Below are 144,179 nucleotides of genomic sequence, written 5' to 3'. Positions count from 1 at the left end.
CTATTGCCGACAATGACAATGCCCTATGCATTGCCAATCCTAATGGGAACAACATCCTGTACTCCGGATGCCGTCTTAATACAGGAGAATCCCTTAAGGAAAAAAACTACAGCCTTGTAATGCAAGGGGACTGCAACCTCGTCCGCTACCGCGGGTCACAACCTATATGGGCTTCACAGACTTACGGCAGAGGCAGGAATTGTTATTGCATACTGCAAACCAATGGTGATATGGAGGTTTTTAATGGGAATGGTGACCGTGTATGGCGCAGCGATTCATCTGGTAAACAAGCTGACTATGCATTTGTTCTTCGATCTGATGGGGAAGGGGCTATATATATTGCTACATGGTACATGGGTACTAATCACGTATTGACTCATTTGCCTTCAAATATAGTTCTTCCCCACGATGAGGAGTGATAACTTTGGTGCAGAAGGCAATGTATTGAGGGGTAGTCATGGAGCTCTCTCTCTCTCTCTCTCTCTATGTTTGTATGTGCACCTTTGGTAGTGCCAGTAAATAAAATTGCCAGCTCTTCTCCTCACTTTTAGCTCTCTGTGCACCTTTGGTAGTGTCCGTAAATAAAATTGAGACCTCTCCTCTTGAATTTTAAAGTGCAAGTGAAAGCATCGTGATGAAAATGAGCTACCACAATCCAAGCCTTTTTTTGAAAATTTTCTATCTCCTCGTCTTTCTACGGTAAGGTTCTTCTAAAACCATGTCATTTTTTCCTCGAGATGAATGGATATAAAAATTAAAATGAGCTCGAGTCAATGCATCGTATAACATGTTATCTAGAACATTTATTTTCAAGATTTTCAAGTTTTTGTAGATCTGTTGCTACATATCAATAGCATTATTGGAGCTTTAGATTTCATAGTTAGCAGTAGACATAGCTTACGGGTTATATATATTGAGACCATTTATCTGTGATATAAGGAGGTCACAATTACTTATAACCTTCGAATATGAAATTTGATAACTTGGGTGTATCACAAAAATCGAAAAATTTCTTTTGAAGCTTGAGCTTGGTCATTGAAAGAAATACAACCCAATGATCAAGATTTAATTGTGACCACCTTGTACCAAAGATAAATAATCTCATTTATACTTTTCCCTAATATATATATATATATATATATATATATATATATATATATATATATATATATATATAGGGCCAGCTTTCTATGTTTCCCCTACAACATAAAACTTATGTATTTCACCTTATTCAACTGTCCATTCTGAACGGAGGGCTAAGATTGTTCCAATCACAATGTCATGTCTCTACACTATTTTATTTTTAATTTTTTTTTTTTAAACTATTTTGACGCCAAATTTTGGACGCCAATCCTCTATTATACTCACACTAGCAAAAAATATATATATATAAAGTTATAATAAAATAAAAAAACAAAAATACCCCTAAAATTTTGAAGGGGTATTTTTGTCATTATATTTTATCGAAAAATTATTTTATCATTTTTTATAGGTGCGCCTCCATGAGAATATAACACGTACCAAATTTCATATTCATACATTTTTTATAAAAAATAAAAATAAAATACTTTGAGTGGCTATCTGATCAAAATTGGATGGCTGAATGGGGAGGAGAAACATAGATCTTCTATGCTATAAGGGAAGTATAGAAACATTTTATATATATATATATATATATATATATATATATATATATATATATATATATATATAACTCTTCCCAATACCTATAAGTGAAAATGAACAATGATTTCACCTACCCGATTACCATCAAAACTTAATCGCATGGTCACAGTTGTCCGGTAGTATTTTAATTTTCATTATTTTTCTACAAATCTAAATTACTTGAAATTTAGAGTGTGTAAACATCTTAGTGAGGTGCACCTGTAAAAATATGGAAAAAAATAATTCATAAATATAAATTGACCAAAATACACAAAAATATTTTATAGGGTATTTTGGTCAATTTATATTTAACGATCTTTTTCATATTTTTATTAGGTACCCCTCAATAAGAGATACACGTGCTCCAAATTTTAGATCATTTTGATTAGTAAAAAAAAATAGTACATTGAAATACTACCGGACAACTGTGACTGTGCGATGAAGTTTGGATAGTGATAAGGGTAGACGAAATAACTGTTCATTTTCAAATATAGATGTTGAGAAGAATATATATATATATATATATATATATATATATATATATATATATATTTATATATATATATATATATATATACATATATAGAGAGATATTCTAGCTCAAATTTATTCATTGCCCTCTATTTAACAAGACCATGTATATACTAAACACAACAACATTTCTTTTTTGTTGACTAAGATGGTACTATTACAACCTATAGAGCTGCAATTGACCATAAAACTCAAACAAAGACAGCTTTAGAGTTTACTAGAGAGAGAGATAGAGGCGCTTCATGGCTAGTCGCCTGCGCTCGCCGGTCCCATTGTACTCTCCACAGCCGCTCCCCGTCCAGGATATCTGCCAGTGTTAGAGGACCAAATCACATTCCCATCTATAGCAACATTTCCATCAGGTTGAACCAATAACACAAGGGACCCATAGGCATCATGTTAGCCACTTGACCAAACAATAGTGAACCCATCATTAACCATTAGCTCCCCATCTTGTGTCAAGTGCACATGCAGTTGGTGCCTGAGCCAGCAGTGCCTGTGGCCCCATTTATGTAAAGAACCAAGTTGCAATTTTCTTGCATTACTAGGTTATTAGTACCATAGTTTAAGGGATTGATCACTATAAATTGAGTCCCCACTATATAGTATGTTGATGGCCAGAGCTAGATGTAGTACACTTGGAATGAAAAGCAACGCAGAGAGAGAAATTAAGTCCATGTTATCTTTCTGTCCTCTGATGGGGCCTTAGGGAGTTGGTCTGGGGAAAAGACTAATATATGGTTTGGGAGTGGTGCGTATTAGTGGATGGCTTTGCATGTCGTTTTTGTGAGAGGAATAATAAATAGGTGAGCAACAAGTTCATGACTCTGGGTTTCTTTAGTAGTTGAGTTATTTACGTACCGACGCATAAACAAGAGGGAATATGCAAAAAGCCCCATAAAAATAAATGAAAACTACAACTAACTCCCAAGAATAGACTTCCTGCGCCAATCAAAATTTTTTTCTCATTTTTACCCCAAAATATATTTTCCTAGCAAAATAAAGGTAGGCAAAATCACTGTTCATTTTCATATTTAAGTGTTGGGAAGAGTTTATATATATATATATAGAGAGAGAGATATTCTAGCTCAAATTTATACATTGCCCTCTATTTAACAAGACCATGTATATACTAAACGCAACAACATTTCTTTTTTGTTGTCTAAGATGGTACTATTACAACCTATAGAGCTGCAATTGACCATAAAACTCAAACAAAGACAGCTTTAGAGTTTACTAGAGAGAGAGATAGAGGCGCTTCATGGCTAGTCGCCTGCGCTCGCCGGCCCCATTGTACTCTCCACAGCCGCTCCCCGTCCAGGATATCTGCCAGTGTTAGAGGACCAAATCACATTCCCATCTATAGCAACATTTCCATCAGGTTGAACCAATAACACATGGGACCCATAGGCATCATGTGAGCCACTTGACCAAACAATTGTGAACCCATCATTAACCATTAGCTCCCCATCTTGTTGTAAAGTGCGCATGCAGTTAGTGCCTGAGCCAGCAGTGCCTGTGGTCCCATTTATGTAAAGAACCAAGTTGCAATTTTCTTGCATTACTAGGTTATTAGTACCATAGTTTAAGGGATTGATCACTATAGATTGAGTCCCCACTATATAGTATGTTGATGGCCAGAGCTAGATGTAGTACACTTAGAATGAGAAGCAACGTAGAGAGAGAAATTAAGTCCATGTTATCTCTCTGTCCTCTGATGGGGCCTTAGGGAGTTGGTCTGGGGAAAAGACTAATATATGGTTTGGGAGTGGTGGGTATTAGTGGATGGCTTTGCATGTCGTTTTTGTGAGAGGAATAATAAATAGGTGAGCAACAAGTTCATGACTCTGGGTTTCTCTTGTAGTTGAGTTATTTACGTACCGACGCATAAACAAGAGGGATTATGCAAAAAGCCCCATAAAACTACAAATAACTCTCAAGAAAAGACTTCCTGCGCCAATTAAAATTTTTTTTTTATTTTTTACCCCAAAATATATTTTCCTAGCAAAAAAAGATAGGCGAAATCACTGTTCATTTTCATATATAGATGTTGGAAGAGTTTATATATATATATATATATATATATATATAGAGAGAGAGAGAGATATTCTAACTCAAATTTATTCATTGCCCTCTATTTAACAACACCATGTATACACTAAACACAACAACATTTCTTTTTTGTTGACTAAGATGGTACTATTACAACCTATAGGGCTGCAATTGACCATAAAACTCAAACAAAGACAGCTTTAGAGTTTACTAGAGAGAGAGATAGAGGCGCTTCATGGCTAGTCGCCTGCGCTCGCCGGCCCCATTGAACTCTCCACAGCCGCTCCCCGTCCAGGATATCTGCCAGTGTTAAGAGGACCAAATCACATTCCCATCTATAGCAACATTTCCATCAGGTTGAACCAATAACACATGGGACCCATAGGCATCATGTGAGCCACTTGACCAAACAATTGTGAAACCATCATTAACCATTAGCTCCCCATCTTGTTGTAAAGTGCGCATGTAGTTAGTGCCTGAGCCAGCAGTGCCTGTGGTCCCATTTATGTAAAGAACCAAGTTGCAATTTTCTTGCATTACTAGGTTATTAGTACCATAGTTTAAGGGATTGATCACTATAGATTGAGTCCCCACTATATAGTATGTTGATGGGCAGAGCTAGATGTAGTACACTTAGAATGAGAAGCAACGTAGAGAGAGAAATTAAGTCCATGTTATCTCTCTGTCCTCTGATGGGGCCTTAGGGAGTTGGTCTGGGGAAAAGACTAATATATGGTTTGGGAGTGGTGGGTATTAGTGGATGGCTTTGCATGTCGTTTTTGTGAGAGGAATAATAAATAGGTGAGCAACAAGTTCATGACTCTGGGTTTCTTTAGTAGTTGAGTTATTTACGTACCGACGCATAAACAAGAGGGAATATGCAAAAAGCCCCATAAAAATAAATGAAAACTACAACTAACTCTCAAGAATAGACTTCCTGCGCCAATCAAAATTTTTTTCTCATTTTTACCCCAAAATATATTTTCCTAACAAATAAGGGTAGGCAAAATCACTGTTCATTTTCATATATAGGTGTTGGGAAGAGTTTATATATATATACATATATAAAGAGAGATATTCTAGCTCAAATTTATTCATTGCCCTCTATTTAACAAGACCATGTATATAGTATGTTGATGGCCAGAGCTAGATGTAGTACACTTAGAAAAAAAAAAATCGTATTTAAAAAAAAATTTGAAGCTCCAATAGAATTGCTTTCTCGTTTGTAGATTTTTCTTTTTCTTTTTGGGTCCCATTCTTATCTCCAAGTTTTGCTTCCAGATACTCTGTTTCACGGATTTCTTCAAGTTTCTCTCCTTTAACGTCATATGGATTTTTTTTTTAGTTTTTTTTATTTGTTGTAGAGTGTATTCGTTTTTGCAAAAAAAAAAAAAAAAAAAATTGCTTTTTTCCAAAGCCATTCTTTCTCCCAAAAAAAAAAAAAGAAAAAAGGTATTTAAGGTCATCTTTCTTATTTTATAAAAATAAAATAAAATAAAATAAATGCATATTTAGCCATTTTCATTTTAAAAAAATCACTTTCCATTTCTTTGCTTGTAATTCAGCAACACTTCTCTTTTCATTCATTTAAAAAAAAAAAAACGTAAAAAGAAAAAAAAAAAGGTAAAAAGAAACAAAAAAAATTTCGAAGGTCACCTACACCCTCTCTATAAATGTGCCCTGATCGAGTCACACTCGACTTGGAGCACACTCTACTAGGCATGGATTGTGCTATGCTGCTACTCTTTTGACTACAAGCTTTCTTAGGAGTTACCTGTCCCTACGCCTCAACTGTGCTATCGATCATTCTTGACCGATTTTTAAAGTTTAATTTTTTGACTTTCTATGTTTTGAGGATGGTCTTCGGTTCATTTCTAACTACCGAATTTTACATTTAACAGCTAAAATTGATTGTGATCTTCTTATATAAAAAATAAACAACTATAAATTTATACATTTCCTATCATTATTAAGTATGAGGATAAAAATGCTGTTGAGCAAATCTCGCTCATCATTTTTACTGCAAGTGGTAAGATATGATACTTTTTTCTTGTTGTCTTTTAAATTTTTTTTTTTGTTTTTTTTTTTTGAGTGTTGGCAAGAGAGGATACTTCTGTCGATGGGCATTCAAGACCGAGAGACAATATAGAAAAAAAATAAAAAAAAAAACTGTAGGGACTAACCTTATGTGTAATTTTTATCTAAATTAAACTTATTTTATATTTATATAATTTTTTATGCATAGATAAATGAAGTCTAAAGCTGCAGATAATTTAAGCTGTCCTTATTTCTCCAAAAAAAAAAAATAGCTGCCCTTAGATCCACAAATTTTTTTGTATGGACCGTGTAAAATTATAAAATTTGTCCTTAAATACATAAGTTTGTTGCAATGATAAGATAATTGGGCAAATCCACTCAAACTCACCCCAGTAACTGAAACTCACTCCCCAAATTGGGTATTTAATTTGGGGATCTTCGAAAAGTTAAAAAAAATTATAAAAGTTTTTTGTCATATTTTTTTGTGTATTCTATCAATTTCACAAAGATTAGAAAGTATTTTGGATATGAATACTTATGGTCACAATTTTTCATCTTTTTTGGATTATTTAAAAAATACCCCCAGTTACATATTCATTTTTCAAAATCTATTTTTTTATTAATTTTTTTACTTCACTTAGATGTGTTTTGTTTAATCTTACCTTAATATTTTTTTTTTTTTTTAATATTTTTAACATATTTTTTCCAAGCCTGTTTGTGCTTGACTTGGTCTGGTTACCCGGACCAGTTCCGGGTTAGCTGGACCTAGCTGAAGGCCGGTTTTTGTGGCCGATTCATGCAATCGAACACTGTTTGGTAATTTTGCTGTGAGTTCATACTATCTTGATGTTTATTAATTTTATTTTATTTTTATTTTTTTTTGCCCCAACTTCATTGTTTCAACCATGAAACCACTTAACTTTTATTTTATTTTTTTGGCATATGTAGGGTGGTTTAATGTCTAAAATACTAAATAACCCCATTTGTAAAGAGGCCATTGGACTACCCTACATTTTTCGCCCATTCTTTATAATCTGGTCCAATGTCACAAACATCACATTATATTTTTCATAGTTATCTAAATTTTGGTGGTCCAAACTATAAGGACCCTCTTCTTAAATAGGACGAGAACGTGAGAAACATGTCAAATATGAAAAAGATAACAATAAATTGTACTATTTAAGGTATGTCCACAAGCACTCATAGCATCGTAGGCCACATTGAGGCCAAATATTGGGGTGGGAAATAGGTAACGGACCACCCCATGGCTAAGGGTTGCGACATGAAGTACCTTGTGGATATGTTTCACCAGCAGATTCTTTTTGTCAGCTTTTTATTAGTTTTATATTTCAAAATAAGTTGAGCAAGTAAACTATGCTCTTTGGGAGTATAGATTTAGTTTTGTATTTCAAAATAAGTTGAGCAAGTTTACTATGCGCTTTGGGAGTATAACTTATTTTTATTAAGTGAAAAAGATCTATTTGGAGGAGTTTTTCAATTTGAAATTTTAGGAATTACTGAAAAATCTCTAGATGATTATTCTCAAATGAAATAATTTGAAATTTGAGTTTTTTAACATTTACATCTCACCCTTGAAGAATTGAAGGGTTTGTATTCAATTTTGAGACATTACTTTTTGTCCAACTGATGCAATTAGAAACTTTTTTCTATTGAGGTTAATCTATGGGCTGAAGAAATTACGTCCCCAAAATTTGGGGTACTAAGGTTAATGCTAGGTGGGATTTTACCTAAGGGAGTAAATATACATTTCACTCTCATGGAAGTAGAATATCCATGGTAGGAAAATTTTAGAGTTGTTTCATACTAGATGTAATTATTGTTTTTTTGGAAAATTTCAAAAAACGAAATAATGTTTTTTACATTGCTCCTCATACATGATCCTATTGTTTATGAAGGTCAGTCATTGCATAGGTAATATTCGGTTTCTTAAAATTTACAGAGTTTTAGTCAAAAGTGAAAAGAGAAAAAGCGGATTTGGGGTTTTCAACGCGCTAAGAAATTTTAGAGAGAGAGTTGAAAATCTTTCCCTTTTTTGTGATATCTATTCACTTGCGCGTGTTGGCACTCTTTGTTGAGATTTTGAACCCTTGGTTAAGCTGTTCTTCTCAACAAATTGTTTATATTTATTTATTTATTTGTTTTCTTCAAAAGTTCACCTACTAGCTTATTTTTACCTACTAATCTTTAGGTCATAGAAATCCAACCTCAAAAGGTTATTTAGTGGTCCATGGAGAATCATTGATCTCTAAAAATAATTTTTGTGGTCTATAGACCCACACTTGCTGGCTTCAAGATTGATGCCATTGTTTCTCATGTGGTATTCAAGTAAGTCCAGTATTTCTACTGACATTAACTATTCCCCTCTGACTTACCCAAAAAAATGTATTTCTCTTGAGTTCCATTGATTCTGGTACACCCTTAATATTATATCTTATGAGTCATATATATATCTAATCATTGTGTTGTAGAACATTACGGAGACCGAAAATAATGGAAGGCAGTGTAATATCTGTTTTGATCTGTCACAAGTTAAGGGATGCTCTGTATTAGCTATCTTGAACTGCTTCTTCCTTTCATGTTTTTTAATAGGATTAAGTATTAGCAATGTTAAACCGCTCCAAACCATGAAAAATCTTTCAAGTATGGGGCGGTTGTATATTAGTATTGTTGAACTACTTCATACTATGGAATTTCTTTCAATTATGGAGTGGTTATATACCAGGAATATCAAACCGCTCGATACTTTTAAAATTTGTTTTAAGTATGTAGCTTTTCTATTTTCACAACGTCGAACTAGTCGGTCCTTCAGAAAAATGTCTAACAATGGAGTGGTTTGATGTAGCCAATATAGAACACCATAGACATGTAGAGATAACCAAAAGAGGGAAAAATGAAAAATTATGACTTGTTCGATGTTGCTAGCATCAAATCTGGGCCAAACCATAATTAAAAGACCACGAACAAAAAAGCCCTAACGTAAGATTAGAAAAAAAAGATGGACCAAGCGATAATACAGCAGGTATTTTTCGATCTGTATGCAAATTTTACTTTTCTTTAATGGACTGTCGATTTCTTCTTAACTTATCTATCCATTTCGTTTATTGAAAATAGGTTATGGACTTTGTGCTCAGTGAAAAAAAAAAAGGTTATTGGACCTTTTTACAAATGGCACAGTTCAGTATTTTAGACATTAGATCACCCCACATATGCCCAAAAAAAAAAAAAACGAAAAAGTTTATATAAGGTTACAACCTTAAAAAGAATTACATATGCACCTCAAAATTCAATTGGAAAATATTGTTTTAAAGTTGAAAAACCCTCTAATTGGTCATCTCGACAACGGGATTTTGTCTATAAGTTTCAAAAGACTTAATAATACATTTCCAATGACTGACATGTATGGTAATGTGAGGAAAAATGGAGGGAGAGATGCTCCGATCTAGTTATAAAACAATCATTGAGTCACCTCAAAATCGTTGTCTCAGAACTTGATGCAAATAAAAATTAGAGTTCATTAATTTATTTTTATTTTTAATTAAGAATAGGAAAAGAGCTACGATAAGGAAAAACTTAAGTGGCTGGGGGGAGGATTTTTTTATACGTATTGTTAAGTGGGAGTGTTTGATGGAATAGATTAAGAATAATTTTTTAGGAAGGACTTGGGGAAATTAGCAAGTGATAAAGATCACGTGAGAATGAGGGAGTTATTTTGGGTAATTGGTAAGATGAAGAGATAAAATAGGGAAATAGCCTGTGTGAGGGAGATAGGAAAGAGACGTATTGGCACATGAGTTACAGAGAGACAACGTGAGTCAGAGAGATAAGAGGGTTTATTTTTGTGGGTTGTTTTATTTATTTTTCTTTCCAATGTATTTAAATGGAAGAGTACCTCATGGTAAAACAAAAAAAGATAATTGAGTAAATTGATCTTGTGAAAATATCGTTTTTTGGGTAGATTCCCTTGCAAACCTTAAGAGGATGTATATTCTCTCGACTTTTTCTTTTTTATTTTCTCCCTACATCAGTTGGTATAAGAGCCTTAAGATCCGGATTTGGTACCAGAGCCCTAAGATCTTGATCTAGTTATCGAGAGTCTAAGCTTGTGCCCAGCTTAGTTCAGGTCCGAACCAGGTTCAAACCTAGGTCTAAACCTAGGCTCCCTTTTGGTCCGAGCCAAGGCTCGTATCTAACCCAACCTTGAACCAGTCCGGGTCAACGCCCGATCTGATATTCAAAACCCTCTAGGTCTAAGCTCAGGCTTGTACCCAACTTAGTCCAGGTCCGAGCCAAGATCACACCCTAGTCGGAACCTAGACCCCCTCTTGGTCCGAGCCATGACTCATGCACTGTAAGGGCTCTTAAGTAACCAAAGTAGGAGTCGGGTGAGGGAAGCACTATATCCAGTGTCAAATACTCATTCCCGTAACTCGAACCAAGATAACCCCGAGGCATTACGGTCCTAGGTCTAGGGGAATTGGCCCACGCTGAAGCCACCATAGCATTGCTCATGATAAAATGTATGTCATGCGAAACAGAGGCATCAATTTGAATAGACCATGCAATTTTCACAGCTTGTGGTAGCACCTATAGGGCAATATGCCCCTCAGGCCCACGTATACCAAAGCCCCCCGGTGACTGCGGCTTATCAACCTCAGGTCCATACGGGCCAATACATACCTCAAGCTTTGACTCATCAGTCTACATTTGGGAACCCATCAACCGGTGAGCCTATCGTCATGCCGAATGCTCAATATGAAGGCACCATGAAAGCAATGCAAGACATGTTTGTAAGAATGGGCATTCGCAAAGTTTTACCCGCGCATGCTTATGTTCATGAGAACCTCGGAGGCATGGAGGACCTTCCCTTCGGATTCGTTATCCTAGAATTCCAAAACAAATTCAACGAGATGAGCAATCTAGATGCCCACATTAACGCATACCTCCTCCCCGAAACATCAAAGAAATCTGTGAGCTTCAAGGTCGACTACAAGCCATAAGGTGTTTTATCTCACAACTAGCAAATAAGTGTGCACCCTTCAATAGGCTGCTTAAGAAAGATTCCCCATTCATATGGGACAATGAATGCTACGAGGTGTTTGACCAAATCAAGGACTACCTAACCAAACCCCCCGTCCTTAGTCTTTCTAATCCAAACAAACCCAGGTTCCTATACATAGCTGTGAAAGACAAAACCATGGGACAATGTTAGAGCAATATGATGACCATGGAAAATAACAAATGTAGTACATCAGAAAAAGCACGGTTGACTATGAGACGAGATACATGGATGTGGAGAAGCATTGCTTAACGCTTGTGTGAGCTATGCAGAAATTAAGACACTATGTCTTATCTCATACAGTCAAACTCATCTCAAAATTAGACCCACTCAAGTACCTATTGGAGAGACCAGTCCTTAACGAACGTTTGGAAAAATGGAGAATGCTATTGATCGAATTCGAAATCGATTATATCACTAAAAAATCGGTGAAGGACAAGTCATTGCTGACCACTTAGCTGAACATGTACTACGAGATAACTCCCGTTAACACGGATCTCCATGATGAGGACCTCTTCACAATTAAGGAATCAACGTGGGGGCTATACTTCGACAGTGCAAGGAACGAATACGGGTCAGGTGTAGGGGTTATACTATGCTCACCCAAAAATATTTTAATGCCAACGGCCATCAGACTGAATTTCTCATGTATCCATAACATTGTTGAATACGAAGCCTTAATAGCCAGGTTCGAGAATGCCATGGAACTGAAGATCAAGCAAATACGAGTCATTGGTGACTCCTTGCCTGTCCTAAACCAAGTTCAGGGGATTTGGAAGGTTAAAAAAGAAAAGCTCAAACCCTATCAAGAAAAGGTGGAAAAGATGATAAAATATATTAAGAAGATCACCTTCCGGTGTGTAACTGGGGAAAACAATCGGTTCATTGACACCCTTGCAACCCTTGATTTGATGGTCAACATCCCTTTAGAACTCACCACGCTGTCATTTTACATCATGCACAAACATGACCTTTCCCCACCAAGGATCAAAAAATAAATGGAATAAGAAAGTGAGAATGATGGGGAAGTGTCTTTCGTGGCCTCAGATGCACTAGTCAAGTAAAAACATGGTTCCATGATGTTTTGTCCCAGTTGAAAGATGTGTTATCCCCTTACGGAGGTACTATAAAGGATAAGGAAGCCCTCCAAATGTTTCTATGGGTTTCTTAGTAAGAGATGACCTTCTGTTCAAGAAATCCTTTGATGGCATCATCTTGTGGTGCTTCGATCTGCTAGAAATCGATCAGGTATTAACAGAATTACACAATGAATGAGGTCACTCTGGGGCAGCTATCTTAGCTCAGAAAATCAGACGCCAAGGCTATTATTGGGCTACAATGGCCGAGGATTGTTGGAAATTTGTTAAGAGGTGTCCCAAATATCAGCTTTAGGGAGACCTCATCTATGCACCGTCTGTACAACTTAACTCAAGACTGCATGTATGGCTCTTTGCCATGTGGGGTCTTGATATCATTGGAATGATTTCACCAAAAGCCTCGAACGTCCACCGTTATATACTAATGGCAACAGAATACTTCACAAAATGGGTAGAAGCAGCATCATTTTCCAAAATTGAAGGTCGACATGTTTCTCGTTTCATAAATAACAACATTGTATTCAGATTTGGCACTCTTGAGTCAATCATTACTGACAATGGAACCAACTTAAAAAATGAAAGGGTCACTAAGGTGTGCAAAAGATTTGGGACAACGCATAAATTCTCCACACCCTACTACCCTCAAGGAAATGGACAAGCAGAGGCCACAAACAAAGGACTTCTCAAAATTATATATAGAATGATAAAAGGTGGCAAAGATTGGCACGAAAAGTTAAATGACGCACTATGGGCCTATCGAACAAATGAGAAGACTCCTACTGGGATGACCCAAAACTCATTAGCGTATGACATAGAGGTTATGCTACCTATTGAAGTTGAGATACCGTCTCTCCGAGTGCTCATTCATGATGATTTAGATGAGGAGCAAAGAATCGAAGCACGAGTCGTTGCCCTCGATATTTTGGATGAAAGACGATTACAAAAAACACATAACATCGTAGCTTACCATCGTAGAATCGAAAGGGCCTACCAAAGGATATTTTTTCCCCAACAATTTAGAGGAGACATGGTACTCAAAAATATTTTTCAGGCTTCTACAAATCCACAACTATTAGGCAAATTCAAATCCAACTAGGAGGGGTCATTCGTGGTAACCCGAGTGCATGCAGACAATTCTTACAAAATAAAAATCAATAGGGATATAAACTCAATAACCCTATTAATGCGATGTATCTCAAGAAATATTACCCATAATGAACTCAAAAAAAAAAAAAAAAACTCCAAAAGGGAGCCTATGATCCAAAACCTAAAATACAAACACGTACTTGCAAGTTACAACAACACTGCATAAGCAAGTTCTGAGGATGGAGACTCCTCATAATCCCTAAAGGTTCCCAACATAACCAACTTGGGAAGATATGGGAAGGTGACATGAATTGGAGAAACTTCAAGACTCTTAGGCCCTCACAATCTCATAAGGAAATCCATTTCATCTTCTTTAAATAAGTGAATAAAAAAATAAAGAAAATGACCAACGAAAGGGTCACAGGTGGCCAAAATTGTAAGGCCCGTTCGTCCCTATTTGAAAACGTTTTTCAAATTGATTGCTAAAATTATCTATTTTCAGAAAAAAAAATCCCTTTCTAGAAAGGACTTCCTCTATCACTACAAGAGGTTAAACTGATAGTCGACCTAGCCTCATTCTCAAAGCCAACTTCCTATGCCTGTTATAAAGGCTTAAAACTAGACATGCACTCCATGGTTGTATAAGTACAATTGCCAACTACCACATATCAGAGATAGGTGAACCTTGCCAATAACTACATTGGCTAGTTCGGAAGTATTCTCTCTCTTAGCTAGATCCCCTGAGGCAAAAGGAGGCAAACTCATCCACGTGTGTGTGTATAATGGTCCATTAATTAGAATTTTGGGACAAAAGCCCTATAACTAAGAAAGCTGAGTTTGTCAAAATTCCAACTAAAAAGTGTGTGCAAATAAAATATCCCTCTCTACCACGGGGAATCAATTGCATACAAAATATTAACAAATAAAACACCCCATAACTGGGGCAGTGAGTCCAAAATAATTTCCCCAATACAGGGGCAAAGGCTACAATAGCCCCCCAAAAAAAAAGATCGTTTTCAGACATTTAATTAATTTTCAAGATTTTCAGATATTCCCCGGTGGCACGAGTTTAAACTGCCGACCAAAATAACAATTCAGAAAGCGTCAAACTCGTGCGACAAAAAAGAGCTGAGAGAGGAAAATGTCTTACCCCTGACGTTAAAAGTCGGCTGTATTCAAAAAATGTCTAGCCCTGTATAACAAAAAAGGTTGGGTGTATCCGTCTAGCCTCGTATGACAAAGGATTGGGTGTATCTGTCTATCGTTGTATGACGTTAAACTGCTTAGAGGGCTCAATGGTTGCAGGAGCTAAAACTGTTAACTAAAATTTTTTTTTCAAAATATCTTTCTTATTTCAAAATTTTCATTACATGCCTGGTGTTTTCAAAAAAAACTTTGATTTCTTTGTTAAAATCATGACTTGTCCAAAGCTCCTGGTTCTATTTCAAAATTCCCCCCTTGCTTTCAAAATTTCTAAAAATACTTTTAAAAATGAAAGAGCTCGGACACCCATATATGATGATTACCGTGATGCTGCCTCATCTCTCTATTCAGAATTGACCAAGCAAATATTTTCCTAAACAAGAAAAACCAACAGAAGACCTTAAGAAACTCTAAGAGAATCAAAGAAAATGTCAGGTTTAAGAATTCGAAATTGTGAAAACCCTTGAAATTTAGTGGCATGGCCAAAAACTCCAACTTGAGTTTCAAGCTTGTGTAACTCTTAGAATCTCACGCCGAAAGCCTTAGAATGAAAATGCCCTAGCTAGGTGAGTAGGGAGCATAATGTCTTGAAGGGATAGTTGGTGTGCCCTCTGACCACAAAGCGTCAGGATAAAATTTAAAATGTCTGCATTATCTTTGCCACTCACCTGCCCCTTGAAGGACAAAGAGTGTTAAAGAGTGTCTACTTCCTTTCCACTCACCTGTCCCTCAAAGGAAAGGGAGTGCCAAAGAGGGACAACTGTAGATACCCCATTTTTAAAACTGGCAAATTCTGTGATGGTCTTGAACCTTAGGACCGCACTATCCCAGTAAATCTTCGAACCATAGACCATCAAAGTCCGTGAACCCTATCATGTGATCCATAATCCTGCAAAACTATTGTTTTAGTAATAAATCAAGTAAAAATATCAAAACAACTTATTTTCATCTGATTTTTTGTAGACAATATCACAAAAACGCAACTGTTAATTTTAGTTAGATTTGGGCCCCCTTTGACACCCAAAATGGAAATTTGGCTGGAAAATCTTCTTGAAATTGATATATATCCATTCTAGTATGATTTGAGTCTTTATATAAACATATTTTGTGACCCATTTAGTGTTGGACTTGGTAAACCTGTAGGCTAAGAAACCAGAGAGAGAATAAGAAAGCAGCTTTAGATCTAGAGAAGCAACCTTAAGCCCTAGACCCCTCCCCCCCTTTAAATTAACATTTAGCCTAGATCAACAAAACTCTAGTTCAATCAAGTCAAGGTTTGGCCAAATTTGAAAAGAGAACAACAAAAGACATTCGTACACAGCCATGGTTCTTACTTTCACCTCATGTGTTGAGGCAGTAAGAATTTTCTGCGACAGCACGGTGACGATATGCATGTCGAAGGAGCCATGATTCCATAAGAACTCCAAGCATATAAAACCATGTTTTTTATCACATGAGGAATGAGGTGAGATTGAGAAAGATCGAGATCCAGATAAACTAAATATTCAAGTGGAAGCACTTGCTAGTATTTGACATGCTAAATGTGACAACAGACTATAATGTTGTTCTCTCATGAAACCCAAATGTTTGGTGCTGGTTGTATGGCTACAAAAGGGAGCAGTTTATTTGAACAACTCTTTTGAGCACATGAACATACGACCCCATACAAGGAGGGTATGTGATGGTCTTTTACGACAACAGGTCCATGATTCGCGATGAGATGTGAAAAATGAGCTACGACCATTTTTGGGATGAGATCCGAGCAGCAAAGATAAAAATGTGTTTTCTTTATAAATCCCTTTGTGAAAGGATTGATGGCGAAAGCCATGATTAATGTATTGAGAGAATAAATAAAAATGCTTGAGAGAGATTGTAATTGAAAGAGAGAGATGGAAATAAGAAAAAGTGAGAAAGAGCGAATGTATGACGTTCAAAGGCCAAGTGAGAGATGTTGGGTTTATGTGGCCTTTAAAGGCATTATGAGTGTTTGTAAAATGAAATGATATAGTAGAACATGAACTCAATAGGAGTGTGGTCTCTCGTGGACCATACTAAGAAAACGATTGTTTGCTGATATCAAACTATGCTTAACGATCTTGGCTAGTCGGTTAGGAAAAACCCATGTTATCTGGGCATAAAGAATAAACCGATGAGGGTTTATGGGTTAGCCCTTGATGAGGTCGGAGAACATCCTCGGATGAGTGAGCCGAGGGACTGTGTGAACCCTTGTATGTGATGGTGGCCTATAGAAACAGGGGCCAAAACCTCATCCATGTACCATCACATGACAAGCATTTTGATAGATCGTTTGGGAAAGCTAGAAATCCACCTTTTAGGATGAAGCATATACATGTGCGAGAGATACCCCTATGCGCCATAGAGCTATGGTTGCATAAGGTCTTGGTGACCTTGACTTGTCTATAGGGGAGGACCTGTATCCATAGAGTGGGATTGCGAACCCTTGGCTCATCCGCCAGACTTTGGTGACCCTCTAATGAGCCCCTGCTTGGACTGTGGGTCATGGAAAATACTGGGTCTGTTCAAAAAGACAAGTGTGGTCTGTAGTCCACATATGAAGGTGGAGTGCCCCATGATTGCAGATTAAATTCCTTAACCATATGGATCCATTTCCCATCAAGTTAATTTAATTATTTTTTTCTTATGATATAAATTATTTTAGAATTATTATTTGAATTCTTATGAGTCATTTGATATTTTATTTATAATTTTTTTGGACTTATAAAAAAGAAGATATTGACTTTACAAAATTATAAAATTCAAATAATGTTTTAGATTTTTTTTTGATAATTTTAAATTATATAAATATCATGGAGGGGCTCATAGTGCACATGGGCCCACCATGTGTCCAGTTGGTGGGGCCCACATGTGTGGCACGCCCCACCTATTGAATTATTTATTGGAGTTTAAGCTATTTCATGTTTTGGTAATATTATGTTATGACATGTGGTCAAATAAGATATGAAATATTTTGACCATATATTGACCAAATATTGAAGGTGTATATTGACATGATATATCTTTGGAATATTTTGTGAAAAATTACAGAATGCATAATATTTTAATTAGATTTAATTTATCTAATTTCTATTGATGGGGAAATGGTTAAAGAAAGGGGGATAATGGTCCATGCACCTTCCATAATGTTGATGGCCTATCTATGGAATGGATGACTCAAATTTCTCACCCCACAAGTCACCCTTGATCGACGGTCTATGTTCAATCTCATAAGAAGATGCAAGCCAAGAAAAACCCTAAGAAACCCTAATCTTGTTCAAGCCTATAAAAAAGAGATAGGCTCTACATAAAATCTCTATACCTTATATTTATATCTCTCTCTTTTAAGTAAGTTTCTCTATCATGTTTGATATCTCTCTCCCATATTGGGAAATAACCTAAGGGTTTACGTTATGGAGTTCTTCTCTCTCCTATCTCTCAAACATGGATTTATGGCTAAGGGTTAGGGTTTAACAAAACGAGAGTCGATCTCTCTCTAACTAGGTTGCTAAGATAATTCACTTAGGGTTTGAGTTTGTGATCAAAGGGGTTCATGTTCCATTGGGGTGACTTGGCCGAAATTTGTTTTCCCTGTTCTAGATTGAAGCTAGATCGTTGATCTCACGCCATCGGATGGTGGTGACCCGGTGTAGGGTGTAATAAGCCCGGTTGAGGTAATCTCTCCCACTCTTCCTTTTGTTTCTTGCAATCTTATCTTTTATTTTCAATCATAGTGCATAGTATTTTTAATGACATCAAGTTGTTAAGATCTTGGTTTTATTGTTATGTTGATTTTATTTTGAAATTTATCTTATTATAATAAAAACCACATGTAAGTGATCTTTTGCCAAAAGAAAGGGGTGAAGAAAAAAAAAAATAAAAAAAAAAAAATAAAAAAAATATATATATATATATATATATATATATATATATATATATATATATATATATATATATATATATATATATATATATATATATATATATATATATATATATATATATATATATATATATATATATATATATATATATATATATATATATATATATATATATATATATATATATTCCCTGGTAAAAGATCATATAGGTCTTTCTTTCAATTTCCAGCTAGATTTCCCCATATAGAGACATCCACATTATAAAATATAATGAATTCCCCGAAAACACCCCCACGAATTAGAGAGAAACTATCTCGAATTTTACATTTTAGAGAGAGAATAGTATCTTTAAATGTTAGTGATATAAAAACTATGTCAAATTTTAGAGAGAGAAAGTTCTTAAAATTGGATGGGGAACTCGGACTGCTCAGTATTGGTCCGAAGATTTGAAGCTTGGGTGGCTTGGGCACTGCCCCTAAAGCTTGGGACATTGCCCCTACAATTAAAAAAAATTAAAATTCTTAAAAAAATGTCGTGTTGATTGACCTTAGCTGTAATTTTAGGGTATATACGAAGCATACTGTATTTTCAAAACTTTTTTCCAGATCGTATATAAATAACTCAATAAGAAATCATCAATGATGTCTATCTTTTTGCTAAATGTAATGACTAGAAGAACTATTGATAATAAGGATCCATGTAAGAGAGCTGCGTAGTTCGACAACGTTACACTTACAAGCATTATTAACCAATGGGATTGTAGAACATGTACTAGTATTGTGGATTGATGCATTTCAGTTAAAAGACCTGATGTGACAAAACTTTGGGTTAAAATTACACTTGGCACGGTTTTTGAACTTGAAAAATTCTAATGTTTCTGTATTTTAAAAATCATATAAATAAGAGAGAACCCCATGAACGAAAAATTAATGATTCATATAAGTTACTTAACGGTAAATGTCCTAAATAAATCCAGAGTGACTAATAATACCGTTATACGTCCCTCAACCCACGCCTCTTCTAAACCCAATATCTCTCTCCTCCTTCCTTCGCTTGCTGAGCCTCATGGGACGCATATCCTGCCGTCTCAATAAAGGCCTATACCTAGAGGAAGGAGATTACACACTTGTAATGCAAGAGGACTGCGACCTCGTCTGGTACAACGGGACGGACCGCATATGGGATTCACATTCTCAGTACGCAGGCGAGAATTGCCATTGTGATTTAGCGGTTTACAACGAGTATGGTGCTCATACATTGCACACCAATACATCGGGTGTTGAAGGTGAATATGTACTTCTTCTTCGACCTGATGGGGATGGGGTTGTTTATAGGGCTACATGGTACATGGGCACTAATCATGTACTGAATAACTTGCCTTCTGCCATTGTGGGGAAGGAAACGTCTTGAGGGGTACCTGCACCTTTGGTAGTGCTAGTAAATAAAATAGAGACCTCATCTCTAATAAGAATGATCATTATCTAGAAGATTGAAGATACAATCTTCTAGATAATGATCATGATAAGGATTATCATGATATGTTGTAATCTTCACTTTCCATAACTGTATAGATTTGCTGTAATCAAATCTTTGATTGAGTCAATCAATGATGCGTACATAACTATTATAAATAGAGCACACATCCCTCTCTATGGGTGTGGAGAATTTGACACAAATATTATTCTCTATATTTCTTCATCGTATCAGAGTTAAGGTTTCCTCAACGCTTTCGCAAGTCTCTATCTTGTATTCAAGTACGTTATATTCTCTCTCTAAACTAATCCAAGCCCAATTTCTCTTTTCTCTCTCTCTCTAAAAAAAAAAAGAATTTTTTATCTCGTCCCACACAAGTAAAAACTTTTGCTTGTTGATCTCCCTCAAAAAAAAAAAAAAAAAAATCTCTCGTCCCACAACAACAATTTTCTCTCATCCCTCAAACAATTTTGCGTGCTTTTTGGCTGCATGTGTTATCTTCATATTGATAAATCCTTAAGACGAAAACTCTCTGCAAAGACAGAAAAATGTGTGTTTATCGGGAACAGTGACGAGAATAAAGGATAATTATGCTACTCACCTGCTAGCGGAAGGATATATGTTTCTCATCATGTGACATTTGATAAGGGACGATTCTACAAGGAAGAAAAGTAAATTTGCAAGAATGATGACTCACAACCTTTACCTTCTGTTATTATATCGCCTGCCGGGGACACGTTAAGTGCTAGATTCAGCCTGCCGGGGACACGTTAAGTGCTAGATTCAGTCATTGCTACAGAGTAGTTCTGAGTCCTTGATAGATGCAACTATTGGCCAAGTACCGAGTGGTGGTGACAATGTTAATCTTATCATAGAAAGTACTTCAAGTACACCAACCCATAATAATCAACCACATCGGTCCCCTTGGGCTGTTCGACCACGAAAGTATTTTCTGATAGAGGATTGGGCATCACATGATTAACACTCCCCTTAACATTATTCATTTCTCATTGAATTCACTAAACATACAAAACCAAGTACCTATAGAGAAGCCATAAAAAATCCCAAGTGGGTTGAGGCCATGAATGAAGAATTCCTTGCTCTTCATCAGAACCACACTTGGAATCTTGTACTTAGACGAAAAATAAGAATATTGTTGGATGCAAATAGGTTTATAAGATCAAATATAAAGTTGATGGCACTATTGAAAGATACAAAGTGTGATTGGTGGCTAAAGGTTATAATCAAAAGTATGGATTGGATTATGAAGAAACCTTTAGTACAGTTGTGAAAATGGGAACTGTCATACTAGCATTAGCAATGGCCAATCTCTATGGTTGGAAATTACACCCCTTAGACGTAAAAAATACATTTTTGCATGGTAATCTCCAAGAAGAAATCTATATGGAGCAACCACCTGGGTATGGAGAATCAAAAGGGTCTAATCTTATTTGTAGATTAAGGAATGTATTATACGATCTCAAACAAGCCCCACGAGCATGGTTTGAAAGTTTCTGCAAAGCTCTTCTTATAGGGAGATTATTCTCGTAGCGTTGCAGACAACTCATTATTTTTCGAAAGGAAATGACAAAAGTTGGTGATGGTATTTCTCTATATTGATAATATCATTGTAACAAGGAATGATGAGGATGAAATACAACAACTAAAGATAATGCTCAGGGCACAATTTGCTATGAAGGATCTTAGAAATCTAAGTATTTCCTAGGTGTAGAAGTTGAGCGCACGAGACAATGTATGAAATTGAACAGAACAAGTACAACACAAGTATGCATTGGATTTGTCAGAAAAATTTGGAATGAGTAACTGTAAACCATCACCAACACTAATGGTCACAACAAAAAAGTTATCTGCCAGAGATGTTGATCATGTTCATGATTAAGGAAAATATAGAAGTCTTGTGGGTGGTTTACAATACCTTACTTTCACTCGACCAGATATTATCTATGTTGTCAATTAAGTATGCCAATTTATGCTTGATCGTCATGAGATGCACCTCATAGTAGCTAAAAGGATTCTCTGATTTGTGAAGGGTACTCTGGGTGATGGTATTTTATTTCCCATTGGTGAAAGACATGTTAATCTTATCGCCTATTCTGATGCTAACTGGGCTGGAGATCCCGATACAAGAAGGTCAGTATCTGAGTTTTGTATTTTCTTTGCAGGATCTCTAGTGTCATGGAGTAGTAAAAAGAAAATGACGGTTTCATGCTCAAGTTCAAAAACAGAATATCGAGCAATGTTGTCAGCGGTTGCTGAAATCACTTTGTATCGCCACATTCTATCATAATTGGGTATTAGACTTCAACATGCAATTCTTCGTTGTGATAATCAGAGTGCCTTAAAGCTTGCCTTTAATCCAATTCTTCATGCACGGACCAAGCACATTGAATTGGCTTATCATTTTGTTCAAGAAAACGTTAAAGGTGGAGAGAGAACTCCTTATTATGTTTCAACTACTTAACAACTTGCTGACATTTTTACATTCCTACATCAAAACATCATTCTATAGCAAACAAGTTATCCATGTTTCACAATGGCTATAGTTTGAGGGGGGATAATAAGAATGATAATGATCTAGAAAGAAACAATCATTATCTAGAATGTTATGATCATGATAAGGATTATCATGATATAATGTAATCTTCTCTTTCCATACTTTTACAGATTTGTTGTAGTCAAATCCTTGATTGTGTGAATCAAGGATGTATACATAACTATTATAAAGAGAACATACATCCCTCTCTATGGGTGTGGAGAATTTGACATAAATATTGTTCTCTATATTTCTAATATTTCCACACTGTTCCTCTATGTGAACCTTTGGTAGTGTCGGTAAATAAAATTCAGACCTCTTCTTCTCATTGTAGCTCTATGTGCACTATTGGTAGTGCCACTAAACAAAATTGAGAGTCTCCTCTTAAATTTTGAAGTGCAACAAAATCAAGGTGATGAAAATGTGACCTCAAACTCCATGCTTTTCAAAACTTCTCTCTCCTTATCTTTCTAGTCAACCATGTCATGATTTAGATGAGGAATATGTTTACATTAAGCATCAACCTTGTAATCTAAAAATCACGACAGAAAAAGGTAAGGTTATCTTGACGATGAAGGACCCTCAATTTGATCATTTCAACCTCGAGAAGCTTGGATACAACAAGAAAGTATTTCATTTCCTAAACATTCTCTAACCAATTATCCCGATAGTCTATTTTACTCCAGCTGGGTTACGAAATATTGGCAAACTAGAAATGCTGATTTTAGAAACACTATAAAAGAACTAAGAATTTAGCTGAATGGCTACTTACCAATCCAAGTTTGCTCATCGGATTACCTATCCAAATCAGTCCATATCAGCAAGTAGGAAAATACTAAAAATTCAAAATTTTAAAATAATATAAAAATGTACAATAGTAAATAAAATAGAGTTTTTAGGGGGATATGTAGCCCTAGATGGTAGGGTGCAACAATATAAGTCTAAAGCTCCATTCTTACCTACTTCTCAAGTTAGCATCCCAAATAGAATAGATCTCGGTAGGAATGGGTAATAGGGTACTGCAACATGAAATCTATAACACTATGCCTAAATAGCGTAACAGAGCCCGGCGGTGCTTTGGAGGAAATGCAAGTGACGTCTGCACCATTTAAGGCAATAGAGATGAATCCCATTCTCCATGATTCTGCCGTAAAAAAATTTCAATCTAAACTTAGAAACTTTATTCTTAGATATGTATCATTCCATTTCAAATTGATTCATTGCTCTCTATTTAACAAGACCATGTATATAGTATTTACTGAACACCACAACATTTATTTTTGTGGAGTCAGAAGGTACTATACAACCCATAGTGCTGCAATTGACCATAAAACTCAAACAAAGACAGCTTTAGATTTAACCACTCACATGCACGTGTCAGAGCACTTGCACACACACATGCAGAGAGAGAGAGAGAGGATCTTCATGGCTTGTCGCCTGTGCTCGCCAGCCCCATCGTGCTCCCCACTAGAGCATCCTGCCCTGCACCAGGCCCGGGATATCTATCAGTATTAGAGGACCAAATCACATTCCCATATATGACAACATTTCCATCAGGTTGAACCAATAACACATAGGAACCCTAGGGACCATGTGAGCCACTTGACCAAACAATTGTAGACCCATCATGAACCATCAGCTCCCCATCTTGTGGCAAAGTGCACACGAAGTTGGTGCCTGAGCCAGCCGTGCCTGTGGCCCCATTTATGTAAAGAACCAAGTTGCAATTTTCTTGCATTACTAGGTTATTAGTACCATAGTTAAGGGATTGATCACTATAGATTGAGTCCCCACTATATAGTATGTTGACAGCAATCTAGAGAGAGAAATTAAGTCCATGTTTTCTCTCTCCTCTGATAAGGCCTTGGGGGGTTAGTTTGGGGAAAAGACTAATATTTGGTTTGGGGGAGAGTGGTGAGGGTTAGTGGATGGCTTTGACTCTAGTCTTCTTTCGTAGTTGAGATATTTACGTACCGACACAAAAACAAGAGCTAAAAAAATTAAAAAAGCTCCATAAAAATTACTCTCAACATCGGTCAATTTTTTTTTTTTTTTCAAAATGCCCTTCAGACTGATGTTGGCAATATAAGACTAATTTTTAATTCTTTTTATTTATTGTTTCTCACTTTGGGGATGGTCCGATGTCCCAAATCTCGGACTACTTAGTCCAATAAGCGGTCCGAGGTCAAGACCTCATACCTCTATCCTATGGCAATAGCGTGCAGAACTACCGATACAATGTCCTAAACCTCGTACCACATAAACCTTGCCGGTCCCATGTTTTGGACAATCGACTCACACAACCGAAAAATTAAACTAAAAATAATTTAAAACTAGTCAGATATTAGAAACATCATACAGGAGGCAATCTGGAAAAAAAAAAGAAAAAAGAAAGAAAGAAAAAAGGACGCAAGGTGACTGACCTTGTGCATAATTTTTATAAAAATAACTGTTAGTAGTTTTACGGAATCATAGTAGGACACGATGTCTATGAGCGCATGTAGAAATGAGTTACCTCTTTAAAAAAATTATTTTTGAGATAGATTATTCGACCTAATTTTTTGAGACATATAACCTCTAACATGGAAATCATGAATATGAAAAATCAATAAATTTTGTAAATTAAAAATAATAATTCTATTAAAACAAATTTTGAACCGTTAGTTTCAATTATTCTTAAAAAGACCGCTTATTTACATCCATTTCTAAAAAAGATGCTTTATACCTCGAAGGACGGCAAATGTAGAAATGCTGTCCCGCGATATGAAACAATTTTCCATCATAGTAAATGGCAAATTTTAAAGTTGAGCCATACTAAATGTCCCTATATCCGAATTTATCTCACTTGCTAATAAAAAGAAAAAATACAAGTATGGATTTGGACACTCAGCATCGGATTTAGAGCCCACGTCCCACTTACCAACAAATAGAAAAAGGCAAGCAAGTTTGGAAAACCAATATCCTGCTTCCCAATTCCAAATGAAGTCAAAAAGAAAAGTGTGTTCAAGTATCTTACAAACAGGATAAAAATGAAGTGGGTTCACACACCCAACATCTAAACATACGTCCCAGTTCCATAAAAAAAACCAAGAAAAAAACTTTGGTTTGAATCAGTGTTTAAAAAACAGATTGGTGAATCGAATCGGTTACGCCTATACCCATGTTGAAACAGATTGGTAAATCGAATTGGTTACGCCTATACCTATGTCAAAACAGATTGGCCAATCGAATCGGTTACGCCTATACCCATGTCGAAACGGGGAATCGGTGGATCGAATTGGAGAATCGGCCGAATCGGCAATTTTTGTTCCAAATTTTTTTCAAAAACATCATTGTAAATCTCTAAAATAGTATTATTTTAGTTTCTAAAAGAAATTGGGAGTAGTACACTAGGTACCTTTATTATTTTGAAAAAATAAGTGAATACTGAAATGTTGTTTTCTTGTCTCGATGTCTGTATAATTATTAATTATATTATAATGTGATCATATTGCATCAAAATATTTAAAAAATATTGAAAAATACTTCCATATTATTAGATCAAAAATAATAATTTTCTATATAAAGTGAAATTAGTATCACATCAAAGTATCAAACATTTATTAACTCGCTTTATTGATTGTAGACACCCAATTTTGAAATTGGTAAATTTCATGGTTTTTCTGGACCCTTATGACCATACTATTTCATAAGATCACTGAGCCATAGAACACCACAGTCCATGGTCTCCATCCTGTGATCCAGTATCCTGACAGTTCTGGCAGTTCTGGTAGTTTTTGGTAATTATCCATTTATATGTTCTTTTGAGTTTTTAAAACGATATTTGGGTGACCATTTTAAGGAGAGAAAAAAAAGCTAAGAAAATCAGAGACGTTGTTAGCCTATACGCCAGGAAATTTGAGAGAAAACCATGTGAGCAAACCCTATATCTAGGCAAATCTTAGCAAACCTAAGCCATAAAACCTGAAACTTTCAAACTTTAGATCCAAAATAATCATTCAACTAAGCCAATGTTTGATCAACATTGAATACAGATAAAGAGGATCCTTGATGTAAACATAGTTGCGGGCCTGATAGGGGTGAGGCTTCCATGCCTCGGGTTTGCCGGACCAACTGACCTAGCCAGATATTCTTCTTATCATCTTTTCCTTTATTTTCAGTTATTTTGTTAGATCAAAGATTTATTTATATTTCATTTAGTATTTCGTGCTTTTGGATCAAAGGTGGCTCTCCTACTAATCTAAGAGCAATCTGCTCATTTTCTGAACACATCTGACTTTAGATTATAATTCGATTGACCTGTACTCTCTATCAAATCTTAAAAAAACAAGTTTGTGGTGATCAACTTTGAGGAAGATCTCTTTGATTTGCGTTATAAACATTCATCTAAAATTATTTGAACATAACAAACTATAATATTATATACTGAAATTAAAATTGTTGGTTTATATTTAATAATTATTTTACTATACAAATAAGAAAAATTTTAAAATTTCCTATAATATCATCTAATTTAAAAAATGTTCCATATCTTATGATTAAAGGAAAAAAAATAGAGCACCCAATAAATTTAAATATTATGATACTAAAAATTTCAAAAAAATATTTTTACCTTAAAAAATAGAAAATAAAGATATCAAAAATAAGAAAATAAAAAAAAAATGCCACTCCGCAACACTCACATGCGTCATCTTTTTTACGGTATTTTTCTTTTCAAATGACCTCCTTGTTTTTTCCCAAATTACCTCTCTAATTACCCAAATTACCTCCTTATCCGATAATACCAATACCGGACAGATGGAGTTTATACCGTACAAAGTAAAATAACTCTATGGTGTTTAAAATACCGGATAACTATCTACTATTCTCAAAACCAACAAACTCTCTCTCTCCAAACAAGCTTTCTCTCTCTACAAAACCAACAACACATCTCTCCAAACAAAACCTCTCTCTACAAAACCAACAAACATTCTCTCTCCAAAGAGCGGACCAGCAAGCCTTCTCTCTCACACTCTCTCTCCCCCCAAACCACTTCTCTCTATTTCGGACAAGACCTCACACCATTAACCGTTGCTTTTCTCTCTCTTCAATTGCCCAAAAAGGAGGAGAGCTAGAGAGAGAAAGGTACTCTCAATTATCTTTTCTTTTTGAGGTTTCAATGTTTTCCTTAAAGCATAAAAGTTCTATCCTATCCTTACCATCCAACCGTCTAATTTTGATCAAGAGAGTCAGTCACTGTTTGATCTTAGATCCGATGTCTCAAAGTATTTTATTTTTAGTTTTTTTTATACAAATTGTATGAATATGAAATTTGGTACGTGTCATCTTCTCATTAGGATGTACCTATAAAAAATGTTAACAATAAAAGGTATTTTGATCATTTTATTTTATTGAAAATATTTTTTTATATATTTTTCACTAGTACGAGTTTATTAGAGAAATGGATATCCAAAATTTGGTGTCAAAATAATTTATAGAAAAAAAAATTAAAAATTAAATAGTATAGAGATGTGACATTGTGATTGAGGCAATCTTAACGCTCCATTCAAAATGGAGGGTTGGATAAAAGGAAAGACAGAACTTGTATGTTGTAAAGCGAGCATAGAAAAGCTTGCCCCTTTTTCATACCCCATAAATCCAAAACAACCTGCAAACGGATTTGGCAATCAAATCTCCATTATTTCATTCACTTCCACGACAAACCCTAGAAGGAAAAGAAATACCATTTCAAAATAACATAAAAAACCACTCTGAAAGTGAGCCTCCTCCTCCATTGCCTCTTCTTGCTCCTCTTTTTATACCCCAATCCCTCTCTCTTTAAACCTTGAAGGTCTCTCTCTCCTCACCCTCAAATCCGCCATTACCAACGACCCAAATGATGTTTTCTCTTTTTGGAACGAGACCCACGAAACCCCATGCCATTTGGGCTGGAGTCCAGTGCATTTCCGTCCAACTCGCAGGGAACTTACTCTCTGGTCACTCACTTTTTGGCTACCTCCCTTCTGAGATAGGCGCTCTCTTCCACCTCCGCCTCTTAATACTTCACCGATTTCCTTCGCTGGAAATTTTTTTCCAGCCATTGGGAACCTCACCAATCTGACCCACCTAGACCTTTCAGACAAACAATTTAATGGTTCAATCCAATGGTTTAAAAACCGGATCGGTGACCCGAATCCGGCTTTTCAAAAACCGATCCGGATGGGCGAATCGGTGATCCGGATCGGAATCGGGTGAATCGGTCAGAATAAAGCTTCAAAAAAATTCGAAAAAATTATTAAAATTCATTATAAATATTGGTTTTTAGGAATTCAATAAAAAATGAGGGTACTCCATTAAGAATTTTCATGTTTTTGAATGAATATGCGAATATTGATATGTTCTTTCCCTGCATGAACCGCCATTCAGCATTTAATTTACAGTATTTCGTGCTCATCCCTACACTGTTGCTGTTGGGACTCGATATGTGAATAATATGGCTGGGATAGGGTGGCCTCAGAATCATCATCTCTCTCGTTTTCTCTTTGAATAATATGGATTAAAAAAAAAAAAAAACAAATTTTCAAAAAAATCGATCATGGATTAAAAAAAAAATCAAAAATTTTCAAAAAATTCTATCATGGATTACAAAAAAAAATTCGATCATGGATTAAACAAAAAAAATCACAAATTTTCAAAAAATTCAATCATGGATTACATAAAATTCGATCATGGATTACATAAAATTCGATCATGGATTACATAAAATTCGATCATGGATTACAAAAAAAAACAAACAAAAAAAACAAAAAATTCAATCGTGGATTACAAAAAAAGAAAAAAATAGTTCGATCATGGATTACAAAAAATTCAATCATGGATTACAAAAAACTCTATCATGGGTTACAAAAAAAGCAAAAAACAAAAAATTCAATCATGGATTAAAAAAAAACAAACAAACATTTCGATCATGGATTACAAAAAAAAAACAAACATTTCGATCATATATTACAAAACATTCGATCATGGATTACAAAAAATTCTATCATGGGTTACAAAAAAAAAAAAAAACACAAAAAAATCAATCATGGATTACAAGAAAAGAAAACAAACATTTCGATCATGGATTACAAAAAATTCTATTATGGGTTAAGAAAAACCAAAAAATTCGATCATGGATTACAAAAAAATCTATCATGGATTACCAAAAAAAAAAAAAAAAAAAAAAAAAAAAAAAAAAAAAAAAAAAAAAAAAAAAAAAAAAAACCGTACGGAATCGCCGATTCACTGTTCGGACTCGCCGATTCCGTACAGTGAATCGGCGATTCACTGTACAGAATCGTCCGGTTCTCTTTAGAACCGGACGATTTCCGATTTTTGGGCGATCCGGTTCCTTTTTAACTATTTCCGAGTCGAACCGGGCGAGTCCGGTTCGACTCGGCGTTTTTTAAAACGCTGGTTCAATCCCAAAAGAAATCGGCAAACTAAGCCAAATTTCTGGGACTTTAAACCTCTCATACAATAGATTTTCAAGTAGAATTCTTGAAACTTTAGGAAATCTCCACATTTTTGCCTAGTTGGTTCCGGCCTGACTTGATCTAGTTACCCGGACCAATTCCGGGTTATCTGGACCTAGCCGGAGGCCGGTTCTTTCGGCCGATTTGTGCAACCAAACACTGTTTGTTAGTTTTACCACGAGTTGGTACTATCTTGATTTTTATTAATTTTCTCTTTTTTGCTTCAAGTTCAGTGTTTCAAACAAAACCATTTTACCTTTTTTTTTTTTTTTTTGGCGTATATGGGGTGATTTAATGTCTAAAATACTAAATAAAGCCATTTGTAAAGAGGTCTGACAACAGCATCATTGGACTACCCTACATTTTTCGCCTACTTCCTTTATAGTTTGGTCCAATGTTACAAACTTGGAACCACATTTTTCATGGTTTTCTATAGTTTAGTGGTCCAAACCTTCACATAGACCCTCTTGCTAAAGGGCAAGCTTTCTATACTCCCGTATGGAAGTTCTTTCCTACTCCTACCATAAGAGACCCTCTTGCTAAAGGACAAGCTTTCTATACTCCCTTTATATTATAGAATATTCTATTCTATTCTATTCTTACTATCCAGCCGTCTAATTTTGATCAAGAGAGCTATTTACCAAATAATCTTAGATCCGACTTCTCGAAGTATTTTATTTTTAATTTTTTTATGCAAATTGTATGAATATAAAATTTGGTACGTGTCATTTTCTCATTAGGACGTACCTATAAAAATTATTAAAAATAATTTTTGATAAAATATAATGATAAAAATACCTTTTGATTCTTTCAGAGGTATTTTGGTCATTATATTTTATTGAAAATATTTTTTTTATATTTTTCGTTAATGGGAGTTTAATAGAAGAATAGACATCTACAATTTAATATCAAAACAATTTATAAAAAAAATAAAAGGTAAAATAGTGTAGAGATGTGATATTATGATTGGGACAATCTTCATCGTTCATTCAAAATGGACGGTTAGATAAGGAGCAATATAAAACTTCTATGCTACTAGGAAGCATAGAAATAATAAGTGGAGAACGTGAGAAAAATGCGAAATATGAAAAAGGATAACAACAAATTGCATTAATTAGGATATGTCCTCAAGTACCACAGCGTTGGTACGGAAAGGATAACAACATATTGCATTAATTATGGTTTGTCGTCAAGCACTCGGAGCCTTGGTACGCAATTTTTTGAGGTGCGAAACAGGTCGATTGACCAACCTATGGGTAAGAGTTGTCACGTGCAGTACGGTGCGGATATCTTTCACCGTGCTTTTTTGTCTGCTTTATATTAGGGGTGCAGTTGGGATAGAGATGCATCCATAGGCGTAGAGATAAGGTGCACCTTCAAATTTTACCACGTATATAATTTGGGAAAAATTTTTATCATGTATATAATTTGGCAAAAGTTTATATACAATAGAGGCTTTAAACAATCAAATTTAAACTTACCACAAAAAATTTATTGAAAAAAATTGTTTTGATTTTCAAATATCTTCAAATTGATCATCTCGACATCAAGATTTATGTACATGAAAAAAAAATTGATTTCAAGTTTTGAAAATAGTTTATTTTGTTATACATTTTTGGACCGTCAATTTTCAAGTTTTCATATATCTGTCGATCTACACTATTTTTGAAGCTTTAAACTTTATAAATAAATACAAATATATATTTTAAGTCTTTCACAAAGATTTCCAATATTGAAACCACATTTCTCGACACTATTTGAAGGTAGGTTCTAATTTGATTGTTTAGAGGCTAGGCTCTATACAAACTGCACCCATATAATTTTGGTGTAAAATATTATTACAATTATCTCAAAATCTATTTTTATATCTAATTATAAAATTTTAAATTTAAACAATGGTTACACTCAATTAGATCTATCAAATTATATTTTATCACTAGATCAGATCATCTCTTCGCACATTATCATATACCTTGAATTCATATTGTTCAGTTTCTTAAGACATATAGACAAAAGAGTGGGTCAACACGTGCAAGCGTGTAGATATGTGAAAAAAAGGAAACACTTTCAACTCTCCATCTCCCATTTGATATAATATAATAAGTGTACACGTGACTCTATCTTATGGGGTTTTTTCTATAAATTGATTGGAGCCCTCATACAGTCACACAGCACACTGCAATTGAAGGCCCCTCTATCTCAGCTTTCTCTCTCTCTCTCTCTCACTCAAGCCTAACAGCAATGGCAACTACCCCATGCTTCCTCCTCCTCTTAACTTTCTCTTTCTCTCTTCTCCTTCCTGCTATTGCCGACAATGACAATGCCCTATGCATTGCCAATCCTAATGGGAACAACATCCTGTACTCCGGATGCCGTCTTAATACAGGAGAATCCCTTAAGGAAAAAAACTACAGCCTTGTAATGCAAGGGGACTGCAACCTCGTCCGCTACCGCGGGTCACAACCTATATGGGCTTCACAGACTTACGGCAGAGGCAGGAATTGTTATTGCATACTGCAAACCAATGGTGATATGGAGGTTTTTAATGGGAATGGTGACCGTGTATGGCGCAGCGATTCATCTGGTAAACAAGCTGACTATGCATTTGTTCTTCGATCTGATGGGGAAGGGGCTATATATATTGCTACATGGTACATGGGTACTAATCACGTATTGACTCATTTGCCTTCAAATATAGTTCTTCCCCACGATGAGGAGTGATAACTTTGGTGCAGAAGGCAATGTATTGAGGGATAGTCATGGAGCTCTCTCTCTCTCTCTCTCTCTCTCTATGTTTGTATGTGCACCTTTGGTAGTGCCAGTAAATAAAATTGCCAGCTCTTCTCCTCACTTTTAGCTCTCTGTGCACCTTTGGTAGTGTCCGTAAATAAAATTGAGACCTCTCCTCTTGAATTTTAAAGTGCAAGTGAAAGCATCGTGATGAAAATGAGCTACCACAATCCAAGCCTTTTTTTGAAAATTTTCTATCTCCTCGTCTTTCTACGGTAAGGTTCTTCTAAAACCATGTCATTTTTTCCTCGAGATGAATGGATATAAAAATTAAAATGAGCTCGAGTCAATGCATCTTATAACATGTTATCTAGAACATTTATTTTCAAGATTTTCAAGTTTTTGTAGATCTGTTGCTACATATCAATAGCATTATTGGAGCTTTAGATTTCATAGTTAGCAGTAAACATAGCTTACGGGTTATATATATTGAGACCATTTATCTGTGATATAAGGAGGTCACAATTACTTATAACCTTCGAATATGAAATTTGATAACTTGGGTGTATCACAAAAATCGAAAAAAAATTTTTGAAGCTTGAGCTTGGTCATTGAAAGAAATACAACCCAATGATCAAGATTTAATTGTGACCACCTTGTACCAAAGATAAATAATCTCATTTATACTTTTCCCTAATATTTATATATATATATATAGGGCCAGCTTTCTATGTTTCCCCTACAACATAAAACTTATGTATTTCACCTTATTCAACTGTCCATTCTGAACGGAGGGCTAAGATTGTTCCAATCACAATGTCATGTCTCTACACTATTTTATTTTTAATTTTTTTTTTATAAACTATTTTTGACGCCAAAATTTGGACGCCAATCCTCTATTATACTCACACTAGCAAAATATATATATATATATAAAGTTATAATAAAATAAAAAAACAAAAATATCCCTAAAATTTTGAAGGGGTATTTTTGTCATTATATTTTATCGAAAAATTATTTTTATCATTTTTTATAGGTGCGCCTCAATGAGAATATAACACGTACCAAATTTCATATTCATACAATTTTTATAAAAAAAAAAAATAAAATACTTTGAGTGGCTATCTGATCAAAATTGGATAGCTGAATGGGGAGGAGAAACATAGATCTTCTATGCTATAAGGGAAGTATAAAAACATTATATATATATATATATATATATAACTCTTCCCAACACCTATAAGTGAAAATGAACAATGATTTCACCTACCCTATTACCATCAAAACTTAATCGCATTGTCACAGTTGTCCGGTAGTATTTTAATTTTCATTATTTTTCTACAAATCCAAATTACTTGAAATTTAGAGTGTGTAAACATCTTAGTGAGCTGCACCTAAAAAAATATGGAAAAAAATAATTCATAAATATAAATTGACCAAAATACACAAAAATATTTTATAGGGTATTTTGGTCAATTTATATTTAACGATCTTTTTCATATTTTTATTAGGTACCCCTCAATAAGAGGTACACGTGCTCCAAATTTTAGATCATTTTGATTAGTAAAAAAAAATAGTAAATTGAAATACTACCGGACAACTGTGACTGTGCGATGAAGTTTGGACACTATAAGGGTAGGCGAAATAACTGTTCATTTTCAAATATAGATGTTGAGAAGAATATATATATATATATATATATATATATATATATATATATATATATATATATATATATATATATATATATATATATATATATATATATATAGAGAGAGAGATATTCTAGCTCAAATTTATTCAAGGCCCTCTATTTAACAAGACCATGTATATACTAAACACAACAACATTTCTTTTTTGTTGACTAAGATGGTACTATTACAACCTATAGAGCTGCAATTGACCATAAAACTCAAACATAAAACTCAAACAAAGACAGCTTTAGAGTTTACTAGAGAGAGAGATAGAGGCGCTTCATGGCTAGTCGCCTGCGCTCGCCGGCCCCATTGTACTCTCCACAGCCGCTCCCCGTCCAGGATATCTGCCAGTGTTAGAGGACCAAATCACATTCCCATCTATAGCAACATTCCATCAGGTTGAACCAATAACACATGGGACCCATAGGCATCATGTGAGCCACTTGACCAAACAATTGTGAACCCATCATTAACCATTAGCTCCCCATCTTGTGTCAAGTGCACATGCAGTTGGTGCCTGAGCCAGCAGTGCCTGTGGCCCCATTTATGTAAAGAACCAAGTTGCAATTTTCTTGCATTACTAGGTTATTAGTACCATAGTTTAAGGGATTGATCACTATAAATTGAGTCCCCACTATATAGTATGTGGATGGCCAGAGCTAGATGTAGTACACTTGGAATGAAAAGCAATGCAGAGAGAGAAATTAAGTCCATGTTAACTCTCTGTCCTCTGATGGGGCCTTAGGGAGTTGGTCTGGGGAAAAGACTAATATATGGTTTGGGAGTGGTGCGTATTAGTGGATGGCTTTGCATGTCGTTTTTGTGAGAGGAATAATAAATAGGTGAGCAACAAGTTCATGACTCTGGGTTTCTTTAGTAGTTGAGTTATTTACGTACCGACGCATAAACAAGAGGGAATATGCAAAAAGCCCCAAAAAAATAAATGAAAACTACAATTAACTCTCAAGAATAGACTTCCTGCGCCAATCAAAATTTTTTTCTCATTTTTTACCCCAAAATATATTTTCCTAGCAAATAAAGGTAAGCGAAATCACTGTTCATTTTCATATATAGATGTTGAGAAGAGTTTATATATATACATATATTTATATATAAAGAGAGAGAGAGATATTTTAGCTCAAATTTATACATTGCCCTCTATTTAACAAGACCATTGATATACTAAACACAACAACATTTCTTTTTTGTTGACTAAGATGGTACTATTACAACCTATAGAGCTGCAATTGACCATAAAACTCAAACAAAGACAGCTTTAGAGTTTACTAGAGAGAGAGATAGAGGCGCTTCATGGCTAGTCGCCTGCGCTCGCCGGCCCCATTGTACTCTCCACAGCCGCTCCCCGTCCAGGATATCTGCCAGTGTTAGAGGACCAAATCACATTCCCATCTATAGCAACATTTCCATCAGGTTGAACCAATAACACATGGGACCCATAGGCATCATGTGAGCCACTTGACCAAACAATTGTGAACCCATCATTAACCATTAGCTCCCCATCTTGTAGTAAAGTGCGCATGCAGTTAGTGCCTGAGCCAGCAGTGCCTGTGGTCCCATTTATGTAAAGAACCAAGTTGCAATTTTCTTGCATTACTAGGTTATTAGTACCATAGTTTAAGGGATTGATCACTATAAATTGAGTCCCCACTATATAGTATGTTGATGGCCAGAGCTAGATGTAGTACACTTGGAATGAAAAGCAACGCAGAGAGAGAAATTAAGTCCATGTTATCTCTCTGTCCTCTGATGGGGCCTTAGGGAGTTGGTCTGGGGAAAAGACTAATATATGGTTTGGGAGTGGTGGGTATTAGTGGATGGCTTTGCATGTCGTTTTTGGGAGAGGAATAATAAATAGGTGAGCAACAAGTTCATGACTCTGGGTTTCTTTAGTAGTTGAGTTATTTACGTACCGACGCATAAACAAGAGGGAATATGCAAAAAGCCCCATAAAAATAAATGAAAACTACAACTAACTCCCAAGAATAGACTTCCTGCGCCAATCAAAATTTTTTTCTCATTTTTACCCCAAAATATATTTTCCTAGCAAGTAAGGGTAGGCAAAATCACTGTTCATTTTCATATATAAGTGTTGGGAAGAGTTTATATATATATATATAGAGAGAGAGATATTCTAGCTCAAATTTATACATTGCCCTCTATTTAACAAGACCATGTATATACTAAACGCAACAACATTTCTTTTTTGTTGTCTAAGATGGTACTATTACAACCTATAGAGCTGCAATTGACCATAAAACTCAAACAAAGACAGCTTTAGAGTTTACTAGAGAGAGAGATAGAGGCGCTTCATGGCTAGTCGCCTGCGCTCGCCGGCCCCATTGTACTCTCCACAGCCGCTCCCCGTCCAGGATATCTGCCAGTGTTAGAGGACCAAATCACATTCCCATCTATAGCAACATTTCCATCAGGTTGAACCAATAACACATGGGACCCATAGGCATCATGTGAGCCACTTGACCAAACAATTGTGAACCCATCATTAACCATTAGCTCCCCATCCTGTTGTAAAGTGCGCATGCAGTTAGTGCCTGAGCCAGCAGTGCCTGTGGTCCCATTTATGTAAAGAACCAAGTTGCAATTTTCTTGCATTACTAGGTTATTAGTACCATAGTTTAAGGGATTGATCACTATAGATTGAGTCCCCACTATATAGTTTGTTGATGGCCAGAGCTAGATGTAGTACACTTAGAATGAGAAGCAACGTAGAGAGAGAAATTAAGTCCATGTTATCTCTATGTCCTCTGATGGGACCTTAGGGAGTTGGTCTGGGGAAAAGACTAATATATGGTTTGGGAGTGGTGGGTATTAGTGGATGGCTTTGCATGTCGTTTTTGTGAGAGGAATAATAAATAGGTGAGCAACAAGTTCATGACTCTGGGTTTCTTTAGTAGTTGAGTTATTTACGTACCGACGCATAAACAAGAGGGAATATGCAAAAAGCCCCATAAAAATAAATGAAAACTACAACTAACTCCCAAGAATAGACTTCCTGCGCCAATCAAAATTTTTTTCTCATTTTTACCCCAAAATATATTTTCCTAGCAAATAAGGGTAGGCAAAATCACTGTTCATTTTCATATATAGGTGTTGGGAAGAGTTTATATATATATACATATATAAAGAGAGATATTCTAGCTCAAATTTATTCATTGCCCTCTATTTAACAAGACCATGTGTATAGTATGTTGATGGCCAGAGCTAGATGTAGTACACTTAGAAAAAAAAAAATCGTATTTAAAAAAAAATTTGAAGCTCCAATAGAATTGCTTTCTCGTTTGTAGATTTTTCTTTTTCTTTTTGGGTCCCATTCTTATCTCCAAGTTTTGCTTCCAGATACTCTGTTTCACGGATTTCTTCAAGTTTCTCTCCTTTAACGTCATATGGATTTTTTTTTTAGTTTTTTTTATTTGTTGTAGAGTGTATTCGTTTTTGCAAAAAAAAAAAAAAAAAAATTGCTTTTTTCCAAAGCCATTCTTTCTCCCAAAAAAAAAAAAAGAAAAAAGGTATTTAAGGTCATCTTTCTTATTTTAAAAAAATAAAATAAAATAAAATAAATGCATCTTTAGCCATTTTCATTTTAAAAAAATCACTTTCCATTTCTTTGCTTGTAATTCAGCATTTGCCACTTCTCTTTTCATTCATTTAAAAAAAAAAAAAGGTAAAAAGAAAAAAAAAAAAGGTAAAAAGAAACAAAAAAAATTTCGAAGGTCACCTACACCCTCTCTATAAATGTGCCTTGATCGAGTCACACTCGACTTGGAGCACACTCTACTAGGCATGGATTGTGCTATGCTGCTACTCTTTTGACTACGAGCTTTCTTAGGAGTTACCTGTCCCTACGCCTCAATTGTGCTATCGATCATTCTTGACCGATTTTTAAAGTTTAATTTTTTGACTTTCTATGTTTTGAGGATGGTCTTCGGTTCATTTCTAACTACCGAATTTTACATTTAACAGCTAAAATTGATTGTGATCTTCTTATATAAAAAATAAACAACTATAAATTTATACATTTCCTATCATTATTAAGTATGAGGATAAAAATGCTGTTGAGCAAATCTCGCTCATCATATTTACTGCAAGTGGTAAGATATGATACTTTTTTCTTGTTGTCTTTTAAATTTTTTTTTTTGTTTTTTTTTTTTGAGTGTTGGCAAGAGAGGATACTTATGTCGATGGGCATTCAAGACCGAGAGACAATATAGAAAAAAAATAAAAAAAAAAACTGTAGGGACTAACCTTATGTGTAATTTTTATCTAAATTAAACTTATTTTATATTTATATAATTTTTTATGCAAAGATAAATGAAGTCTAAAGCTGCAGATAATTTAAGCTGTCCTTATTTCTCCAAAAAAAAAAAATAGCTGCCCTTAGATCCACAAATTTTTTTGTATGGACCGTGTAAAATTATAAAATTTGTCCTTAAATACATAAGTTTGTTGCAATGATAAGATAATTGGGCAAATCCACTCAAACTCACCCCAGTAACTGAAACTCACTCCCCAAATTGGGTATTTAATTTGGGAATCTTCGAAAAGTTAAAAAAAATTACAAAAGTTTTTTGTCATATTTTTTTGTGTATTCTATCAATTTCACAAAGATTAGAAAGTATTTTGGCTATGAATACTTATGGTCACAATTTTTCATCTTTTTTGGATTATTTAAAAAATACCCCCAGTTACATATTCATTTTTCAAAATCTATTTTTTTATTAATTTTTTTACTTCACTTAGATGTGTTTTGTTTAATCTTACCTTAATATTTTTTTTTTTTTTTTAATTTTTTTAACATATTTTTTCCAAGCCTGTTTGTGCTTGACTTGGTCTGGTTACCCGGACCAGTTCCGGGTTAGCTGGACCTAGCTGAAGGCCGGTTTTTGTGGCCGATTCGTGCAATCGAACACTGTTTGGTAATTTTGCTGTGAGTTCATACTATCTTGGTGTTTATTAATTTTATTTTATTTTTATTTTTTTTTGCCCCAACTTCATTGTTTCAACCATGAAACCACTTAACTTTTATTTTATTTTTTTGGCATATGTAGGGTGGTTTAATGTCTAAAATACTAAATAACCCCATTTGTAAAGAGGCCATTGGACTACCCTACATTTTTCGCCCATTCTTTATAGTCTGGTCCAATGTCACAAACATCACATTATATTTTTCATAGTTATCTAAATTTTGGTGGTCCAAACTATAAGGACCCTCTTCTTAAATAGGACGAGAACGTGAGAAACATGTCAAATATGAAAAAGATAACAATAAATTGCACTATTTAAGGTATGTCCACAAGCACTCATAGCATCGTAGGCCACATTGAGGCCAAATATTGGGGTGGGAAATAGGTAACGGACCACCCCATGGCTAAGGGTTGCGACATGAAGTACCTTGTGGATATGTATCACCAGCAGATTCTTTTTGTCAGCTTTTTATTAGTTTTATATTTCAAAATAAGTTGAGCAAGTAAACTATGCTCTTTGGGAGTATAGATTTAGTTTTGTATTTCAAAATAAGTTGAGCAAGTTTACTATGCGCTTTGGGAGTATAACTTATTTTTATTAAGTGAAAAAGATCTATTTGGAGGAGTTTTTCAATTTGAAATTTTAGGAATTACTGAAAAATCTCTAGATGATTATTCTCAAATGAAATAATTTGAAATTTGAGTTTTTTAACATTTACATCTCACCCTTGAAGAATTGAAGGGTTTGTATTCAATTTTGAGACATTACTTTTTGTCCAACTGATGCAATTAGAAACTTTTTTCTATTGAGGTTAATCTATGGGCTGAAGAAATTACGTCCGCAAAATTTGGGGTACTAAGGTTAATGCTAGGTGGGATTTTACTTGAGGGAGTAAATATACATTTCACTCTCATGGAAGTAGAATATCCATGGTAGGAAAATTTTAGAGTTGTTTCATACTAGATGTAATTATTGTTTTTTTGGAAAATTTCAAAAAACGAAATAATGTTTTTTACATTGCTCCTCATACATGATCCTATTGTTTATGAAGGTCAGTCATTGCATAGGTATTATTCGGTTTCTTAAAATTTACAGAGTTTTAGTCAAAAGTGAAAAGAGAAAAAGCGGATTTGGGGTTTTCAACGCGCTAAGAAATTTTAGAGAGAGAGTTGAAAATCTTTCCCTTTTTTGTGATATCTATTCACTTGCGCGTGTTGGCACTCTTTGTTGAGATTTTGAACCCTTGGTTAAGCTGTTCTTCTCAACAAATTGTTTATAGTTATTTATTTATTTGTTTTCTTCAAAAGTTCACCTACTAGCTTATTTTTACCTACTAATCTTTAGGTCATAGAAATCCAACCTCAAAAGGTTATTTAGTGGTCCATGGAGAATCATTGATCTCTAAAAATAATTTTTGTGGTCTATAGACCCACACTTGCTGGCTTCAAGATTGATGCCATTGTTTCTCATGTGGTATTCAAGTAAGTCCAGTATTTCTACTGACATTAACTATTCCCCTCTAACTTACCGAAAAAAATGTATTTCTCTTGAGTTCCATTGATTCTGGTACACCCTTAATATTATATCTTATGAGTCATATATATATATCTAATCATTGTGTTGTAGAACATTACGGAGACCGAAAATAATGGAAGGCAGTGTAATATCTGTTTTGATCTGTCACAAGTTAAGGGATGCTCTGTATTAGCTATCTTGAACTGCTTCATCCTTTCATGTTTTTTAATAGGATTAAGTATTAGCAATGTTAAACCGCTCCAAACCATGAAAAATCTTTCAAGTCTGGGGCGGTTGTATATTAGTATTGTTGAACTACTTCATACTATGGAATTTCTTTCAATTATGGAGTGGTTATATACCAGGAATATCAAACCGCTCGATACTTTTAAAATTTGTTTTAAGCATGTAGCTTTTCTATTTTAACAACGTCGAACTAGTCGGTCCTTCAGAAAAATGTCTAACAATGGAGTGGTTTGATGTAGCCAATATAGAACACCATAGACATGTAGAGATAACCAAAAGAGGGAAAAATGAAAAATTATGACTTGTTCGATGTTGCTAGCATCAAATCTGGGCCAAACCATAATTAAAAGACCACGAACAAAAAAACCCTAACGTAAGATTAGAAAAAAAAGATGGACCAAGCGATAATACAGCAGGTATTTTTCGATCTGTATGCAAATTTTACTTTTCTTTAATGGACTGTCGATTTCTTCTTAACTTATCTATCCATTTCGTTTATTGAAAATAGGTTATGGACTTTGTGCTCAGTGAAAAAAAAAAAGGTTATTGGACCTTTTTACAAATGGCACAGTTCAGTATTTTAGACATTAGATCACCCCACATATGCCCAAAAAAAAAAAAAACGAAAAAGTTTATATAAGGTTATAACCTTAAAAAGAATTACATATGCACCTCAAAATTCAATTGGAAAATATTGTTTTAAAGTTGAAAAACCCTCTAATTGATCATCTCAACAACGGGATTTTGTCTATAAGTTTCAAAAGACTTAATAATACATTTCCAATGACTGACATGTATGGTAATGTGAGGAAAAATGGAGGGAGAGATGCTCCGATCTAGTTATAAAACAATCATTGAGTCACCTCAAAATCGTTGTCTCAGAACTTGATGCAAATAAAAATTAGAGTTCATTAATTTATTTTTATTTTTAATTAAGAATAGGAAAAGAGCTACGATAAGGAAAAACTTAAGTGGCTGGGGGGAGGATTTTTTTATACGTATTGTTAAGTGGGAGTGTTTGATGGAATAGATTAAGAATAATTTTTTAGGAAGGACTTGGGGAAATTAGCAAGTGATAAAGATCACGTGAGAATCAGGGAGTTATTTTGGGTAATTGGTAAGATGAAGAGATAAAATAGGGAAATAGCCTGTGTGAGGGAGATAGGAAAGAGACGTATTGGCACATGAGTTACAGAGAGACAACGTGAGTCAGAGAGATAAGAGGGTTTATTTTTGTGGGTTGTTTTATTTATTTTTCTTTCCAATGTATTTAAACGGAAGAGTACCTCATGGTAAAACAAAAAAAGATAATTGAGTAAATTGATCTTGTGAAAATATCGTTTTTTGGGTAGATTCCCTTGCAAACCTTAAGAGGATGTATATTCTCTCGACTTTTTCTTTTTTATTTTCTCCCTACATCAGTTGTTTATAAGAGCCTTAAGATCCGGATTTGGTACCAGAGCCCTAAGATCTTGATCTAGTTATCGAGAGTCTAAGCTTGTGCCCAGCTTAGTTCAGGTCCGAACCAGGTTCAAACCTAGGTCTAAACCTAGGCTCCCTTTTGGTCCGAGCCAAGGCTCGTATCTAACCCAACCTTGAACCAGTCCGGGTCAACGCCCGATCTGATATTCAAAACCCTCTAGGTCTAAGCTCAGGCTTGTACCCAACTTAGTCCAGGTCCGAGCCAAGATCACACCCTAGTCGGAACCTAGACCCCCTCTTGGTCCGAGCCAAGACTCATGCACTGTAAGGGCTCTTAAGTAACCAAAGTAGGAGTCGGGTGAGGGAAGCACTATATCCAGTGTCAAATACTCATTCCCGTAACTCGAACCAAGATAACCCCGAGGCATTACGGTCCTAGGTCTAGGGGAATTGGCCCACGCTGAAGCCACCATAGCATTGCTCATGATAAAATGTATGTCATGCGAAACAGAGGCATCAATTTGAATAGACCATGCAATTTTCGCAGCTTGTGGTGGCACCTATAGGGCAATATGCCCCTCAGGCCCACGTATACCAAACCCCCCCGGTGACTGCGGCTTATCAACCTCAGGTCCATACGGGCCAATACATACCTCAAGCGTTGACTCATCAGTCTACATTTGGGAACCCATCAACCGGTGAGCCTATCGTCATGCCGAATGCTCAATATGAAGGCACCATGAAAGCAATGCAAGACATGTTTGTAAGAATGGGCATTCGCAAAGTTTTACCCTCGCATGCTTATGTTCATGAGAACCTCGGAGGCATGGAGGACCTTCCCTTCAGATTCGTTATCCTAGAATTCCAAAACAAATTCAACGAGATGAGCAATCTAGATGCCCACATTAACGCATACCTCCTCCCCGAAACATCAAAGAAATCTGTGAGCTTCAAGGTCGACTACAAGCCATAAGGCGTTTTATCTCACAACTAGCAAATAAGTGTGCACCCTTCAATAGGCTGCTTAAGAAAGATTCCCCATTCATATGGGACAATGAATGCTACGAGGTGTTTGACCAAATCAAGGACTACCTAACCAAACCCCCCGTCCTTAGTCTTTCTAATCCAAACAAACCCAGGTTCTGTGAAAGACAAAACCATGGGACAATGTTAGAGCAATATGATGACCATGGAAAATAACAAATGTAGTACATCAGAAAAAGCACGGTTGACTATGAGACGAGATACATGGATGTGGAGAAGCATTGCTTAACGCTTGTGTGAGCTATGCAGAAATTAAGACACTATGTCTTATCTCATACAGTCAAACTCATCTCAAAATTAGACCCACTCAAGTACCTATTGGAGAGACCAGTCCTTAACGAACGTTTGGAAAAATGGAGAATGCTATTGATCGAATTCGAAATCGATTATATCACTAAAAAATCGGTGAAGGACAAGTCATTGCTGACCACTTAGCTGAACATGTACTACGAGATAACTCCCGTTAACACGGATCTCCATGATGAGGACCTCTTCACAATTAAGGAATCAACGTGGGGGCTATACTTCGACAGTGCAAGGAACGAATACGGGTCAGGTGTAGGGGTTATACTATGCTCACTCGAAAATATTTTAATGCCAACGGCCATCAGACTGAATTTCTCATGTATCCATAACATTGTTGAATACGAAGCCTTAATAGCCAGGTTCGAGAATGCCATGGAACTGAAGATCAAGCAAATACGAGTCATTGGTGACTCCTTGCCTGTCCTAAACCAAGTTCAGGGGATTTGGAAGGTTAAAAAAGAAAAGCTCAAACCCTATCAAGAAAAGGTGGAAAAGATGATAAAATATATTAAGAAGATCACCTTCCGGTGTGTAACTGGGGAAAACAATCGGTTCATTAACACCCTTGCAACCCTTGATTTGATGGTCAACATCCCTTTAGAACTCACCACGCTGTCATTTTACATCATGCACAAACATGACCTTTCCCCACCAAGGATCAAAAAATAAATGGAATAAGAAAGTGAGAATGATGGGGAAGTGTCTTTCGTGGCCTCAGATGCACTAGTCAAGTAAAAACATGGTTCCATGATGTTTTGTCCCAGTTGAAAGATGTGTTATCCCCTTACGGAGGTACTATAAAGGATAAGGAAGCCCTCCAAATGTTTCTATGGGTTTCTTAGTAAGAGATGACCTTCTGTTCAAGAAATCCTTTGATGGCATCATCTTGTGGTGCTTCGATCCGCTAGAAATCGATCAGGTATTAACAGAATTACACAATGAATGAGGTCACTCTGGGGCAGCTATCTTAGCTCAGAAAATCAGACGCCAAGGCTATTATTGGGCTACAATGGCCGAGGATTGTTGGAAATTTGTTAAGAGGTGTCCCAAATATCAGCTTTAGGGAGACCTCATCTATGCACCGTCTGTACAACTTAACTCAACACTGCATGTATGGCTCTTTGCCATGGGGGGTCTTGATATCATTGGAATGATTTCACCAAAAGCCTCGAATGTCCACCGTTATATACTAATGGCAACAGAATACTTCACAAAATGGGTAGAAGCAGCATCATTTTCCAAAATTGAAGGTCGACATGTTTCTCGTTTCATAAATAACAACATTGTATTCAGATTTGGCACTCTTGAGTCAATCATTACTGACAATGGAACCAACTTAAAAAATGAAAGGGTCACTAAGGTGTGCAAAAGATTTGGGACAACGCATAAATTCTCCACACGCTACTACCCTCAAGGAAATGGACAAGCAGAGGCCACAAACAAAGGACTTCTCAAAATTATATATAGAATGATAAAAGGTGGCAAAGATTGGCACGAAAAGTTAAATGACGCACTATGGGCCTATCGAACAAGTGAGAAGACTCCTACTGGGATGACCCAATACTCATTAGTGTATGACATAGAGGTTATGCTACCTATTGAAGTTGAGATACCGTCTCTCCGAGTGCTCATTCATGATGATTTAGATGAGGAACAAAGAATCGAAGCACGAGTCGTTGCCCTCGATATTTTGGATGAAAGACGATTACAAAAAACACATAACATCGTAGCTTACCATCGTAGAATCGAAAGGGCCTACCAAAGGATATTTTTTCCCCAACAATTTAGAGGAGACATGGTACTCAAAAATATTTTTCAGGCTTCTACAAATCCACAACTATTAGGCAAATTCAAATCCAACTAGGAGGGGTCATTCGTGGTAACCCGAGTGCGTGCAGACAATTCTTACAAAATAAAAATCAATAGGGATATAAACTCAATAACCCTATTAATGCGATGTATCTCAAGAAATATTACCCATAATGAACTCAAAAAAAAACAAAAAAAACTCCAAAAGGGAGCCTTTGATACAAAACCAAAATACAAACACGTACTTGCAAGTTACAACAACACTGCATAAGCAAGTTCTGAGGATGGAGACTCCTCATAATCCCTAGAGGTTCCCAACATAACCAACTTGGGAAGATATGGGAAGGTGACATGAATTGGAGAAACTTCAAGACTCTTAGGCCCTCACAATCTCATAAGGAAATCCATTTCATCTTCTTTAAATAAGTGAATAAAAAAATAAAGAAAATGACCAACGAAAGGGTCACAGGTGGCCAAAATTGTAAGGCCCGTCCGTCCCTTTTTGAAAACGTTTTTCAAATTGATTCTTAAAATTATCTATTTTCAGAAAAAAAAATCCCTTTCTAGAAAGGACTTCCTCTATCACTACAAGAGGTTAAACTGATAGTCGACCTAGCCTCAATCTCAAAGCCAACTTCCTATGCCTGTTATAAAGGCTTAAAACTAGACATGCACTCCATGGTTGTATAAGTACAATTGCCAACTACCACATATCAGAGATAGGTGAACCTTGCCAATAACTACATTGGCTAGTTCGGAAGTATTCTCTCTCTTAGCTAGATCCCCTGAGGCAAAAGGAGGCAAACTCATCCACGTGTGTGTGTATAATGGTCCATTAATTAGAATTTTGGGACAAAAGCCCTATAACTAAGAAAGCTGAGTTTGTCAAAATTCCAACTAAAAAGTGTGTGCAAATAAAATATCCCTCTCTACCACGGGGAATCAATTGCATACAAAAGATTAACAAATAAAACACCCCATAACTGGGGCAGTGAGTCCAAAATAATTTCCCCAATACAGGGGCAAAGGCTACAATAGCCCCCAAAAAAAAAAGATTGTTTTCAGACATTTAATTAATTTTCAAGATTTTCAAATATTCCCCGGTGGCACGAGTTTAAACTGCCGACCAAAATAACAATTCAGAAAGCGTCAAACTCGTGCGACAAAAAAGAGCTGAGAGAGGAAAATGTCTTACCCCTGACGTTAAAAGTCGGCTGTATTCAAAAAATGTCTAGCCCTGTATAACAAAAAAGGTTGGGTGTATCCGTCTAGCCTCGTATGACAAAGGATTGGGTGTATCTGTCTATCGTTGTATGACGCTAAACTGCTTAGAGGGCTCTATGGTTGCAGGAGCTAAAACTGTTAACTAAAATTTTTTTTTTTCAAAATATCTTTCTCATTTCAAAATTTTCATTACATGCCTGGTGTTTTCAAAAAAAACTTTGATTTCTTTGTTAAAATCATGACTTGTCCAAAGCTCCTGGTTCTATTTCAAAATTCCCCCCTTGCTTTCAAAATTTCTAAAAATACTTTTAAAAATGAAAGAGCTTGGACACCCATATATGATGATTACCGTGATGCCGCCTCATCTCTCTATTCAGAATTGACCAAGCAAATATTTTCCTAAACAAGAAAAACCAACAGAAGACCTTAAGAAACTCTAAGAGAATCAAAGAAAATGTCAGGTTTAAGAATTCGAAATTGTGAAAACCCTTGAAATTTAGTGGCATGGCCAAAAACTCCAACTTGAGTTTCAAGCTTGTGTAACTCTTAGAATCTCACGCCGAAAGCCTTAGAATGAAAATGCCCTAGCTAGGTGAGTAGGGAGCATAATGTCTTGAAGGGATAGTTGGTGTGCCCTCTGACCACAAAGCGTCAGGATAAAATTTAAAATGTCTGCATTATCTTTGCCACGCACCTGCCCCTTGAAGGACAAAGAGTGTTAAAGAGTGTCTACTTCTTTTCCACTCACCTGTCCCTCAAAGGAAAGGGAGTGCTAAAGAGGGACAACTGTAGATACCCCATTTTTAAAACTGGCAAATTCTGTGATGGTCTTGAACCTTAGGACCGCACTATCCCAGTAAATCTTCGAACCATAGACCATCAAAGTCCGTGAACCCTATCATGTGATCCATAATCCTGCAAAACTATTGTTTTAGTAATAAATCAAGTAAAAATATCAAAACAACTTATTTTCATCTGATTTTTTGTAGACAATATCACAAAAACGCAACTGTTAATTTTAGTTAGATTTGGGCCCCCTTTGACACCCAAAATGGAAATTTGGCTGGAAAATCTTCTTGAAATTGATATATATCCATTCTAGTATGATTTGAGTCTTTATATAAACACATTTTGTGACCCATTTAGTGTTGGACTTGGTAAACCTGTAGGCTAAGAAATCAGAGAGAATAAGAAAGCAACTTTAGATCTAGAGAAGCAACCTTAAGCCCTAGACCCCTCCCCCCCCCCCCCCCCCTTTAAATTAACATTTAGCCTAGATCAACAAAACTCTAGTTCAATCAAGTCAAGGTTTGGCCAAATTTGAAAAGAGAACAACAAAAGACATTCGTACACAGCCATGGTTCTGACCTTCACCTCATGTGTTGAGGCAGTAAGAATTTTCTGCGATAGCACGGTGATGATATGCATGTCAAAGGAGCCATGATTCCATAAGAACTCCAAGCATATAAAACCATGTTTTTTATCACATGAAGAATGAGGTGAGATTGAGAAAGATCGAGATCCAGATAAACTAAATATTCTAGTGGAAGCACTTGCTAGTATTTGACATGCTAAATGTGACAACAGACTATAATGTTGTTCTCTCATGAAACCCAAATGTTTGGTGCTGGTTGTATGGCTACAAAAGGGAGCAGTTTATTTGAACAACTCTTTTGAGCACATGAACATACGACCCCATACAAGGAGGGTATGTGATGGTCTTTTACGACAACAGGTCCATGATTCGCGATGAGATGTGAAAAATGAGCTACGACCATTTTTGGGATGAGATCCGAGCAGCAAAGATAAAAATGTGTTTTCTTTATAAATCCCTTTGTGAAAGGATTGATGGCGAAAGCCATGATTAATGTATTGAGAGAATAAATAAAAATGCTTGAGAGAGATTGTAATTGAAAGAGAGAGATGGAAATAAAAAAAAGTGAGAAAGAGCGAATGTATGACGTTCAAAGGCCAAGTGAGAGATGTTGGGTTTATGTGGCCTTTAAAGGCATTATGAGTGTTTGTAAAATGAAATGATATAGTAGAACATGAACTCAATAGGAGTGTGGTCTCTCGTGGACCATACTAAGAAAACGATTGTTTGCTGATATCAAACTATGCTTAACGATCTCGGCTAGTCGGTTAGGAAAAACCCATGTTACCTGGGCATAAAGAATAAACCGATGAGGGTTTATGGGTTAGCCCTTGATGAGGTCGGAGAACATCCTCGGATGAGTGAGCCGAGGGACTGTGTGAACCCTTGTATGTGATGGTGGCCTATAGAAACAGGGGCCAAAACCTCATCCATGTACCATCACATGGCAAGCATTTTGATAGATCGTTTGGGAAAGCTAGAAATCCACCTTTTAGGATGAAGCATATACATGTGCGAGAGATACCCCTATGCGCCATAGAGCTATGGTCGCATAAGGTCTTGGTGACCTTGACTTGTCTATAGGGGAGGACCTGTATCCATAGAGTGGGATTGCGAACCCTTGGCTCATCCGCCAGACTTTGGTGACCCTCTAATGAGCCCCTGCTTGGACTGTGGGTTATGAAAAATACTGGGTCTGTTCGAAAAGACAAGTGTGGTCTGTAGTCCACAGTTGAAGGTGGAGTGCCCCATGATTGCAGATTAAATTCCTTAACCATATGGATCCATTTCCCATCAAGTTAATTTAATTATTTTTTTCTTATGATATAAATTATTTTAGAATTATTATTTGAATTCTTATGAGTCATTTGATATTTTATTTATAATTTTTTTGGACTTATAAAAAAGAAGATATTGACTTTACAAAATTATAAAATTCAAATAATGTTTTAGATTTTTTTTTGATAATTTTAAATTATATAAATATCATGGAGGGGCTCATAGTGCACATGAGCCCACCATGTGTCCAGTTGGTGGGGCCCACATGTGTGGCACGCCCCACCTATTGAATTATTTATTGGAGTTTAAGCTATTTCATGTTTTGGTAATATTATGTTATGACATGTGGTCAAATAAGATATGAAATATTTTGACCATATATTGACCAAATATTGAAAGTGTATATTGACATGATATATCTTTGGAATATTTTGTGAAAAATTACAGAATGCATAATATTTTAATTAGATTTAATTTATCTAATTCCTATTGATGGGGAAATGGTTAAAGAAAGGGGGATAATGGTCCATGCACCTTCCATAATGTTGATGGCCTATCTATGGAATGGATGACTCAAATTTCTCACCCCACAAGTCACCCTTGATCGACGGGCTATGTTCAATCTCATAAGAAGATGCAAGCCAAGAAAAAACCTGAGAAACCCTAATCTTGTTCAAGCCTATAAAAAAGAGATAGGCTCTACATAAAATCTCTATACCTTATATTTATATCTCTCTCTTTTAAGTAAGTTTCTCTATCATGTTTGATATCTCTCTCCCATATTGTGAAATAACCTAAGGGTTTACGTTATGGAGTTCTTCTCTCTCCTATCTCTCAAACATGGATTTATGGCTAAGGGTTAGGGTTTAACAAAACGAGAATCGATCTCTCTCTAACTAGGTTGCTAAGATAATTCACTTAGGGTTTGAGTTTGTGATCAAAGGGGTTCATGTTCCATTGGGGTGACTTGGCCGAAATTTGTTTTCCCTGTTCTAGATTGAAGCTAGATCGTTGATCTCACGCCATCGGATGGTGGTGACTCGGTGTAGGGTGTAATAAGCCCGGTTGAGGTAATCTCTCCCACTCTTCCTTTTGTTTCTTGCAATCTTATCGTTTATTTTCAATCATAGTGCATAGTATTTTTAATGACATCAAGATCTTGGTTTTATTGTTATGTTGATTTTATTTTGAAATTTATCTTATTATAATAAAGACAACATGTAAGTGATCTTTTGCCAAAAGAAAGGGGTGAAGAAAAAAAAAATAAAAATAATAATATATATATATATATATATATATATATTCCCTGGTAAAAGATCATATAGGTCTTTCTTTCAATTTCCAGCTAGATTTCCCCATATAGAGACATCCACATTATAAAATATAATGAATTCCCCGAAAACACCCCCACGAATTAGAGAGAAACTATCTCGAATTTTACATTTTAGAGAGAGAATAGTATCTTTAAATGTTAGTGATATAAAAACTATGTCAAATTTTAGAGAGAGAAAGTTCTTAAAATTGGATGGGGAACTCGGACTGCTCAGTATTGGTCCGAAGATTTGAAGCTTGCGTGGCTTGGGCACTGCCCCTAAAGCTTGGGACATTGCCCCTACAATTAAAAAAAATTAAAATTCTTAAAAAAATGTCGTGTTGATTGACCTTAGCTGTAATTTTAGGGTATATACGAAGCATACTGTATTTTCAAAACTTTTTTCCAGATCGTATATAAATAACTCAATAAGAAATCATCAATGATATCTATCTTTTTGCTAAATGTAATGACTAGAAGAACTATTGATAATAAGGATCCATGTAAGAGAGCTGCGTAGCTCGACAACGTTACACTTACAAGCATTATTAACCAATGGGATTGTAGAACATGTACTAGTATTGTGGATTGATGCATTTCAGTTAAAAGACCTGATGTGACAAAACTTTGGGTTAAAATTACACTTGGCACGGTTTTTGAACTTGAAAAATTCTAATGTTTCTGTATTTTAAAAATCATATAAATAAGAGAGAACCCCATGAACGAAAAATTAATGATTCATATAAGTTACTTAACGGTAAATGTCCTAAATAAATCCAGAGTGACTAATAATACCGTTATACGTCCCTCAACCCACGCCTCTTCTAAACCCAATATCTCTCTCCTCCTTCCTTCGCCTGCTGAGCCTCATGGGACGCATATCCTGCCGTCTCAATAAAGGCCTATACCTAGAGGAAGGAGATTACACACTTGTAATGCAAGAGGACTGCGACCTCGTCTGGTACAACGGGACGGACCGCATATGGGATTCACATTCTCAGTACGCAGGCGAGAATTGCCATTGTGATTTAGCGGTTTACAACGAGTATGGTGCTCATACATTGCACACCAATACATCGGGTGTTGAAGGTGAATATGTACTTCTTCTTCGACCTGATGGGGATGGGGTTGTTTATAGGGCTACATGGTACATGGGCACTAATCATGTACTGAATAACTTGCCTTCTGCCATTGTGGGGAAGGAAACGTCTTGAGGGGTACCTGCACCTTTGGTAGTGCTAGTAAATAAAATAGAGACCTCATCTCTAATAAGAATGATCATTATCTAGAAGATTGAAGATACAATCTTCTAGATAATGATCATGATAAGGATTATCATGATATGTTGTAATCTTCACTTTCCATAACTGTATAGATTTGCTGTAATCAAATCTTTGATTGAGTCAATCAATGATGCGTACATAACTATTATAAATAGAGCACACATCCCTCTCTATGGGTGTGGAGAATTTGACACAAATATTATTCTCTATATTTCTTCATCGTATCAGAGTTAAGGTTTCCTCAACGCTTTCGCAAGTCTCTATCTTGTATTCAAGTACGTTATATTCTCTCTCTAAACTAATCCAAGCCCAATTTCTCTTTTCTCTCTCTCTCTAAAAAAAAAAAGAATTTTTTATCTCGTCCCACACAAGTAAAAACTTTTGCTTGTTGATCTCCCTCAAAAAAAAAAAAAAAAAAATCTCTCGTCCCACAACAACAATTTTCTCTCATCCCTCAAACAATTTTGCGTGCTTTTTGGCTGCATGTGTTATCTTCATATTGATAAATCCTTAAGACGAAAACTCTCTGCAAAGACAGAAAAATGTGTGTTTATCGGGAACAGTGACGAGAATAAGGGATAATTATGCTACTCTCCTGCTAGCGGAAGGATATATGTTTCTCATCATGTGACATTTGATAAGGGACGATTCTACAAGGAAGAAAAGTAAATTTGCAAGAATGATGACTCACAACCTTTACCTTCTGTTATTATATCGCCTGCCGGGGACACGTTAAGTGCTAGATTCAGCCTGCCGGGGACACGTTAAGTGCTAGATTCAGTCATTGCTACAGAGTAGTTCTGAGTCCTTGATAGATGCAACTATTGGCCAATTACCGAGTGGTGGTGACAATGTTAATCTTATCATAGAAAGTACTTCAAGTACACCAACCCATAATAATCAACCACATCGGTCCCCTTGGGCTGTTCGACCACGAAAGTATTTTCTGATAGAGGATTGGGCATCACATGATTAACACTCCCCTTAACATTATTCATTTCTCATTGAATTCACTAAACATACAAAACCAAGTACCTATAGAGAAGCCATAAAAAATCCCAAGTGGGTTGAGGCCATGAATGAAGAATTCCTTGCTCTTCATCAGAACCACACTTGGAATCTTGTACTTAGACGAAAAATAAGAATATTGTTGGATGCAAATAGGTTTATAAGATCAAATATAAAGTTGATGGCACTATTGAAAGATACAAAGTGTGATTGGTGGCTAAAGGTTATAATCAAAAGTATGGATTGGATTATGAAGAAACCTTTAGTACAGTTGTGAAAATGGGAATTGTCATACTAGCATTAGCAATGGCCAATCTCTATGGTTGGAAATTACACCCCTTAGACGTAAAAAATACATTTTTGCATGGTAATCTCCAAGAAGAAATCTATATGGAGCAACCACCTGGGTATGGAGAATCAAAAGGGTCTAATCTTATTTGTAGATTAAGGAATGTATTATACGATCTCAAACAAGCCCCACGAGCATGGTTTGAAAGTTTCTGCAAAGCTCTTCTTATAGGGAGATTATTCTCGTAGCGTTGCAGACAACTCATTATTTTTCGAAAGGAAATGACAAAAGTTGGTGATGGTATTTCTCTATATTGATAATATCATTGTAACAAGGAATGATGAGGATGAAATACAACAACTAAAGATAATGCTCAGGGCACAATTTGCTATGAAGGATCTTAGAAATCTAAGTATTTCCTAGGTGTAGAAGTTGAGCGCACGAGACAATGTATGAAATTGAACAGAACAAGTACAACACAAGTATGCATTGGATTTGTCAGAAAAATTTGGAATGAGTAACTGTAAACCATCACCAACACTAATGGTCACAACAAAAAAGTTATCTGCCAGAGATGTTGATCATGTTCATGATTAAGGAAAATATAGAAGTCTTGTGGGTGGTTTACAATACCTTACTTTCACTCGACCAGATATTATCTATGTTGTCAATTAAGTATGCCAATTTATGCTTGATCGTCATGAGATGCACCTCATAGTAGCTAAAAGGATTCTCTGATTTGTGAAGGGTACTCTGGGTGATGGTATTTTATTTCCCATTGGTGAAAGACATGTTAATCTTATCGCCTATTCTGATGCTAACTGGGCTGGAGATCCCGATACAAGAAGGTCAGTATCTGAGTTTTGTATTTTCTTTGCAGGATCTCTAGTGTCATGGAGTAGTAAAAAGAAAATGACGGTTTCATGCTCAAGTTCAAAAACAGAATATCGAGCAATGTTGTCAGCGGTTGCTGAAATCACTTTGTATCGCCACATTCTATCATAATTGGGTATTAGACTTCAACATGCAATTCTTCGTTGTTATAATCAGAGTGCCTTAAAGCTTGCCTTTAATCCAATTCTTCATGCACGGACCAAGCACATTGAATTGGCTTATCATTTTGTTCAAGAAAACGTTAAAGGTGGAGAGAGAACTCCTTATTATGTTTCAACTACTTAACAACTTGCTGACATTTTTACATTCCTACATCAAAACATCATTCTATAGCAAACAAGTTGTCCATGTTTCACAATGGCTATAGTTTGAGGGGGGATAATAAGAATGATAATGATCTAGAAAGAAACAATCATTATCTAGAATGTTATGATCATGATAAGGATTATCATGATATAATGTAATCTTCTCTTTCCATACTTTTACAGATTTGTTGTAGTCAAATCCTTGTTTGTGTGAATCAAGGATGTATACATAACTATTATAAAGAGAACATACATCCCTCTCTATGGGTGTGGAGAATTTGACATAAATATTGTTCTCTATATTTCTAATATTTCCACACTGTTCCTCTATGTGAACCTTTGGTAGTGTCGGTAAATAAAATTCAGACCTCTTCTTCTCATTGTAGCTCTATGTGCACTATTGGTAGTGCCACTAAACAAAATTGAGAGTCTCCTCTTAAATTTTGAAGTGGAACAAAATCAAGGTGATGAAAATGTGACCTCAAACTCCATGCTTTTCAAAACTTCTCTCTCCTTATCTTTCTAGTCAACCATGTCATGATTTAGATGAGGAATATGTTTACATTAAGCATCAACCTTGTAATCTAAAAATCACGACAGAAAAAGGTAAGGTTATCTTGACGATGAAGGACCCTCAATTTGATCATTTCAACCTCGAGAAGCTTGGATACAACAAGAAAGTATTTCATTTCCTAAACATTCTCTAACCAATTATCCCGATAGTCTATTTTACTCCAGCTGGGTTACGAAATATTGGCAAACTAGAAATGCTGATTTTAGAAACACTATAAAAGAACTAAGAATTTAGCTGAATGGCTACTTACCAATCCAAGTTTGCTCATCGGATTACCTATCCAAATCAGTCCATATCAGCAAGTAGGAAAATACTAAAAATTCAAAATTTTAAAATAATATAAAAATGTACAATAGTAAATAAAATAGAGTTTTTAGGGGGATATGTAGCCCTAGATGGTAGGGTGCAACAATATAAGTCTAAAGCTCCATTCTTACCTACTTCTCAAGTTAGCATCCCAAATAGAATAGATCTCGGTAGGAATGGGTAATAGGGTACTGCAACATGAAATCTATAACACTATGCCTAAATAGCGTAACAGAGCCCGGCGGTGCTTTGGAGGAAATGCAAGTGACGTCTGCACCATTTAAGGCAATAGAGATGAATCCCATTCTCCATGATTCTGCCGTAAAAAAATTTCAATCTAAACTTAGAAACTTTATTCTTAGATATGTATCATTCCATTTCAAATTGATTCATTGCTCTCTATTTAACAAGACCATGTATATAGTATTTACTGAACACCACAACATTTATTTTTGTGGAGTCAGAAGGTACTATACAACCCATAGTGCTGCAATTGACCATAAAACTCAAACAAAGACAGCTTTAGATTTAACCACTCACATGCACGTGTCAGAGCACTTGCACACACACATGCAGAGAGAGAGAGAGAGGATCTTCATGGCTTGTCGCCTGTGCTCGCCAGCCCCATCGTGCTCCCCACTAGAGCATCCTGCCCTGCACCAGGCCCGGGATATCTATCAGTATTAGAGGACCAAATCACATTCCCATATATGACAACATTTCCATCAGGTTGAACCAATAACACATAGGAACCCTAGGGACCATGTGAGCCACTTGACCAAACAATTGTAGACCCATCATGAACCATCAGCTCCCCATCTTGTGGCAAAGTGCACACGAAGTTGGTGCCTGAGCCAGCCGTGCCTGTGGCCCCATTTATGTAAAGAACCAAGTTGCAATTTTCTTGCATTACTAGGTTATTAGTACCATAGTTAAGGGATTGATCACTATAGATTGAGTCCCCACTATATAGTATGTTGACAGCAATCTAGAGAGAGAAATTAAGTCCATGTTTTCTCTCTCCTCTGATAAGGCCTTGGGGGGTTAGTTTGGGGAAAAGACTAATATTTGGTTTGGGGGAGAGTGGTGAGGGTTAGTGGATGGCTTTGACTCTAGTCTTCTTTCGTAGTTGAGATATTTACGTACCGACACAAAAACAAGAGCTAAAAAAATTAAAAAAGCTCCATAAAAATTACTCTCAACATCGGTCAATTTTTTTTTTTTTTTCAAAATGCCCTTCAGACTGATGTTGGCAATATAAGACTAATTTTTAATTCTTTTTATTTATTGTTTCTCACTTTGGGGATGGTCCGATGTCCCAAATCTCGGACTACTTAGTCCAATAAGCGGTCCGAGGTCAAGACCTCATACCTCTATCCTATGGCAATAGCGTGCAGAACTACCGATACAATGTCCTAAACCTCGTACCACATAAACCTTGCCGGTCCCATGTTTTGGACAATCGACTCACACAACCGAAAAATTAAACTAAAAATAATTTAAAACTAGTCAGATATTAGAAACATCATACAGGAGGCAATCTGGAAAAAAAAAAGAAAAAAGAAAGAAAGAAAAAAGGACGCAAGGTGACTGACCTTGTGCATAATTTTTATAAAAATAACTGTTAGTAGTTTTACGGAATCATAGTAGGACACGATGTCTATGAGCGCATGTAGAAATGAGTTACCTCTTTAAAAAAATTATTTTTGAGATAGATTATTCGACCTAATTTTTTGAGACATATAACCTCTAACATGGAAATCATGAATATGAAAAATCAATAAATTTTGTAAATTAAAAATAATAATTCTATTAAAACAAATTTTGAACCGTTAGTTTCAATTATTCTTAAAAAGACCGCTTATTTACATCCATTTCTAAAAAAGATGCTTTATACCTCGAAGGACGGCAAATGTAGAAATGCTGTCCCGCGATATGAAACAATTTTCCATCATAGTAAATGGCAAATTTTAAAGTTGAGCCATACTAAATGTCCCTATATCCGAATTTATCTCACTTGCTAATAAAAAGAAAAAATACAAGTATGGATTTGGACACTCAGCATCGGATTTAGAGCCCACGTCCCACTTACCAACAAATAGAAAAAGGCAAGCAAGTTTGGAAAACCAATATCCTGCTTCCCAATTCCAAATGAAGTCAAAAAGAAAAGTGTGTTCAAGTATCTTACAAACAGGATAAAAATGAAGTGGGTTCACACACCCAACATCTAAACATACGTCCCAGTTCCATAAAAAAAACCAAGAAAAAAACTTTGGTTTGAATCAGTGTTTAAAAAACAGATTGGTGAATCGAATCGGTTACGCCTATACCCATGTTGAAACAGATTGGTAAATCGAATTGGTTACGCCTATACCTATGTCAAAACAGATTGGCCAATCGAATCGGTTACGCCTATACCCATGTCGAAACGGGGAATCGGTGGATCGAATTGGAGAATCGGCCGAATCGGCAATTTTTGTTCCAAATTTTTTTCAAAAACATCATTGTAAATCTCTAAAATAGTATTATTTTAGTTTCTAAAAGAAATTGGGAGTAGTACACTAGGTACCTTTATTATTTTGAAAAAATAAGTGAATACTGAAATGTTGTTTTCTTGTCTCGATGTCTGTATAATTATTAATTATATTATAATGTGATCATATTGCATCAAAATATTTAAAAAATATTGAAAAATACTTCCATATTATTAGATCAAAAATAATAATTTTCTATATAAAGTGAAATTAGTATCACATCAAAGTATCAAACATTTATTAACTCGCTTTATTGATTGTAGACACCCAATTTTGAAATTGGTAAATTTCATGGTTTTTCTGGACCCTTATGACCATACTATTTCATAAGATCACTGAGCCATAGAACACCACAGTCCATGGTCTCCATCCTGTGATCCAGTATCCTGACAGTTCTGGCAGTTCTGGTAGTTTTTGGTAATTATCCATTTATATGTTCTTTTGAGTTTTTAAAACGATATTTGGGTGACCATTTTAAGGAGAGAAAAAAAAGCTAAGAAAATCAGAGACGTTGTTAGCCTATACGCCAGGAAATTTGAGAGAAAACCATGTGAGTAAAGCCTATATCTAGGCAAATCTTAGCAAACCTAAGCCATAAAACCTGAAACTTTCAAACTTTAGATCCAAAATAATCATTCAACTAAGCCAATGTTTGTTCAACATTGAATACGGACAAGGAGGATCCTTGATGTAAACATAGTTGCGGGCCTGATAGGGGTGAGGCTTCCATGCCTCGGGTTTGCCGGACCAACTGACCTAGCCAGATATTCTTCTTATCATCTTTTCCTTTATTTTCAGTTATTTTGTTAGATCAAAGATTTATTTATATGTCATTTAGTATTTCGTGCTTTTGGATCAAAGGTGGCTCTCCTATTAATCTAAGAGCAATCTGCTCATTTTCTGAACATATCTGACTTTAGATTATAATTCGATTGACCCGTACTCTCTATCAAATCTTAAAAAAACAAGTTTGTGGTGATCAACTTTGAGGAAGATCTCTTTGATTTGCGTCATAAACATTCATCTAAAATTATTTGAACATAACAAACTATAATATTATATACTGAAATTAAAATTGTTGGTTTATATTTAATAATTATTTTACTATACAAATAAGAAAAATTTTAAAATTTCCTATAATATCATCTAATTTAAAAAATGTTCCATATCTTATGATTAAAGGAAAAAAAATAAAGCACCCAATAAATTTAAATATTATGATACTAAAAATTTCAAAAAAATATTTTTACCTTAAAAAATAGAAAATAAAGATATCAAAAATAAGAAAATAAAAAAAAAATGCCACTCCGCAACACTCACATGCGTCATCTTTTTTACGGTATTTTTCTTTTCAAATGACCTCCTTGTTTTTTCCCAAATTACCTCTCTAATTACCCAAATTACCTCCTTATCCGATAATACCAATACCGGACAGATGGAGTTTATACCGTACAAAATAAAATAACTCTATGGTGTTTAAAATACCGGATAACTATCTACTATTCTCAAAACCAACAAACTCTCTCTCTCCAAACAAGCTTTCTCTCTCTACAAAACCAACAACACATCTCTCCAAACAAAACCTCTCTCTACAAAACCAACAAACATTCTCTCTCCAAAGAGCGGACCAGCAAGCCTTCTCTCTCACACTCTCTCTCCCCCCAAACCACTTCTCTCTATTTCGGACAAGACCTCACACCATTAACCGTTGCTTTTCTCTCTCTTCAATTGCCCAAAAAGGAGGAGAGCTAGAGAGAGAAAGGTACTCTCAATTATCTTTTCTTTTTTAGGTTTCAATGTTTTCTTTAAAGCATAAAAGTTCTATCCTATCCTTACCATCCAACCGTCTAATTTTGATCAAGAGAGCCAGTCACTGTTTGATCTTAGATCCGATGTCTCAAAGTATTTTATTTTTAGTTTTTTTTATACAAATTGTATGAATATGAAATTTGGTACGTGTCATCTTCTCATTAGGATGTACCTATAAAAAATGTTAACAATAAAAGGTATTTTGATCATTTTATTTTATTGAAAATATTTTTTTATATATTTTTCACTAGTACGAGTTTATTAGAGAAATGAATATCCAAAATTTGGTGTCAAAATAATTTATAGAAAAAAAAATTAAAAATTAAATAGTATAGAGATGTGACATTGTGATTGAGGCAATCTCAACCCTCCATTATTCAAAATGGAGGGTTGGATAAAAGGAAAGATAGAACTTGTATGTTGTAAAGCGAGCATAGAAAAGCTTGCCCCTTTTTCATACCCCATAAATCCAAAACAACCTGCAAACGGATTTGGCAATCAAATCTCCATTATTTCATTCACTTCCACGACAAACCCTAGAAGGAAAAGAAATACCATTTCAAAATAACATAAAAAACCACTCTGAAAGTGAGCCTCCTCCTCCATTGCCTCTTCTTGCTCCTCTTTTTATACCCCAATCCCTCTCTCTCTAAACCTTGAAGGTCTCTCTCTCCTCACCCTCAAATCCGCCATTACCAACGACCCAAATGATGTTTTCTCTTTTTGGAACGAGACCCACGAAACCCCATGCCATTTGGGCTGGAGTCCAGTGCATTTCCGTCCAACTCGCAGGGAACTTACTCTCTGGTCACTCACTTTTTGGCTACCTCCCTTCTGAGATAGGCGCTCTCTTCCACCTCCGCCTCTTAATACTTCACCGATTTCCTTCGCTGGAAATTTTTTTCCAGCCATTGGGAACCTCACCAATCTGACCCACCTAGACCTTTCAGACAAACAATTTAATGGTTCAATCCCAAAAGAAATCGGCAAACTAAGCCAAATTTCTGGGACTTTAAACCGCTCATACAATAGATTTTCAAGTAGAATTCTTGAAACTTTAGGAAATCTCCGCATTTTTGCCTAGTTGGTTCCATCCTGACTTGATCTAGTTACCCGGACCAATTCCGGGTTACCTGGACCTAGCCCCAGGCCGGTTCCTTCGGCCGATTTGTGCAACCAAACACTGTTTGTTAGTTTTACCACGAGTTGGTACTATCTTGATTTTTATTAATTTTCTCTTTTTTGCTTCAAGTTCCGTGTTTCAAACAAAACCATTTTACCTTTTTTTCTTTTTTTTTGGCGTATATGGGGTGATTTAATGTCTAAAATACTAAATAAAGCCATTTGTAAAGAGGTCTGACAACAGCATCATTGGACTACCCTACATTTTTCGCCTACTTCCTTTATAGTTTGGTCCAATGTTACAAACTTGGAACCACATTTTTCATGGTTTTCTAAAGTTTAGTGGTCCAAACCTTCACATAGACCCTTTTGCTAAAGGGCAAGCTTTCTATACTCCCGTATGGAAGTTCTTTCCTACTCCTACCATAAGAGACCCTCTTGCTAAAGGACAAGCTTTCTATACTCCCCTTATATTATAGAATATTCTATTCTATTCTTACTATCCAGCCGTCTAATTTTGATCAAGAGAGCTATTTATCAAATAATCTTAGATCTGACTTCTCGAAGTATTTTATTTTTAATTTTTTATGCAAATTGTATGAATATGAAATTTGGTACGTGTCGTTTTCTCATTAGGACGTACCTATAAAAATTATTAAAAATAATTTTTGATAAAATATAATGATAAAAATACCTTTTGATTCTTTCAAAGGTATTTTGGTCATTATATTTTATTGAAAATATTTTTTTTATATTTTTCGTTAATGGGAGTTTAATAGAAGAATAGACATCTACAATTTAATATCAAAACAATTTATAAAAAAAATAAAAGGTAAAATAGTGTAGAGATGTGATATTATGATTGGGACAATCTTAATCGTTCATTCAAAATGGACGGTTAGATAAAGAGCAATATAAAACTTCTATGCTACTAGGAAGCATAGAAATAATAAGTGGAGAACGTGAGAAAAATGCGAAATATGAAAAAGGATAACAACAAATTGCATTAATTAGGATATGTCCTCAAGTACCACAGCGTTGGTACGGAAAGGATAACAACATATTGCATTAATTATGGTTTGTCGTCAAGCACACGGAGCCTTGGTACGCAATTTTTTGAGGTGCGAAACAGGTCGATTGACCAACCTATGGGTAAGAGTTGTCACGTGCAGTACGGTGCGGATATCTTTCACCGTGCTTTTTTGTCTGCTTTATATTAGGGGTGCAGTTGGGATAGAGATGCATCCATAGGCGTAGTGATAAGGTGCACCTTCAAATTTTACCACGTATATAATTTGAGAAAAATTTTTATCATGTATATAATTTGGCAAAAGTTTATATAGAATAGAGGCTTTAAACAATCAAATTTGAACTTACCACAAAAAATTTATTGAAAAAAATTGTTTTGATTTTCAAATATCTTCAAATTGATCATCTCGACATCAAGATGTATGTACATGAAAAAAAAATTGATTTCAAGTTTTGAAAATAGTTTATTTTGTTATACATTTTTGGACCGTCAATTTTCAAGTTTTCATATATCTGTCGATCTACACTATTTTTGAAGCTTTAAACTTTATAAATAAATACAAATATATATTTTAAGTCTTTCACAAAGATTTCCAATATTGAAACCACATTTCTCGACACTATTTGAAGGTAGGTTCTAATTTGATTGTTTAGAGGCTAGGCTCTATACAAACTGCACCCATATAATTTTGGTGTAAAATATTATTAGAATTATCTCAAAATCTATTTTTATATCTAATTATAAAATTTTAAATTTAAACAATGGTTACACTCAATTAGATCTATCAAATTATATTTTATCACTAGATCAGATCATCTCTTCGCACATTATCATATACCTTGAATTCATATTGTTCAGTTTCTTAAGACATATAGACAAAAGAGTGGGTCAACACGTGCAAGCGTGTAGATATGTGAAAAAAAGGAAACACTTTCAACTCTCCATCTCCCATTTGATATAATATAATAAGTGTACACGTGACTCTATCTTATGGGGTTTTTTCTATAAATTGATTGGAGCCCTCATACAATCACACAGCACACTGCAATTGAAGGCCCCTCTATCTCAGCTTTCTCTCTCTCTCTCTCTCTCACTCAAGCCTAACAGCAATGGCAACTACCCCATGCTTCCTCCTCCTCTTAACTTTCTCTTTCTCTCTTCTCCTTCCTGCTATTGCCGACAATGACAATGCCCTATGCAGTGCCAATCCTAATTGGAACAACATCCTGAACTCCGGATGCCGTCTTAACACAGGAGAATCCCTTAAGGAAGGAAACTACAGCCTTGTAATGCAAGGGGACTGCAACCTCGTCCGCTACCGCGGGTCACAACCTATATGGGCTTCACAGACTTACGGCAGAGGCAGGAATTGTTCTTGCATACTGCAAACCAATGGTGAAATGGAGGTTTTTAATGGGAATGGTGTCCGTGTATGGCGCAGCGGTTCATCGGGTAAGCAAGGTGACTATGCATTTGTTCTTCGATCTGATGGGGAAGGGGCTATATATACTGCTACATGGTACATGGGTACTAATCACGTATTGACTCATTTGCCTTCAAATATAGTTCTTCCCCACGATGAGGAGTGATAACTTTGGTGCAGAAGGCAATGTATTGAGGGGTAGTCATGGAGCTCTCTCTCTCTCTATCTATGTTTGTATGTGCACCTTTGGTAGTGCCAGTAAATAAAATTGCCAGCTCTTCTCCTCACTTTTAGCTCTCTGTGCACCTTTGGTAGTGTCCGTAAATAAAATTGAGACCTCTCCTCTTGAATTTTGAAGTGCAAGTGAAAGCATCGTGATGAAAATGAGCTACCACAATCCAAGCCTTTTTTTGAAAATTTTCTATCTCCTCGTCTTTCTACGATAAGGTTCTTCTAAAACCATGTCATTTTTTCTTCGAGATGAATGGATATAAAAATTAAAATGAGCCCGAGTCAATGCATCTTATCACATGTTATCTAGAACATTTATTTTCAAGATTTTCAAGTTTTTGTAGATCTGTTGCTACATCTCAATAGCATTATTGGAGCTTTAGATTTCATAGTTAGTAGTAGATATAGCTTATGGGTTATATATATTGAGACCATTTATCTGTGATATAAGAAGGTCACAATTACTTACAACCTTCGAATATGAAATTTGATAACTTGGGTGTATCACAAAAATCGAAAAATTTCTTTTGAAGCTTGAGTTTGGTCATTGAAAGAAATACAACCCAATGATCAAGATTTAATTGTGACCACCTTGTACCAAAGATAAATAATCTCATTTATACTTTTCCCTAATATATATATATATAGGGCCAGCTTTCTATGTTTCCCCTACAACATAAAACTTATGTATTTCGCCTTATCCAACTGTCCATTATGAATGGGGGATTAAGATTGTTCCAATCACAATGTCATGTCTCTACACTATTTTATTTTTAATTTTTTTTCTATAAACTATTTTGACGCCAAATTTTGGATGTCCAATCCTCTATTATACTCACACTAGCAAAATATATATATATAAAAAATTATAATAAAATAAAATAACAAAAATACCCCTAAAATTTTCAAGAGGTATTTTTGTCATTATATTTTATCGAAAAATTATTTTTAATATTTTTTATAGGTACGCCTCAATGAGAATATAACATGTACCAAATTTCATATTCATACGATTTTTATAAAAAATAAAAATAAAATACTTTGAGTGGCTATCTGATCAAAATTGGATGGCTGAATGGGGAGGAAAAGCATAGATCTTCTATGCTATAAGGGAAGTATAGAAACATTATATATATATATATATATATATATATATATATATATATATATAACTCTTTCCAACACCTATAGGCGAAAATGAACAGTGATTTTACCTACCCTACTACAATCCAAACTTAATCGCATGGTCACAGTTGTCCGGTAGTATTTTAATTTTCATTATTTTTCTACAAATCCAAATTACTTGAAATTTAGAGTGTGTATACATCTTAGTGATGTGCACCTATAAAAATATGGAAAAAAATAATTCATAATATAAATTGCCAAAAATACCCCCAAATATTTATAGGGGTATTTTGGTCAATTTATATTTTACGAATTTTTTCATATTTTTATTAGGTACCCCTCACTAAATGTACACGCGCTCCAAATTTTAAATCATTTTGATTAGTAAAAAAAAAAATGTAAATTGAAATACTACCGGACAACTGTGACTGTGCGATGAAGTTTGGATAGTGATAAGGGTAGACGAAATCACTGTTCATTTTCATATATAGATGTTGGGAAGAGTTTATATATATATATATATATATATTCTAGCTCAAATTTACTCATTGCCCTCTATTTAACAAGACCATGTATATACTAAACACAACAACATTTCTTTTCTGTTGACTAAGATGGTACTATTACAACCTATAGAGCTGCAATATACCATAAAACTCAAACAAAGACAGCTTTAGAGTTTACTAGAGAGAGAGATAGAGGCGCTTCATGGCTAGTCGCCTGCGCTCGCCGGCCCCATTGTATTCTCCACAGCCGCTCCCCGTCCAGGATATCTGCCAGTGTTAGAGGACCAAATCACATTCCCATCTATAGCAACATTTCCATCAGGTTGAACCAATAACACATGGGACCCATAGGCATCATGTGAGCCACTTGACCAAACAATTGTGAACCCATCATTAACCATTAGCTCCCCATCTTGTTGTAAAGTGCACATGCAGTTGGGGCCTGAGCCAGCAGGGCCTGTGGCCCCATTTATGTAAAGAACCAAGTTGCAATTTTCTTGCATTACTAGGTTATTAGTACCATAGTTTAAGGGATTGATCACTATAGATTGAGTCCCCACTATATAGTATGTTGATGGCCAGAGCTAGATGTAGTACACTTAGAAAAAAAAAAATTGTATTTAAAAAAAAAATTGAAGCTCCAATAGAATTGCTTTCTCGTTTGTAGATTTTTTTTTTTCTTTTTGGGTCCCATTCTTATCTCCAAGTTTTGCTTCCAGATACTCTGTTTCACGGATTTCTTCAAGTTTCTTTCCCTTAACGTCATAAGGATTTTTTTTTTAGTTTTTTTTATTTGTTGTAGAGTTTATTCGTTGTTGCAAAAGAAAAAAAAAAAATTGCTTTTTTTCAAAGCCATTCTTTCTCCCAAAAAAAGAAAAGAAAAAAGGTATTTAAGGTTATCTTTCTTATTTTAAAAAAATAAAATAAAATAAAATAAATTCATATTTAGCCATTTTCATTTTAAAAAAATCACTTTCCATTTCTTTGCTTGTAATTCAGCATTTGCCACTTCTCTTTCCATTCATTTAAAAAAAAAAAAAAGGTAAAAAGAAACAAAAAAAATTTCGAAGGTCACCTACACCCTCTATATAAATGTGCCCTGATCGAGTCACACTCGACTTGGGGCACACTCAACTAGGCATGGATTGTGCTATGTTGCTACTCTTTTGACTACATACTTTCTTAGGAGTTACCTATCCCTACGCCTCAACTGTGCTATCGATCATTCTTGACCGATTTTTAAAGTTTAATTTTTTGACTTTCTATGTTTTGAGGATGGTCTACGGTTCATTTCTAACTACCGAATTTTACATTTAGCAGCTAAAATTGATTGTGATCTTCTTATATAAAAAATAAACAACTATAAATTTATACATTTCCTATCATTATTAAGTATGAGGGTAAAAATGCTGTTGAGCAAATCTCGCTCATCATTTTTACTGCAAGTGGTAAGATATGATACTTTTTTCTTGTTGTCTTTTAAATACTTTTTTTTGTTTTTTTTTTTGAGTGTTGGCAAGAGAGGATACTTCTGTCGATGGGCATTCAAGACCGAGAGACAATATACAAAAAAAATAAAAATAAAAACTGTAGGGACTAACCTTATGTGTAATTTTTATCTAAATTAAGCTTATTTTATATTTATATAATTTTTTATGCATACATAAATGAAGTCTAAAGCTGCAGATAATTTAAGTTGTCCTTATTTCTCCAAAAAAAAAAAATAGCTGCCCTTAGATCCACAAATTTTTTTGTATGGACCGTGTAAAATTATAAAATTTGTCCTTAAATCCATAAATCCATAAGTTTGTTGCAATGATAAGACAATTGGGCAAATCCACTCAAACTCACCCCAGTAACTCAAACTCACTCCCCAAATTGGGTATTTAATTTGGGGATCTTCGAAAAGTTAAAAAAAATTATAAAATTTTTGTCATATTTTTTTGTGTATCCTATCAATTTCACAAAGATTAGAAAGTATTTTGGCTATGAATACTTATGGTCACAATTTTTCATCTTTTTTTAGATTATTTAAAAAATACCCCCAGTTACATATTCATTTTTCAAAATCTATTTTTTTATTAATTTTTTTACTTCACTTAGATGTGTTTTGTTTAATCTTACCTTACTATTTTTTTTTTAATTTTGTTAACATATTTTTTCCAAGCCCGTTTGTGCTTGACTTGGTCTGGTTACCCGAACCAGTTCCGGGTTAGCTGGACCTAGCTGAAGGCCAGTTTTTGTGGCCGATTCGTGCAATCGAACACTGTTTGGTAATTTTGCTGTGAGTTCATACTATCTTGATGTTTATTAATTTTATTTTATTTTTTTTATTTTTGGCCCCAACTTCATTGTTTCAACCATGAAACCACTTAACTTTTATTTTATTTTTTTGGCATATGTAGGGTGGTTTAATGTCTAAAATACTAAATAACCCCATTTGTAAAGAGGCCATTGGACTACCCTACATTTTTCGCCCATTCTTTATAATCTGGTCCAGTGTCACAAATATCACATTATATTTTTCATAGTTATCTAAATTTTAGTGGTCCAAACTATAAGGACCCTCTTGTTAAATAGGACGAGAACGTGAGAAACATGTCAAATATGAAAAAGATAACAATAAATTGCACTATTTAAGGTATGTCCTCAAGCACTCATAGCATCGTAGGCCACATTGAGGCCAAATATTGGGGTGGGAAATAGGTAACGGACCACCCCATGGCTAAGGGTTGCGACATGAAGTACCTTGTGGATATGTATCACCAGCAGATTCTTTTTGTCAGCTTTTTATTAGTTTTATATTTCAAAATAAGTTGAGCAAGTAAATTATGCTCTTTGGGAGTATAATTTTAGTTTTGTATTTCAAAATAAGTTGAGCAAGTTTACTATGCGCTTTGGGAGTATAACTTATTTTTATTAAGTGAAAAAGATCTATTTGGAGGAGTTTTTCAATTTGAAATTTTAAGAATTACTGAAAAATCTCTAGATGATTATTCTCAAATGAAGTAATTTGAAATTTGAGTTTTTTAACATTTACATCTCACCCTTGAAGAATTGAAGGGCTTCTATTCAATTTTGAGACATTACTTTTTGTCCAACTGATGCAATTAGAAACTTTTTTCTATTGAGGTTAATCTATGGGCTGAAGAAATTACGTCCCCAAAATTTGGGGTACTAAGGTTAATGCTAGGTGGGATTTTACCCGAGGGAGTAAATATACATTTCACTCTCATGGAAGTAGAATATCCATGGTAGGAAAATTTTAGAGTTGTTTCATACTAGATGTAATTATTGCTTTTTTGGAAAATTTCAAAAAACGAAATAAATTTTTTTGCATTGCTCCTCATACATGATCCTATTGTTTATGAAGGTCAGTCATTGCATAGGTATTATTCGGTTTCTTTAAATTTACAGAGTTTTAGTCAAAAGTGAAAAGAGAAAAAGCGGATTTGGGGTTTTCAACGCGCTAAGAAATTTTAGAGAGAGAGTTGAAAATCTTTCCCTTTTTTGTGATATCTATTCACTTGCGCGTGTTGGCACTCTTTGTTGAGATTTTGAACCCTTGGTTAAGCTGTTCTTCTCAACAAATTGTTTATATTTATTTATTTATTTGTTTTCTTCAAAAGTTCACCTACTAGCTTATTTTTACCTACTAATCTTTAGGTCATAGAAATCCAACCTCAAAAGGTTATTTAGTGGTCCATGGAGAATCATTGATCTCTAAAAATAATTTTTGTGGTCTATAGACCCACACTTGCTGGCTTCAAGATTGATGCCATTGTTTCTCATGTGGTATTCAAGTAAGTCCAGTATTTCTACTGACATTAACTAATCCCCTCAGACTTACCCAAAAAAATGTATTTCTCTTGAGTTCCATTGATTCTGGTACACCCTAATACTATATCTTATGAGTCATATATATATCTAATCATTGTGTCGTAGAACATTACGGAGACCAAAAATAATGGAAGGCAGTGTAATATCTATTTTGATCTGTCACAAGTTAAGGGATGCTCTATATTAGCTATCTTGAACTGCTTCATCCTTTCATGTTTTTTAATAGGATTAAGTATTAGCAATGTTAAACCGCTCCAAACCATGAAAAATCTTTCAAGTATGGGGCGGTTGTATATTAGTATTGTTGAACTACTTCATACTATGGAATTTCTTTCAATTATGGAGTGGTTATATACTAGGAATATCAAACCGCTTGATACTTTTAAAATTTGTTTTAAGCATGTAGCTTTTGTATTTTAACAACGTCGACCTAGTCGCTCCTTCAGAAAAATGTCTAACAATGGAGTGGTTTGATGTTGCCAATATAGAACACCATGACATGTAGAGATAACCAAAAGAGGGAAAAATGAAAAATTATGACTTGTTCGATGTTGCTAGCATCAAATCTGGGCCAAACCATAATTAAAAGACCACGAACAAAAAAACCCTAATTAAGTGGGACTGTTTGATGGAATAGATTAAAAATAATTTTTTAGGAAGGACTTGGGGAAATTAGCAAGTGATAAAGATCACGTGAGGATGAGGGAGTTAGTTTGGGTAATTGGTAAGATGAAGAGATAAAATAGGGAAATAGCCTGTGTGAGGGAGATAGGAAAGAGACGTATTGGCACGTGAGTTACGGAGAGACAACGTGAGTGAGAGAGATAAAAGGGTTTATTTTTGTGGGTTATTTTATTTATTTTTCTTTCCAATGTATTTAAACGGAAGAGTACCTCATGGTAAAACAAAAAAAGATAATTGAGTAAATTGATCTTGTGAAAATATCGTTTTTTGGGTAGATTCCCTTGCAAACCTTAAGAGGATGTATATTCTCTCGACTTTTTCTTTTTTATTTTCTCCCTACATCACTTGGTATAAGAGCCCTAAGATCCGGATTTGGTACCAGAGCCCTAAGATCTTGATCTAGTTATCGAGAGTCTAAGCTTGTGCCCAGCTTAGTTCAGGTCCGAACCAGGTTCAAACCTAGGTCTAAACCTAGGCCCCCTTTTGGTCCGAGCCAAGGCTCGTATCTAACCCAACCTTGAACCAGTCTGGGTCAACGCCCGATCTAATATTCAAAACCCTCTAGGTCTAAGCTCAGGCTTGTACCCAACTTAGTCCAGGTCCGAGCCAAGATCACACCCCGGTCAAAACCTAGACCCCCTCTTGGTCCGAGCCAAGACTCATGCACTGTAAGGGCTATTAAGTAACCAAAGTAGGAGTCGGGTGAGCGAAGCAGTATATGCAGTGTCAAATACTCATTCCCGTAACTCGAACCATGAGAACCCCGAGGCATTACGGTCCTAGGTCTAGGGGATTTGGCCCACGCTAAAGCCACCATAGCATAGTTCATGATAAATTGTATGTCATGCGAAACAGAGGCATCAATTTGAATAGACTCCTAGGTGATTTAGGTGTCCAAGCTGCCATTCAAAGTTTAGTTGACCGAGGGTACACTGTTCATGCCCATAGTAATCTATCCAGTCCAACAGACCATGCAATTTCCGCAGCTTGTGGTGGCACCTATAGGGCAATATGCCCCTCAGGCCCACGTTTACCAAACCCCCCCGGTGACTGCGGCTTATCAACCTCAGGTCCATACGGGCCAATACATACCTCAAGCCTTGACTCCTCAGTCTACAATTGGGAACCCATCAACTGGTGAGCCTATCGTCATGCCGAATGCTCAATATGAAGGCACCATGAAAGCAATGCAAGACATGTTTGTAAGAATGGGCATTCGCAAAGTTTTACCTGTGCATGCTTATGTTCATGAGAACCTTGGAGGCATGGAGGACCTGCCCTTCGGATTCGTTATCCTAGAATTCCAAAACAATTTCAACGAGATGAGCAATCTAGATGCCCACATTAACGCATACCTCCTCCCCGAAACATCAAAGAAATCTGTGAGCTTCAAGGTCGACTACAAGCCATAAGGCGTTTTATCTCACAACTAGCAAATAAGTGCGCACCCTTCAATAGGCTGCTTAAGAAAGATTCCCCATTCATATGGGACAATGAATGCTACGAGGCGTTTGACCAAATCAAGGACTACCTAACCAAACCCCCCGTCCTTAGTCTTTCTAATCCAAACAAACCCAGGTTCCTATACATAGCTGTGAAAGACAAAACCATGGGGCAATGTTAGAGCAATATGATGACCACGGAAAATAACAAATGTAGTACATCAGAAAAAGCATGGTTGACTATGAGACGAGATACATGGATGTGGAGAAGCATTGCTTAACGCTTGTGTCAGCTATGCAGAAATTAAGACAATATGTCTTATCTCATATAGTCAAACTCATCTCAAAATTAGACCCACTCAAGTACCTATTGGAGAGACCAATCATTAACGAACGTTTGAAAAAATGGAGAATGCTATTGATCGAATTCGAAATCGATTATATCACTAAAAAATCGGTTGAAGGACAAGTCATTGCTGACCACTTAGCTGAACATGTACTATGAGATAACTCCCGTTAACACGGATCTCCATGATGAGGACATCTTCACAATTGAGGAATCAACGTGGGAGCTATACTTCGACAGTGCAAGGAACGAATACAGGTCAGGTGTAGGGGTTATACTATGCTCACCCGAAAATATTTTAATGCCAACAGCCATCAGATTGAATTTCTCATGTATCCATAACATTGTTGAATACGAAGCCTTAATAGCCAGGTTCGAGAATGCCATGGAACCGAAGATCAAACAAATACGAGTTCAGGGGATTTGGAAGGTTAAAAAAGAAAAGCTCAAACCCTATCGAGAAAAGGTGGAAAAGATGATAAAACATTTTAAGAAGATCACCTTCCGGTGTGTAACTAGGGAAAACAATCGGTTCATTGACACCCTTGCAACCCTTGATTTGATGGTCAACATCCCTTTAGAACTCACCACGATGTCATTTTACATCATGCACAAACATGACCTTTCCCCACCAAGGATCAAAAAATAAATAGAATAAGAAAGTGAGAATGATGGGGAAGTGTCTTTCGTGGCCTCAGATGCACTAGTCAAGTAAAAACATGGTTCCATGATGTTTTGTCCCAGTTGAAAGATGTGTTATCCCCTTATGGAGGTACTATAAAGGATAAGGAAGCCCTCCAAATGTTTCTATGGGTTTCTTAGTAAGAGATGACCTTCTGTTCAAGAAATCCTTTGATGGTATCATCTTGTGGTGCTTCGATTAGCTAGAAATCGATCAGGTATTAACAAAATTACACAATGAATGAGGTCACTATGGGGCAGCTATCTTAGCTCAGAAAATCAGATGCCAAGGCTATTATTGGGCTACAATGGCCGAGGATTGTTGGAAATTTGTTAAGAGGTGTCCCAAATATCAGCTTTAGGGAGATCTCATCTATGCACCGTCTGTACAACTTAACTCAACACCGCATGTATGGCTCTTTGCCATGGGGGGTCTTGATATCATTGGAATGATTTCACCAAAAGCCTCGAATGTCCACCGTTATATACTAATGGCAACAGAATACTTCACAAAATGGGTAGAAGCAGCATCATTTTCCAAAATTGAAGGTCGACATGTTTCTCGTTTCATAAATAACAACATTGTATTCAGATTTGGCACTCTTGAGTCAATCATTACTGACAATGGAACCAACTTAAAAAATGAAAGGGTCACTAAGGTGTGCAAAAGATTTGGGATAACGCATAAATTCTCCACACCCTACTACCCTCAAGGAAATGGACAAGCAGAGGCCACAAACAAAGGACTTCTCAAAATTATATGTAGAATGATAAAAGGTGGCAAAGATTGGTACGAAAAGTTAAATGACGCACTATGGGCCTATCGAACAAATGAGAAGACACCTACTGGGATGACCCAATACTCATTAGTGTATGACATAGAGGTTGTGCTACCTATTGAAGTTGAGATACCGTCTCTCCGAGTGCTCATTCATGATGATTTAGATGAGGAACAAATAATCGAAGCACGAGTCGCTGCCCTCGATATTTTGGATGAAAGACGATTACAAAAAACACATAACATCGTAGCTTACCATCGTAGAATCGAAAGGGCCTACCAAAGGAAATTTTTTCCCCAACAATTTAAAGGAGACATGGTACTCAAAAATATTTTTCAGGCTTCTACAAATCCACAACTATTAGGCAAATTCAAATCTAACTAGGAGGGGTCATTCGTGGTAACCCGAGTGCATGCAGACAATTCTTACAAAATAAAAATCAATAGGGATATAAACTCAACAACCCTATTAATGCGATGTATCTCAAGAAATATTACCCATAATGAACTCAAAAAAAAAATAAAAAAATAAAAAAAAAAACTCCAAAAGGGAGCCTTTGATCCAAAACCTAAAATACAAACACGTACTTGCAAGTTACAACAACACTGCATAAGCAAGTCCTGAGGATGGAGACTCCACATAATCCTTAGAGGCTCCCAACATAAGCAACTTGGGAAGATATGGGAAGGTGACATGAATTGGAGACCCAAGAAACTTTGAAGAACCCCATGAAGAACATCAAGACCTATCCAAGAAGGAAGCCTGGCAAGAACTCAAAGAACTCCTCATAGTTTTGCGAAACACAAGATGAGAGCTCCAAAGGCCAAGAGAAACTTCAAGACTCTTAGGCCCTCACAATCTCTTAAGGAAATCCATTTCATCTTCTTTAAATAAGTGAATAAAAAATAAAGAAAATGACCAACAAAAGGGTCACAGGTGGCCAAAATTGTAAGGCCCGTCCGTCCCTATTTGAAAACGTTTTTCAAATTGATTGTTAAAATTATCTATTTTCAGAAAGAAAATCCTTTTCTAGAACGGACTTCTTCCATCACTACAAGAGGTTAAACTGATAGTCGACCTAGCGTCATTCTCAAAGCCAACTTCCTATGCCTGTTATAAAGGCTTAAAACTAGACAGGCACTCCATGGTTGTATAAGTACAATTGCCAACTACCACATATCAGAAATAGGTGAACCTTGCCAATAACTACATTGGCTAGTTCGGAAGTATTCTCTCTCTTAGCTAGATCCTCTGAGGCAAAAGGAGGCAAACTCATCCACGTGTGTGTGTATAACGGTCCATTAACTAGAATTTTGGGACAAAAGCCCTATAACTAAGAAAGCTGAGTTTGTCAAAATTCCGACTAAAAAGTGTGTGCAAATAAAATATCCCTCTCTACCACGCGGAATCAATTGCATACAAAAGATTAACAAATAAAACACCCCATAACTGGGGCAGTGAGTCCAAAATACTTTGCCCAATACAGGGGCAAAGGCTACAATAGCCCCCCCAAAAAAAAAGATCATTTTCAGACATTTAATTAATTTTCAAAATTTTCAAATATTCCCCGGTGGCACGAGTTTAAACTGCCGACCAAAATAACAATTCAGAAAGCGTCAAACTCGTGCGACATAAAAGAGCTGAGAGAGGAAAACGTCTTACCCCTGACGTTAAAAGTCAGCTGTATTCAAAAAATGTCTAGCCCTGTATAACAAAAAAGGTTGGGTGTATCCGTCTAGCCTCATATGACATAAAGGATTGGGTGTATCTGTCTATCGTTGTATGACGTTAAACTTCTTAGAGGGCTCTATGGTGCAGGAGCTAAAACTGCTAACTAAAATTTTTTTTCAAAATATCTTTCTTATTTCAAAATTTTCATTACATGTCTGGTGTTTTCAAAAAAAACTTTGATTTCTTTGTTAAAATCATGACCTGTCCAAAGCTCCTGGTTCTATTTCAAAATTGCCCCCTTGTTTTCAAAATTTCTAAAAATACTTTTAAAAATGAAAGAGCTTGGACACCCATATATGATGATTACCGTGTTGCCGCCTCATCTCTCTGTTCAGAATTGACCGAGCAAATATTTTCCTAAACAAGAAAAACCAACAGAAGACCTTAGGAAACCCTAAGAGAATCAAAGAAAATGTCGGGTTTAAGAATTTGAAATTGTGAAAACCCCTGAAATTTAGTGGCATGGCCAAAAACTCCAACTTGAGTTTCAAGCTTGTGTAACTCTTAGAATCTCACGTCGAAAGCTTTAGAATAAAAATGCCCTAGCTAGGTGAGCAGGGAGCGTAATGTCTTGAAGGGATAGTTGGTGTGCCCTCTGACCACGAAGCGTCAGGATAAAATTTAAAATGTCTGCATTATCTTTGCCACTCACCTGCCCCTTGAAGGACAGAGAGTGTTAAAGAGTGTCTACTTCTTTTCCACTCACCTGTCCCTCAAAGAAAAAGGGAGTGCCAAAGAGGGACAACTGTAGATACCCCATTTTTAAAACTGGCAAATTCCGTGATGGTCTTGAACCTTAGGACCGCACTATCCCAGTAAATCTTCGAACCATAGACCATCAAAGTCCGTGAACCCTATCATGTGATCCATAATCCTGCAAAACCGTTGTTTTAGTAATAAATCAAGTAAAAATATCAAAACAACTTAGTTTCATCTGATTTTTTGTAGACAATATCACAAAAACGCAACTGTTAATTTTAGTTAGATTTGGGCCCCCTTTGACACCCAAAATGGAAATTTGGCTGAAAAATCTGCTAGAAATTGATATATATCTATTCTAGTATGATTTGAGCCTTTATATAAACACATTTTGTGACCCATTTAGTGTTGGACTTGGTAAACCTGTAGGCTAAGAAACCAGAGAGAGAATAAGAAAGCAACTCTAGATCTAGAGAAGCAACCTTAAGCCCTAGACCCCTCCTACTAGATCTAGAGAAAATAATGGGTTGTTTTATTTATTTATTTATATATTTATTTATTTATTTCCTAGTGTATTTAAAAGGAAGAATCCCTCATTGTAGAATAGAGAATGAGAATTGAGTAAATTGATCTTATGAAAATGTCGTTTTTTGGGCTGATTCTCTTGCAAACCAAGAGAGAAGGTATATTCTCTCAACTTTTTTTTTTTATTTTTTATTATTCTGGTTTTATTTTCTCCCTGCATCAGAACTGGCAAGCACCGGGATGGTTTTCCCACTGCCCCATTTTTATGTGAAAAGAAAAGGTAAAAGATATTTTATTTTTTCATATTTTATTTCTTTTTTTAGTGATTTACGTACGGATCCTAAAATTTTAGGTAAAATATGAAATGCTCCACTTATATGCGAAAGTTACAAAAAAAGTCGGTCAACCTACTTTTTTTTAATTTCTTCCAAAATTGCCCTTTGGTTAACCTGGATTTAGAGTTTTATTTTATTTTATTTTTTCATTAATAGAGCAGTGCTTTAAAGTTTGGAGCACTGCCCTACTAACAAAAAAGCTAAAAATAGTTAAAAAAATCAAATTCTTCTTGACAGAGGGGCCATTTTGAAAAAATAAAAAAAATGAGTTGACCTTCTTTGTAATTTCCGCATATAAGCGAAGCATTTCGTATTTTAACTAAGAGTGCGTATGTAAATTACTCTTTGTTTTGTCAACCAGTAATCAAAATCTAACGCACATCCTCTTTGAGTTATACAAAAGTCAATACCTTTTAAACCTAAAAAATCGTCATGTTGATTAAAATATGTATTTATTCAATATTTTTAATTAAAATTGACCATGTTTCAGCTCCAAAGCCTAGCACAACTTTCGTGGAATCTCTCTCTCATTTCTCAATTAGACCGTCTGCAGTGCATCTGAGTTACCGCTTTGCCATCTAATATGATTAATCACATTTGTAATCACTAAATTGTTATCATATTGCAGTGTGCTATAGCAAAAGACGCCGGAAGTATGTGGGGACCATATAGGTTCTGACAGGTTGTAGTGGACGAGGTTGCAGTCATCTTACATTGTAAAGGTGTAGGGTCCGCACTTAAGGGACTCTCTATCATGTTCGCCTGTGGTTTGCATAAGTTTAAGCTGTCCTTGGATGGTTTTCAACCACTCAAATGAAGCATGCCGTAGCAGTTCAGGCCACGTTAGGGCCAATACATAGCGGAAAGAAGGATTCGTGTGATCTAGCTGGAGTATGTAATAAATTTTTTTTTTTTTAATTCTTTTTTTTTTTTTTTCACGGCCTAGATCACTCATAAGTTGTCTTTTTACAATATAATAACTTCAAATAAAATAAAATAAAAGAGTACAATAGGATCTCAAGAACTTGAAGTCATTCAAAAACTTTTTTTTTTAATAAGAAATAAAAGACACAACCCATGCTTGGCAATGAAAGATATAATAAATAAATATGCAAGAAACAAAAGAGGGTACCGGAGATTATCTCAATCAGATTATTTACACTCCATGCTGAGTCTCCTCCTTCCAATGGTGCTCGGGATCTTTGATCACTCTCTTGATTTCTCCTTCTTAGAGCCTGTTTGATAACTGGAAGCAAGTTCATGAACTAAAAATTGGAAGTTCTTGAAGAACTGTAAATTAGAAGTTACTTAAGAAGTTCCTAGTTTTTGTGTTTGAAAACCTCCTTGGGAAGTTAAGAAGTTCTTGTTTGATATCTTCCTGAGAAGTTAAGAAGTTGCTGGTTGGTTTCTGTGTTTTATAATCTCTTGTGAAATTAAAGAAGTTTTGGGTATTTGTATTGGATTAGCTTTAAATAGGTAAGATATAACATATTAAAATTGAGACTTAGATATTAATTCTTTTTTATTAATTTGTATAATATTATTTTTTGGGATACAATATCAATTGAAAGTAAAGTACGTTGGATTGAGAGAGAGAGTATGTGTGTATTATGAGAGAGAGTTGTATTGATGAGTGAGAGAAGCGTCCTAGAGAGAGATATAGTTGTACATCAATTGAATCAGATGTTGTATGATAAACTTCATTGCACCTCAAAATTGAAGCAATATGTAGACAATGTCAAGCACAACCTCAATTCAATATTGTGTACCAAGTCACTAGTTTCCTAATCGACTGTCTCAAAATAAAAATCAATATATTTTTTGAACTATTGTGGGTATACATTTTGTTGAGTCTTTTTACAAATATGAAATAGAATAGGTGTTTAAATTTCATAAATAGATTGGTTTTCTTGAGGGATAACTTGTAGGTTTCAATCGTAGGCATACCTCATATACCAAAAAATACAAATTCCTTCTCATGTCAACTTGGTTCTACTAAGCTATACTTGAATATAAAAGTAACAATGTAGACTCTACAAAGTTAACAAAAATACTGACACGAGCCCACATAATCGAAGCTCGTTGTCTCCCCTTCAATGAAACTTCACAATCTCATTAAAGAAAAAGAAAAAGAAACACAAAAGCCCACATGATAAAGCATTATGTATGTATTAATTTTCTCTGTTGCATTTCTTGATATTTCATACTCGCATCAAGGAAAATAGCTGATACTTCATACACACATCAAGGAAAATAGAGCAAACCCAGAGAGCTTTACTGGTCAACTTCAGTTTTGAGATCCAAGCAAATATTCATATGTGGTATAGAAAATATATCCCAAATCAAAAGGACTTCTAGTTGATCCTTTTTTAGATCCAAGCAAATAGATCTACCTCTTTCTAAAGACCAAACTTTCTAAAGACCAAAATTCAATCATCTCACGGAATACTTGTGAAGAAATGAGATCTTAGCAGCTGCACTTCTTTGCTGCTCTCTTCTCTAAAATTATCTCACATAAAAATCTAAAAGGATGTTTCTTAAAAAAAAACTAGATTCAAAAAGGGAGAGATGACTCCCCTTGTTAAATACTCACTGTCCAAAATACTGGATAATGAGAAGGGCTGAAGCTCTAGTTATTTTGACACACCATTTTCTGTTTTTAAAATACCCATCTTTGCTCTAGTTATTTTGACACTCCATTTTCTGTTTTTTAAAATACCCATCTTTGCTCTAGTTATTTTGACACACCATTTTCTATTTTTTAAAATACCCATCTTTGCTCTAGTTATTTTGACACACCATTTTCTATTTTTTAAAATATCCATCTCAAAGATGGACCTTTGGATTGAAGGCAAAGAAATTCTATGAACATTGCAGTAAAAAGAGGCTGAGATGGACCCTTGGAATGAAGGCAACGAAATTCTATAAAAATTGCAGTAAAAAGAAGCCAATAGAAATTATCATGACCTTGCTTAATGGCACCCCAAGGCCTCTCTCAAAAGTCAAGCAAAGTCTCCCAAATTTTGGAGTAAATAGCTCCCAATTAGGATATGAATATCCAAATGACTTCTATTTGATCTTATCGCATATCCAAGTAAATATTCATCTACCTCTATCTCACTCTATCTCAGATCCAAGTAAATATTCATCTGCCTCTTTCTAAAGACCAATAAATAGGATCTTTAACAATCAATTGTTACTTGTGATAAATGGGATCTTTAACAATCAACTGCTAAAGTAGGATCTTTAACAATCAACTTCTACTTGTGACAGTGACATCTTTCTAAATAATGTTCTAAATAATGAGAGAGAGGCAAAACACCTTTATAAAATTTGTAACTCACACTAATCCAATCATACTTAGACACCCACCCTGATACCAATTACCAAAATAATATGGTTCTAAAACAATACCAATTACCAAAATCCAAATCAATTAGTTGTATTGAAATGTAGTTCTAAAACAAAAAAATTGGGATTCATGGGGACTCTATTCAAAAGCCCACTCATTGTACTTCCTCACAACATCCTCTTCTTCAGGAGAAAAATCGTTTTCAATTCCAAATATCTTTCGAATGTCTTCCACGCTCTAATCCTTTATGCGATCTGCGACCACCAATCAAGTTATATCAAGTGAATTCTTCATGTTCAAGTAATTTGCCACTTGCAAAAACAATACATAGTAAGTTAATCAATATGGAAGAAATAGACACCCCCAGGATGCCGAGAGCGGTATCGTTTGTGCCGTGAAATCAAGAGAATTCACAAAAACTTGGAACATTCTGCTTCAAAAGAGACAGACAATAAGAAAACAACGTGGAAAAAGGAAAAGAACTTGGACAACATCGAAAAAATAAAAGAAGCTCATGAACTCACAAATAAGAATTCAAGAAATCCTCTTGAATTAAACTAAGAAAAAACAAAACTAAGTCAGAAAAAAAATATTGTAACATATCAACTGCAAGCTGAAAATAGCATGGACTTTAGATTCACATTTATATAATTGATAGCACTTGAGACTTGAGAGAACAACTTATGCATCTTTGTAATAAACTCCATTACCGACAAAATTCAGAAAGGGAATAAATCCATTGGTCACCTTGTAGAACAAGGATAGATACAAGTAGTTTGCAAGGGAGAAAGACATATATGTATGACAAATTCAACTCAATCACAGACTCACCACAAACACCATGACAATCTCAAGCTAGCTTGACACAAGATTTACAACATGAAGAGACAAGAATTACGACATGGATACTTTCAAATCAGATAAATTCAACTCAATGTATATAGCAATCTTACCATGTCGAGCACTCCAGCTAGGACGACAAAAGACTCACAACCATAGTTAGCAAATCGCTACTTAATCGGTGATTTTTTAAAAAAATGGGTGTTTTTATGGAAACAATTTTAAACAGTGACTTCTTGAAAAGGTTGGGAAAAAGTCTCGTAGTTTTCTTGAAAACGTCAAAAACGTGCTTTTTCATAATACGATTTAAATCTGGCCAAAAAATCTCAGCTTTTTTAACCTTTTTTTTTGAGATTTTTTTTTTTTTCTTGTTTTGTGTATTGCAGTCATTGCTACTTTCATACTTTTGAAAAAAAATATATTATTTCAAACAACAATATCAATCTCAATCTCAATCTCATTTGAAAAAACATTATTATTTCACCAGATCAATCTCAATCTCATGGAAAGCTAAAACATATGAAACGATTACAAGTTCACTTGACAATGATAGAGAAATAATGAAAATTCTTCTGCCACATACAAAACATAAAATAGGAGTTCAACATATGGGCATTTTACCAAGAAGTATCGACAAAAGCTTGAATTTATATAAAGAATGACTAGCCCCATAAAAACTTGAGCTTATATAAAGAATGACTACCCCATAAAATGTTCAAATGACTACCCCATAAAATGGTCACAATGTTGGACAAGAAACAAGCAAATATCCAACGAAGATGTCAAGAGAGTGAATATCTAAATCATACAAATAAAACACAATTAAAAATAGTTTGCAAAGAACTTGCTATAATAATCATCTAGCAGTGAAAACATTAGTCACCAGAAGTTCAACCAAAGTTACCCTCAAATCAGTGCATAGCCCTCCAAATTAATCAACATTTGACTCAAGCCCTAATATATCTTATAATTCAATAAAAATACTAGAGCATGAAAAAATCAAACCACCAAATACAAATTGATGCACAAAGTAACTAACTAAGGAAGTTAATCACCAAAGCATCACAAGCTTATTTTCTTCTCCAGAATAAATTACTAAGAGGTATATATTCAAAGAATCCTCTCAACTCCCTTAAATAACTTAAAGTACTAAAAACCATAAAAGCTCCAATGAAATCACAACTATTGATCCATTATTCCCTTTGATCTCCACCATATCTCCCATCAAAATCCCACTACATAAAAACAACTTGCAAACACTAAAACAAACACAAAATAAACCCTACATATCAAATTATTTTTTCCCTACATATCATAATTTACCACAAAACAAGAAGAAAAACATGAAATACCTAACTTGAGCAAGATGCAATCTATTAACAAATATCACAAGACCAAATCACTTTGCTTGACCTACTAATGCTTGAAAATGGGGCTCGGGAGAAGGAACTCACCCCCTTGCAACTCAGAAAAATCTTAATCAACTCATCGAAGTCTATGCTAAGTAATCCAATGAACCAAATAAACACAAAAAAAAAAAGACTCATATTTTTGTACAAACTATTTGAATAATCAGTTTATAATTGAGCTCTATTTTTTTTGTAACTGAGCTCTGATCTATCGGGCTATTGCAAAAAATCTGTAAAATCAACAAATAAACACAAAAAAAAAAACAGACTCAGATTTTATTACAAACTGTTCGAATAGTCAGTTTGTAACTGAGCTCTATTTCTTTTTGTAAATGAGCTCTGATCTATTGGGCTGTTACGGAAAATCTGTAAAATCGCCAAATAAACACAAAAAAAAAAAAAAAAGGAATCAGTTTTTGTAGAAACTGTTTTTGAATAATCCGTTTGTAACTAAGCTTTATTTTTTGTGTAGCTGAGCTCTGATCTATTGGGCTTGTGAGAAATAACTGTAAAATCATCAAATAAACACAAGAAAAAAAAATACTCATATTTTATTACAAACTGTACGAATAATCAGTTTGTAACTGAGCTCTATTTTTTTGCAACTGAGCTCTGATCTATTGGGTTGTTACGAAAAATCTGTAAAATCAGAAATAAAAAGGTATGTTATTCACTCTGATTTGATCAAATAAAACACATCAATACTATTTGTTGTGGTTAGGGAAGTCGGGCGCAAATACCTTGAGAAAGATGAAGAACACATATCAGAGCTCAATAGGAAGGAACAGAGCTCAAAGAAGAGATGGAGAGAGAAAGATTACGAAAGAAAGATTACAAAAAACAGAGTCATAGCATACCTCAAGATCTATAACACAGAGAATAAGAGCTCTTTGATTCAATTGCTCAAGAACAAACACAGAGATCAATACCACAGAGAGAATAAAGTCATTAGCATACCTCAAGATCAATGGCAAGGATCAGCGCTCAAGGACAACTAAGTAAACCCTAGCGAGGGCTATGTGCAAAGAGAGGGGTTTGCCTGAGATAGTGGCGTGCTACGAACAGAGGGCTGGCTCAACGGCTGAACTTGAAGAACAGAAGAGAGGGGTCGTGCAGCGAAGAGAGGGGTGCTCAGCGGCGAAGATGGGAAATTACGAAGAGAGGGATGCTCAGCGGCGAAGAGAGGGGTGCTCAGCGGCAAAGAAGAGAAAAGAGGCCAGGCTTATTGAAGCGGAGGAAGTTATGAACTTCCAATTTTAATTTCCGACCTTTGGATCAGATCTTTTTTACAAAGGGACGTAAGAAGTTGAACAGTAAATTGAAGTTCTTCTTTGAAGTTCTCATTTTTTATCTAACACGAAAGTTGAACAGTACTAAGAAGTTCTCAACTTCTAGGAAGACACTTCCTGTTATCAAACACGCCCTTAAGTTAAAATACAATCAATGCACATGGATCTCAATCTAGAACCACCCACCTAAAGCCTCAATGCCTAGACTAATTCAAGCCCTTTGGCTTGATGCCTATGAGAGATAGAAATAAAAGACATAATGGAGACAACTATTAGATAAAAGATGATCCCTTTGCTACCCAAATAATCACAAGTCAATCTAGCTTCTTTAGAACCCCACAAGAGAGAGAGAGAGAGAGAGAGAGAGAGAGAGAGAGATTAACTTAGTCTACGCATGCCACCCAATATATATAGAGAGAGAGGGTTAGGTTGGGGCATGGCCCCTTAGGCTAGCTAGGGTTCGAGATAGAGAGGGGTAGGCTAGGTGGGGTGTGCCCCTTAGGTTAGTTTGAGAGAGAGAGATCTTATCTTACAAAGAGAAGAGAGATAAGTGGTGTGGAGATTATGGGAGAGGAATGATTCTTTTTATAGATTTTTCATGCAATAGGGTTTGTTATAAATCGTAAGAGTAAATATTGATAATCGATCTAGGAAGACTTGTGGGGTTAGAGTTGTTAGTCATCCATTCTTTATATATACCATCAAGATACAAATGAAAGTGATGGAACCTTCTCCTTCCCTTCCTAAACTTTTTCCCCTCAAATAAGTTAAATAAGAAAAATATTTATGTATTTCTCTAATAGTAAATATTCATTCTTTATTTCTCAATCAATCATTCTTGATTCTCAAGATTTTCTAAAACCACTTATTTCATTCCTTTTATGCAGGGAGGCATATCTCCACAAAAGGAAAGCCAAATAGCATGAGATGCCTCTCACAATATTTTAGCAAGTGGGCAACTCAACATGGGTGGGGGCGTGCCACCCATTGTGGCCTCCCATGGGCCCCACTCAATCCAACAAAGTTATTAAATGGATCCCATGTGTAATGGTAGGTCCCACATATTTTTGAAAATAATAAAATTTGAATTTTTAGGATTTAAATATTCTTAAATTATTTAAGATTTTATAAAATGAATTTCTCTTGATTTATAAATCCAAATGACAAAATTAAAATATCAGAAGATTCATAAAAATTCAAAAAAATATTTTAAAAATCAACATAAAATTTATTAAATTAAATTAATTTCAATGGGAATCAAATTCGAATAGGTCTAGGATTTAATCAACTCACAGGAGTACTTCACCTTCAACTGTAGCCATGATCCACATTCGCTTTATCAAACTAACCCAGCTGTTCCCATGACCCACAATCCATTGCAAGGGCTCATGATTGGACTACCAAAGTAAATCAATTGGCTAGGGGGCGTCATCTCAATCTGTGGATTTCAAGTTCTCTCCTATAGATAAACCATAATCCGCTAGACCATGTTGCAACCATGACTCTATGGTGCATAGGGGTAATCTCATGCAGATGTACATGCTTCACCCTTAATGGTGGATTACTATTTCAATGCGGCTATCGATGTACATAACGTGTGATGATACAACGATGAGGTTTTAATCCTGTCTCTGTAAACTATTCATCACACACAAGGGCTTCACCTGGTGAGTTAAATGGAAATGTGGTGGCTTCCTTTCCTAACCCTACGAGTGCATAGAGAAAGATAAAGGATAGAGAATAAAATAAAGGGACATGTTAGATATCCAGCAAGTAGAGATGGAAAGAGAGAGGGTGGATAGAGAGAGAAAGAAAGGGTAATTTAGTTCAAACTTTTTTTTACTTTTTAACTGGAAAAAATACAAGAAAAAATAGTGTTGGGGTTTAAGGTGTGATACTAAACGTATTGTGGATAAGATGTCTACAATGTTGATTTTGGAGGTATCTATAATTTTCCCTAATAAAAATCTATATGTGCATTATCTCTCATTTAAATATTTCTTAATGTTTTTTCCCTTAGGAGAACTTATGGGTAAATTCCTTTGCTCAAAATATCACTAAAATATAGAATAGTTTTTTGTGTCCACGGACTCATGGATCTCCCCTATCTTTCAAGGACTTGAATACCTGAAGCACATTTCAAATCAATGGAAATTCATTTCCCCCTTAATACATGAATTTCTAGTTCCAAAAAGAGTGTACATCTGCTAATTATTGAAGAATTGAAATAAAAGTTTAAAAAAGAGTACAATATGTACCATTTTTAATGCACAAAATCAATTTCCTTTTTATTTCTTAGATTCATGATCGTAGCAATTGAGACGAGAAGACTGAGAAGATTTGGATGCTCAAACAATCTCCTAGGTAGATTTTGGAGTTCCTGACCCACTAAAATAGGTGCTTTTTAGGATATACCTAAACTCTACCCCTAAACAATTTACCAAGTGATAAATTTTGAGTTGAGGAATCACAGACGAGAGCTGTTCGCCTGCAACCACTGGCTTGATGTGATGTCAATTTTCCATCCAGATTTTAGTTGTGCTCATTGAATACATTTCTATAGATTTTATAATTTATTGGTTGATTACTAAGATAATTTTACTAGAAAACCACTATGTGCTTGCCTTTTATTTTTCTAGATTGAACTCAAATACTGCAACATCTCAAGCTCGATTCCTAGAACTACCCAAAGATAATAAGTAACATGGTAATAATTAGAACCTTATTCCAGCAAATTTTAGTTTGTGGAAAGAGTCTTGACAGTTAAAGAATACATGTATGTGTGAAAAGGCTTTTGGTGGGTATGCCGATTCATATGTTTGTTCTGGTTTTCAAGGGTTATCGCACTTAAAATCACATTTCAGATAAATTCCATGATTTTGGAGGTCTAAAAACAACATAGATTCGATGAGTTTTAGAAGAAATGAAATGAATAGTCCAAAAAATATTAGTATTTGAATTCTTTTATTTTATTCAGATTCATGATATCTGATAACTAATTTGCTTAGTAAAATTACCAGTTTTTTATGCCAATATTACTCATTACAAAAAAAAATTGTGATTCTTGATACTAATTTAGATATTGACAGTAATATTTAGTTTGGGTTTAGGCATAGCATTTTTCTAAATATTCGGTTTCGTAAAACTAAAGGTTTCATAAAAGGGTGTGGTTTGCATAAGGTTGCAACCTTAACCTCCAAATATTATTCTATCATGAAATTTTGATGTCAAAAGTTCTTAGGGTCTAGGGATCCATTTTCATATCTAATTATAAAATTTTAAACTCAACAAATGGTTCAAATCAAATAGATCAATAAATATAAGAAAATCTTGAAAATGGATGGTCCAGATAATGTATTGCAAGATGCACTATTTTTGAGACTCAAAATCTTCTTTGCCATATTCATACCTATGTTGAGATTATTAATTTGAGAGTTTCCCAACATCAAAACAGCCTTTTCCAATAGATTATTGAGGTACACCTTAATTCTACATTTTAACGTTGCAACACTTATATAAATATTTTCCTTCACAAAAACATATGGGCCTAACTACCAATAAAAAATTAAAACATGCGGGTCTTTTATGTGCCAACCTCTTACGGTTAAAGTAAATGTGCACAAGCATTTACAGTGGTTATACCTTTTAAATCAACAAACAAGAATCAATCCTTAAAATCTTATTTTTCAACATTCATACAAAATCTTCTTTTTTCGTCTTAGATATCTATATGGCATTCGAAAGTATTTGAAAATTAATTAGTTATGGCGTATGAAGCATTCTCATTATTTTGTAATGTCCTTGCCCTCCTAGTTTTGATTATTAAAAATGAAATGCATTCCTGGATTATTACCCAAGGCTGCTCATTCATTGTAAAATATAGATTCATACACGCTATGATATATATATATATATATATATATATATATATATATATATATATATATATATATATATATATATATATATATATATATATATATATATATATATATATATATATATATCTAAGGGTGCTTACACTATCGAGTAATTTATTATTATACTCAACAAATTTTGGATATTTTTATGCCCTTATTTTGTACATGGAGCATTTTTTTAATATGAGTATTTATTGTCATTAAGAGGAGTATGATGTCATCCAAATGGGGTTTGACATCACACACATGGGCATTTAATGTTCTATGTGGTTGATGTCACACCCCATGTAAGTCACGACACACATCTCTTAATTATAAAAAATACCCTTATTAAAAACAAGCTCCATGTACAAAATGAGGATATACAAGTGTCCAAATTTGTTGAGTACAATGATAAATTACTCCATAGTGTGAGCACCCTAAATGCTACAATGATTTCACCCATAGGCCAATCGCTATCCAAAATAATCAGACGGCGTGTATTTTTCGAACACCACGAACCTAGCATGTCCGTAGCGGGTATCGTCACGGACATATTAGATCCGTAACGGTCCAAAAATTCACGTGTAACCACAACGGACGGCGCCATCAGTTGCGGGTCGGTTAAATAAACCACCACGGACATAACAAGTCCATGACAGAGGCCAAACACTGTAGCATTTCGCCTATAGCTATTTTTTAGGTTTTTCATATAGCTATATATATATATATTGGAAAAAGATGGGATTAGCCCACTAGCTCATATGAACATAAGAGCCCAACGTCCCAGATTGAATCTGGGTCGATCTGATGATCACAGATGTCCGGTAGTGTTTGAATTTTAGTTTTTTTTTTCTACTAATCTAAATCAATTGAAATTTTAAGAATTCGTTCACAAAAAATCGATGAATCTTTGAAAAATATCAAAAAAATATTTTACATGAAATAAATTGACCAAAATACCCTCAAAATATTTCGGGGGAGTATTTTGGCCATTTTGTTTATCGTGAATAATTTTTTATATATTTTTTTATTAGGTGCGCCTTGATGTGAAGAACATACACCTAAAATTTCAAGTGATTTGGATTTGTAAAAAAATAAATACAATTCAAACATTACACGACATCCATGATCGTCAAATCGACCTAGATTCAATCTGGGCCGTCGAACTCATACGTTCATATGAGCTAGTGGGCTAATCCCATCTTTTCCCATATATATATATATATATATATATATATATATATATATATATATATATATATATATATATATAGAGAGAGAGAGAGAGAGAGAGAGAGAGAGAGAGGAAGATGCTAGGGTGAGCCGACTAGCTCATATGAAAAAATGAGCCCAGCGGCCCAGATTGAATCTGGGCCGATATAACGATCACAGATGCCCGATAGTATTTGAATTTTAATTGTTTTTTTACAAATCTAAATCACTTGAAATTTTAGACGTGTATTGATATAAAAAATAGGTGAATATTTGAAAAATATTAAAAAAAAATTACATGGAAACAAATGACCAAAATACCCCAATAAAGTTTTGGGGATATTTTGGTCATTTTTATTTTTTTTGATTTTATATATATATATATATATATATATATATATATATATATGGGTGCAGTTTGCATACGAATGCATTCGTAGTTGTAGACTTAAGGTGCACCTTCAAATTTTATCCTGGTATATACTTTAGATGTAAAATGTCCTTAGGATTATCTCAAAATCTATTTTTATATCTAATTATAAACTTTTAAATTTCAAAAATGGTTAAAATGAAATAGATCTATAGATATATAAAAATCTTGAAAATGGACGGTGTGGATAATTTGTTGTAAAATGCACTATTTTTAAGACTTAAAATCTGTTTATTTTTTATAGTCATACATTCTTATATAAACTTTTTCATATATATATATATATATATATATATATATATATATATATATATATATATATATATATATATAGTGAGAGAGAGAGAGAGAGAGGGGGGGTGAACAGAAGCAGTCACTTAATCCCACATAGATATTGTTGGAAGGAGATGGAATACAAGACAAATTAAAAAAAAGGGCCTCCTTGAGACAGTGAGGTACGCGTTCAGCATGGCAACAGTCGGACCAGTGGTACGAGTACAAGTGAAAAAAATTGTTAAAAAAATTTGCAAATTAAAAATATAATAATTAAATTAATTATGTAGAACCAGGTGATGTATCATGTCTCTCTGAAAGAACTGACCAGTTCTGTCATAGATCCGATCAAAACGAGCAGTTCTATCATAGATCCGGTCAAAACGAGGAAAGAAAAAAATTTCAAAAAGGTTTCGAGCGTGGGGTTTCATTTTCAATATGCTTTACTTGCACTCCAAATTTCTAAGAGGAAGAGAGGTCTCAGATACTACGAAAGGTGCACATACAGATAAATGTAAACAAATAACACTCAGAGAGAGATACATGCAAGCAAATAACACTTACATAGAGAGACCTTCATGAGTTTTTGTCAGATAAAAAAGAAAGAAAAAAAAGGGAGACCTTCATGAGTCATGGCTACCCCTCAATACACTGCCTTCCACACACTCCAGATCGTGGTTTAGTAGCGGAACGCACAGTAGTCGAAGGAAAGTTAGCCTGCCACTATTCCTGATAATGGATTATTGGCAATAGTGGAACACAGATCAGTACCATCACCAGTACCAGTGGACCATATAGACCTTCCATAAAGAACCAATGCATAGGTACCATTAGAACCAATGCATAGGCACCATGATAACTCGAAGTATTTTAAAGTCCAAAACAGAGGAAAAAAGGTGTGGATGAGATTCAAGAAAGTTGAGATTTTTTTTCTAATTTGTCAAAAATTAAGGTAAATTCACGGTAATTTCTCTAAAATTAAGGACCTGGTTTCTATGTGCCAAGCCCATATATGTAGAAATGTGGGCCTCTTAATAAATCTATTTTTGAGATAGATTTTTATGACTTAATTTTTAAGGATATGTAATCTCTAACATGAAGATCATGAATATGAAAAAATAAATAAATTTTAATAACTAGAAATAACAATTTTATTAAGAAAACATTTGGATCGTTAGTTTCCATCATTTTTAGATGAGACACCTACTTGCATCCATCTTTAAGATGGATGCTTTACACTTTTCTAGACCGCATATGTAGAAATGTTGTCTAGCCCGCATGAAACAATTTTCCTAAAATTAATACTAGGTGGGGTTTTACCTAATTGAGTAAATATAGATTATACTTCTACAGGAATAGAATATCTTTGACCGGAAAATTTTAAAGTTACTTTTTATTAGATTTTTTTTGTTTTTTTGGAAAATTTTCTACAAACGGAATAATTGTTTCACTTATTTAATGCTCATTACATTCTAAGCTATCTTGAGTAAAACATGGAGAGGCCATTGAGGCCCTCTTTGTCTCCATGGATGCTTGTGGGTGTACATCTGTTTATGTATGCACGTGTGAGAAAAGGATAGATATGTCAAGAAGAAATCGACTATCTATTAAAGAAAATTAAAATATATATACAGATCGGAAAATACCTACGGTATTACAATGTGGTCCATCTTTTTCTATTAGATCTTACCCTAGGGGCCGTTTGGATAGGTGGAAATATATTGTCTGTGAAATATATTATGGGTGTAATACATTACTGCGTAATACATTGTCTGCAAATGGATTGTCACTATTTGGGTAGTATTTAGATGCAACTTGGGAAATACATTGCTAGCTATATCTAGAAGAAATATGAGAAATGCATTTCCATCCAAATATGAAAAATATAGCTATGTTTGGCTAACTTGATTAAACTTTGGTTTCAACATGATAAGTCATTGGAATAATATGATTGGAATAACATGATTTTATTGTGATAAGCCTCATTTTTATTTATTTTTTATAAAATTCGTTCAAATATCTCTCTATAAATAATTTCAAATAAGCAATAAATTTATGATACCAAAATCAAAATCTTTATGGTACAAGTTAAAAAATAGGAAGAAGTTTGATTAGTACACTAGAATGCTTGGTAATTGTAGTAGAAAATTTTGAAGCATTGGACAAGACTAAAGAGGTATCTTATTTCAATTGAGCTTTTACTAATCTTTTATGAGGATTATATTGTGTAAAATTTTTTATTATGATTGTGTTGTGTAATTTCTCATTGATTACCAATTATTATTTGCATTATTTTTGTTTTTATACTAGAGCTGATGGCGGGCTACAACTCAAATTGGGGATAGAGGGATGTAGAAATTTTTTATTATGATTGCAGTGGAAAAGTGTCCTCGTACACCTGTTCAAATCAATTTAGATTCCCTTTTCATATCCCCTAGTTTCAGGGTATACTTGAGAGAGAGAAATGAATAGGGCAGAGACGCATGTGAAACATTTACAAAGATTACCCATCAACCTCGTAATAGATTTTTCACCTCTCACCACGAGTAATGAATTTCATGATTTTTGGGGAAATCTCGGGTAATATGGGTAATGTCTTTCCATTTTCTTATTATTGAAATGTACCCAGTGTAAAAGTCATATTTCCTTGTAATCTATTGTCACGTAATAGATTTCCACGTGCCCAAATGGCTCCTTAGGGTCTTTTTTGTTCGTGGTCTTTTTATTATGGTTTGCCCCATATTTTTATTTTGCAACATTAAATAGATCATATTTTTCATATTTCCGAATTGTAGTTCTCTAGGGGTATGAGAATCCTAAAATTGAACCTCCACATGTCTAAGGTGTTCTACATTTTTTTGGGTGAATCAGTGGGGGATATTGGCCCCTACCTGTTTTATTAAAAAAAACAAAAGAGGTTTTACATAAACACGTCTTATACAACCCTTTGCAAGGGAATACTAGCAAAATCACATGAAATGTAAGACATTACAAAATCAGGGGGGTGAGCACGCTACACAATTGCTTCATTCTTAGAGACCGCTGCCTTGGTTAAAGAATCTGCAGCCATATTTCCTGCCCTATAGACATGTTGGGCCCTCCATTATTGATCAGTAAAAAATGCAAGCTTGGATATACTATTAGCCAAAATTACATGCAATCTTCAAAGAGGCCTGCAACATTAAACCACTCCCTAGTTAGAAATTTTTCTGAAGCACCAAGAAGTTTGATGTTGATAATATTCAACAGCGTCTGCTTAAAATTCTTTTTCAAAGTATCGAGCGGTTTGATATTGCCATTATATAACCCATCAATAATTGAAAGAATTTTCGTAGCATGGAGTAGTTCAACGATGCTAATCCAGAAACACTCCAGGAAAGAATTTCAAAGTATGAGCGGTTTGATATTGCTCATATATAATCACTCCATTCTTAAAAAAAATTTAAAATATAGAGCAGTTCAATATTGCTAAAATAGAACATCCTTATTTGCCCGCGACCACCATTCTATCAGAGCACAATCTACGGGAAGAGGCAATCCACTATAAACATCGTGGGTAGTGGCAAAAAGTTAGACAAGCCATGAGCTAAGCGTGACCATCAAGCAGCCTGTACGCACCCATGCACATGCATGATCGTGTTCGGTGCCTTGTGTGTTCGGTGCCTTGTGTGTTGCGTATAGAACGACCCCATACAAGGAGGGTATGTGATGGTCTTTTACGACAACAGGTCCATGATTCGCGATGAGATGTGAAAAATGAGCTACGACCATTTTTGGGATGAGATCCGAGCAGCAAAGATAAAAATGTGTTTTCTTTATAAATCCCTTTGTGAAAGGATTGATGGCGAAAGCCATGATTAATGTATTGAGAGAATAAATAAAAATGCTTGAGAGAGATTGTAATTGAAAGAGAGAGATGGAAATAAAAAAAAGTGAGAAAGAGCGAATGTATGACGTTCAAAGGCCAAGTGAGAGATGTTGGGTTTATGTGGCCTTTAAAGGCATTATGAGTGTTTGTAAAATGAAATGATATAGTAGAACATGAACTCAATAGGAGTGTAGTCTCTCGTGGACCATACTAAGAAAACGATTGTTTGCTGATATCAAACTATGCTTAACGATCTTGGCTAGTCGGTTAGGAAAAACCCATGTTACCTGGGCATAAAGAATAAACCGATGAGGGTTTATGGGTTAGCCCTTGATGAGGTCGGAGAACATCCTCGGATGAGTGAGCCGAGGGACTGTATGAACCCTTGTATGTGATGGTGGCCTATAGAAACAGGGGCCAAAACCTCATCCATGTACCATCACATGGCAAGCATTTTGATAGATCGTTTGGGAAAGCTAGAAATCCACCTTTTAGGATGAAGCATATACATGTGCGAGAGATACCCCTATGCGGCATAGAGCTATGGTCGCATAAGGTCTTGGTGACCTTGACTTGTCTATAGGGGAGGACCTGTATCCATAGAGTGGGATTGCGAACCCTTGGCTCATCCGCCAGACTTTGGTGACCCTCTAATGAGCCCCTGCTTGGACTGTGGGTTATGGAAAATACTGGGTCTGTTCGAAAAGACAAGTGTGGTCTGTAGTCCACAGTTGAAGGTGGAGTGCCCCATGATTGCAGATTAAATTCCTTAACCATATGGATCCATTTCCCATCAAGTTAATTTAATTATTTTTTTCTTATGATATAAATTATTTTAGAATTATTATTTGAATTCTTATGAGTCATTTGATATTTTATTTATAATTTTTTTGGACTTATAAAAAAGAAGATATTGACTTTACAAAATTATAAAATTCAAATAATGTTTTCGATTTTTTTTTGATAATTTTAAATTATATAAATATCATGGAGGGGCTCATAGTGCACATGGGCCCACCATGTGTCCAGTTGGTGGGGCCCACATGTGTGGCACGCCCCACCTATTGAATTATTTATTGGAGTTTAAGCTATTTCATGTTTTGGTAATATTATGTTATGACATGTGGTCAAATAAGATATGAAATATTTTGACCATATATTGACCAAATATTGAAAGTGTATATTGACATGATATATCTTTGGAATATTTTGTGAAAAATTACAGAATGCATAATATTTTAATTAGATTTAATTTATCTAATTCCTATTGATGGGGAAATGGTTAAAGAAAGGGGGATAATGGTCCATGCACCTTCCATAATGTTGATGGCCTATCTATGGAATGGATGACTCAAATTTCTCACCCCACAAGTCACCCTTGATCGACGGTCTATGTTCAATCTCATAAGAAGATGCAAGCCAAGAAAAACCCTGAGAAACCCTAATCTTGTTCAAGCCTATAAAAAAGAGATAGGCTCTACATAAAATCTCTATACCTTATATTTATATCTCTCTCTTTTAAGTAAGTTTCTCTATCATGTTTGATATCTCTCTCCCATATTGTGAAATAACCTAAGGGTTTACGTTATGGAGTTCTTCTCTCTCCTATCTCTCAAACATGGATTTATGGCTAAGGGTTAGGGTTTAACAAAACGAGAATCGATCTCTCTCTAACTAGGTTGCTAAGATAATTCACTTAGGGTTTGAGTTTGTGATCAAAGGGGTTCATGTTCCATTGGGGTGACTTGGCCGAAATTTGTTTTCCCTGTTCTAGATTGAAGCTAGATCGTTGATCTCACGCCATCGGATGGTGGTGACTCGGTGTAGGGTGTAATAAGCCCGGTTGAGGTAATCTCTGCCACTCTTCCTTTTGTTTCTTGCAATCTTATCTTTTATTTTCAATCATAGTGCATAGTATTTTTAATGACATCAAGATCTTGGTTTTATTGTTATGTTGATTTTATTTTGAAATTTATCTTATTATAATAAAGACCACATGTAAGTGATCTTTTGCCAAAAGAAAGGGGTGAAGAAAAAAAAAAAAAAAAAAAAAAAAAAAAAATATATATATATATATATATATATATATATATATATATTCCCTGGTAAAAGATCATATAGGTCTTTCTTTCAATTTCCAGCTAGATTTCCCCATATAGAGACATCCACATTATAAAATATAATGAATTCCCCGAAAACACCCCCACGAATTAGAGAGAAACTATCTCGAATTTTACATTTTAGAGAGAGAATAGTATCTTTAAATGTTAGTGATATAAAAACTATGTCAAATTTTAGAGAGAGAAAGTTCTTAAAATTGGATGGGGAACTCGGACTGCTCAGTATTGGTCCGAAGATTTGAAGCTTGCGTGGCTTGGGCACTGCCCCTAAAGCTTGGGACATTGCCCCTACAATTAAAAAAAATTAAAATTCTTAAAAAAATGTCGTGTTGATTGACCTTAGCTGTAATTTTAGGGTATATACGAAGCATACTGTATTTTCAAAACTTTTTTCCAGATCGTATATAAATAACTCAATAAGAAATCATCAATGATATCTATCTTTTTGCTAAATGTAATGACTAGAAGAACTATTGATAATAAGGATCCATGTAAGAGAGCTGCGTAGCTCGACAACGTTACACTTACAAGCATTATTAACCAATGGGATTGTAGAACATGTACTAGTATTGTGGATTGATGCATTTCAGTTAAAAGACCTGATGTGACAAAACTTTGGGTTAAAATTACACTTGGCACGGTTTTTGAACTTGAAAAATTCTAATGTTTCTGTATTTTAAAAATCATATAAATAAGAGAGAACCCCATGAACGAAAAATTAATGATTCATATAAGTTACTTAACGGTAAATGTCCTAAATAAATCCAGAGTGACTAATAATACCGTTATACGTCCCTCAACCCACGCCTCTTCTAAACCCAATATCTCTCTCCTCCTTCCTTCGCTTGCTGAGGCTCATGGGACGCATATCCTGCCGTCTCAATAAAGGCCTATACCTAGAGGAAGGAGATTACACACTTGTAATGCAAGAGGACTGCGACCTCGTCTGGTACAACGGGACGGACCGCATATGGGATTCACATTCTCAGTACGCAGGCGAGAATTGCCATTGTGATTTAGCGGTTTACAACGAGTATGGTGCTCATACATTGCACACCAATACATCGGGTGTTGAAGGTGAATATGTACTTCTTCTTCGACCTGATGGGGATGGGGTTGTTTATAGGGCTACATGGTACATGGGCACTAATCATGTACTAAATAACTTGCCTTCTGCCATTGTGGGGAAGGAAACGTCTTGAGGGGTACCTGCACCTTTGGTAGTGCTAGTAAATAAAATAGAGACCTCATCTCTAATAAGAATGATCATTATCTAGAAGATTGAAGATACAATCTTCTAGATAATGATCATGATAAGGATTATCATGATATGTTGTAATCTTCACTTTCCATAACTGTATAGATTTGCTGTAATCAAATCTTTGATTGAGTCAATCAATGATGCGTACATAACTATTATAAATAGAGCACACATCCCTCTCTATGGGTGTGGAGAATTTGACACAAATATTATTCTCTATATTTCTTCATCGTATCAGAGTTAAGGTTTCCTCAACGCTTTCGCAAGTCTCTATCTTGTATTCAAGTACGTTATATTCTCTCTCTAAACTAATCCAAGCCCAATTTCTCTTTTCTCTCTCTCTCTAAAAAAAAAAAGAATTTTTTATCTCGTCCCACACAAGTAAAAACTTTTGCTTGTTGATCTCCCTCAAAAAAAAAAAAAAAAAAATCTCTCGTCCCACAACAACAATTTTCTCTCATCCCTCAAACAATTTTGCGTGCTTTTTGGCTGCATGTGTTATCTTCATATTGATAAATCCTTAAGACGAAAACTCTCTGCAAAGACAGAAAAATGTGTGTTTATCGGGAACAGTGACGAGAATAAAGGATAATTATGCTACTCACCTGCTAGCGGAAGGATATATGTTTCTCATCATGTGACATTTGATAAGGGACGATTCTACAAGGAAGAAAAGTAAATTTGCAAGAATGATGACTCACAACCTTTACCTTCTGTTATTATATCGCCTGCCGGGGACACGTTAAGTGCTAGATTCAGCCTGCCGGGGACACGTTAAGTGCTAGATTCAGTCATTGCTATAGAGTAGTTCTGAGTCCTTGATAGATGCAACTATTGGCCAAGTACCGAGTCGTGGTGACAATGTTAATCTTATCATAGAAAGTACTTCAAGTACACCAACCCATAATAATCAACCACATCGGTCCCCTTGGGCTGTTCGACCACGAAAGTATTTTCTGATAGAGGATTGGGCATCACATGATTAACACTCCCCTTAACATTATTCATTTCTCATTGAATTCACTAAACATACAAAACCAAGTACCTATAGAGAAGCCATAAAAAATCCCAAGTGGGTTGAGGCCATGAATGAAGAATTCCTTGCTCTTCATCAGAACCACACTTGGAATCTTGTACTTAGACGAAAAATAAGAATATTGTTGGATGCAAATAGGTTTATAAGATCAAATATAAAGTTGATGGCACTATTGAAAGATACAAAGTGTGACTGGTGGCTAAAGGTTATAATCAAAAGTATGGATTGGATTATGAAGAAACCTTTAGTACAGTTGTGAAAATGGGAACTGTCATACTAGCATTAGCAATGGCCAATCTCTATGGTTGGAAATTACACCCCTTAGACGTAAAAAATACATTTTTGCATGGTAATCTCCAAGAAGAAATCTATATGGAGCAACCACCTGGGTATGGAGAATCAAAAGGGTCTAATCTTATTTGTAGATTAAGGAATGTATTATACGATCTCAAACAAGCCCCACGAGCATGGTTTGAAAGTTTCTGCAAAGCTCTTCTTATAGGGAGATTATTCTCGTAGCGTTGCAGACAACTCATTATTTTTCGAAAGGAAATGACAAAAGTTGGTGATGGTATTTCTCTATATTGATAATATCATTGTAACAAGGAATGATGAGGATGAAATACAACAACTAAAGATAATGCTCAGGGCACAATTTGCTATGAAGGATCTTAGAAATCTAAGTATTTCCTAGGTGTAGAAGTTGAGCGCACGAGACAATGTATGAAATTGAACAGAACAAGTACAACACAAGTGCATTGGATTTGTCAGAAAAATTTGGAATGAGTAACTGTAAACCATCACCAACACTAATGGTCACAACAAAAAAGTTATCTGCCAGAGATGTTGATCATGTTCATGATTAAGGAAAATATAGAAGTCTTGTGGGTGGTTTACAATACCTTACTTTCACTCGACCAGATATTATCTATGTTGTCAATTAAGTATGCCAATTTATGCTTGATCGTCATGAGATGCACCTCATAGTAGCTAAAAGGATTCTCTGATTTGTGAAGGGTACTCTGGGTGATGGTATTTTATTTCCCATTGGTGAAAGACATGTTAATCTTATCGCCTATTCTGATGCTAACTGGGCTGGAGATCCCGATACAAGAAGGTCAGTATCTGAGTTTTGTATTTTCTTTGCAGGATCTCTAGTGTCATGGAGTAGTAAAAAGAAAATGACGGTTTCATGCTCAAGTTCAAAAACAGAATATCGAGCAATGTTGTCAGCGGTTGCTGAAATCACTTTGTATCGCCACATTCTATCATAATTGGGTATTAGACTTCAACATGCAATTCTTCGTTGTGATAATCAGAGTGCCTTAAAGCTTGCCTTTAATCCAATTCTTCATGCACGGACCAAGCACATTGAATTGGCTTATCATTTTGTTCAAGAAAACGTTAAAGGTGGAGAGAGAACTCCTTATTATGTTTCAACTACTTAACAACTTGCTGACATTTTTACATTCCTACATCAAAACATCATTCTATAGCAAACAAGTTGTCCATGTTTCACAATGGCTATAGTTTGAGGGGGGATAATAAGAATGATAATGATCTAGAAAGAAACAATCATTATCTAGAATGTTATGATCATGATAAGGATTATCATGATATAATGTAATCTTCTCTTTCCATACTTTTACAGATTTGTTGTAGTCAAATCCTTGATTGTGTGAATCAAGGATGTATACATAACTATTATAAAGAGAATATACATCCCTCTCTATGGGTGTGGAGAATTTGACATAAATATTCTTCTCTATATTTCTAATATTTCCACACTGTTCCTCTATGTGAACCTTTGGTAGTGTCGGTAAATAAAATTCAGACCTCTTCTTCTCATTGTAGCTCTATGTGCACTATTGGTAGTGCCACTAAACAAAATTGAGAGTCTCCTCTTAAATTTTGAAGTGCAACAAAATCAAGGTGATGAAAATGTGACCTCAAACTCCATGCTTTTCAAAACTTCTCTCTCCTTATCTTTCTAGTCAACCATGTCATGATTTAGATGAGGAATATGTTTACATTAAGCATCAACCTTGTAATCTAAAAATCACGACAGAAAAAGGTAAGGTTATCTTGACGATGAAGGACCCTCAATTTGATCATTTCAACCTCGAGAAGCTTGGATACAACAAGAAAGTATTTCATTTCCTAAACATTCTCTAACCAATTATCCTGACTGTCTATTTTACTCCAGCTGGGTTACGAAATATTGGCAAACTAGAAATGCTGATTTTAGAAACACTATAAAAGAACTAAGAATTTAGCTGAATGGCTACTTACCAATCCAAGTTTGCTCATCGGATTACCTATCCAAATCAGTCCATATCAGCAAGTAGGAAAATACTAAAAATTCAAAATTTTAAAATAATATAAAGAAAGATGTAAGGGCGTTTAAAACTAATATAAAAATGTACAATAGTAAATAAAATAGAGTTTGTAGGGGGATATGTAGCCCTAGATGGTAGGGTGCAACAATATAAGTCTAAAGCTCCATTCTTACCTACTTCTCAAGTTAGCATCCCAAATAGAATAGATCTCAGTAGGAATGGGTAATAGGGTACTGCAACATGAAATCTATAACACTATGCCTAAATAGCGTAACAGAGCCCGGCGGTGCTTTGGAGGAAATGCAAGTGACGTCTGCACCATTTAAGGCAATAGAGATGAATCCCATTCTCCATGATTCTGCCGTAAAAAAATTTCAATCTAAATCTTAGAAACTTTATTCTTAGATATGTATCATTCCATTTCAAATTGATTCATTGCTCTCTATTTAACAAGACCATGTATATAGTATATACTGAACACCACAACATTTATTTTTGTGGAGTCAGAAGGTACTATACAACCCATAGTGCTGCAATTGACCATAAAACTCAAACAAAGACAGCTTTAGATTTAACCACTCACATGCACGTGTCAGAGCACTTGCACACACACATGCAGAGAGAGAGAGAGAGGATCTTCATGGCTTGTCGCCTGTGCTCGCCAGCCCCATCGTGCTCCCCACTAGAGCATCCTGCCCTGCACCAGGCCCGGGATATCTATCAGTATTAGAGGACCAAATCACATTCCCATATATGACAACATTTCCATCAGGTTGAACCAATAACACATAGGAACCCTAGGGACCATGTGAGCCACTTGACCAAACAATTGTAGACCCATCATGAACCATCAGCTCCCCATCTTGTGGCAAAGTGCACACGAAGTTGGTGCCTGAGCCAGCCGTGCCTGTGGCCCCATTTATGTAAAGAACCAAGTTGCAATTTTCTTGCATTACTAGGTTATTAGTACCATAGTTAAGGGATTGATCACTATAGATTGAGTCCCCACTATATAGTATGTTGACAGCAATCTAGAGAGAGAAATTAAGTCCATGTTTTCTCTCTCCTCTGATAAGGCCTTGGGGGGTTAGTTTGGGGAAAAGACTAATATTTGGTTTGGGGGAGAGTGGTGAGGGTTAGTGGATGGCTTTGACTCTAGTCTTCTTTCGTAGTTGAGATATTTACGTACCGACACAAAAACAAGAGCTAAAAAAATTAAAAAAGCTCCATAAAAATTACTCTCAACATCGGTCAATTTTTTTTTTTTTTTCAAAATGCCCTTCAGACTGATGTTGGCAATATAAGACTAATTTTTAATTCTTTTTATTTATTGTTTCTCACTATGGGGATGGTCCGATGTCCCAAATCTCGGACTACTTAGTCCAATAAGCGGTCCGAGGTCAAGACCTCATACCTCTATCCTATGGCAATAGCGTGCAGAACTACCGATACAATGTCCTAAACCTCGTACCACATAAACCTTGCCGGTCCCATGTTTTGGACAATCGACTCACACAACCGAAAAATTAAACTAAAAATAATTTAAAACTAGTCAGATATTAGAAACATCATACAGGAGGCAATCTGGAAAAAAAAAAGAAAAAAGAAAGAAAGAAAAAAGGACGCAAGGTGACTGACCTTGTGCATAATTTTTATAAAAATAACTGTTAGTAGTTTTACGGAATCATAGTAGGACACGATGTCTATGAGCGCATGTAGAAATGAGTTACCTCTTTAAAAAAATTATTTTTGAGATAGATTATTTGACCTAATTTTTTGAGACATATAACCTCTAACATGGAAATCATGAATATGAAAAATCAATAAATTTTGTAAATTAAAAATAATAATTCTATTAAAACAAATTTTGAACCGTTAGTTTCAATTATTCTTAAAAAGACCGCTTATTTACATCCATTTCTAAAAAAGATGCTTTATACCTCGAAGGACGGCAAATGTAGAAATGCTGTCCCGCGATATGAAACAATTTTCCATCATAGTAAATGGCAAATTTTAAAGTTGAGCCATACTAAATGTCCCTATATCCGAATTTATCTCACTTGCTAATAAAAAGAAAAAATACAAGTATGGATTTGGACACTCAGCATCGGATTTAGAGCCCACGTCCCACTTACCAACAAATAGAAAAAGGCAAGCAAGTTTGGAAAACCAATATCCTGCTTCCCAATTCCAAATGAAGTCAAAAAGAAAAGTGTGTTCAAGTATCTTACAAACAGGATAAAAATGAAGTGGGTTCACACACCCAACATCTAAACATACGTCCCAGTTCCATAAAAAAAACCAAGAAAAAAACTTTGGTTTGAATCAGTGTTTAAAAAACAGATTGGTGAATCGAATCGGTTACGCCTATACCCATGTTGAAACAGATTGGTAAATCGAATTGGTTACGCCTATACTTATGTCAAAACAGATTGGCCAATCGAATCGGTTACGCCTATACCCATGTCGAAACGGGGAATCGGTGGATCGAATTGGAGAATCGGCCGAATCGGCAATTTTTGTTCCAAATTTTTTTCAAAAACATCATTGTAAATCTCTAAAATAGTATTATTTTAGTTTCTAAAAGAAATTGGGAGTAGTACACTAGGTACCTTTATTATTTTGAAAAAATAAGTGAATACTGAAATGTTGTTTTCTTGTCTCGATGTCTGTATAATTATTAATTATATTATAATGTGATCATATTGCATCAAAATATTTAAAAAATATTGAAAAATACTTCCATATTATTAGATCAAAAATAATAATTTTCTATATAAAGTGAAATTAGTATCACATCAAAGTATCAAACATTTATTAACTCGCTTTATTGATTGTAGACACCCAATTTTGAAATTGGTAAATTTCATGGTTTTTCTGGACCCTTATGACCATACTATTTCATAAGATCACTGAGCCATAGAACACCACAGTCCATGGTCTCCATCCTGTGATCCAGTATCCTGACAGTTCTGGCAGTTCTGGTAGTTTTTGGTAATTATCCATTTATATGTTCTTTTGAGTTTTTAAAACGATATTTGGGTGACCATTTTAAGGAGAGAAAAAAAAGCTAAGAAAATCAGAGACGTTGTTAGCCTATACGCCAGGAAATTTGAGAGAAAACCATGTGAGTAAAGCCTATATCTAGGCAAATCTTAGCAAACCTAAGCCATAAAACCTGAAACTTTCAAACTTTAGATCCAAAATAATCATTCAACTAAGCCAATGTTTGTTCAACATTGAATACGGACAAGGAGGATCCTTGATGTAAACATAGTTGCGGGCCTGATAGGGGTGAGGCTTCCATGCCTCGGGTTTGCCGGACCAACTGACCTAGCCAGATATTCTTCTTATCATCTTTTCCTTTATTTTCAGTTATTTTGTTAGATCAAAGATTTATTTATATGTCATTTAGTATTTCGTGCTTTTGGATCAAAGGTGGCTCTCCTATTAATCTAAGAGCAATCTGCTCATTTTCTGAACATATCTGACTTTAGATTATAATTCGATTGACCCGTACTCTCTATCAAATCTTAAAAAAACAAGTTTGTGGTGATCAACTTTGAGGAAGATCTCTTTGATTTGCGTCATAAACATTCATCTAAAATTATTTGAACATAACAAACTATAATATTATATACTGAAATTAAAATTGTTGGTTTATATTTAATAATTATTTTACTATACAAATAAGAAAAATTTTAAAATTTCCTATAATATCATCTAATTTAAAAAATGTTCCATATCTTATGATTAAAGGAAAAAAAATAAAGCACCCAATAAATTTAAATATTATGATACTAAAAATTTCAAAAAAATATTTTTACCTTAAAAAATAGAAAATAAAGATATCAAAAATAAGAAAATAAAAAAAAAATGCCACTCCGCAACACTCACATGCGTCATCTTTTTTACGGTATTTTTCTTTTCAAATGACCTCCTTGTTTTTTCCCAAATTACCTCTCTAATTACCCAAATTACCTCCTTATCCGATAATACCAATACCGGACAGATGGAGTTTATACCGTACAAAATAAAATAACTCTATGGTGTTTAAAATACCGGATAACTATCTACTATTCTCAAAACCAACAAACTCTCTCTCTCCAAACAAGCTTTCTCTCTCTACAAAACCAACAACACATCTCTCCAAACAAAACCTCTCTCTACAAAACCAACAAACATTCTCTCTCCAAAGAGCGGACCAGCAAGCCTTCTCTCTCACACTCTCTCTCCCCCCAAACCACTTCTCTCTATTTCGGACAAGACCTCACACCATTAACCGTTGCTTTTCTCTCTCTTCAATTGCCCAAAAAGGAGGAGAGCTAGAGAGAGAAAGGTACTCTCAATTATCTTTTCTTTTTTAGGTTTCAATGTTTTCTTTAAAGCATAAAAGTTCTATCCTATCTTTACCATCCAACCGTCTAATTTTGATCAAGAGAGCCAGTCACTGTTTGATCTTAGATCCGATGTCTCAAAGTATTTTATTTTTAGTTTTTTTTATACAAATTGTATGAATATGAAATTTGGTACGTGTCATCTTCTCATTAGGATGTACCTATAAAAAATGTTAACAATAAAAGGTATTTTGATCATTTTATTTTATTGAAAATATTTTTTTATATATTTTTCACTAGTACGAGTTTATTAGAGAAATGAATATCCAAAATTTGGTGTCAAAATAATTTATAGAAAAAAAAATTAAAAATTAAATAGTATAGAGATGTGACATTGTGATTGAGGCAATCTCAACCCTCCATTATTCAAAATGGAGGGTTGGATAAAAGGAAAGATAGAACTTGTATGTTGTAAAGCGAGCATAGAAAAGCTTGCCCCTTTTTCATACCCCATAAATCCAAAACAACCTGCAAACGGATTTGGCAATCAAATCTCCATTATTTCATTCACTTCCACGACAAACCCTAGAAGGAAAAGAAATACCATTTCAAAATAACATAAAAAACCACTCTGAAAGTGAGCCTCCTCCTCCATTGCCTCTTCTTGCTCCTCTTTTTATACCCCAATCCCTCTCTCTCTAAACCTTGAAGGTCTCTCTCTCCTCACCCTCAAATCCGCCATTACCAACGACCCAAATGATGTTTTCTCTTTTTGGAACGAGACCCACGAAACCCCATGCCATTTGGGCTGGAGTCCAGTGCATTTCCGTCCAACTCGCAGGGAACTTACTCTCTGGTCACTCACTTTTTGGCTACCTCCCTTCTGAGATAGGCGCTCTCTTCCACCTCCGCCTCTTAATACTTCACCGATTTCCTTCGCTGGAAATTTTTTTCCAGCCATTGGGAACCTCACCAACCTGACCCACCTAGACCTTTCAGACAAACAATTTAATGGTTCAATCCCAAAAGAAATCGGCAAACTAAGCCAAATTTCTGGGACTTTAAACCGCTCATACAATAGATTTTCAAGTAGAATTCTTGAAACTTTAGGAAATCTCCGCATTTTTGCCTAGTTGGTTCCATCCTGACTTGATCTAGTTACCCGGACCAATTCCGGGTTACCTGGACCTAGCCCCAGGCCGGTTCCTTCGGCCGATTTGTGCAACCAAACACTGTTTGTTAGTTTTACCACGAGTTGGTACTATCTTGATTTTTATTAATTTTCTCTTTTTTGCTTCAAGTTCCGTGTTTCAAACAAAACCATTTTACCTTTTTTTCTTTTTTTTTGGCGTATATGGGGTGATTTAATGTCTAAAATACTAAATAAAGCCATTTGTAAAGAGGTCTGACAACAGCATCATTGGACTACCCTACATTTTTCGCCTACTTCCTTTATAGTTTGGTCCAATGTTACAAACTTGGAACCACATTTTTCATGGTTTTCTATAGTTTAGTGGTCCAAACCTTCACATAGACCCTTTTGCTAAAGGGCAAGCTTTCTATACTCCCGTATGGAAGTTCTTTCCTACTCCTACCATAAGAGACCCTCTTGCTAAAGGACAAGCTTTCTATACTCCCCTTATATTATAGAATATTCTATTCTATTCTTACTATCCAGCCGTCTAATTTTGATCAAGAGAGCTATTTATCAAATAATCTTAGATCTGACTTCTCGAAGTATTTTATTTTTAATTTTTTATGCAAATTGTATGAATATGAAATTTGGTACGTGTCGTTTTCTCATTAGGACGTACCTATAAAAATTATTAAAAATAATTTTTGATAAAATATAATGATAAAAATACCTTTTGATTCTTTCAAAGGTATTTTGGTCATTATATTTTATTGAAAATATTTTTTTTATATTTTTCGTTAATGGGAGTTTAATAGAAGAATAGACATCTACAATTTAATATCAAAACAATTTATAAAAAAAATAAAAGGTAAAATAGTGTAGAGATGTGATATTATGATTGGGACAATCTTAATCGTTCATTCAAAATGGACGGTTAGATAAAGAGCAATATAAAACTTCTATGCTACTAGGAAGCATAGAAATAATAAGTGGAGAACGTGAGAAAAATGCGAAATATGAAAAAGGATAACAACAAATTGCATTAATTAGGATATGTCCTCAAGTACCACAGCGTTGGTACGGAAAGGATAACAACATATTGCATTAATTATGGTTTGTCGTCAAGCACACGGAGCCTTGGTACGCAATTTTTTGAGGTGCGAAACAGGTCGATTGACCAACCTATGGGTAAGAGTTGTCACGTGCAGTACGGTGCGGATATCTTTCACCGTGCTTTTTTGTCTGCTTTATATTAGGGGTGCAGTTGGGATAGAGATGCATCCATAGGCGTAGTGATAAGGTGCACCTTCAAATTTTACCACGTATATAATTTGAGAAAAATTTTTATCATGTATATAATTTGGCAAAAGTTTATATAGAATAGAGGCTTTAAACAATCAAATTTGAACTTACCACAAAAAATTTATTGAAAAAAATTGTTTTGATTTTCAAATATCTTCAAATTGATCATCTCGACATCAAGATGTATGTACATGAAAAAAAAATTGATTTCAAGTTTTGAAAATAGTTTATTTTGTTATACATTTTTGGACCGTCAATTTTCAAGTTTTCATATATCTGTCGATCTACACTATTTTTGAAGCTTTAAACTTTATAAATAAATACAAATATATATTTTAAGTCTTTCACAAAGATTTCCAATATTGAAACCACATTTCTCGACACTATTTGAAGGTAGGTTCTAATTTGATTGTTTAGAGGCTAGGCTCTATACAAACTGCACCCATATAATTTTGGTGTAAAATATTATTAGAATTATCTCAAAATCTATTTTTATATCTAATTATAAAATTTTAAATTTAAACAATGGTTACACTCAATTAGATCTATCAAATTATATTTTATCACTAGATCAGATCATCTCTTCGCACATTATCATATACCTTGAATTCATATTGTTCAGTTTCTTAAGACATATAGACAAAAGAGTGGGTCAACACGTGCAAGCGTGTAGATATGTGAAAAAAAGGAAACACTTTCAACTCTCCATCTCCCATTTGATATAATATAATAAGTGTACACGTGACTCTATCTTATGGGGTTTTTTCTATAAATTGATTGGAGCCCTCATACAATCACACAGCACACTGCAATTGAAGGCCCCTCTATCTCAGCTTTCTCTCTCTCTCTCTCTCTCACTCAAGCCTAACAGCAATGGCAACTACCCCATGCTTCCTCCTCCTCTTAACTTTCTCTTTCTCTCTTCTCCTTCCTGCTATTGCCGACAATGACAATGCCCTATGCAGTGCCAATCCTAATTGGAACAACATCCTGAACTCCGGATGCCGTCTTAACACAGGAGAATCCCTTAAGGAAGGAAACTACAGCCTTGTAATGCAAGGGGACTGCAACCTCGTCCGCTACCGCGGGTCACAACCTATATGGGCTTCACAGACTTACGGCAGAGGCAGGAATTGTTCTTGCATACTGCAAACCAATGGTGAAATGGAGGTTTTTAATGGGAATGGTGTCCGTGTATGGCGCAGCGGTTCATCGGGTAAGCAAGGTGACTATGCATTTGTTCTTCGATCTGATGGGGAAGGGGCTATATATACTGCTACATGGTACATGGGTACTAATCACGTATTGACTCATTTGCCTTCAAATATAGTTCTTCCCCACGATGAGGAGTGATAACTTTGGTGCAGAAGGCAATGTATTGAGGGGTAGTCATGGAGCTCTCTCTCTCTCTATCTATGTTTGTATGTGCACCTTTGGTAGTGCCAGTAAATAAAATTGCCAGCTCTTCTCCTCACTTTTAGCTCTCTGTGCACCTTTGGTAGTGTCCGTAAATAAAATTGAGACCTCTCCTCTTGAATTTTGAAGTGCAAGTGAAAGCATCGTGATGAAAATGAGCTACCACAATCCAAGCCTTTTTTTGAAAATTTTCTATCTCCTCGTCTTTCTACGATAAGGTTCTTCTAAAACCATGTCATTTTTTCTTCGAGATGAATGGATATAAAAATTAAAATGAGCCCGAGTCAATGCATCTTATCACATGTTATCTAGAACATTTATTTTCAAGATTTTCAAGTTTTTGTAGATCTGTTGCTACATCTCAATAGCATTATTGGAGCTTTAGATTTCATAGTTAGTAGTAGATATAGCTTATGGGTTATACATATTGAGACCATTTATCTGTGATATAAGAAGGTCACAATTACTTACAACCTTCGAATATGAAATTTGATAACTTGGGTGTATCACAAAAATCGAAAAATTTCTTTTGAAGCTTGAGTTTGGTCATTGAAAGAAATACAACCCAATGATCAAGATTTAATTGTGACCACCTTGTACCAAAGATAAATAATCTCATTTATACTTTTCCCTAATATATATATATATAGGGCCAGCTTTCTATGTTTCCCCTACAACATAAAACTTATGTATTTCGCCTTATCCAACTGTCCATTATGAATGGGGGGTTAAGATTGTTCCAATCACAATGTCATGTCTCTACACTATTTTATTTTTAATTTTTTTTCTATAAACTATTTTGACGCCAAATTTTGGATGTCCAATCCTCTATTATACTCACACTAGCAAAATATATATATATAAAAAATTATAATAAAATAAAATAACAAAAATACCCCTAAAATTTTCAAGAGGTATTTTTGTCATTATATTTTATCGAAAAATTATTTTTAATATTTTTTATAGGTACGCCTCAATGAGAATATAACATGTACCAAATTTCATATTCATACGATTTTTATAAAAAATAAAAATAAAATACTTTGAATGGCTATCTGATCAAAATTGGATGGCTGAATGGGGAGGAAAAGCATAGATCTTCTATGCTATAAGGGAAGTATAGAAACATTATATATATATATATATATATATATAACTCTTTCCAACACCTATAGGCGAAAATGAACAGTGATTTTACCTACCCTACTACAATCCAAACTTAATCGCATGGTCACAGTTGTCCGGTAGTATTTTAATTTTCATTATTTTTCTACAAATCCAAATTACTTGAAATTTAGAGTGTGTATACATCTTAGTGATGTGCACCTATAAAAATATGGAAAAAACTAATTCATAATATAAATTGCCAAAAATACCCCCAAATATTTATAGGGGTATTTTGGTCAATTTATATTTTACGAATTTTTTCATATTTTTATTAGGTACCCCTCACTAAATGTACACGCGCTCCAAATTTTAAATCATTTTGATTAGTAAAAAAAAAAATGTAAATTGAAATACTACCGGACAACTGTGACTGTGCGATGAAGTTTGGATAGTGATAAGGGTAGACGAAATCACTGTTCATTTTCATATATAGATGTTGGGAAGAGTTTATATATATATATATATATATATATATATATATATATATATATATATATATATATTCTAGCTCAAATTTACTCATTGCCCTCTATTTAACAAGACCATGTATATACTAAACACAACAACATTTCTTTTCTGTTGACTAAGATGGTACTATTACAACCTATAGAGCTGCAATATACCATAAAACTCAAACAAAGACAGCTTTAGAGTTTACTAGAGAGAGAGATAGAGGCGCTTCATGGCTAGTCGCCTGCGCTCGCCGGCCCCATTGTATTCTCCACAGCCGCTCCCCGTCCAGGATATCTGCCAGTGTTAGAGGACCAAATCACATTCCCATCTATAGCAACATTTCCATCAGGTTGAACCAATAACACATGGGACCCATAGGCATCATGTGAGCCACTTGACCAAACAATTGTGAACCCATCATTAACCATTAGCTCCCCATCTTGTTGTAAAGTGCACATGCAGTTGGGGCCTGAGCCAGCAGGGCCTGTAGCCCCATTTATGTAAAGAACCAAGTTGCAATTTTCTTGCATTACTAGGTTATTAGTACCATAGTTTAAGGGATTGATCACTATAGATTGAGTCCCCACTATATAGTATGTTGATGGCCAGAGCTAGATGTAGTACACTTAGAAAAAAAAAAATTGTATTTAAAAAAAAAATTGAAGCTCCAATAGAATTGCTTTCTCGTTTGTAGATTTTTTTTTTTCTTTTTGGGTCCCATTCTTATCTCCAAGTTTTGCTTCCAGATACTCTGTTTCACGGATTTCTTCAAGTTTCTTTCCCTTAACGTCATAAGGATTTTTTTTTTAGTTTTTTTTATTTGTTGTAGAGTTTATTCGTTGTTGCAAAAGAAAAAAAAAAAATTGCTTTTTTTCAAAGCCATTCTTTCTCCCAAAAAAAGAAAAGAAAAAAGGTATTTAAGGTTATCTTTCTTATTTTAAAAAAATAAAATAAAATAAAATAAATTCATATTTAGCCATTTTCATTTTAAAAAAATCACTTTCCATTTCTTTGCTTGTAATTCAGCATTTGCCACTTCTCTTTCCATTCATTTTAAAAAAAAAAAAGGTAAAAAGAAACAAAAAAAATTTCGAAGGTCACCTACACCCTCTATATAAATGTGCCCTGATCGAGTCACACTCGACTTGGGGCACACTCAACTAGGCATGGATTGTGCTATGTTGCTACTCTTTTGACTACATACTTTCTTAGGAGTTACCTATCCCTACGCCTCAACTGTGCTATCGATCATTCTTGACCGATTTTTAAAGTTTAATTTTTTGACTTTCTATGTTTTGAGGATGGTCTTCGGTTCATTTCTAACTACCGAATTTTACATTTAGCAGTTAAAATTGATTGTGATCTTCTTATATAAAAAATAAACAACTATAAATTTATACATTTCCTATCATTATTAAGTATGAGGGTGAAAATGCTGTTGAGCAAATCTCGCTCATCATATTTACTGCAAGTGGTAAGATATGATACTTTTTTCTTGTTGTCTTTTAAATACTTTTTTTTGTTTTTTTTTTTGAGTGTTGGCAAGAGAGGATACTTCTGTCGATGGGCATTCAAGACCGAGAGACAATATACAAAAAAAATAAAAAAAAAAACTGTAGGGACTAACCTTATGTGTAATTTTTATCTAAATTAAGCTTATTTTATATTTATATAATTTTTTATGCATACATAAATGAAGTCTAAAGCTGCAGATAATTTAAGTTGTCCTTATTTCTCCAAAAAAATAAAATAGCTGCCCTTAGATCCACAAATTTTTTTGTATGGACCGTGTAAAATTATAAAATTTGTCCTTAAATCCATAAATCCATAAGTTTGTTGCAATGATAAGACAATTGGGCAAATCCACTCAAACTCACCCCAGTAACTCAAACTCACTCCCCAAATTGGGTATTTAATTTGGGGATCTTCGAAAAGTTAAAAAAAATTATAAAATTTTTGTCATATTTTTTTGTGTATTCTATCAATTTCACAAAGATTAGAAAGTATTTTGGCTATGAATACTTATGGTCACAATTTTTCATCTTTTTTAGATTATTTAAAAAATACCCCCAGTTACATATTCATTTTTCAAAATCTATTTTTTTATTAATTTTTTTACTTCACTTAGATGTGTTTTGTTTAATCTTACCTTACTATTTTTTTTTTAATTTTGTTAACATATTTTTTCCAAGCCCGTTTGTGCTTGACTTGGTCTGGTTACCCGAACCAGTTCCGGGTTAGCTGGACCTAGCTGAAGGCCGGTTTTTGTGGCCGATTCGTGCAATCGAACACTGTTTGGTAATTTTGCTGTGAGTTCATACTATCTTGATGTTTATTAATTTTATTTTATTTTTTTTATTTTTGGCCCCAACTTCATTGTTTCAACCATGAAACCACTTAACTTTTATTTTATTTTTTTGGCATATGTAGGGTGGTTTAATGTCTAAAATACTAAATAACCCCATTTGTAAAGAGGCCATTGGACTACCCTACTTTTTTCGCCCATTCTTTATAATCTGGTCCAGTGTCACAAATATCACATTATATTTTTCATAGTTATCTAAATTTTAGTGGTCCAAACTATAAGGACCCTCTTGTTAAATAGGACGAGAACGTGAGAAACATGTCAAATATGAAAAAGATAACAATAAATTGCACTATTTAAGGTATGTCCTCAAGCACTCATAGCATCGTAGGCCACATTGAGGCCAAATATTGGGGTGGGAAATAGGTAACGGACCACCCCATGGCTAAGGGTTGCGACATGAAGTACCTTGTGGATATGTATCACCAGCAGATTCTTTTTGTCAGCTTTTTATTAGTTTTATATTTCAAAATAAGTTGAGCAAGTAAACTATGCTCTTTGGGAGTATAATTTTAGTTTTGTATTTCAAAATAAGTTGAGCAAGTTTACTATGCGCTTTGGGAGTATAACTTATTTTTATTAAGTGAAAAAGATCTATTTGGAGGAGTTTTTCAATTTGAAATTTTAAGAATTACTGAAAAATCTCTAGATGATTATTCTCAAATGAAATAATTTGAAATTTGAGTTTTTTAACATTTACATCTCACCCTTGAAGAATTGAAGGGCTTCTATTCAATTTTGAGACATTACTTTTTGTCCAACTGATGCAATTAGAAACTTTTTTCTATTGAGGTTAATCTATGGGCTGAAGAAATTACGTCCCCAAAATTTGGGGTACTAAGGTTAATGCTAGGTGGGATTTTACCCGAGGGAGTAAATATACATTTCACTCTCATGGAAGTAGAATATCCATGGTAGGAAAATTTTAGAGTTGTTTCATACTAGATGTAATTATTGCTTTTTTGGAAAATTTCAAAAAACGAAATAAATTTTTTTACATTGCTCCTCATACATGATCCTATTGTTTATGAAGGTCAGTCATTGCATAGGTATTATTCGGTTTCTTTAAATTTACAGAGTTTTAGTCAAAAGTGAAAAGAGAAAAAGCGGATTTGGGGTTTTCAACGCGCTAAGAAATTTTAGAGAGAGAGTTGAAAATCTTTCCCTTTTTTGTGATATCTATTCACTTGCGCGTGTTGGCACTCTTTGTTGAGATTTTGAACCCTTGGTTAAGCTGTTCTTCTCAACAAATTGTTTATATTTATTTATTTATTTGTTTTCTTCAAAAGTTCACCTACTAGCTTATTTTTACCTACTAATCTTTAGGTCATAGAAATCCAACCTCAAAAGGTTATTTAGTGGTCCATGGAGAATCATTGATCTCTAAAAATAATTTTTGTGGTCTATAGACCCACACTTGCTGGCTTCAAGATTGATGCCATTGTTTCTCATGTGGTATTCAAGTAAGTCCAGTATTTCTACTGACATTAACTAATCCCCTCAGACTTACCCAAAAAAATGTATTTCTCTTGAGTTCCATTGATTCTGGTACACCCTAATACTATATCTTATGAGTCATATATATATCTAATCATTGTGTCGTAGAACATTACGGAGACCAAAAATAATGGAAGGCAGTGTAATATCTGTTTTGATCTGTCACAAGTTAAGGGATGCTCTGTATTAGCTATCTTGAACTGCTTCATCCTTTCATGTTTTTTAATAGGATTAAGTATTAGCAATGTTAAACCGCTCCAAACCATGAAAAATCTTTCAAGTATGGGGCGGTTGTATATTAGTATTGTTGAACTACTTCATACTATGGAATTTCTTTCAATTATGGAGTGGTTATATACTAGGAATATCAAACCGCTTGATACTTTTAAAATTTGTTTTAAGCATGTAGCTTTTGTATTTTAACAACGTCGACCTAGTCGCTCCTTCAGAAAAAGGTCTAACAATGGAGTGGTTTGATGTTGCCAATATAGAACACCATAGACATGTAGAGATAACCAAAAGAGGGAAAAATGAAAAATTATGACTTGTTCGATGTTGCTAGCTTCAAATCTGGGCCAAACCATAATTAAAAGACCACGAACAAAAAAACCCTAATTAAGTGGGAGTGTTTGATGGAATAGATTAAAAATAATTTTTTAGGAAGGACTTGGGGAAATTAGCAAGTGATAAAGATCACGTGAGAATGAGGGAGTTAGTTTGGGTAATTGGTAAGATGAAGAGATAAAATAGGGAAATAGCCTGTGTGAGGGAGATAGGAAAGAGACGTATTGGCACGTGAGTTACAGAGAGACAACGTGAGTGAGAGAGATAAAAGGGTTTATTTTTGTGGGTTATTTTATTTATTTTTCTTTCCAATGTATTTAAACGGAAGAGTACCTCATGGTAAAACAAAAAAAGATAATTGAGTAAATTGATCTTGTGAAAATATTGTTTTTTGGGTTGATTCCCTTGCAAACCTTAAGAGGATGTATATTCTCTCGACTTTTTCTTTTTTATTTTCTCCCTACATCACTTGGTATAAGAGCCCTAAGATCCGGATTTGGTACCAGAGCCCTAAGATCTTGATCTAGTTATCGAGAGTCTAAGCTTGTGCCCAGCTTAGTTCAGGTCCGAACCAGGTTCAAACCTAGGTCTAAACCTAGGCCCCCTTTTGGTCCGAGCCAAGGCTCGTATCTAACCCAACCTTGAACCAGTCTGGGTCAACGCCCGATCTAATATTCAAAACCCTCTAGGTCTAAGCTCAGGCTTGTACCCAACTTAGTCCAGGTCCGAGCCAAGATCACACCCCGGTCAAAACCTAGACCCCCTCTTGGTCCGAGCCAAGACTCATGCACTGTAAGGGCTATTAAGTAACCAAAGTAGGAGTCGAGTGAGCGAAGCAGTATATGCAGTGTCAAATACTCATTCCCGTAACTCGAACCATGAGAACCCCGAGGCATTACGGTCCTAGGTCTAGGGGATTTGGCCCACGCTAAAGCCACCATAGCATAGTTCATGATAAATTGTATGTCATGCGAAACAGAGGCATCAATTTGAATAGACTCCTAGGTGATTTAGGTGTCCAAGCTGCCATTCAAAGTTTAGTTGACCGAGGGTACACTGTTCATGCCCATAGTAATCTATCCAGTCCAACAGACCATGCAATTTCCGCAGCTTGTGGTGGCACCTATAGGGCAATATGCCCCTCAGGCCCACGTTTACCAAACCCCCCCGGTGACTGCGGCTTATCAACCTCAGGTCCATACGGGTCAATACATACCTCAAGCCTTGACTCCTCAGTCTACACTTGGGAACCCATCAACCGGTGAGCCTATCGTCATGCCGAATGCTCAATATGAAGGCACCATGAAAGCAATGCAAGACATGTTTGTAAGAATGGGCATTCGCAAAGTTTTACCCGCGCATGCTTATGTTCATGAGAACCTTGGAGGCATGGAGGACCTGCCCTTCGGATTCGTTATCCTAGAATTCCAAAACAAATTCAACGAGATGAGCAATCTAGATGCCCACATTAACGCATACCTCCTCCCCGAAACATCAAAGAAATCTGTGAGCTTCAAGGTCGACTACAAGCCATAAGGCGTTTTATCTCACAACTAGCAAATAAGTGCGCACCCTTCAATAGGCTGCTTAAGAAAGATTCCCCATTCATATGGGACAATGAATGCTACGAGGCGTTTGACCAAATCAAGGACTACCTAACCAAACCCCCCGTCCTTAGTCTTTCTAATCCAAACAAACCCAGGTTCCTATACATAGCTGTGAAAGACAAAACCATGGGGCAATGTTAGAGCAATATGATGACCACGGAAAATAACAAATGTAGTACATCAGAAAAAGCATGGTTGACTGTGAGACGAGATACATGGATGTGGAGAAGCATTGCTTAACGCTTGTATCAGCTATGCAGAAATTAAGACAATATGTCTTATCTCATATAGTCAAACTCATCTCAAAATTAGACCCACTCAAGTACCTATTGGAGAGACCAATCATTAACGAACGTTTGAAAAAATGGAGAATGCTATTGATCGAATTCGAAATCGATTATATCACTAAAAAATCGGTTGAAGGACAAGTCATTGCTGACCACTTAGCTGAACATGTACTATGAGATAACTCCCGTTAACACGGATCTCCATGATGAGGACATCTTCACAATTGAGGAATCAACGTGGGAGCTATACTTCGACAGTGCAAGGAACGAATACAGGTCAGGTGTAGGGGTTATACTATGCTCACCCGAAAATATTTTAATGCCAACAGCCATCAGATTGAATTTCTCATGTATCCATAACATTGTTGAATACGAAGCCTTAATAGCCAGGTTCGAGAATGCCATGGAACCGAAGATCAAGCAAATACGAGTTCAGGGGATTTGGAAGGTTAAAAAAGAAAAGCTCAAACCCTATCAAGAAAAGGTGGAAAAGATGATAAAACATTTTAAGAAGATCACCTTCCGGTGTGTAACTAGGGAAAACAATCGGTTCATTGACACCCTTGCAACCCTTGATTTGATGGTCAACATCCCTTTAAAACTCACCACGATGTCATTTTACATCATGCACAAACATGACCTTTCCCCACCAAGGATCAAAAAATAAATAGAATAAGAAAGTGAGAATGATGGGGAAGTGTCTTTCGTGGCCTCAGATGCACTAGTCAAGTAAAAACATGGTTCCATGATGTTTTGTCCCAGTTGAAAGATGTGTTATCCCCTTATGGAGGTACTATAAAGGATAAGGAAGCCCTCCAAATGTTTCTATGGGTTTCTTAGTAAGAGATGACCTTCTGTTCAAGAAATCCTTTGATGGCATCATCTTGTGGTGCTTCGATTAGCTAGAAATCGATCAGGTATTAACAAAATTACACAATGAATGAGGTCACTATGGGGCAGCTATCTTAGCTCAGAAAATCAGATGCCAAGGCTATTATTGGGCTACAATGGCCGAGGATTGTTGGAAATTTGTTAAGAGGTGTCCCAAATATCAGCTTTAGGGAGATCTCATCTATGCACCGTCTGTACAACTTAACTCAACACCGCATGTATGGCTCTTTGCCATGGGGGGTCTTGATATCATTGGAATGATTTCACCAAAAGCCTCGAATGTCCACCGTTATATACTAATGGCAACAGAATACTTCACAAAATGGGTAGAAGCAGCATCATTTTCCAAAATTGAAGGTCGACATGTTTCTCGTTTCATAAATAACAACATTGTATTCAGATTTGGCACTCTTGAGTCAATCATTACTGACAATGGAACCAACTTAAAAAATGAAAGGGTCACTAAGGTGTGCAAAAGATTTGGGATAACGCATAAATTCTCCACACCCTACTACCCTCAAGGAAATGGACAAGCAGAGGCCACAAACAAAGGACTTCTCAAAATTATATATAGAATGATAAAAGGTGGCAAAGATTGGTACGAAAAGTTAAATGACGCACTATGGGCCTATCGAACAAATGAGAAGACACCTACTGGGATGACCCAATACTCATTAGTGTATGACATAGAGGTTGTGCTACCTATTGAAGTTGAGATACCGTCTCTCCGAGTGCTCATTCATGATGATTTAGATGAGGAACAAATAATCGAAGCACGAGTCGCTGCCCTCGATATTTTGGATGAAAGACGAATACAAAAAACACATAACATCGTAGCTTACCATCGTAGAATCGAAAGGGCCTACCAAAGGAAATTTTTTCCCCAACAATTTAAAGGAGACATGGTACTCAAAAATATTTTTCAGGCTTCTACAAATCCACAACTATTAGGCAAATTCAAATCTAACTAGGAGGGGTCATTCGTGGTAACCCGAGTGCATGCAGACAATTCTTACAAAATAAAAATCAATAGGGATATAAACTCAACAACCCTATTAATGCGATGTATCTCAAGAAATATTACCCATAATGAACTCAAAAAAAAAAAAAAAAAAAAAAAAAAAAAACTCCAAAAGGGAGCCTTTGATCCAAAACCTAAAATACAAACACGTACTTGCAAGTTACAACAACACTGCATAAGCAAGTCCTGAGGATGGAGACTCCACATAATCCTTAGAGGCTCCCAACATAAGCAACTTGGGAAGATATGGGAAGGTGACATGAATTGGAGACCCAAGAAACTTTGAAGAACCCCATGAAGAACATCAAGACCTATCCAAGAAGGAAGCCTGGCAAGAACTCAAAGAACTCCTCATAGTTTTGCGAAACACAAGATGAGAGCTCCAAAGGCCAAGAGAAACTTCAAGACTCTTAGGCCCTCACAATCTCTTAAGGAAATCCATTTCATCTTCTTTAAATAAGTGAATAAAAAATAAAGAAAATGACCAACAAAAGGGTCACAGGTGGCCAAAATTGTAAGGCCCATCCGTCCCTATTTGAAAACGTTTTTCAAATTGATTGTTAAAATTATCTATTTTCAGAAAGAAAATCCCTTTCTAGAACGGACTTCTTCCATCACTACAAGATGTTAAACTGATAGTCGACCTAGCGTCATTCTCAAAGCCAACTTCCTATGCCTGTTATAAAGGCTTAAAACTAGACAGGCACTCCATGGTTGTATAAGTACAATTGCCAACTACCACATATCAGAAATAGGTGAACCTTGCCAATAACTACATTGGCTAGTTCGGAAGTATTCTCTCTTAGCTAGATCCCCTGAGGCAAAAGGAGGCAAACTCATCCACGTGTGTGTGTATAACGGTCCATTAACTAGAATTTTGGGACAAAAGCCCTATAACTAAGAAAGCTGAGTTTGTCAAAATTCCGACTAAAAAGTGTGTGCAAATAAAATATCCCTCTCTACCACGCGGAATCAATTGCATACAAAAGATTAACAAATAAAACACCCCATAACTGGGGCAGTGAGTCCAAAATACTTTGCCCAATACAGGGGCAAAGGCTACAATAGCCCCCCCAAAAAAAAAGATCATTTTCAGACATTTAATTAATTTTCAAAATTTTCAAATATTTCCCGGTGGCACGAGTTTAAACTGCCGACCAAAATAACAATTCAGAAAGCGTCAAACTCGTGCGACATAAAAGAGCTGAGAGAGGAAAACGTCTTACCCCTGACGTTAAAAGTCAGCTGTATTCAAAAAATGTCTAGCCCTGTATAACAAAAAAGGTTGGGTGTATCCGTCTAGCCTCATATGACATAAAGGATTGGGTGTATCTGTCTATCGTTGTATGACGTTAAACTTCTTAGAGGGCTCTATGGTTGCAGGAGCTAAAACTGCTAACTAAAATTTGTTTTTCAAAATATCTTTCTCATTTCAAAATTTTCATTACATGTCTGGTGTTTTCAAAAAAAACTTTGATTTCTTTGTTAAAATCATGACCTGTCCAAAGCTCCTGGTTCTATTTCAAAATTGCCCCCTTGTTTTCAAAATTTCTAAAAATACTTTTAAAAATGAAAGAGCTTGGACACCCATATATGATGATTACCGTGTTGCCGCCTCATCTCTCTGTTCAGAATTGACCGAGCAAATATTTTCCTAAACAAGAAAAACCAACAGAAGACCTTAGGAAACCCTAAGAGAATCAAAGAAAATGTCGGGTTTAAGAATTTGAAATTGTGAAAACCCCTGAAATTTAGTGGCATGGCCAAAAACTCCAACTTGAGTTTCAAGCTTGTGTAACTCTTAGAATCTCACGTCGAAAGCTTTAGAATAAAAATGCCCTAGCTAGGTGAGCAGGGAGCGTAATGTCTTGAAGGGATAGTTGGTGTGCCCTCTGACCACGAAGCGTCAGGATAAAATTTAAAATGTCTGCATTATCTTTGCCACTCACCTGCCCCTTGAAGGACAGAGAGTGTTAAAGAGTGTCTACTTCTTTTCCACTCACCTGTCCCTCAAAGAAAAAGGGAGTGCCAAAGAGGGACAACTGTAGATACCCCATTTTTAAAACTGGCAAATTCCGTGATGGTCTTGAACCTTAGGACCGCACTATCCCAGTAAATCTTCGAACCATAGACCATCAAAGTCCGTGAACCATATCATGTGATCCATAATCCTGCAAAACCGTTGTTTTAGTAATAAATCAAGTAAAAATATCAAAACAACTTATTTTCATCTGATTTTTTGTAGACAATATCACAAAAACGCAACTGTTAATTTTAGTTAGATTTGGGCCCCCTTTGACACCCAAAATGGAAATTTGGCTGAAAAATCTACTAGAAATTGATATATATCTATTCTAGTATGATTTGAGCCTTTATATAAACACATTTTGTGACCCATTTAGTGTTGGACTTGGTAAACCTGTAGGCTAAGAAACCAGAGAGAGAATAAGAAAGCAACTCTAGATCTAGAGAAGCAACCTTAAGCCCTAGACCCCTCCCACTAGATCTAGAGAAAATAATGGGTTGTTTTATTTATTTATTTATATATTTATTTATTTATTTCCTAGTGTATTTAAAAGGAAGAATCCCTCATTGTAGAATAGAGAATGAGAATTGAGTAAATTGATCTTATGAAAATGTCGTTTTTTGGGCTGATTCTCTTGCAAACCAAGAGAGAAGGTATATTCTCTCAACTTTTTTTTTTTTTTTTTTATTATTCTGGTTTTATTTTCTCCCTGCATCAGAACTGGCAAGCACCGGGATGGTTTTCCCACTGCCCCATTTTTATGTGAAAAGAAAAGGTAAAAGATATTTTATTTTTTCATATTTTATTTCTTTTTTTAGTGATTTACGTACGGATCCTAAAATTTTAGGTAAAATATGAAATGCTCCACTTATATGCGAAAGTTACAAAAAAAGTCGGTCAACCTACTTTTTTTTAATTTCTTCCAAAATTGCCCTTTGGTTAACCTGGATTTAGAGTTTTATTTTATTTTATTTTTTCATTAATAGAGCAGTGCTTTAAAGTTTGGAGCACTGCCCTACTAACAAAAAAGCTAAAAATAGTTAAAAAAATCAAATTCTTCTTGACCGAGGGGCCATTTTGAAAAAATAAAAAAAATGAGTTGACCTTCTTTGTAATTTCCGCATATAAGCGAAGCATTTCGTATTTTAACTAAGAGTGCGTATGTAAATTACTCTTTGTTTTGTCAACCAGTAATCAAAATCTAACGCACATCCTCTTTGAGTTATACAAAAGTCAATACCTTTAAACCTAAAAAATCGTCATGTTGATTAAAATATGTATTTATTCAATATTTTTAATTAAAATTGACCATGTTTCAGCTCCAAAGCCTAGCACAACTTTCGTGGAATCTCTCTCTCATTTCTCAATTAGACCGTCTGCAGTGCATCTGAGTTACCGCTTTGCCATCTAATATGATTAATCACATTTGTAATCACTAAATTGTTATCATATTGCAGTGTGCTATAGCAAAAGACGCCGGAAGTATGTGGGGACCATATAGGTTCTGACAGGTTGTAGTGGACGAGGTTGCAGTCATCTTACATTGTAAAGGTGTAGGGTCCGCACTTAAGGGACTCTCTATCATGTTCGCCTGTGGTTTGCATAATTTTAAGCTGTCCTTGGATGGTTTTCAACCACTCAAATGAAGCATGCCGTAGCAGTTCAGGCCACGTTAGGGCCAATACATAGCGGAAAGAAGGATTCGTGTGATCTAGCTGGAGTATGTAATAAATTTTTTTTTTTTTAATTCTTTTTTTTTTTTTTTCACGGCCTAGATCACTCATAAGTTGTCTTTTTACAATATAATAACTTCAAATAAAATAAAATAAAAGAGTACAATAGGATCTCAAGAACTTGAAGTCATTCAAAAACTTTTTTTTTTAATAAGAAATAAAAGACACAACCCATGCTTGGCAATGAAAGATATAATAAATAAATATGCAAGAAACAAAAGAGGGTACCGGAGATTATCTCAATCAGATTATTTACACTCCATGCTGAGTCTCCTCCTTCCAATGGTGCTCGGGATCTTTGATCACTCTCTTGATTTCTCCTTCTTAGAGCCTGTTTGATAACTGGAAGCAAGTTCATGAACTAAAAATTGGAAGTTCTTGAAGAACTGTAAATTAGAAGTTACTTAAGAAGTTCCTAGTTTTTGTGTTTGAAAACCTCCTTGGGAAGTTAAGAAGTTCTTGTTTGATATCTTCCTGAGAAGTTAAGAAGTTGCTGGTTGGTTTCTGTGTTTTATAATCTCTTGTGAAATTAAAGAAGTTTTGGGTATTTGTATTGGATTAGCTTTAAATAGGTAAGATATAACATATTAAAATTGAGACTTAGATATTAATTATTTTTTATTAATTTGTATAATATTATTTTTTGGGATACAATATCAATTGAAAGTAAAGTACGTTGGATTGAGAGAGAGAGTATGTGTGTATTATGAGAGAGAGTTGTATTGATGAGTGAGAGAAGCGTCCTAGAGAGAGATATAGTTGTACATCAATTGAATCAGATGTTGTATGATAAACTTCATTGCACCTCAAAATTGAAGCAATATGTAGACAATGTCAAGCACAACCTCAATTCAATATTGTGTACCAAGTCACTAGTTTCCTAATCGACTGTCTCAAAATAAAAATCAATATATTTTTTGAACTATTGTGGGTATACATTTTGTTGAGTCTTTTTACAAATATGAAATAGAATAGGTGTTTAAATTTCATAAATAGATTGGTTTTCTTGAGGGATAACTTGTAGGTTTCAATCGTAGGCATACCTCATATACCAAAAAATACAAATTCCTTCTCATGTCAACTTGGTTCTACTAAGCTATACTTGAATATAAAAGTAACAATGTAGACTCTACAAAGTTAACAAAAATACTGACACGAGCCCACATAATCGAAGCTCGTTGTCTCCCCTTCAATGAAACTTCACAATCTCATTAAAGAAAAAGAAAAAGAAACACAAAAGCCCACATGATAAAGCATTATGTATGTATTAATTTTCTCTGTTGCATTTCTTGATATTTCATACTCGCATCAAGGAAAATAGCTGATACTTCATACACACATCAAGGAAAATAGAGCAAACCCAGAGAGCTTTACTGGTCAACTTCAGTTTTGAGATCCAAGCAAATATTCATATGTGGTATAGAAAATATATCCCAAATCAAAAGGACTTCTAGTTGATCCTTTTTTAGATCCAAGCAAATAGATCTACCTCTTTCTAAAGACCAAACTTTCTAAAGACCAAAATTCAATCATCTCACGGAATACTTGTGAAGAAATGAGATCTTAGCAGCTGCACTTCTTTGCTGCTCTCTTCTCTAAAATTACCTCATATAAAAATCTAAAAGGATGTTTCTTAAAAAAAAACTAGATTCAAAAAGGGAGAGATGACTCCCCTTGTTAAATACTCACTGTCCAAAATACTGGATAATGAGAAGGGCTGAAGCTCTAGTTATTTTGACACACCATTTTCTGTTTTTAAAATACCCATCTTTGCTCTAGTTATTTTGACACTCCATTTTCTGTTTTTTAAAATACCCATCTTTGCTCTAGTTATTTTGACACACCATTTTCTGTTTTTTAAAATACCCATCTTTGCTCTAGTTATTTTGACACACCATTTTCTATTTTTTAAAATATCCATCTCAAAGATGGACCTTTGGATTGAAGGCAAAGAAATTCTATGAACATTGCAGTAAAAAGAGGCCGAGATGGACCCTTGGAATGAAGGCAACGAAATTCTATAAAAATTGCAGTAAAAAGAAGCCAATAGAAATTATCATGACCTTGCTTAATGGCACCCCAAGGCCTCTCTCAAAAGTCAAGCAAAGTCTCCCAAATTTTGGAGTAAATAGCTCCCAATTAGGATATGAATATCCAAATGACTTCTATTTGATCTTATCGCATATCCAAGTAAATATTCATCTACCTCTATCTCACTCTATCTCAGATCCAAGTAAATATTCATCTGCCTCTTTCTAAAGACCAATAAATAGGATCTTTAACAATCAATTGTTACTTGTGATAAATGGGATCTTTAACAATCAACTGCTAAAGTAGAATCTTTAACAATCAACTTCTACTTGTGACAGTGACATCTTTCTAAATAATGTTCTAAATAATGAGAGAGAGGCAAAACACCTTTATAAAATTTGTAACTCACACTAATCCAATCATACTTAGACACCCACCCTGATACCAATTACCAAAATAATATGGTTCTAAAACAATACCAATTACCAAAATCCAAATCAATTAGTTGTATTGAAATGTAGTTCTAAAACAAAAAAATTGGGATTCATGGGGACTCTATTCAAAAGCCCACTCATTGTACTTCCTCACAACATCCTCTTCTTCAGGAGAAAAATCGTTTTCAATTCCAAATATCTTTCGAATGTCTTCCACGCTCTAATCCTTTATGCGATCTGCGACCACCAATCAAGTTATATCAAGTGAATTCTTCATGTTCAAGTAATTTGCCACTTGCAAAAACAATACATAGTAAGTTAATCAATATGGAAGAAATAGACACCCCCAGGATGCCGAGAGCGGTATCGTTTGTGCCGTGAAATCAAGAGAATTCACAAAAACTTGGAACATTCTGCTTCAAAAGAGACAGACAATAAGAAAACAACGTGGAAAAAGGAAAAGAACTTGGACAACATCGAAAAAATAAAAGAAGCTCATGAACTCACAAATAAGAATTCAAGAAATCCTCTTGAATTAAACTAAGAAAAAACAAAACTAAGTCAGAAAAAAAATATTGTAACATATCAACTGCAAGCTGAAAATAGCATGGACTTTAGATTCACATTTATATAATTGATAGCACTTGAGACTTGAGAGAACAACTTATGCATCTTTGTAATAAACTCCATTACCGACAAAATTCAGAAAGGGAATAAATCCATTGGTCACCTTGTAGAACAAGGATAGATACAAGTAGTTTGCAAGGGAGAAAGACATATATGTATGACAAATTCAACTCAATCACAGACTCACCACAAACACCATGACAATCTCAAGCTAGCTTGACACAAGATTTACAACATGAAGAGACAAGAATTACGACATGGATACTTTCAAATCAGATAAATTCAACTCAATGTATATAGCAATCTTACCATGTCGAGCACTCCAGCTAGGACGACAAAAGACTCACAACCATAGTTAACAAATCGCTACTTAATCGGTGATTTTTTAAAAAAATGGGTGTTTTTATGGAAACAATTTTAAACAGTGACTTCTTGAAAAGGTTGGGAAAAAGTCTCGTAGTTTTCTTGAAAACGTCAAAAACGTGCTTTTTCATAATACGATTTAAATCTGGCCAAAAAATCTCAGCTTTTTTAACCTTTTTTTTTGAGATTTTTTTTTTTTTCTTGTTTTGTGTATTGCAGTCATTGCTACTTTCATACTTTTGAAAAAAAATATATTATTTCAAACAACAATATCAATCTCAATCTCAATCTCATTTGAAAAAACATTATTATTTCACCAGATCAATCTCAATCTCATGGAAAGCTAAAACATATGAAACGATTACAAGTTCACTTGACAATGATAGAGAAATAATGAAAATTCTTCTGCCACATACAAAACATAAAATAGGAGTTCAACATATGGGCATTTTACCAAGAAGTATCGACAAAAGCTTGAATTTATATAAAGAATGACTAGCCCCATAAAAACTTGAGCTTATATAAAGAATGACTACCCCATAAAATGTTCAAATGACTACCCCATAAAATGTTCACAATGTTGGACAAGAAACAAGCAAATATCCAACGAAGATGTCAAGAGAGTGAATATCTAAATCATACAAATAAAACACAATTAAAAATAGTTTGCAAAGAACTTGCTATAATAATCATCTAGCAGTGAAAACATTAGTCACCAGAAGTTCAACCAAAGTTACCCTCAAATCAGTGCATAGCCCTCCAAATTAATCAACATTTGACTCAAGCCCTAATATATCTTATAATTCAATAAAAATACTAGAGCATGAAAAAATCAAACCACCAAATACAAATTGATGCACAAAGTAACTAACTAAGGAAGTTAATCACCAAAGCATCACAAGCTTATTTTCTTCTCCAGAATAAATTACTAAGAGGTATATATTCAAAGACTCCTCTCAACTCCCTTAAATAACTTAAAGTACTAAAAACCATAAAAGCTCCAATGAAATCACAACTATTGATCCATTATTCCCTTTGATCTCCACCATATCTCCCATCAAAATCCCACTACATAAAAACAACTTGCAAACACTAAAACAAACACAAAATAAACCCTACATATCAAATTATTTTTTCCCTACATATCATAATTTACCACAAAACAAGAAGAAAAACATGAAATACCTAACTTGAGCAAGATGCAATCTATTAACAAATATCACAAGACCAAATCACTTTGCTTGACCTACTAATGCTTGAAAATGGGGCTCGGGAGAAGGAACTCACCCCCTTGCAACTCAGAAAAATCTTAATCAACTCATCGAAGTCTATGCTAAGTAATCCAATGAACCAAATAAACACAAAAAAAAAAAGACTCATATTTTTGTACAAACTATTTGAATAATCAGTTTATAATTGAGCTCTATTTTTTTTGTAACTGAGCTCTGATCTATCGGGCTATTGCAAAAAATCTGTAAAATCAACAAATAAACACAAAAAAAAAAACAGACTCAGATTTTATTACAAACTGTTCGAATAGTCAGTTTGTAACTGAGCTCTATTTCTTTTTGTAAATGAGCTCTGATCTATTGGGCTGTTACGGAAAATCTGTAAAATCGCCAAATAAACACAAAAAAAAAAAAAAAGGAATCAGTTTTTGTAGAAACTGTTTTTGAATAATCCGTTTGTAACTAAGCTTTATTTTTTGTGTAGCTGAGCTCTGATCTATTGGGCTTGTGAGAAATAACTGTAAAATCATCAAATAAACACAAGAAAAAAAAATACTCATATTTTATTACAAACTGTACGAATAATCAGTTTGTAACTGAGCTCTATTTTTTTGCAACTGAGCTCTGATCTATTGGGTTGTTACGAAAAATCTGTAAAATCAGAAATAAAAAGGTATGTTATTCACTCTGATTTGATCAAATAAAACACATCAATACTATTTGTTGTGGTTAGGGAAGTCGGGCGCAAATACCTTGAGAAAGATGAAGAACACATATCAGAGCTCAATAGGAAGGAACAGAGCTCAAAGAAGAGATGGAGAGAGAAAGATTACGAAGAAAGATTACAAAAAACAGAGTCATAGCATACCTCAAGATCTATAACACAGAGAATAAGAGCTCTTTGATTCAATTGCTCAAGAACAAACACAGAGATCAATACCACAGAGAGAATAAAGTCATTAGCATACCTCAAGATCAATGGCAAGGATCAGCGCTCAAGGACAACTAAGTAAACCCTAGCGAGGGCTATGTGCAAAGAGAGGGGTTTGCCTGAGATAGTGGCGTGCTACGAACAGAGGGCTGGCTCAACGGCTGAACTTGAAGAACAGAAGAGAGGGGTCGTGCAGCGAAGAGAGGGGTGCTCAGCGGCGAAGATGGGAAATTACGAAGAGAGGGATGCTCAGCGGCGAAGAGAGGGGTGCTCAGCGGCAAAGAAGAGAAAAGAGGCCAGGCTTATTGAAGCGGAGGAAGTTATGAACTTCCAATTTTAATTTCCGACCTTTGGATCAGATCTTTTTTACAAAGGGACGTAAGAAGTTGAACAGTAAATTGAAGTTCTTCTTTGAAGTTCTCATTTTTTATCTAACACGAAAGTTGAACAGTACTAAGAAGTTCTCAACTTCTAGGAAGACACTTCCTGTTATCAAACACGCCCTTAAGTTAAAATACAATCAATGCACATGGATCTCAATCTAGAACCACCCACCTAAAGCCTCAATGCCTAGACTAATTCAAGCCCTTTGGCTTGATGCCTATGAGAGATAGAAATAAAAGACATAATGGAGACAACTATTAGATAAAAGATGATCCCTTTGCTACCCAAATAATCACAAGTCAATCTAGCTTCTTTAGAACCCCACAAGAGAGAGAGAGAGAGAGAGAGAGAGAGAGAGAGAGAGAGAGAGAGAGAGATTAACTTAGTCTACGCATGCCACCCAATATATATAGAGAGAGAGGGTTAGGTTGGGGCATGGCCCCTTAGGCTAGCTAGGGTTCGAGATAGAGAGGGGTAGGCTAGGTGGGGTGTGCCCCTTAGGTTAGTTTGAGAGAGAGAGATCTTATCTTACAAAGAGAAGAGAGACAAGTGGTGTGGAGATTATGGGAGAGGAATGATTCTTTTTATAGATTTTTCATGCAATAGGGTTTGTTATAAATCGTAAGAGTAAATATTAATAATCGATCTAGGAAGACTTGTGGGGTTAGAGTTGTTAGTCATCCATTCTTTATATATACCATCAAGATACAAATGAAAGTGATGGAACCTTCTCCTTCCCTTCCTAAACTTTTTCCCCTCAAATAAGTTAAATAAGAAAAATATTTATGTATTTCTCTAATAGTAAATATTCATTCTTTATTTCTCAATCAATCATTCTTGATTCTCAAGATTTTCTAAAACCACTTATTTCATTCCTTTTATGCAGGGAGGCATATCTCCACAAAAGGAAAGCCAAATAGCATGAGATGCCTCTCACAATATTTTAGCAAGTGGGCAACTCAACATGGGTGGGGGCGTGCCACCCATTGTGGCCTCCCATGGGCCCCACTCAATCCAACAAAGTTATTAAATGGATCCCATGTGTAATGGTAGGTCCCACATATTTTTGAAAATAATAAAATTTGAATTTTTAGGATTTAAATATTCTTAAATTATTTAAGATTTTATAAAATGAATTTCTCTTGATTTATAAATCCAAATGACAAAATTAAAATATCAGAAGATTCATAAAAATTCAAAAAAATATTTTAAAAATCAACATAAAATTTATTAAATTAAATTAATTTCAATGGGAATCAAATTCGAATAGGTCTAGGATTTAATCAACTCACAGGAGTACTTCACCTTCAACTGTAGCCATGATCCACATTCGCTTTATCAAACTAACCCAGCTGTTCCCATGACCCACAATCCATTGCAAGGGCTCATGATTGGACAACCAAAGTAAATCAATTGGCTAGGGGGCGTCATCTCAATCTGTGGATTTCAAGTTCTCTCCTATAGATAAACCATAATCCGCTAGACCATGTTGCAACCATGACTCTATGGTGCATAGGGGTAATCTCATGCAGATGTACATGCTTCACCCTTAATGGTGGATTACTATTTCAATGCGGCTATCGATGTACATAACGTGTGATGATACAACGATGAGGTTTTAATCCTGTCTCTGTAAACTATTCATCACACACAAGGGCTTCACCTGGTGAGTTAAATGGAAATGTGGTGGCTTCCTTTCCTAACCCTACGAGTGCATAGAGAAAGATAAAGGATAGAGAATAAAATAAAGGGACATGTTAGATATCCAGCAAGTAGAGATGGAAAGAGAGAGGGTGGATAGAGAGAGAAAGAAAGGGTAATTTAGTTCAAACTTTTTTTTACTTTTTAACTGGAAAAAATACAAGAAAAAATAGTGTTGGGGTTTAAGGTGTGATACTAAACGTATTGTGGATAAGATGTCTACAATGTTGATTTTGGAGGTATCTATAATTTTCCCTAATAAAAATCTATATGTGCATTATCTCTCATTTAAATATTTCTTAATGTTTTTTCCCTTAGGAGAACTTATGGGTAAATTCCTTTGCTCAAAATATCACTAAAATATAGAATAGTTTTTTGTGTCCACGGACTCATGGATCTCCCCTATCTTTCAAGGACTTGAATACCTGAAGCACATTTCAAATCAATGGAAATTCATTTCCGCCTTAATACATGAATTTCTAGTTCCAAAAAGAGTGTACATCTGCTAATTATTGAAGAATTGAAATAAAAGTTTAAAAAAGAGTACAATATGTACCATTTTTAATGCACAAAATCAATTTCCTTTTTATTTCTTAGATTCATGATCGTAGCAATTGAGACGAGAAGACTGAGAAGATTTGGATGCTCAAACAATCTCCTAGGTAGATTTTCGAGTTCCTGACCCACTAAAATAGGTGCTTTTTAGGATATACCTAAACTCTACCCCTAAACAATTTACCAAGTGATAAATTTTGAGTTGAGGAATCACAGACGAGAGCTGTTCGCCTGCAACCACTGGCTTGATGTGATGTCAATTTTCCATCCAGATTTTAGTTGTGCTCATTGAATACATTTCTATAGATTTTATAATTTATTGGTTGATTACTAAGATAATTTTACTAGAAAACCACTATGTGCTTGCCTTTTATTTTTCTAGATTGAACTCAAATACTGCAACATCTCAAGCTCGATTCCTAGAACTACCCAAAGATAATAAGTAACATGGTAATAATTAGAACCTTATTCCAGCAAATTTTAGTTTGTGGAAAGAGTCTTGACAGTTAAAGAATACATGTATGTGTGAAAAGGCTTTTGGTGGGTATGCCGATTCATATGTTTGTTCTGGTTTTCAAGGGTTATCGCACTTAAAATCACATTTCAGATAAATTCCATGATTTTGGAGGTCTAAAAACAACATAGATTCGATGAGTTTTAGAAGAATTGAAATGAATAGTCCAAAAAATATTAGTATTTGAATTCTTTTATTTTATTCAGATTCATGATATCTGATAACTAATTTGCTTAGTAAAATTACCAGTTTTTTATGCCAATATTACTCATTACAAAAAAAAATTGTGATTCTTGATACTAATTTAGATATTGACAGTAATATTTAGTTTGGGTTTAGGCATAGCATTTTTCTAAATATTCGGTTTCGTAAAACTAAAGGTTTCATAAAAGGGTGTGGTTTGCATAAGGTTGCAACCTTAACCTCCAAATATTATTCTATCATGAAATTTTGATGTCAAAAGTTCTTAGGGTCTAGGGATCCATTTTCATATCTAATTATAAAATTTTAAACTCAACAAATGGTTCAAATCAAATAGATCAATAAATATAAGAAAATCTTGAAAATGGATGGTCCAGATAATGTATTGCAAGATGCACTATTTTTGAGACTCAAAATCTTCTTTGCCATATTCATACCTATGTTGAGATTATTAATTTGAGAGTTTCCCAACATCAAAACAGCCTTTTCCAATAGATTATTGAGGTACACCTTAATTCTACATTTTAACGTTGCAACACTTATATAAATATTTTCCTTCACAAAAACATATGGGCCTAACTACCAATAAAAAATTAAAACATGCGGGTCTTTTATGTGCCAACCTCTTACTGTTAAAGTAAATGTGCACAAGCATTTACAGTGGTTATACCTTTTAAATCAACAAACAAGAATCAATCCTTAAAATCTTATTTTTCAACATTCATACAAAATCTTCTTTTTTCGTCTTAGATATCTATATGGCATTCGAAAGTATTTGAAAATTAATTAGTTATGGCGTATGAAGCATTCTCATTATTTTGTAATGTCCTTGCCCTCCTAGTTTTGATTATTAAAAATGAAATGCATTCCTGGATTTTTACCCAAGGCTGCTCATTCATTGTAAAATATAGATTCATACACGCTATGATATATATATATATATATATATATATATATATATATATATATATATATATATATATATATCTAAGGGTGCTTACACTATCGAGTAATTTATTATTATACTCAACAAATTTTGGATATTTTTATGCCCTTATTTTGTACATGGAGCATTTTTTTAATATGAGTATTTATTGTCATTAAGAGGAGTATGATGTCATCCAAATGGGGTTTGACATCACACACATGGGCATTTAATGTTCTATGTGGTTGATGTCACACCCCATGTAAGTCACGACACACATCTCTTAATTATAAAAAATACCCTTATTAAAAACAAGCTCCATGTACAAAATGAGGATATACAAGTGTCCAAATTTGTTGAGTACAATGATAAATTACTCCATAGTGTGAGCACCCTAAATGCTACAATGATTTCACCCATAGGCCAATCGCTATCCAAAATAATCAGACGGCGTGTATTTTTCGAACGCCACGAACCTAGCATGTCCGTAGCGGGTATCGTCACGGACATATTAGATCCGTAACGGTCCAAAAATTCACGTGTAACCACAACAGACGGCGCCATCAGTTGCGGGTCGGTTAAATAAACCACCACGGACATAACAAGTCCATGACAGAGGCCAAACACTGTAGCATTTCGCCTATAGCTATTTTTTAGGTTTTTCATATAGCTATATATATATATATTGGAAAAAGATGGGATTAGCCCACTAGCTCATATGAACATAAGAGCCCAATGTCCCAGATTGAATCTGGGTCGATCTGATGATCACAGATGTCCGGTAGTGTTTGAATTTTAGTTTTTTTTTTCTACTAATCTAAATCAATTGAAATTTTAAGAATTCGTTCACAAAAAATCGATGAATCTTTGAAAAATATCAAAAAAATATTTTACACGAAATAAATTGACCAAAATACCCTCAAAATATTTCGGGGGAGTATTTTGGCCATTTTGTTTATCGTGAATAATTTTTTATATATTTTTTTATTAGGTGCGCCTTGATGTGAAGAACATACACCTAAAATTTCAAGTGATTTGGATTTTTAAAAAAATAAATACAATTCAAACATTACACGACATCCATGATCGTCAAATCGACCTAGATTCAATCTGGGCCGTCGGACTCATACGTTCATATGAGCTAGTGGGCTAATCCCATCTTTTCCCATATATATATATATATATATATATATATATATATATATATATATATATATATATATATATATATATATATATATATATATATATATATATATATATATATATATAGAGAGAGAGAGAGAGAGAGAGAGAGAGAGAGGAAGATGCTAGGGTGAGCCGACTAGCTCATATGAAAAAATGAGCCCAGCGGCCCAGATTGAATCTGGGCCGATATAACGATCACAGATGCCCGATAGTATTTGAATTTTAATTGTTTTTTTACAAATCTAAATCACTTGAAATTTTAGACGTGTATTGCTATAAAAAATAGGTGAATATTTGAAAAATATTAAAAAAAAATTACATGGAAACAAATGACCAAAATACCCCAATAAAGTTTTGGGGATATTTTAGTCACTTTTAATTTTTTTGATTTTATATATATATATATATATATATATATATATATATATATGGGTGCAGTTTGCATACGAATGCATTCGTAGTTGTAGACTTAAGGTGCACCTTCAAATTTTATCCTGGTATATACTTTAGATGTAAAATGTCCTTAGGATTATCTCAAAATCTATTTTTATATCTAATTATAAACTTTTAAATTTCAAAAATGGTTAAAATGAAATAGATCTATAGATATATAAAAATCTTGAAAATGGACGGTGTGGATAATTTGTTGTAAAATGCACTATTTTTAAGACTTAAAATCTGTTTATTTTTTATAGTCATACATTCTTATATAAACTTTTTCATATATATATATATATATATATATATATATATATATATATATATATATATATATATATATATATATATATATATATATATATATATATATATATATAGTGAGAGAGAGAGAGAGAGGGGGGGTGAACAGAAGCAGTCACTTAATCCCACATAGATATTGTTGGAAGGAGATGGAATACAAGACAAATTAAAAAAAAGGGCCTCCTTGAGACAGTGAGGTACGCGTTCAGCATGGCAACAGTCGGACCAGTGGTACGAGTACAAGTGAAAAAAATTGTTAAAAAAATTTGCAAATTAAAAATATAATAATTAAATTAATTATGTAGAACCAGGTGATGTATCATGTCTCTCTGAAAGAACTGACCAGTTCTGTCATAGATCCGATCAAAACGAGCAGTTCTATCATAGATCCGGTCAGAACGAGGAAAGAAAAAAATTTCAAAAAGGTTTCGAGCGTGGGGTTTCATTTTCAATATGCTTTACTTGCACTCCAAATTTCTAAGAGGAAGAGAGGTCTCAGATACTACGAAAGGTGCACATACAGATAAATGTAAACAAATAACACTCAGAGAGAGATACATGCAAGCAAATAACACTTACATAGAGAGACCTTCATGAGTTTTTGTCAGATAAAAAAGAAAGAAAAAAAAGGGAGACCTTCATGAGTCATGGCTACCCCTCAATACACTGCCTTCCACACACTCCAGATCGTGGTTTAGTAGCGGAACGCACAGTAGTCGAAGGAAAGTTAGCCTGCCACTATTCCTGATAATGGATTATTGGCAATAGTGGAACACAGATCAGTACCATCACCAGTACCAGTGGACCATATAGACCTTCCATAAAGAACCAATGCATAGGTACCATTAGAACCAATGCATAGGCACCATGATAACTCGAAGTATTTTAAATTCCAAAACAGAGGAAAAAAGGTGTGGATGAGATTCAAGAAAGTTGAGATTTTTTTTCTAATTTGTCAAAAATTAAGGTAAATTCACGGTAATTTCTCTAAAATTAAGGACCTGGTTTCTATGTGCCAAGCCCATATATGTAGAAATGTGGGCCTCTTAATAAATCTATTTTTGAGATAGATTTTTATGACTTAATTTTTAAGGATATGTAATCTCTAACATGAAGATCATGAATATGAAAAAATAAATAAATTTTAATAACTAGAAATAACAATTTTATTAAGAAAACATTTGGATCGTTAGTTTCCATCATTTTTAGATGAGACACCTACTTGCATCCATCTTTAAGATGGATGCTTTACACTTTTCTAGACCGCATATGTAGAAATGTTGTCTAGCCCGCATGAAACAATTTTCCTAAAATTAATACTAGGTGGGGTTTTACCTAATTGAGTAAATATAGATTATACTTCTACAGGAATAGAATATCTTTGACCGGAAAATTTTAAAGTTACTTTTTATTAGATTTTTTTTGTTTTTTTGGAAAATTTTCTACAAACGGAATAATTGTTTCACTTATTTAATGCTCATTACATTCTAAGCTATCTTGAGTAAAACATGGAGAGGCCATTGAGGCCCTCTTTGTCTCCATGGATGCTTGTGGGTGTACATCTGTTTATGTATGCACGTGTGAGAAAAGGATAGATATGTCAAGAAGAAATCGACTATCTATTAAAGAAAATTAAAATATATATACAGATCGGAAAATACCTACGGTATTACAATGTGGTCCATCTTTTTCTATTAGATCTTACCCTAGGGGCCGTTTGGATAGGTGGAAATATATTGTCTGTGAAATATATTATGGGTGTAATACATTACTGCGTAATACATTGTCTGCAAATGGATTGTCACTATTTGGGTAGTATTTAGATGCAACTTGGGAAATACATTGCTAGCTATATCTAGAAGAAATATGAGAAATGCATTTCCATCCAAATATGAAAAATATAGCTATGTTTGGCTAACTTGATTAAACTTTGGTTTCAACATGATAAGTCATTGGAATAATATGATTGGAATAACATGATTTTATTGTGATAAGCCTCATTTTTATTTATTTTTTATAAAATTCGTTCAAATATCTCTCTATAAATAATTTCAAATAAGCAATAAATTTATGATACCAAAATCAAAATCTTTATGGTACAAGTTAAAAAATAGGAAGAAGTTTGATTAGTACACTAGAATGCTTGGTAATTGTAGTAGAAAATTTTGAAGCATTGGACAAGACTAAAGAGGTATCTTATTTCAATTGAGCTTTTACTAATCTTTTATGAGGATTATATTGTGTAAAATTTTTTATTATGATTGTGTTGTGTAATTTCTCATTGATTACCAATTATTATTTGCATTATTTTTGTTTTTATACTAGAGCTGATGGCGGGCTACAACTCAAATTGGGGATAGAGGGATGTAGAAATTTTTTATTATGATTGCAGTGGAAAAGTGTCCTCGTACACCTGTTCAAATCAATTTAGATTCCCTTTTCATATCCCCTAGTTTCAGGGTATACTTGAGAGAGAGAAATGAATAGGGCAGAGACGCATGTGAAACATTTACAAAGATTACCCATCAACCTCGTAATAGATTTTTCACCTCTCACCACGAGTAATGAATTTCATGATTTTTGGGGAAATCTCGGGTAATATGGGTAATGTCTTTCCATTTTCTTATTATTGAAATGTACCCAGTGTAAAAGTCATATTTCCTTGTAATCTATTGTCACGTAATAGATTTCCACGTGCCCAAATGGCTCCTTAGGGTCTTTTTTGTTCGTGGTCTTTTTATTATGGTTTGCCCCATATTTTTATTTTGCAACATTAAATAGATCATATTTTTCATATTTCCGAATTGTAGTTCTCTAGGGGTATGAGAATCCTAAAATTGAACCTCCACATGTCTAAGGTGTTCTACATTTTTTTGGGTGAATCAGTGGGGGATATTGGCCCCTACCTGTTTTATTAAAAAAAACAAAAGAGGTTTTACATAAACACGTCTTATACAACCCTTTGCAAGGGAATACTAGCAAAATCACATGAAATGTAAGACATTACAAAATCAGGGGGGTGAGCACGCTACACAATTGCTTCATTCTTAGAGACCGCTGCCTTGGTTAAAGAATCTGCAGCCATATTTCCTGCCCTATAGACATGTTGGGCCCTCCATTATTGATCAGTAAAAAATGCAAGCTTGGATATACTATTAGCCAAAATTACATGCAATCTTCAAAGAGGCCTGCAACATTAAACCACTCCCTAGTTAGAAATTTTTCTGAAGCACCAAGAAGTTTGATGTTGATAATATTCAACAGCGTCTGCTTAAAATTCTTTTTCAAAGTATCGAGCGGTTTGATATTGCCATTATATAACCCATCAATAATTGAAAGAATTTTCGTAGCATGGAGTAGTTCAACGATGCTAATCCAGAAACACTCCAGGAAAGAATTTCAAAGTATGAGCGGTTTGATATTGCTCATATATAATCACTCCATTCTTAAAAAAAATTTAAAATATAGAGCAGTTCAATATTGCTAAAATAGAACATCCTTATTTGCCCGCGACCACCATTCTATCAGAGCACAATCTACGGGAAGAGGCAATCCACTATAAACATCGTGGGTAGTGGCAAAAAGTTAGACAAGCCATGAGCTAAGCGTGACCATCAAGCAGCCTGTACGCACCCATGCACATGCATGATCGTGTTCGGTGCCTTGTGTGTTCGGTGCCTTGTGTGTTGCGTATAGAACTCCCCTTCTTTTGGTTCTTAGAAATTAAGTGAAAAAGATATCCATATATTTAAATAAGATTTATTTATGAACAATTATTTCATGGGGATGGACCGTGTTTGTGTAATATGCCGTTCAAAATCATTTGTAACTAATTGTCTAAATGTTTTTTAAATATAATTATTACTTCTAGATTTTAAGTTTTTTTTTTTTTTTTTGTATTCATGATCTCTATATTAAAGAATATATATTTTCCAAAATTTAGGATCAAATTATATTTATTCCTAAGCCCGCATTTCTACAATATGCGGGCTAACGGCATCCTGTCTTTTTCTGCATCTTCAATGTGGATAAGTAACCCAACAACTTCTCTCTCAAAAAAAAAAAAAAAAACAATCCTCAATGTTTACCCTCAACACATATAAAGACGAAGAACACGATCTCCAGACTCTAATGTGTACGCTTTGGGTATATAAAGACAAAAATACCCAATCTCCAATGTTTAACCTTATCAAAACACGGTGACGGGCCACCAAAAATTACATGAGATCAGTGTCTTAAAAAACGGCCAGTCCAACCGAACCCGGTTCCAGCACAAAATTGGGAACCGCTCGGTTTTAGAGTAGAACCGCCGAGGTTCCCATCCGGTTCTATCCGGTTCAGCCCGATTCAACCCGGTTCACACACGTAATGCATGATACGTACGTGTGAGCGTGCCCCACGCACACTCACACATGCACACGTGTGTTGCAAGCGTACCCCACGCACACTCACACGTGCACACGTGTGTCCAAGCGGACGTGCGAGCGTGCCCCACGCACACTCACGCGTGCACACGTGTATCTAAGCGCACGTGTAAAGTTGCCCTAATATTTTTACATATATATTATAATTCATATTGCATAGATATTTATATCCCAAAGTTGAATGCCCATCTTTCGATGTGGGATAATTCTCAAACATCATTGAATGAAAATGAAATATAAATATAGTCTATTAATCAGCAATTTATAATCACATGTAGTTAGATGATATGATGGTTATGACTTTGGTTTTTTTACTTGACCTCCCAAGGTCGAATCCCCTTAGGCATGTGTTGCATTTTTGTTGTATATATAATGGTTGGTATAAATATAAATATTTTTGTTGAGTATATAGTGGTTGGTATAAATATAAATATTTTTATAAATAATATAAAAGACATAAAAAAATGAAAAAAAAAAATAATTTTTTACATAACAGTTAATTTTTATTGTATATAGTGGTATAATTATTTTTGTAAATAATATGAAAGGTATAAAAAAATAAAAATAAAAAATTTATTCTATTTGAAATCTCTATCTTTCTACTAACAATCTCTTTTACTAAATTTATTATAGAAACCTAAAAAAATAAATTTTTGAAAAATTGAAGTGTTACTTCCAAAATTTATACGTATTTTACTAATTTTTACATTGATAACCAAATCTTTTATTTTATTTATGAATTTTTACATTATAAATCATGTAATGTACTATTTTTCTTACAGTTGTCAATAATACATTTTAAATTAGATAATATTATAAAATATTTTTAATTTGTTATTATTTGTCTAATAAAATAATTATAAAATATAAACTAATAATTATAATTTCAGTATATAATATTATAATTAGTGAGGTTGTAATAATTTTGGATTATAGTTAGTTAGGCTGTAATAGTTTGGGTTTTTTTGGCGGATTAGGGTTTTTCGCCAAAACGAGATTTTAATGGCCATTCTTTCATTGATTGGTCTACTCTTTATAATAGTCCATATATAATTATATATTTTATCCATGATAATTCTATGATTTTTCTTTTATGTGATGCAAATTTAATAGTTAAAATAAGTTTATAAAGGGAAAGAGCATCTCAATATTCACAAATTGATAAAAAAAATGAAAGTTAATAATGTAGTACCCTCATTTTTTATCGGATTCCTAAAAAACAACATTCATAATGAATTTTAATAATTTTTTCGAATTTTTTTGAAACTTTAATCCGACCGATTCAGTCGATTTCCGATCCGGATCGATTTTTAAGGTGCCCGATCTGAGTCACCGATTCGCTTTTTGATATAAACAAAAACAACTTTAGGGCGCCGACTTGCCTAAGTACGAGTGCACTCATCCACTCACGCGAGTCATCGCACACTTGGCATATTATGAAGCAACTTCAACGAATAAAACAACAATTTCTGAGTGCAATATGCAATTTTTCAAACATTTTCCACTTTGTAGTTGAAATTGATTGAAAAACATATTCTCGGTGAAAGAAGCGTGAAAAACCGAAGTTCGTAGCAGTCCCAGGGCTCCATTCTGAATTCCTGAGCACCCTTTACGAAGTGAGGGACTAAATGGGACTTTGAGGAGACCATACCACACTAAAAAAGAGAGAGAGAGAGAGAGATTATAATTTTTATGAAGAAACATTGTTTGACAAGAAAATGGGGGTGAAATGGAAAGAATTTAAAAGAAACTTATAAAAAAATGCATAACATTGGAGAAACTTTGACAATGACATAGGAATAGTTCAAGATACTCAATATTTTCTTTTTAAAAAAAAAAGAATTACATCTCAACATGTTATACACTTTGGGTATTAGAGAGAGAGGGAGAGAGAGATAAAGTTTTGATAGACAGAGAGATGAGAGAGAGATGATGGGGAGGGTAGGCTCCGTAGAGATAGTTGAAGATATTTTTTAATTAATTTTAATTTATCTTGTATTTGATGTAGATATCTCTCTTGCTAAAGACTAGATTAGTTAGATATCTATCTTGATAAAGACTAGATTAGTTAGTCATTATCAATAACTGATTAGCCGTATATTTATATGGGACTTTGTATGTTCTTTACAATTAATCGATACATAGAGATTTCCCTAGAGGGTTCAAAAGTTTGTCATGATATCAGAGCAAGGTTGCATGCCTCCCCTCAATCGGACCCTCAATCGGAGGACAAGGTGAACGGTCGACTCCTTTTGGATCGGCCAAGGTGCAACCATCCTCGAGCTGCTTGCCAGCAAATGTCAAGCGTTGTTGGTCAGGGGGGATTCCCTCCTTATCTTGGATCTTAGCTTAGGTTCTTTACGAATATCTACAACTTGATGTAGAGAGAGAAACCAAATACAGTTCAATCCATATTCTTTCGAACCTATAAATTTCTTCTTCTTACTGGTCAGTCCATATTCCCTCAAACCTAGAAATTTCTTCTTCAACCCTTTCTTCCTTCCTTGTCTCCCTTGCCTGATTCAGAGCAAGCATACAAACTATTCTCCAAAAACCTATTTTGAGAAGGTATAACCGCTATTTTCAATGGGTCAAGTCCCCACAAAACCGTCAAAATCCCCGATTTCTCAAAACCGTAAACCGCTCACTATTTCTCTCTCATCCCATCTTAAAAAGTTAAAAACCTCTCTCTAAACTCCTAATTGGTTCTCTCAGCCCACCATATGTCCTCTCTCTCTCTAAACCATCTACTGATTCTATGAGCCCACCATTAAACGTTTATCTCTTGTCTTTCTCTCTCTCCTATTTATACCACCAATATAATAGGTCATGCCCCTTACCTCGTGCTTCTACTCCACCTAATCACGGGCACCTCACACGTATCAATTTTTGGATTTGTTTGTGGTTCTTTAATTGGGTCAAGTATTGGGATTAGGTGATTGGTGTAGTTGGTGTATCTTAGTCGGTACTTATCAGTCGATATGTATCAAGTCCAAGTTTTGATATTGAACTGGATTTTTTTTTAAAATCCACGATTTGAACATGGTTTCTGGAAAAGGAAATGTATTGGCTATAAAACTTGAAGGGAAAAACTATCCCGAATAGCAGTTCCATTTTCAATTTTTTGTTAAGGGAAAGGTTTGTGGAGGTATGTTGATGGCACTGAACCTGAACCGGCTACACCCAGTACTAAAGATACCCAACAATGGAAGATCAACAATGCAAAAATTATTTAATGGATTCTCAGCTCTGTCGACCTGGATATTGGAAGGCCAATGAGATGCTTCTGTATTGCGAACGAAATATGGGAATATTTAGAAAAAATTTATCAGCCATCAAATCTTGCAAGGCGCTTCTAAATCGTGTATAATATGTTTTCTTATAGTCGATGGAAAAAAACTATTTAGGAATATTATGCTGGTTTCATGAACTTGTGTACAAAATATGAATCTGTAAACTTGAAGGCTATCACTACTGCTTGTTGCATTAAGAGCCTCATGGAGATAAATTGTGACATGAAGGTGATGCAGTTTTTTATGAAGTTGCGACCCGACTATGAGATTGTTCGAGCTAATATTTTGAATCGTGAGATATTAGCAAATATGGATGTCATTCTCGTGAATTACTTCGTGAGGAAACACGAATCACAACCCAAGCCACCATTGAGGGAAAGAAGAATATAGAGTCTGTACTTGTAGCCCAACGGGCTAGAGGACCGCATCATAGAATGACTCATATTTGCTGCAATGTTATGAGTGTAAAGAATATGGTCATATAGCATCCCAGTATAAGAAGAAAAAATTTTGTACTTATTGTAAACGTGCTGAGCATATTATCACAAAATGTCGACATCCTTCTTGGCGAGGCGACCGAGCATTTGATACACGAAAACCTTTTTACAGGGCATACTAAGCCGCTAATGATGCTCTCAAAGGAATAAAGGTAGAGACCCCTCCATCCAACACTATTCATGACCCAAATACAACAATGTCCCAGACATCAGATGATATTCGACTGTTAGTACAAAACTCTGTATCTACAGCTATCTCTTTTGCTTTCTTCGCTATGGGTTTATCTGATATGAACTCTTACCTATCCCCTAGTGTAAATCCCCTTTGGTTTATTGACATAGGTGCCTCTAATCAAATGACTGGAGTGCACACAAGTCCAGCATCTACTGACCTATACCAAGGTAATAGTCAGATTCTTATCGTTAATGGGGAAAATTGAATATTATTGGTACTGATAATCTCTAACTTTCTATATCCCGTGGTACACCTTTTCATTTACGTAATATCCTCTTCGTTTCTAAATTAACTGTTAATCTAATCTTTGTGGGCCAACTAGTTGATGATGGTTACAATGTTCAATTTTCTCATGATGGTTGTCTAATATAAGATCTCGCACTGAGAGAGTGATAGTGAAGGGGCGTAGAAATGATCGTTTGTTTGCCTTGGAGTTTGAAAAACCAAACCATGATGCTTCTTTCTTTTCTCCATTGAATTCTAATTTTTCTGTTTCCAACAAACAATGGCATATGTAGTATCAGAGACTTGGCCATCCGAATGCAAATAAATTAAATACTTTATTTCGTTCTGGTTCATTGCCCAATAAAGCACTTGATTGAATTCTATCAATAAATCTTGTATTGGTTGTTCTTTTAATAAAAGCACCAATTTTCCTTTTTTGACTCTAGTAGACAAAGCAACTGTACCTTTTCATCTCATTCATAGTGATGTGTGAGGTCCTGCTCCAACTTTATCCACAATGGGATATAAGTATTTTTTTTTTGTTCATTGATGATTGTACATGATATACTTAGATATACTTTATGTGCCATAAATCAGAAGTATTCTCCTATTTTAAAGCGCTTTTATTCATGATTGCAACTGAGTTTAATACCAAAGTAAAAATCTTACGATCAGACTCCGACGGGAAATACTTATCAAATGATTTTCAAGACTTTTTGAAAACACAGGGTATTCAATCACAGAAAACTTGTCCATATACTGCACGCATAATGGTATTGATGAAAGGAAAAACTGCTGTATCTTAGAAGTTGTGAGGACCCATATGCATGACTCTCGTATTCTTCATAGTTTTTGGGTTGAAACTGCATCAACAGCGATTTATCTCATAAATCGCCTCCCATCCTTGGTTTTGCATAAACAATCCTCATATTATTCATTATTTCATGTTCGTCCCGATTATTCTCTCTTGCATGTGTTTGGGTGTGTATGTTTTGTTCATCTTCCTCAGCATGAACGGACAAAATTTTCTGTTCAAGCAATCACTCGTGTTTTTGTGGGTTATTGTCCCGACCAAAAGGGGTTCCTATGTTATGATCCAAGAGCTCGTCATGTACGCATTTCTGGCAATGTCGTCTTTTTTTAAAGCATATTTTATTACTCTTCAATTACAAAATCATCAGGGTCTTCTGTTTCTTTCTTTTCAGATTTCTCTACTGATAAATCATCACACCTTTTAGCGCCTCAGCAACAAGGCCAACAACACAAATCCACGCACACTCCATCTTACCAAACAGAGCAAGGTCAAACCTTCGTCCTACCTGTAAGTGCTTCTTTTCTTACTCCTATTAATAGCTCTACTCTCTTATGACGTTATTCTCGTGTAACTCACCCACCTGATCGATATGGCTTCTCCCTTGAGGATTTTGACTTTTCACTATAGCCTAGAGCTTTGTTTACTTCTCTTGATACTATTTTGGTTCCTTCTAAAAACCTAGATCTATGTTTACTCCTTAGATCATTATTTGCCCATCTAGATTCAGTGGATGTTCCTTCCTCCTACCAGCAAGTCTTGACTATGCTATGTTGGAAAGAGGCAATGGATGCAAAGATCAGTGCCTTGTTGGAAAATGACACTTGGGATCTTGTTCCGTGTCCTCCTAACACATCTATTATTGGCAGTAAATGGGTCTTTTCTATGAAGCTTAAATCTGATGGAAGGATCAAGCGATATAAAGCACGATTAATTTTTCAAGTTTACAAACAGGAGTATGGCATAGATTATGATGAAACATTTGTTCATGTTGCTAAAATGACTACTGTACGAACCATAATTGCCCTCTCAACTATTCGTCAGTGGACTTTATCTCAAATAGATGTGAAAAATACATTTCTCCATGGAGATTTGAAAGAGACAGTATATA

At 34.9% G+C, this 144,179-nt stretch overlaps 4 protein-coding genes and 2 pseudogenes across 5 annotated transcripts; 3 read left to right on the top strand and 3 right to left on the bottom strand.

Annotated features, from left to right (window-relative positions):
- LOC148780726 (mannose-specific lectin 1-like) overlaps positions 1-4,138 on the bottom strand; it is an 11,211-nt pseudogene extending 7,073 nt beyond the window's left edge.
- A 19,959-nt stretch (positions 4,139-24,097) lies between these two features.
- On the bottom strand, positions 24,098-37,901 carry LOC148780725 (mannose-specific lectin 1-like; annotated as a pseudogene). Its single transcript, XR_016060787.1, has 2 exons — positions 35,911-37,901; positions 24,098-24,467 (listed from the first exon to the last, which is right to left on the bottom strand). The product of XR_016060787.1 is annotated as a mannose-specific lectin 1-like (transcript).
- A 14,094-nt stretch (positions 37,902-51,995) lies between these two features.
- LOC148780724 (mannose-specific lectin TAR1-like) lies at positions 51,996-52,340 on the top strand. Its single transcript, XM_088873835.1, has one exon. The coding sequence runs from the start codon at positions 51,996-51,998 to the stop codon at positions 52,338-52,340; it is 345 nt and encodes a 114-aa protein (XP_088729961.1).
- An 11,049-nt stretch (positions 52,341-63,389) lies between these two features.
- On the top strand, positions 63,390-63,869 carry LOC18436327 (mannose-specific lectin). Its single transcript, XM_006846348.2, has one exon. It carries the CDS (start codon positions 63,390-63,392, stop codon positions 63,867-63,869), a length of 480 nt encoding a protein of 159 aa, XP_006846411.2.
- A 1,765-nt stretch (positions 63,870-65,634) lies between these two features.
- On the bottom strand, positions 65,635-122,022 carry LOC148780722 (mannose-specific lectin-like). Its single transcript, XM_088873833.1, has 4 exons — positions 122,016-122,022; positions 121,423-121,563; positions 109,974-110,252; positions 65,635-65,832 (listed from the first exon to the last, which is right to left on the bottom strand). The coding sequence occupies exons 1-3, from the start codon at positions 122,020-122,022 to the stop codon at positions 110,002-110,004; spliced, it is 399 nt and encodes a 132-aa protein (XP_088729959.1). The 3' UTR covers positions 65,635-65,832; positions 109,974-110,001.
- Positions 96,180-108,206, top strand: LOC148780723 (mannose-specific lectin TAR1-like). Its single transcript, XM_088873834.1, has 2 exons — positions 96,180-96,457; positions 107,551-108,206. The coding sequence occupies exons 1-2, from the start codon at positions 96,180-96,182 to the stop codon at positions 108,083-108,085; spliced, it is 813 nt and encodes a 270-aa protein (XP_088729960.1). The 3' UTR covers positions 108,086-108,206.
- Positions 122,023-144,179: the final 22,157 nt, after the last annotated feature.

This window comes from Amborella trichopoda, chromosome 8 (genome assembly GCF_054954075.1).
Source record: "Amborella trichopoda isolate Santa Cruz 75 chromosome 8, AtrichopodaSantaCruz75HAP2 v2.0, whole genome shotgun sequence".
Classification (NCBI taxonomy): domain Eukaryota; kingdom Viridiplantae; phylum Streptophyta; class Magnoliopsida; order Amborellales; family Amborellaceae; genus Amborella; species Amborella trichopoda.
Note: the sequence above shows the minus strand (reverse complement) of the source record. Positions and strands in the feature narration are given on the sequence as shown.

Bases quoted from the DNA above. Each gene is read 5' to 3' on its own strand.
- LOC148780722 (XM_088873833.1), bottom strand. The intron at 110,253-121,422 runs GTAACTCAGATG...ATGGGGCTACAG, and splicing joins TCATATTAGATGGCAAAGCG to GCCCTGCTGGCTCAGGCCCC.
- LOC148780724 (XM_088873835.1), top strand. From the start codon at position 51,996: ATGGGACGCATATCCTGCCGTCTCAATAAAGGCCTATACCTAGAGGAA.
- LOC18436327 (XM_006846348.2), top strand. From the start codon at position 63,390: ATGGCAACTACCCCATGCTTCCTCCTCCTCTTAACTTTCTCTTTCTCT.
- LOC148780723 (XM_088873834.1), top strand. From the start codon at position 96,180: ATGGGACGCATATCCTGCCGTCTCAATAAAGGCCTATACCTAGAGGAA. The intron at 96,458-107,550 runs GTACATGGGCAC...CTGCAATTGAAG, and splicing joins GTTGTTTATAGGGCTACATG to GCCCCTCTATCTCAGCTTTC.